Source organism: Triplophysa dalaica, chromosome 24, assembly GCF_015846415.1.
Source record: "Triplophysa dalaica isolate WHDGS20190420 chromosome 24, ASM1584641v1, whole genome shotgun sequence".
NCBI classification, from domain to species: domain Eukaryota; kingdom Metazoa; phylum Chordata; class Actinopteri; order Cypriniformes; family Nemacheilidae; genus Triplophysa; species Triplophysa dalaica.
The window spans coordinates 3,132,067-3,253,962 of NC_079565.1; the positions used below are offsets into that span (position 1 = coordinate 3,132,067).

The following is a 121,896-nucleotide window of genomic DNA, read 5'->3' on the forward strand; positions in this document are numbered from 1 at the left end:
ATGATGTGCTTTATCTGGAGCAAATACTAACCACTGGTATGAGAGACTGCGTGAGGATATTTGAGAATGTGATCTTGGTTACCTCAAAGTTAAAACGTTACCACATTGGGTTAACCAATAGAAGACAGAGGGAGTGGTTGGAAATGTTGTTACTTTTTGTGATGTAGGTGGTGGATGGCAGGATCAGGTTGGCGGTTTGTTTGGAGGAGTGAAGATCGCTCGATCCGCGGCTCAGTTGCCTCTGAGAGTTGAAGTAGAACAGCTCGCTCTATCTCAAGACTTCCTGTCTGTCCTGCAGCAGCATCTCCTGCTGGTTTACACCGGAAAGACGCGTTTGGCACGGAATCTTCTGCAGGTATGAGGTGAGCGAATGATCATCCATTTACACTTTCATTATGTTGATTATTATTAAGGTTACTGTGTATGCAGGATGTGGTGCGTAGCTGGTACGCTCGATTACCCTCCATCGTACAGAACGCAGAACAGCTGGTGACCAATGCAGAAGAGTGTGCTGAAGCCTGCAGACAAGGTCAGAGTCCACCGTTTTTTAAACTCTACGAATGAGGTCATCCCTAAAAGAAGATATAGTCAGGATCTAAGTACACATGTGCAATAATAAATCATCTTTGCGGTTACTTTGATGTCTTTGTATCAGGGTCTCTCTCCAAATTGGGGGTCTGTATGGACAGATACTGGCAGCAGAAGAAGCTAATGGCTCCGGGCTGTGAACCAGCAGCTGTGAGGATGATGATGAATGAACTTCGACCTCTGATCTTAGGACAGAGTCTTGCTGGAGCAGGAGGAGGAGGATTTCTCTTCTTGCTCACACGTGAACCTCAACAGAAAGAAAGAGTGAGAGAAGTTCTCAGCAACATACAGGTGAGTGAGAGAAGCAGGTACAAAGTCTCCAGGACAAGAAAATGTGATGTGTTTTAAGTGAAGGTAAATCTGAAAATGTGATGTGTAAGTTGTAGCTTATTTGGTTAAGCTGTGTAATGTAATGTATTTAATTGTGTTGGTCATTTCTTGTTCTCTCAGAGCATTGGTCTATTCAGTGTTCATTCAGTGGAGTTGGATATGGACGGGATCACCATCATTCAGAAGAGCTCTGAACATCCTGACTGACATCAGCAACTCAAATATGATCCATAAACACACATGATCAGCAGACAACATGAATCTGAGTCACTGACTTAACTTCTGTAAATCTCAAACTATAAATTAGATTCATATGCATTTCTTGCATCTTTTTTAACATTTGTAATTCCATGAAGATGTTTAAATATAAATGTGCTACTGTAAAATTATATTTAAACACTACAAAGAATTAAAGACAGGCTGTCTGATCTCTGAATTACGCTTGTAGCCAATCAGCAGTAAGTGTGGACTGTGCACGGACATAAGTCGAGCCAAGCGCCTTTAAACAGTAGTGTGCAATAAATACAGAACAAATGGCCTTTGACCGATTTTTCTATGTCATTTTTTAAGTGTGTGTTTGGCTGTCCCTGCTCATTTATCAACTCTTTTATTCATTCAATTTTGACTTCATGCAAATAACCTGTCTCCACATTAAAATAAATCTTTTCACTTTGGATAATGTTATTTACGTTTATTTTATTGCTATCGACTGAACATATGTTATTATTTGTAACTAGATAACTTTAACAACAATCATCACGTTCTTGTTTAATGTCAATAAAGAACACAAAATTAAAGATACTTATTTTACTTGATACGAGATTGGACTTGCGTAAGCATTCATTTATTTGTCAGGTGAGACACAGACCAGAGATGCAACCACAGAGGTATTTATTATAGAAAACATTCAAAAACACATGAGAATGTATAAATGCTGGCCAGACAGGACAACATTGGGAAGAATAAATTCAGTACATGGAGATGTGGGGATGAACTGCTGAAGATCGAGTGACAGGTGCAGGAGCATCGAGAATCATGAGAAACGTAGTCCGGGGAAAACAGGCAATGTGGAAAATTGGGAAGCAGACAGAATATACACATGTCTATGGAAGCAGACAGTGGTAGACATGAATGTGACATTATTTGTCGGCTGCTGCTTTTTGTACCGTAAAGAACTTTAAATATCAAATATGATCATTCATATGAGTTCATCATATTACTTCAATTATTTATTTTCTTATGCTTTTAGAATTGTTTTCTTATTTGTCTGTCATGTTTCTTTTAACACACTAGTATTCACGCCCTTCTACGAGTCTGAACCTGTTAAGTCCTAGATATGCTTCCTTGTTTCATTTACCTGAAAAACTGAAAGTAATAACTTAAGACAGTGGAGCCGAGTTTACTCTGAAACTTCTCCTGGGAAACATGTCAAGTAAGAAATATTTTTTAAAATCAGTTGCATTTTTACTCGTAATACAAGCAAAGATTACCAACTTGGTTAAAATCTAAAACTTTGATCAAACACAGAAGTCAAATGTTTGCTGTCTCACTGTAATGATCTGTATGTGATACAAGTATTAGCTTCAAGTCATAGCTGCTTTTCAGTAAATAAATCATGTTTAGAAATTAACCATAAATACTATCAATGATTGTTTCATAACCGAGTTTAATAGTGATATGTTTATCTTATTCAGTTGTACAACAATTTGTCTTTGACATTTCAGATGTAGCAACAGGATTTATTTCTTTGAGATTTTCTGTCATATACACTCTTAAATACAAAGGTGCTTCACAATGCCATGAAGAATCTTTAAGTTCCGAAGAACCTTTCAGTTTTATAAAAAGTTCTTTGTGGTTAATAAAGGTTTTTCATATTATACAAAGGTAAGAAAGAGGTGGTTCTTTAAAGAACCTTTGACTGAATGGCTCTTTGTGGAACCAAAAATGGCATCACTGTGAAGAAACTTTAAAGCACCTTTATGTTTAATAGTGTACAAAGGATTTCTTAATTTGAGTCGATATTATGAGATGATGATGTTCCCTGTAGTATAAACTTAATGTTTAAATCGAGCACCAAGACTGTGTTGTTTATTACTGCTGTTTTATTGTCTGGATAATTTAATAGTATTATTAATTAGAGAGTTTTTTAATTTATTCATAACAGATTAAAAGAAATTTCCTTTGTTTAGTGCAGTAGTTTTGGATAAGTGTGTTTTGTGTTCCAGGTGACACTCAGTATCTCTCAGAGTTGAGGATTGTGTTAATGGGGTATAAAGGAGCTGGAAAGAGTTCATCAGGAAACATCATCCTGAACAGAGAAGAGTTTGACCTGAAGAGAACTGCCCAGTGTGTGAAGAGACAGAGAGAAGTAGCAGACAGACACATCACTGTCATAGAAGCTCCAGGATGGTGGATTGATGTTCCTGTAGAAGAGAGCTCTGAGTTACTGAAACAAGAGATTTTACTCAGTGTGTCTCTGTGTCCTCCAGGACCTCATGTTGTTCTACTGGTTATACGTGTGGACATTAGATTTAAAATGGATGAGAGAAAAGTATTTCAAGGGTATGTGGATCTTCTCAGTGAGAGAGTCTGGAGTCACACTATAGTGCTCTTCACTCATGGAGACTTTCTAGGAGACACATCTATAGAGCAACACATTGAGAGTGAAGGAGAGGATCTCCAGTGGCTGGTGGAGAAATGTGGGAACAGATATCATGTTCTAAACAATAAGAACAGAAGTGATGACACTCAGATCAAAGATCTGCTGGAGAAGATAGAAGAGACTGTGACACAAAACAACGGCTGCCATTTTGAAATAGACAGAAAGATTTTACAGGAGCTGGAGGAGAAAAGAAGAGCAGAAGAAGAGAGAGCAGAAGAACGAGTGAAGAGGATGAAGAAACAGAGAGAGATGATCAGATCACAGATGAGTGAGTAAACATCACAGATCTAAACACTGAGAACATTCAGCTGACTGAACATGAAAACAACATCACACTTAGTAGTACTGTTAGACTTCATCATGTCTGTTATTTCAGACTCTACAGATCTGCTGGTTTATTTCAAAACCGATCAAAATACAGTATTCCAGAGAGCCGTGTAATAATTGAGTTTAATAATTATGTTTTTTTTAGTTGTATCTCAATAGATCACAAGCAAGGTGATCTGTCAGACAGTTTCTGATGTATCTAAGTTTAATACTTGTTGATAGAAGAAGTTTGTACTGCTCATATACAAATGTATTGTTGTGATGAGTTGTAAGAGTATAAGAATGTTCACTGGAATTAAACATTAAAACTGACAGCTGTGTTTGGCAGAATAATTCTGAATAAAAGAAAGTCAAAATTTCATAACTTTTTAAGACTAAAGAAAATGGTGACAAAGTTTCAGGTGTGCTGAAATGGCATTTCAAATCTTTTTTCTTTTAAAGTTCTTATGCAGTAAGTGTATATTTCATTAACTAATATAATGTAAATATATCTGCATAAAAACACAAAAATCTGCCATTTTTCACCATTTATTGTACAGTTAACCCCTATAATAAAGCAGGTAAAATAGACGATCATATAATGAATCAAAGATCATCACAAGTGTCATTTATATTAAACTCTCTTATACTCGAGATGGTGCACAATGTCATAGACAAATACAAAACACTACCAGAGTAACACATAATACATTACAGTAATACTTAACAAAATACAATGTAATGTAAAACACCCTAATATACATAAACAATAACAAACATGATTTTTTTTTACTAATATAAAATGTGTAAGTCAAGGTGATGTTTGAATTTTGTTAATGTTATTTTTTTTAAAACATAGATGTATTACCTTGCTGTGCATGTACTGTCTTATTCAAATGTATGTTAATATCCACTGTAAAGTATATGGTAATTCAGATTTTTACATGTTTTGTGTATTTGTTACAGGTGAGAAGCTCTCAGAGTTGAGGATTGTGTTAATGGGGGGTAAGGGAGGTGGGAAGAGTTCATCAGGAAACATCATCCTGAACAGAGAAGAGTTTGACCTGAAGACAACTGCTCAGTGTGTGAAGAGACAGAGAGAAGTAGCAGACAGACACATCACTGTCATAGAAGCTCCAGGATGGTGGATTGATGTTCCTGTAGATCAGAGCTCTGAGTTACTGAAACAAGAGATTTTACTCAGTGTGTCTCTGTGTCCTCCAGGACCTCATGTTGTTCTACTGGTTATACGTGTGGACATTATATTTAAAGAAAATGAGAGAAAAGTATTTCAGGGGTATTTGGATCTTCTCTGTGAGAGAGTCTGGAGTCACACTATAGTGCTCTTCACTCGTGGAGACTTTCTAGGAGACACATCTATAGAGCAACACATTGAGAGTGAAGGAGAGGATCTCCAGTGGCTGGTGGAGAAATGTGGGAACAGATATCATGTTCTCAACAATATGAACAGAAGTGATGACGCTCAGATCAAAGATCTGCTGGAGAAGATAGAAGAGACTGTCACACAAAACAACGGCTGCCATTTTGAAATAGACAGAAAGATTTTACAGGAGCTGGAGGAGAAAAGAAGAGCAGAAGAAGAGAGAGCAGAAGAACGAGTGAAGAGGATGAAGAAACAGAGAGAGATGATCAGATCACAGATGAGTGAGTAAACATCACAGATCTAAACACTGAGAACATTCAGCTGACTGAACATGAAAACAACATCACACTTAGTAGTACTGTTAGACTTCATCATGTCTGTTATTACAGACTCTACAGATCTACTGGTTTAAATTAAAACAGATCAAAATACAGTATTCCAGAGAGCCGTGTAATAATTGGGTTTAATGATTGTGTGTTTTTAGTTGTATCTCAATAGATCAGAGGTACAGTAGGTCTGTCAGACAATTTCTGATGTAACTAAGTTTATTATTTGTTGAATGAAGAAGTTTCTGCTGCTCGTATACAAATGCATTGTTGTGATGAGTTGTAAGAGTATAAGAATGTTCAGTGGAATTCAATATTAAAACTGACAGCTGTGTTTGGCAGAATAATTCTGAATAAGGGGCAGAATAAAGGTTATAACTTTTTAAGACTAATGAAAATGGTAGCAGAGTAATATTTGTGCTAAAATGGCATTTCTATTCTTGTGTGTTTTATAGTTCTTATACAGTAAGTGTATATTTTATTAACTAATATAATTTCAATATATCAGCATAGAAACACAAAAATCTGCCATTTTTCACCATTTAATGTGCAGTTAACCCCTATAATACAACGTGTAAAATAGACGATCATATAATGAGTCAAAGATCATCACAAGTGGCATTTATATTAAACTCTCTAATACTTCGAGATGGTGCACAATGTCATAGACAAATACAAAACACCACCAGAGTAACACATAATACATTACAGTAATACTTAACAAAATAAAATGTAATGTAGAACACCCTAATATACATAACCAATAAAAAAACATGAAAAGAAAAACAAATATTTTACATTTATTAAATGTGTAATACAAGGTGACGTTTGAATTTTGTTAACTTAACTTTTTTTAAATATAGATGTATTACCTTGTTGTGCATGTACTGTCTTGTTCAAACGTATGATAATCTCCACTGTAAAGTATATGATAATTCATATTTTTACATGTTTTGTGTATTTCTTACAGTTGAGAAGCTCTCAGAGTTGAGGATTGTGTTAATGGGGGGTAAATGTGCTGGAAAGAGTTCATCAGGAAACATCATCCTGAACAGAGAAGAGTTTGACCTGAAGACAATTGATCAGTGTGTGAAGAGACAGAGAGAAGTAGCAGACAGACACATCACTGTCATAGAAGCTCCAGGATGGTGGATTAATGTTCCTGTAGAGAAGAGCTCAGAGTTACTGAAACAAGAGATTTTACTCAGTGTGTCTCTGTGTCCTCCAGGACCTCATGTTGTTCTACTGGCTATACGTGTGGACACTAGATTTAAAGAGGATGAGAGAAAAGTATTTCAGGAGTATGTGGATCTTCTCAGTGAGAGACTCTGGAGTCACACTATAGTGCTCTTCACTCATGGAGACTTTCTAGGAGACACATCTATAGAGCAACACATTGAGAGAGAAGGAGAGGATCTCCAGTGGCTGGTGGAGAAATGTGGGAACAGATATCATGTTCTCAACAATAAGAACAGAAGTGATGACACTCAGATCAAAGATCTGCTGGAGAAGATAGAAGAGACAGTGACACAAAACAACGGCTGCCATTTTGAAATAGACAGAAAGATTTTACAGGAGCTGGAGGAGAAAAGAAGAGCAGAAGAAGAGAGAGCAGAAGAACGAGTGAAGAGGATGAAGAAACAGAGAGAGATGATCAGATCACAGATGAGTGAGTAAACATCACAGATCTAAACACTGAGAACATTCAGCTGACTGAACATGAAAACAACATCACACTTAGTAGTACTGTTAGACTTCATCATGTCTGTTATTTCAGACTCTACAGATCTGCTGGTTTATTTCAAAACAGATCAAAATACAGTATTCCAGAGAGCTGTGTAATAATTGGGTTTAATGATTGTGTGTTTTTAGTTGTATCTCAATAGATCAGAGGTACAGTAGGTCTGTCAGACAGTTTCTGATGTAACTAAGTTTGTTATTTGTTGAATGAAGAAGTTTCTGCTGCTCATATACAAATGTATTGTTGTGATGAGTTGTAAGAGTATAAGAATGTTCAGTGGAATTCAATATTAAAACTGACAGCTGTGTTTGGCAGAATAATTCTGAATAAAATGCAGTAAAAATGTAAAAACTTTTTAAGACTAAAGAAAATGGTAGCAGAGTAATATTTGTGCTAAAATGGCATTTCATTTATTGTGTGTCTTATAGTTCTTATACAGTAAGTGTATATTTCATTAACTAATATAATTTCAATATATCAGCATAGAAACACAAAAATCTGCCATTTTTCACCATTTAACGTACAGTTAACCCCTATAATATAACAGGTAAAATAGACGATCATATAATGAATCAAAGATCATCACAAGTGGCATTTATATTAAACTCTCTAATACTCGAGATGGTGCACAATGTCATAGACAAATACAAAACACCACCAGAGTAACACATAATACATTACAGTAATACTTAACAAAATACAATGTAATCTAAAACACCCTAATATACATAAGCAATAAAAAATACATGAAAAGAAGAACAAGTATTTTACATTTATTAAATGTGTAATTCAAGGTGACGTTTCAATTTTGTTAAAAAAAATTTTTTTTAACATAGATGTATTACCTTGCTGTGCATGTACTGTCTTGTTCAAACGTATGGTAATCTCCACTGTTAAGTATATGGTAATTCATATTTTTACATGTTTTGTGAATTTGTTACAGGTGAGAAGCTCTCAGAGTTGAGGATTGTGTTAATGGGGTCTAGAGGAGCAGGAAAGAGCTCAGCAGGAAACATCATCCTGAACACAGAAGAGTTTGACCTGAAGACAACTGATCAGTGTGTGAAGAGACAAAGAGAAGTAGCAGACAGACACATCACTGTCATAGAAGCTCCAGGATGGTGGATTAATGTTCCTGTAGAGAAGAGCTCTGAGTTACTGAAACAAGAGATTTTACTCAGTGTGTCTCTGTGTCCTCCAGGACCTCATGTTGTTCTACTGGTTATACGTGCAGATGTTATATTTAAAGAAAATGAGAGAAAAGTATTTCAGGGGTATGTGGATCTTCTCAGTGAGAGAGTCTGGAGTCACACTATAGTGCTCTTCACTCATGGAGACTTTCTAGGAGACACATCTATAGAGCAACACATTGAGAGTGAAGGAGAGGATCTCCAGTGGCTGGTGGAGAAATGTGGGAACAGATATCATGTTCTCAACAATAAGAACAGAAGTGATGACACTCAGATCAAAGATCTGCTGGAGAAGATAGAAGAGACAGTGACACAAAACAACGGCTGCCATTTTGAAATGTTACAGAAGGTGAAGGAGAAAAGAAGAGCAGAGGAAAAGAAAGCAGAATCACAGATGAGTGAGTGAATCATTCTTCTCTCTTTCACTGTCACTAAACTGTAATTACAGGAATTCGGAGTTACAGTATTAAAAATGGGGTTTCATATAGTAAGCTAAATTAGAATGTCAGTATGTTATCACATAACTATCGAATAGAAAATTTGGTTGGCTTGATAAAACGTGGTCTATAAGTGAAAAATATTTTGACATTTTGAAATGCATAGAAAGGTTAAGAGAAATCTTTCAGTTTGTTCAGCTCATCATCTAAAATGTTGTTATGAGGTATTATTTTTTTATAATGGACATCAGGCCCATTACTTTAACCACAATAGAACTGCATTATGCTTGGTTCTTTTTTGAGCAATTAACCAGGAAATGTATTTGTTTTTATTATTGCCAAGGATTAAACATGATCTCTTGTTCTCTAATATCAAATACTGTAAATACAATTTTCTTTTATCAATATTTTCAGTGAGTGAGGATGAGATGTCTTACATAGTCTCTCTGAGAAGGTCTGCTTATAGATCATTCAGATCTCGATCAGGTGCAGACAAAAGTTCAGTTTTTGCATCATTACACTCTAAAGACTCTCCGATCTCATTTACTGGTGGATCATACAACAAGAGGTTACCACAACCATTGAGTAAGTATATTTATTTAAACTATTTGATTACAGCGGCCCTCAAATATCTATTTTAATACTTAAAATATTATCTAAATACTGTGTATGAATTTCAAAGGTTAACAAAAGATCAATCCATTTTTATCAATAGTTTGTTTTGCTTGTCTATTTGTTCTTTTTGGGTAAATGTTAAAAAACACTCCTATATTATTCAGGATGCATAAAACCAAAGTCTGATGTACAGTAAAAGATCTGGTGTGCTTAACCCAAGATCTCACTGGATCTTTTTGTTGTCTGACATTGATAAAACTGTAAAAAATTGTATGCTCTCCAAAGTCATAGTGAGACAGACAGGGAGTTTCATCTTTTCTTGTTTATTGTTTTCAGTGAGTGAGGATGATATGTTTGACACAGTCTCTTTGAGAAGTTCTGCTTATGGTTCATTCAGATCTCGATCAGGTGCAGACAAAAGTTCAGTTTTTGCATCATCACACTCTAAAGACTTTCATTTTAATTATTTATTACAATGTAAGATAAATGTGTCACAGTCTTGCCGTGTAACTGCTCCTATATTATTCAGGATGCATAAAACCATTTAGTAAGTATCTTCATTATTTCCAGGGATTGAAGATCAGATGCTTGAAACAGTCTCTCTTGAAAGTTCTGGATATGGATCAGTCTTATCTCTATCAAGTGACAACAGTTCAATTTTTGCATCATCATTCTCCATTGACTCCAAAGAATTACCTCCCAGTTTTGCAGATGGATCTGTACCCTCCACTCCTCAGTCTGTGGAACATTCACAAATCAAAACAACAAAGAACACATCCACGATCTTGAAATTATGAAGAGTCAAACAGAATAAATGAGAAGAAAAAATATGTAATGTTATTTGTCCTAAAGAAAACCAATGAATGAATTAATTTGTAACCGACTCAACACAAACTCTATTTGATAAATTAAATCTAAACTACTACCTTATTCCCCCAATAATGGTTTAACTGATACAGGTAACTAACATCACTAAACCACAATTACACAGAGCAGAGAATACAGTTTGTGATCAAGGTCATTTACACGGATGACATTTTTGATATTGTGTACAGTAACATGTCATGTTTTATCATGTAAATATAATAATGGAAAATATGTTTATGTACTTATCTCAATCAGAAATTATATGGATTATATACTTCAAAATATTTGTACCACTTGATACTCACTTTAATAATGCTTAGAAATAATAACTAAAGTTGTTGATGTGGTGTTGTTTTACTATGGAAGCAAATAAGAGACATAATGTTTTGAAATTTAACAGCCTATGAATACTTGATTTTGAATTATTTTACTTTGGAAACCATGTATCTGAATTTATTTGTTTCGAATTTACCTCTATGAAATTTAAATATGAAAATTCTTGATTTACAATTTAAAAACCTGAATTTAATGCTCACAAATTCAGATACAAAAAAAAACTTACAGAATTTCAGATAAAATACATTCAGATTGATCAAATTTGATTGCTCTTATTCAGATCTCAAATTTCAAGTTAATACTTTTCAAAGAAACATATGTCTAATTCGACTGCTCAAATTCAGATCGAAAAATTATTCACATGGTGACATCCGGGCTACCCAGGATAGGAAAAACAGTTGAGCCCAGAGCCCGTCTGTAATTGAACCGAACCACTGAACCGAACCATTGAACCGAACCAATGTCAGTCAGTGGCTGGTGGAGAAATGTGGGAACAGATATCATGTTCTCAACAATATGAAAAGGAAGTGATGACACTCAGATCAAAGATCTGCTGGAGAAGATAGAAGAGACAGTGACACAAAACAACGGCTGCCATTTTGAAATTTTACAGCAGGGGAAGGAAAATAGAAGAGAAGAGGAAAAGAAAGCAGAATCACAGATGAGTGAGTGAATCATATGTAAACGATGAAACCTTCTTCTCTTTCACTGTCAATATACTGTATCAGTTAGAAAATAGGAGGAGTTCCGGTATTAAAAATGTGGTTTCAAAATAGTAAGCAAAAATAGAATGTCAGTCAGTATAATATAATATAACTGGCCTATAGAAAATTTTGTTAACATACTGTTGCGTTGTTGGTTTGCCAAAACATGGCCTAAAAGTGTAAATTAGAAAATATAGAAAGGTTAATATAAATCTTTCAGTTTGTTCAGCTCATCATTTTAAAGGGTCACAATCCCAGGTGTTTTCTGCAATGTAAAAATAGTCAGTGGTATCCCCAGAATGTGTCTTTCAAGTTTCAGCTCAAAATAAACCTCATATATTTCATTACAATATGTTGAACGTGGCCATTTGTGGCTGCAATGGAAACCTGCCATTTTTGTATGTGTCTATTTAAATGCAAATGAGCTTCTGCTCGCCTCCCCGTATGCAAAATAGGAGAAAGAGCGCTTGGTTAGCCCTTTGGATGACAAATAATATGGCGGAAAGCGCAATTACGTCTGTAATGCCCTTTCCAACCAAAACCATACACCAACTACAATAAAAATCACCTTGATGCCTTGTTCATAAATACGAATTAAATGGAAAAGACAAAATCATAGATAGAAAAACATATGGTGACCATTTGCTGTATGAAATGTTGGCCATTAAAGATCATATGCATGCATATTACTAACAGACATAAACACGGATATAGGCAAAAACATGCATTCAGAGTACTTGTATTTGTAAGACAGGTATGTAAAGATCAATGTTTTACAAATGCGCACTCTGTTTCAATCCGCTCATAAGTATCGTCGCACTTAGGACATACGAGAAAACAATAAACTCACCGAGAAAGCAGAGTTATTTGCTATATATTTGCTATATGGCCGGAGCCTGGTCTTCCGTGCGCTGGGCCACCAGGTACCAGAACTTCGACTTTTCAACCATTCTGGCTTTCCGGACCGGAGATACGGACCGGTGAATGTTTGTTTGTCGATGCAAAAAGAGTGCTTCTTCTCCGGACACAGAGTTCATGGTCTCCGCGTGGGACTTTAAGGTTGTTTTTAACTCCGGCCGCCAAGGCTCCTTTTAACTCCCTATATGTTCCAATTTACATCCAACAACAGCACACATTTGTTGTTTCTTAGACATTTTTGTCGCTGGTTAGTGGCTACATCTGCTCTTGCCTGAAAATGGTGGACAGCATGTGTCTGGCAGACTGTGGGAACTACGCGTTCATAAGCCAGAGTCTGTCAGTGGTCATGGGGCAGGCGTAAAAAATGTGACATCAGATTTTTAGGTATCCCCAACAGCCTTTTTTGGGTGTCACTGCTGTGGTTTAAAGGAGATGACAAAAAGAAGAATAGATGGATTTGTATAATTAGGGTTCAAGCCCGAAGGACTAGAAGCCCATTGTATTTGTTAGGATTTTTTTTCTTCTTCTTCTTCATATTATTATTTTTCTGCCCTAAAACTGATACTACAGCCCAAACCGTAAGGCCGACAGAGCTGAGACTCGGTCAGATGGTAGTAGTCCTTGTCGCTACTCAGATACACGGAGCCAGCCAAATCGACCCATAGGTGGCGCTACAGCGATGAAAAACGCGTTTGCGCTTGTTACTCCTAAACCATTTGTCGCACACACAAGTGTCTTACATCAGTGTAATCACTGGCTCAAAATTTAAAAAAATCTTTTTAAATATCTCCGATTTTATTTCAGTCATTATAGATTTTTCGCTAATTAGAATTTTATGAAAAAAAGTCCCTGGATTTTTGCCCTATTAGAACCAAACCAACGCTGATGTAATCTGTTGAGTGTGAATGTAAATAATTATCGAAAAAAAGTTTAATTTTCAATTCACGGTCGCTAGGCGGCGCTAAAACGCCCAAACTGGAAGCGGCATATTTAGTTAAAATGGCCATAACTCGTGAACCCTTTGAGATATTTTCATGGGGCTTGGTACGTACACGTAGACGCTCAGTCCGAGGTCACATTAAATAATAGGCGGCGATCCGCCACTAGGTGGCGCTATAATAAAAAATCAACAAAAAAATGGCTATAAATAGGCAACCGTTTGCCCGATTGACTTATTATTTGGTACGGTGTGTCTTTTTGTCATGTTTTGTCATGTCTTTTTGACTGTTTAAAAGGACATTGGCATATCTCAAAAAACATGGCCGCCATCATCCGATTCATTTTGTGCACTCATTACACTGAGTTAACAAAGGCTAATTGAAACGACACTCACTGGGCTTAGTCGTCCCATGGTCCTGAAGGTCTGTAAGAAACATGAACTTATTCAACCACCTGGGGAAGAAATAACGTCGATCGGTTCGCAAGTTATCGGTGATGATTTTAAAAACCTACTTTTGCATACTAATTTTAGGTCTTTCAAGTAATTTCAAAATTTCCACCACAGTACAATTCTCCGGACTCTCTACATAAATAATTATGTAAGACATGGTGAACTTTTTCATTTGTGTGACCATAACAGGGTCCTTTATTATATTAACGTGAAACATGTACGTTAAATGTCGCTACTCCTTAATAAATAATCCAACTGACTTGCCATTAAGTACTCTTATACATATTATGACACTTGCAAAATGTGATGGTCATAGGAAGAGGCATGCCTTCATAACAGTCAAAAAGGTGAAATATCATTAATTTCAATGTTTTTTTATAGTCACCAAATCACAATGCAGCAGATGCCATACCACACCCATAGCCACTAAACTGTTAACTTAGCAACTATTAAGCTAGACCTCTATCTCTGAAATAGAGCATCGTAGATACACTGGGGTAGTTTCGCATGACTTGTGGTTTGATGTGTTATTAATTGGCAGGTGCCATTCCATGCACATAGCAACCAAAGGGATTATTTTAGCAACCTTAAAGCAAGATATATATCTCTGCAACTATATACTTGGTGCGCTAGAGTGTCGTCCGTCCTGGATCTATTATGGTGCGATTCCCGAGCCTGGTCGGCGATGCCTTAAATCGCTCTAACCCGCTAAATGCTGCTTGCAGCTTTAATTACAGGTTGTTTTTGCTCAATTTCTGGTAGATACACAATTAAAAGTCCATTTTCCGGGATTACGGCCCTTTAAATGTTGTTAACACGTTCTGACATATTTTCTAGCATGTTTTCCCTCTTCGATATCACTTCTATGTCTTCGACTTCAATTATATTAAATGTTGAAGTCTTCAGTTTTTTGTTATGGACAGCAGGCCCATTACTTTCACCACATTAGAACTGCATTATGCTTTGTTCTCTTATGAGTAATTAAACAGGAATGGATGTTTTTATTATTGTCAAGTATTAAACATGATCTCTTATTCTCTAATATCAAATACTGTACATACAATCTTCGTTTTTATCACTTTTTTCAGTGAGTGAAGATGAGATGTCTGACACAGTCTCTTTGAGAAGTTCTGCTTATGGTTCATTCAGATCTCGATCAGGTGCAGACAAAAGTTCAGTTTTTGCATCATCACACTCTAAAGACTCTCCGATCTCATTTACTGGTGGATCATACAACAAGAAATTACAACAACCATTGAGTAAGTATATTTATTTTAATTATTTGATAACAGTGCCGGGGGGGCACGGTGGCTTAGTGGTTAGCACGTTCGCCTCACACCTCCAGGGTTGGGGGTTCGATTCCCGCTTCCTACTTGTGTGTGTGGAGTTTGCATGTTCTCCCCATGCCTCGGGGGTTTCCTCCGGGTACTCCGGTTTCCTCCCCTGGTCCAAAGACATGCATGGTAGGTTGATTGGCATCTCTGGAAAAAATTGTCCGTAGGGTGTGAGTGCGTGAGTGAATGAGTGAGTGTGTGTGCCCTGCGATGGGTTGGCACTCCACCCAGGGTGTATCCTGCCTTGATGCCCGATGACTCCTGAGATAGGCACAGGCTCCCCGTGACCCGAGGTAGTTCGGATAAGCGGTAGAAAATGGAATGGAATGGATAACAGTGCCCCAAAAATGTATTTTAATACTTAAACTGCTCTCTAAATATATGAATTTCATACGAATCCGAGTATGAAAGTTAAAACAATGTATCTTATGAGTTTCTTCATGTTTTGCTTGTGTGTTTGTGCTCACTTGTCTGTAGTGCACATCTGTATGTATGACGTTCTAACACTTTCATCACTTTAACATTACATGACGAATTCTTGCCATAAGCACCAGAAAATCTACATTGTCAACTCAGCAAAACCTGCCCTTCTCCTTTTAGGCAAAATGGACAGAGTTTTGTAAATAATGGCAGGTTTACACTTTGTGAAGAGAGAATTTTGTTTTCACATTTTAGGCAACCTAACAAAAAAAAGTGCATTTTTCACATTTTAATTATTTATTGCAATATAAGATAAATGTGTCACAGTCTTGCAGTGTAACTGCTCCTATACTATTCAGGATGCATAAAACCATTTATTAAGTATCTTCATTATTTCCAGGGAATGAAGATGAGATGTCGGATTTAGTCTCTCTTGGAAGTTCTGGATATAGTTCATTAAGATCTCTATCAAGTGACAACAGTTCAATTTTTGCATCAACACGCTCCATTGACTCCAAAGATTCACATACCAATTTTTCAGATGGATCTTTACCCTTCACTCCTCAGTCTGTGGAACATTCACAAATCAAAGCAACAAAGAACACAGCCACGATCTTAAAATTATTAAGAGGCAAACAGAAGAAATGAGAAGAAAAAAGATGTGATGTTATTTGTCCTAAAGAAAACCAATGAATGAAATAATTTGTAACTGACTCAACACAAATTCTATTTAATAAATTCAAACTAAACTACTACCTTATTCCCCCAATAATAGTTTAATTGATACAGGTAACTGACGTAACTAAACCACAATTACACAGAGCAGGGAATACAGTTTGTGATCAAGGTCATTTACGGATGTCAATGTTGATATTTTGTACAGTATCATGTCATGTTTTATCATGTAAATATAATAATGGAAAATATTTTTATGTACTAATCTCAATCAGAAATTCTTCAATAAATTGTTCAGTTCAAACATAATGATCAAGAATATATGGAATAAATATTTTAAATATATCTAAATATTTTTACGACTTAATACTCACTTACATTTAGGCATTTGGTAGACGCTTTACTAACATTACATTATCCTATACATTTATACAAGGTATTTGCAATCCCCTGGGATCGAACCCACAACCTTGCATTGTTAACGCAGTATTCTTACCACTGAGCTACAGGAGAGTTTTATAATGCTTAGAAATAATATTCATATTCCTAACTAAAGAAATTTACACTTATTGTATTGTTTGCTTGCAAGGCTTTATTTCCATTGAGCTTTTAACTTTATGAACTGTCTCTACTATTGTGAAACATCACAAATTCACCTTTTACATTAAAAACATAAAAAATTCACCTGTGTGTTCTTTTAGTACCTAACTTAATAACACGATCAGCACTTTTATGTATGTGTATATCTATATAAATGCACGTGTTTATTTTACAGACATTATTTTAAGAATTATACGTTTGAATTGCTGAACCTCAGTACAGAATTTTAATATGTATTTTATTCTCATAGCCAAAATAGTTAAAGGAATATCAAGTCTGTCGAAAAATTCTTTAAATTAAATAATACTTTTAAACGAGGCTTTTTTCCTTGAGTTGTATATTTTTATTGTATATGCATATAAAGTATATTTTGAGGATATATTTCTTATAAGACTGTTTAATAAACTTTAGAGTTATTGCATAGTAGGCCTACACGATACTGTAAAACTCAAAGCAGCTTTAAAGAATCAGCTTTTATCTATAAGAAGCCCTTAGTCCTCAATTTAACCTCTGCTAAAAAATATCAGATATAAGTAGCTGATGTATTTAATGTCCAATGTTGATCGTGATGTATTTTATCAGGGCATTCAGTGTTCATTCTTTGGCGTTAGATATCGATGATTTCACAATCCTGAAATAAATGACCATGGTTAATGTTTAGTGGCTTTGTTTTACTCTCTTAAAAAGTTTATTGACTTTATCACTGGACTTTAACTTTATATACAGTGATAAACTAAATTATTGCTACACTTTGAAACTCTTCATTAGAAATGATACGTTTTATTGTTACGTTACTTTTTATCTTGATCTTATCGTTCTTGTGTCATAGATGTTATTCATAAGAAGCAGCTATTTTTGCCCTTGTTTTGTGTAACTGGACTAAAGTAGACTACTAAAATTACTCAGAACGGTGAAATGGACTTTGGTAAGTTTTTTTATTTTAATCGAAATTCATCTGGTAACTAATATGTGAAATGAATATAAGCTTTGACTTTATACTTTAACCATGTACATGCTTAAAAGATATGTACATTAATATGTTTTTATTCTCGGTTACAAACGGCATAGTCACAACCTTATGCAAATAGCACAGCAGATAAGAAGCGACTCACCCTGTTTGAGTCCTTGTTTTGTGTTTCGCCATATGAGAGTAAAAACTTCAAGAGAGTCGAACTATAATGTGAAATTTCAAGATGCCACTTAAAAAAGGTGAGCATAAAGCCTGATAAAAACTGCATTATCACGCGTTTAGACTATTTATAAATGCGTAAACATGAAATACAATATTTTTGATCTCATATTCACGTGATTACAAAGTTAGCTTTTTTTAAAACGTTGCCATTTTTAAAATTGGCATTTAGAATGTAATTTAACCAATATTTAATATGCAATGTTTGTTATTTTAATAAGATGTTTTAATTCAAATAGTAATACGTATAAATCTGATCTTTTAATGGACCGATGTAGGCCCGGTTCCTGCCAGGTGCAAAAGGGTGGGCTAGCAGATATCCTGAGTGGGCATTTACCAGACACAAAATATTAGCCGCAGAAAAATTAAGAGACCATTTTTACAAGATTTTTTTCTGATATGTTTTTTGGTTAGTTTATAATTTTTGTTTATTTCTGTGAACTTCTGACAACGTTTCTCTCAAATGTCATGTAAAAATGTTAAACATGAAGCATTAAAATATATTTTTTTAAATTTTTATTGCTGACTGTCACTGTCAGGATTTAAATGATTTATGATCTTATAAATATAAAAAACATGCATTCATTACAGAAGACGAGAGATTAAAACACAAATAAGTATTGTTGATTATTGCCTTTTATATCAGAATCAGAATCAGACGAGCTTTATTACCAAGTGTGGTTGCACACAAGGAATTTTCTTTGGTGTTGGAACCTTCAAGTACAGACATTCAACAAAATGACAATACAATATAATAAGATTTACAGTCTAAACGATTCTAAAATATGCATATATAAAATAAAGACTTTTGTACAAAAAATGGGGGATAACAACATATAAAAGACATTGCACAGGGTAATAAATAGTAGAATATACACATTAACAGATTGTATGTACACTCGTGCCTATGGATAATGTAGTGAGTAGAGGTAGTGTTATATACATACATGTATAAATAAAATGTACATATAATAAGGCACTATAGGGCACACTATAGGAGGAGTGAACGTGGAATATTGCTCTTAAGGAACAGTTATCTTTTAAGGAGGGAGATTGCCTGGGGGAAGAAGCCGCTACATGTGTCTGGAAGCCCTGGCCTTTGGTGCTCTAAAGTACAACCAGGGGGCAACAGTTCAATGTTCAGTAATTGTGTAGTTTGTTCTCTATCATCATCTCGTTTTGAGATCCACCTATGGGAAGGGCATCTGTACCAGACCTCTGCAAAAGCATCCAATTACACCAAGTCTGGCTAGACAGACAGGAGCGTGCGCCCTATGCCAGATGAGAACCCGCCCCCTCACCTAATGCATAAAGAATACTTCACGTGCTCCCTTTCCTCAGTTGACATTCGAGAAAGAAAATGGATGTTTCTCCAGAATAGAAGTGAAACAACTTTTTATCACAAATTAATACAATACAGGCAAACAAAGGAGAATATACATTTTGTACTTATACCATTAAAAAAGTGTATTGGTACCAAGAAATTACAAATAGGTTCTTCCAGCAAAAACCTGTCCATCCTAAATCTCAGACACAAGCAGACAGATTAACTTTGACACTTTAACACAACATTTTTTCTCAAAAGAGATCATTATAAGGTTTCCCCTTCATTTAATCTTGAATTAAAGCGAGTGTAAAGCATCACAATCTGTGCTTTAAAAAAAATGTAATGTATAAAATGTTGTTGATCCTTTCTTGTTCTTTCAGAGCATTGGTCTATTCAGTGTTCATTAAGTGGAGTTGGATATGGACGGGATCACCATCATTCAGAAGAGCTCTGAACATCCTGACTGACATCAGCAACTCAAATATGATCCATAAACACACACAAACAACATGAATCTGAGTCACTGACTTAACTTCTGTAAATCTCAAACTTAATATTAGTTTCATATGATCTTTATTAACATTTGTAATTCCATGAAGACGTTTAAAATCTATACTGTATGTATTACTGTAAATAGTATTACATAGAATTAAACAGTAGTGTGCAATAAATACAAAGCAAATGGCCTTAAACTGATTTTTGTATGTTATTTTTTTAAGTGTGTGTTTGGCTATCTTTTCCCTTATTTATCAACTTTTTATTCATTAAACTTTGACTTCATGCAAATAACCTGTCTCTACATTGAAATAAATATTATATCTTTGGCCAATGTTATTGTTATGTAATTTTCTTTCATAATATATATACCCTGTCTAAACCCTGTAAACATAACAATCATCAATTTCTTGTTGAATGTCAATGAAGAACAGAAAGTTAAAGCTACTAATTTTACTTGATACGAGATAAAACTTTAACTTGCGTAAGCATTCATTTATTTGTCAGGTGAGCCACAAAGCAGAGACACTAGATGCAATTACGGAGTAATTAATTATAATAAACATTCAAAAACACATGAGAATGTATAAATACTGGTAAGTCAGGACAACATTAGGAAGAATAGAGTCAGTATATATAGTTGCTCGGATGGTGCTGGAGATCGCTGGAAGGTGTGGGTGATTGAAGATGGGTGACAGCTGCTGAAGAGCAGAGAATCCTGGAAAATATAGCCCGGGTAAACCGGCAACAGGGAAGCAGACAGAATATATACTATACTGTCTATGGAAGCAGGCAGTGGTAGACATGACTGTGACATTATTTCTCAGGTTGCTGGTTTTTGTACCGTAAAGAACTTTGAATACCAAATGTGATCATAGAATTAATCATATTCCTTTAACTATTTCTTTCATATGCATTTGGAATGTTTTTCGTATTCTCTGTCGTACTGTTACCTTTAACACACTAGTAGTTAATTGTTCTTTTATATGTTCAGACAAGCCCGTTTGCGCACCTGTTAAGTACTAGATATGCTTCCTTGTTTTACTTAAGTGAAAAATTGAAAGTAAAAGCTAGAGACAGTGGAGCCGATATTAAAAGTTGCACAGGCGAGCAGTATTTGAGCACAATTGTAAATTTAAAATAATCATGATTTCTGGAACTTCAATTAATTAATCTTAATTAATTTAATTAATCCCTTTGGTTTAACAACCAATAAATGTCCAAGACTTTAAAATCAGGAACAACATTAACAGAGAGATGCATCAGTCTTTTTTTTAACATATAGGTTTCTATCAGATATAACGTTACACTCATTTTACAATTGGTTTATAGGTTCCATTACAAAGAGTTACAACAAATAAACCAAACAGATAACAAATGGAAAATATATCAAATAAACCAGTTAGTAGGAGGAGGAGATAACTGCATCTGAATTTAGGTTCAGTTCTTCAGAATGAAACTGAACTAGCAAAAGCTCAGACAAGGAAGCTCTATGTATTTTAGATTTGGCAGATTTTTTAATTAAAACCTATATTGCTGATGCAGGTATTTCTGCGGATGCTCCAACAAGACGTCTCATAAAATGGACTGTGGTAGGTACCTTCAAACAATTTTCCCACGACTGTAGAATTTTCAATAGTAAACTGTATAGAAATTACACTTTGTCAGTGTGTTTGTTATACTAGTAATGTGTATTTGAAATATATACATATTTATTTAAATATAAATATAGCTGACAAACTGTAATAAATACTGTTATATACTTTATTTCCTTTAGTACTTACTATATAGAATTCCTAGATACTGGTATTTTAGAACCTTACTAAAGTATATCAAACTATGTTGTAATATGGGTTCATTAAGCTAAATGTAAGCTAAATAATTTGTTATTAGTAGCCTATATATCTATTGGTTCTGACCCAAATGTCCTACCCTTAAAGTTGAAATGGCGTCTTCCTCAAGTACACACATGCACGCAATGTAGTTTAAAAGGTGCACTCAAGGAAAGGTCTGGGCAGGGCAGTATCTTCATTGAATTGCTTTAAAAACAGATCTGCTTCCCCACCCCAAACCTGTAATGTAATTTGCAACTTGCAAACCCCTGTAAGGCGTGTTTGGGAGTTTAAGCAAACAAAGCAGAATGGTGTTATGCAACATAAATAACGACCAGATATGTGTGCTGCATATTGATCTGCCATTTAATCTGAAGGAATAACTACTTGTAATTTCATGAAGCGAGCTGCAGTTAGAACATGCGCAAAAGATGTGGCAATTATTTCAATGGAGTTTAAACCTGATGTAAAAACAATCTGTTTTATTTGCACAGGGTGTGTAAAAATTTGCCAGAATTAAATATGTTTAATCCTTATGTAGTCTTCGTGGTCTTTTTGACCCGCAAAAATGTTCTCTTTGTCCAAAGTACGGAAGCCGATAGTTGTCGTCACGCTGCAACGGAAGAAAACACATGCAAACAGAAAAACACCATCAAATTCACAAAGCCTCATTATTAGTTTGGTGACACATGCCCTGCAAATACTCGTAACCCAAACGAACACAAAATCGCGTTACAAATCCTCGCAACACAAACAAATACAGTAATGCACTGCAAATTCTCGCAACACAAACAAACATTTTGTAATTATTATACTATATTTGTAATAATTATATATAAAATATTGGGATCCTATTTTCTTTGCTGTTGATCATGTTGATTGTACTTAATAATTGATTAAACAATATAATATTTTTTCGTCCTTCCACGTTGGTAATACTTGTGAAAGAATGTCGGGCAGCTAACAACATGTTTCATCGTTTCTTTGAATGGTTTCATGGGTTTTTTCAATCGTTAAATTGTTCAAATCGGCCGGCTAGAATGGAAAAAGGCATACAAACTGCGTTTAAACCCACCCATGAATCCGTCAAAACAGAACGTTTATTGACATCCTGTCAAATCCTGTGGTGGCCTATATAAATCATTTTTTATATTGCTGACATGCATGTTCTTGAGGAGAAAACAAGACTGCATTCCTATTCTTCTCTGGAAATACTCATTATTACCTTAGTTTTTTTATATAGTAGAATTAGTAAATGTCTTCCTCAGATGACAGTCACTAATAAACGGGAAAACAAGCAAATGCCTCTTGTCCATTGTTTGGACAATTTTTTTTATTTTAATTTAATCGAGAAGATTTTAAATGGAAAAAACAGATATTCTTGTCCAGCTGTTACAGGGCAAACAAAGAACATTCTTCTTCGCTTTCCTCTTTACTTTAACCGGCTGAGAAATAGACTTGCCAGAGTAAAATAGGAATTGAGTCTTGTTTTCACCCCTACCAGATTAAACACCCTCTTCAAAAACATGCTGTCCGATTGGCTACTTCTAACCCCTCCCCACACCTAATCCTAACCCCTCCCCAAAAACTTTATCCTTACCCTAACCATTGTGGGGAAGAGGGTGTGCATAATCTGGCAGGAGTGCATTTTTCGGCATAACACCGGCCCTCAGCTAGCAACATGATATCAGAGCCCCGACGAAAGAAATAACAAACCCTAAGGTACTAAATGATTTCTTAAATAAATTAAAATAAGCAACATATCTAAAGAAATAGACAACCGAGACCCAGTCACAGGACGCACAACCATTCCTGCTAGCAATAAATGTAATGAACACCCATTCTTAAGATATAGATGGAGACTCTAAACAGTACTTCCTACCTGACGACAACAGCTAATGATATCACAGGAAAAAGGCAGTGCCAACTGTTGGATACTAGTTGTTACCTGTATCCATAGTTCCGAATATGTAGAACTCTGTGGCGTGTTCCATCAAAAACACTGAAAAACAATTCCTTTTCTCTTCTTTATTAAAAAGCCATCAACTGGATATGCAAGCTCAAGTCAATGGCAAGTGCACAAATAATCCTCAAACATGTAGGCACGACAATTGAGGAGATCAGCAGGTAATGGAATACATGGACATAGGTTGGACAGGATGGTTTGATGTCACTACAAGTCAATACAATAATATCAGAAACATACTCAACCAAACAAATCATATGGTAAATACAAACAACAAACAGTTCAAAGACAAGTATACATATTGTTAACATAGTAAAATACACCAATAAGGATGATAATAATCTAGATTTACATTACACATCCTTCTAGGAGGATTTAAGGACGAGTGGCTTCCGCTGTAGCACTACCACATTACAGATTCAGAGAGAGAGAGAAAACAATTTAGCACAGTCAGTTCTCTTACAGTTAGTAATTTATGCTTAGATTAATTTGTAGAATTATATTTTCTCTCTGTAACATCTTTTTCAGGGTTGATTCTTATCATAATGTAACATAATTGAAAAAAAAATCAGTACACAAAGCTAAACTAACATAAAAATAAATGTTTATTGTTATAATTGTGATTTAATAATATGTATGAATATGAATCCAATCCATAATATCAATCCTGCTAAAGAAACTTGTAAAAGGATATCTTTCAGTTGGTCTTACAGCATATAGCAAATAGCGGAGCCCTGCTGAATCTACTGGTAAAAGTGATAATGTTCTACTTTTAAAACTGCCTTTTCCAAAAGAGGGGCACAAATCTAACTGTACACTGTCAAATTATGCATGTTATCCCCATGAATGAGAGTTAGAAATGTGGGTCCTTTATTAAGTGAACTTAACATGAAAATCTGTTTTGTATAAAAACTAGTTAAAATATTTATTTATTTACGTAAATCTTTTAAATATAAATCCTCCAAAAACTACACAAATGTGGAGTAAAGATATAAAGACCTTTTGATGCCTGGGGTCTCTCGAGAACCAAAAGACATGAGTGTACACCCCGCATGATGGTTAAAGATGGCATTGTATATTATTTGTCAAATAAAAAATACAACATTTAATGATTTAAGATTCGATTTTTACTGCAGTCTCAATGCATTACCGTCAATATTCATGTGAAAAGTATATATTTAAGAAATTGTCTTGCAGGTAACTTACACCATCTCTCAGAGTTGAGGATTGTGTTAATGGGTTATAAAGGAGCAGGAAGTTCAGCAGGAAACATCATTCTGGACCGAAAGAGGTTCGGCTTGACAGCAACTGCTCAATGCGTCAAGAGTGATAGAGAAGTAGCAGACAGACTGTCACAAAACGTGTGGTGATAGAACCCAAATGCAGGCAGCGGTATGGGGTAACAAAAGATTTTAATAAACACAAGACAAAAACCCACAATGGGGTAAAATACAGGGGAAACACAAAGACAGCCAAACAGGAACGAAAAACTCACGTAGGGTAACAAACTGTAACAAAAATCAAAAGGATCCAAAAACAGGAACAGAGCACTGGAAATGAACGCTGGGAAACAGCTTATGGATAACTCCTTGGAACAAGAGTTCAAACAGGCAAACGGACATCAAAGTTTACAAGTATGTACAAGAACAAACGAGCAAAGGACAGAAAATACAAGGGCATTAAATAGGGAGACGAACAAAGGATAATTACAATAGGCAGGTGTGGGTAATAAAACACTCAAGGCAAGCTAACGAGGAGACGAGAGGGGCGGGGCCATAGACGAGACACGAGAAGGCGCATGACAGCCAAAATCTAAGCCATGCCATGTCCTTCTCACACAAAACCCTAGACTTAGTCATGACTCCGCTGCAAGAATAAGAATAAACATGACATGATAGCGGAATCATGACACAGACACATCACTGTCATAGACGCTCCAGGATGGTGGAGTACTGTACCTGTTGATCAGTGCTCTGAGTTACTGAAACAAGAGATTTTACTCAGTGTGTCTCTGTGTCCTCCAGGACCTCACCCTGTACTAATGGCTATACGTGTGGACACTAGATTTAGGGAGAAAAACAGGAAAGTATTTCAGGGGTATGTTGAACTTCTTAGTGAGAGAGTCTGGAGTCACACTATAGTGCTCTTCACATGTGGAAACCTTTTGAGAGACAGAACCATAGAGCAACACATTGAGAGTGAAGGAGAGCATCTCCAGTGGCTGGTGGAGAAATGTGGGAACAGATATCATGTTCTCAACAGTATGAACAGGAGTGATGACACTCAGATCAAAGCTCTGCTGGAGAAAATAGAAGAGACAGTGACACAAAACAATGGCTGCCATTTTGATACAGTAAAGTTTATACAGGAGATAGAGGAGAGAAGAAGAGCAGAGAAAGAGAGAGCAGAAGAACAAATGAAGAGGATGCAGAAGTCAAGAGAGGCCAATAGATCAAAGAAAGGTGAGTAACTCTTTCATCTTGTTGGATAATTGTCTTCTTCCTTAAAAATATTTTGTAAGATATTAAAAAGATATAAATATCATAAAGATCACTTAAAGATTGATCTTTAAATCTATGCACATGTTTTCTATGTATATGTAAACATTTCCATTAAACATTTATGAATCAATTGTTGGTGCCAAGTGGTCCAGTGGACTGAGCACTGACATATTGTGCAACAATACTTCCGGTGACCCGAGTTCAAATCCCTGCTAGTGGTCCTTTCCCAGCTTTTGATTCCCTCTCTCTCATCCCATAATTTCCTGTCTCACTCTCCACCAGTGGCGGCTGCTGATCTTTTAAAGAGGGGAAGCTCATTTTCGGCCTAAATCATAAAAATTGTCCATTTATTTATATGTAAATTCTGCCCTACGTTCCTTTTCAAGAAAATGCTCTGTAACCCTGTCGTACCAACTAGGCGTCTTTTCCAGTGACTTGACCGGTGTCCTCTCAATGGCCTGCAGAGCTAGGCTGCTTAAACGGCCTTGGCCCATTGTGTTACGGGTGTAGGACTTGAGCCGCTTTAAACAGGAGAAGCGCTTTCTACACCTTTCAAATGTGCTTTCTACAAGCGCTTTCTACATCATCAAATTTCCCTGGATTGACTAATTCTAAGAAAAGCATACTTTCCAAATTTGAAAAACGTCGAGGAATCTGCTCCAAGATGTTATCAAGGATGGCCATGTACAGATTTCTGTAGCGCTCTTGGTAATCCTGGAATTGGGTCAGACGGCGCTTTCTCATGGGCTCATCTCTTGGGTCTGATGTGAGATCTGCTGCTTTGGCATAAACAGCTTGGAAAGCCCCCTCTGACCTCTTCTCTTTGACAAATGCAAGAAAAGACTCAATTCTTTTCTTGCAGTAAAGAACATCCATCGCTCTCTGCTGGACAATATCAAAGACTCTCGCCCCCCAGAAACATAAAAAAATCCAATGAAGCGCTCCTGAATTTTACCTATACTATCCAAATAGCGAACAATGACAGAGAGTTGGGCACGGCAGGATATATCAGTGGTTTCATCTACCTGCCATTCAAAAAAGGGAGGATCCTGAATTTCATCTCTGATCTGATCAGAAATGGTGGCTGCAAGAGCAGAGATCAAGTCATTTTGAATAGTGTGTGACATACCAGAAAACACAGTTGAGGACTCGAATTGTGTGGACAGGACAGAGTCATATTTAGCCAATGTTTCTGTGAACTCTCTGTAATTCCCCTTGTTGGATGATTCACTACTCTCATCATGTCCCCTAAATGACAGCTCCTGCCGGCCAAGCAAGGATGTCACATCAATAAGGCGGTTTAGGAAGGCCCTGTTTTGTTTAACAGTTTCATTATGTTTAGCCACTTGAATGCGAGCACCTTCATTGATTGTATGCTCAACTCTGATCCTGCCCATGCAACTTAATCTTGCACATGCACTCACATGTTCATTGCTATTTTCACGCCTTTTATATGCCCTGTCAAAGTTTGACAGATCTCCAAACCCCAATTTTGACCAAACAACACATCCATGAGATGGTTTCATCAAGAGACATGGCCAGCAGTACATTTTCTTTTTCACAGCACTTCCAGTCAGCCAGCTATATTTGTCATACCAGGAGAGCTAAAAAAACCTGTTACTTTTCCCTATCTTTTGCACTAAATCAATCTTAGGTGTTGATCTGCCCTGCTGTTTAATTCTAAGTTTCTCCTCGTAAGGAAGACTATCTATTGGCTTTGCCAAAATCAGGTTGATAATATTAGCACTGTCTGCCATCGTGTGCAGTTTGCTAGCTGGCTAGTATGACTATATGAATTAATGAACAAACGATCTAATATATTTATATATTTAACTCAACCGGAGGAAATGTGGGAATAATGTTAAACTGAAACAATGAATGTGGTGTGAAATATACGATGAAGTGGTTGCAGCAGTTTGTCTTTCGACTACAAATGCAAAATCCGCGATGGGACTGAGTTGGAAATGGAGACACAGAGTGATACGCGTCATAATATGAAGACCACGCCCACACCAACCGTCTCTTTCCATTGCGAGAAGCTGCCGCCTTTTTTTTGCCGTCATTTATGATTTATAAAAAAAAAAAACAATGTCTAAAAGCTGATATGTGACAATGTGTATAGCAAACAAGCCAAAAAAAAAACAAGAAATACGTTTTTATAAGCTGTCGACCCCAAAAAACGAGCGTTTTTGGACATAAAAGTGGATTAAAAAGAGATGACAGACCCTCCAGAGCCAGCCCACTCCTCCATTCATCCCAGAGACGCTGAGCGTCCGTGGGCGGGACATAATCGCAGCATTATCCAATGACCGTCTTGTTTCTAAGCACTGAAAAAAACTGTTTAAAGCAGCCCCATTGAGTCAATGGACGCTGGGAATGAATGAGAAGGAAATCGAGTCAGCCGACCTAAGTAGCTGATTCTGAACGAAATTGTTTTCGTTCGAGATGAACGTGTTTAACGCATTTTTAGTCAATAACATAATAGTACATATATTTGACCATTCATTTTTTGACAATTATAGGGGAAGCTGAGCTTCCCTTGCAGTCTTAAAGAAATCGCGTCTGATACTCAGGTATACTCAGGAGGTCTGATGTCATTCAAAATCAAAATGAATTGAGAAATTAAATCAATACATTGTCATACAGTAAGCCTGAAACAGATTGAAATAATGGCTCTATGGCATTTGGTAGAATTGTCAAATTTTTTAGTAGCATGCAGTTTACAAAGTCATATGAAAACATTCAAATTTGATAAAAGAAGCCATAAAATGAACCATGTTCTTCGAAATAAAATACTTAAATTTTCTTCTATTATTATCAAATATGAGTGATACGATTTCCACAACCGGGTTCCTAGTGTTCCTCAACATCAAACATCTGAATTAAAGTTTTAATAATTCTATAGATTTTATTCTTCATGAACTGATAATCTTTCTACTGAAAACTACAAAGCAGGTGAAAAGTATTCAGTTCCTGTAGCACGGTTAGTGGTTACACATAAAAAAAACTCTGTATTTAGATTATACTTTATCTTTAGATATATTTTGGGCAACTTTCAGACAAAGTAAGTAGAAAACTGATGAAAGCAAATGTTGAACATGACAGAAGTGAAGCTTATGATATAAAACATGAACCCTGGTAGGTCTTTACAGTTTTAAATGCAAACCCTGTTCAGGTTTATAAGCCAAGGACTAAATCCTCTTCTCTTTATAGATCTATAGTTTTGATTTCTCCACTTGGTTTTCCAACCAACATCAGCCTGTCATGTGCTTCATAAGAGTGTCCAGCCACACCCACTAACATTTTGTGTAATGGATTTTATAAAGTGGTTTTAGTTACATGTTGAATTGCTCATTAATTTACACAGTGTTAAAGTACTGTCTTATTTGATAAAAATGACGTAAGTTATTATTTTTGTATAGGCGTGTACACATTCAATGCACCATCAACAGTGTCATTCATACCATTCCCATGAGTGTCTGTCCTTGCAAGAGTAAGTATCTCTCTTAAAATATCTGGAATTGCTTTGGTATCAAAATATACTGTAGGCCCATGTTAACACGGTACAGTAAGAGACTATTTGATAACCTTAGTTAACATGAACTCAAAATAAAGTCTACAGCATTTATTAATAAGGCAGTTTAATGCAAATGTCTACTTGGACTACTGCTCTTATATTTTTTCGTATCATATTTGAAGTTGATGCAATGCATTATTGAAATAACTTCAGATCAAATCTGATCATTTGTATCTTTACGCAGTTTATGCTCTTTTGTTTCCTCATAATTTAATCTCTGGGGTTTTTCCTGTCACACTCACATGGTTCTAAACTCGTTTTTCCAGTTGTGCTGACAATCTTACAGGTAAACAACATTGGAATCTTGACGCCTCATGTGCTCGTATATGCATTTTAAGAACTGAAAGTAAAAACTGCAAAATCTATTTTTACTCTTAAACCTCAACCAAGACGAGACAGAAATGGACTCAGATGGTAAGAATTCACTTTCTTACGTTATTTATTTCAAGTATAAATTCAAGATTTCCGTATTTACTTTAGTGGTCTGCTGTTGAATGACACACAAAACTAAACCATTTATGTTAAAACTAATTGAGGATTACAATTTATGGTTAATATATAGGCTTTTACAATTATTTGTTTCCTAAACTTGAGTATCACCTTTAGAAACAAGTTATAATTGTTATAGTGTTAATAATAGAGTTATAGTGACCGACTTAATGTTCAATTAACTTGCAGTGATCAGCGTTGTTGTAATGTTATATTATTATCTCGGTTATTAATCTGCTCATGTCGCTTTGTCATGACTTTCTTAGGTAATGTGTTTGAGCTGACATTCCTGTATTTAGTTTACTGTATATGCATTCAGCAATGAATTCGTTTTTCTTTAAATTATGTTTAACGTTTAGTACATTTTACTTTGTTTTTCATTTCCTTGAAAGATGGACACATAAAGCTTCTAATGTTTACAGGTGTGTCTAAATGTTTTGACATACCTGTAAACATTTAAAGCTTTACAATATGTGTAAACATTAAACCTAATTTCAGGATTTAAATTCTAAGAAAACAATATATTGCGTTTGATTACAATTTACAATTTTATAGACTGAAAAGAGAAAATGTCATGGATCGTTGTAAAATGAGGTTTAATAGTTTAGTAACTAGTTTATATTTTTTATTTGTCACAGCTCACATGTGCAGGTCTGTCAGAGATTCAAATGCAAATTAACATGAAATGTCAGACATCACAATGTAACAGACTTCATGTTTCTGTTGATTTTTGACACTCAAAAAGATGTGAATTATGAGATGATAACCTAGTGTTCTCTGGATTTTAAACTTTAATATTATTTAACAGTTAACCATTTTGTTCTCTGGTCCTTGAAACTCTGGACAAGTTCTTCTTCTATTTCTTTTTTGAGAGCAAGTGAAAGGAAAGTTACCGCATTTATGTATTTTGGCTGTGTTTTGTGTTTTTATTGCAGGTGACACTGAGAAGCTCTCAGAGTTGAGGATTGTGTTAATGGGGTCTAGAGGAGCTGGAAAGAGTTCATCGGGAAACATCATCCTGAACAGAGAAGAGTTTGACCTGAAGAGAACTGCTCAGTGTGTGAAGAGACAGAGAGAAGTAGCAGACAGACACATCACTGTCATAGAAGCTCCAGGATGGTGGAAGAATAAACCTGTAGAAGAGAGCCCTGAGTTACTGAAACAAGAGATTTTACTCAGTGTGTCTCTGTGTCCTCCAGGACCTCATGTTGTTCTTCTGGTTATATGTGCAGACATTAGATTTAAAGATGCTGAGAGAAAAGTATTTCAGGGGTATGTGGATCTTCTCAGTGAGGGAGTCTGGAGTCACACTATAGTGCTCTTCACTCATGGAGACTTTCTAGGAGACACATCTATAGAGCAACACATTGAGAGAGAAGGAGAGGATCTCCAGTGGCTGGTGGAGAAATGTGGGAACAGATATCATGTTCTCAACAATAAGAACAGAAGTGATGACACTCAGATCAAAGATCTGCTGGAGAAGATAGAAGAGACAGTGATGAAAAACAACGGCTGCCATTTTGAAATAGACAGAAAGATTTTACGGGAGCTGGAGGAGAAAAGAAGAGCAGAGGAAGAGAGAGCAGAAGAACGAGTGAAGAGGATGAAGAAACAGAGAGAGATGATCAGATCACAGATGAGTGAGTAAACATCAGCGATCTAAACACTGAGAACATTCAGCTGACTGAACATGAAAACAACATCACACTTAGTAGTACTGTTAGACTTCATCATGTCTGTTATTTCAGACTCTACAGAACTTCTGGTTTATTTCAAAACTGATCAAAATACAGTATTCCAGAGAAGTGTGTAATAATTGTGTTTAGTGATTGTGTTTTTTTAGTTGTATCTCAATAGATCACATGTACAGTAGGTCTGTCAGACAGTTTCTGATGTAACTAAGTTTGTTACTTGTTGATTGAACAAGTTTTTGCTGCTCATATACAAATGCATTTTTGTCATGAGTTGTAAGAGCATAAGAATGTTCACTGGAATTTCATACTAAAACTGAGAGGGGTGTTTGGCAGAATAATTCTGAATAAAAGGCAGTAAAAATGTTAAAACTTTGTAAGACTAAAGAAAATGGTTACAAAGTTTCATGTGTGCTGAAATGTCATTTCAAATCTTTTGTGTTTAATAGTTCTTATACAGTAAGTGTATATTTCATTAACTAATATAATGTAAATAAATCATCATAGAAACACTAAAATCTGCTTTTATTTCACCATTTAATGTACAGTTAACCCCTATAATTCAACAGGTAAAATAGACGATCATATATTGAATCAAAGATCATCACAAGTGTCATTTATATTAATCTCTCTAATATGCGAGATGGTGCAGAATGTCATAGACAAAAACAAAACACCACCAGAGTAACACATAATACATTACAGTAATACTTAACAAAATACAATGTAATATAAAACACCCTAATATATATACTGTATACAATAACAAACATGAATAGAAAAATATATTTTACAAATATTAAATGTGTAAGTCAAGGTGACTTTTGAATTTTGTTAAAATAATGCTTTTGAAAAACATTGATGTATTTCCTTGTTGTGCATGTACTGTTTTCTTCAACCTTATGATAATCTCCACTGTTAAGTACATGGTAATTCATATTTTTACATGTTTTGTGAATTTGTTACAGGTGAGAAGCTCTCAGAGTTGAGGATTGTGTTAATGGGGTCTAGAAGAGCTGGAAAGAGTTCAGCAGGAAACATCATCCTGAACAGAGAAGAGTTTGACCTGAAGAGAACTGTCCAGTGTGTGAAGAGACAGAGAGAAGTAGCAGACAGACACATCACTGTCATAGAAGCTCCAGGATGGTGGAAGAATGTTCCTGTAGATCAGAGCTCTGAGTTACTGAAACAAGAGATTTTACTCAGTGTGACTCTGTGTCCTCCAGGACCTCATGTTGTACTACTAGTTGTACATGTTGACACTGGATTGAAAGAGGATGAGAGAAAAGTATTTCAGGGGTATGTGGATCTTCTCGGTGAGAGAGTCTGGAGTCACACTATAGTGCTCTTCACTCATGGAGACTTTCTAGGAGACACATCTATAGAGCAACACATTGAGAGTGAAGGAGAGGATCTCCAGTGGCTGGTGGAGAAATGTGGGAACAGATATCATGTTCTCAACAATAAGAACAGAAGTGATGACACTCAGATCAAAGATCTGCTGGAGAAGATACAAGAGACAGTGACACAAAACAACGTCTGCCATTTTAACACAGAAAAGTTTTTACATGACCTGAAACAGACAAGGAATGCAGAGACACAGACTCGAAAAGAACAAATGAGGATGATGCAGAAATCAAAAGATTTTGAAAGATTACGGATGATGACGAGTGAGTAACTTTTGAACTTACTCGAAAGCTTCACGTCACTTTGGATATGACCATAAATACAAGATGATCTTAAACATGTGGTGGGTAAACATTCAACAAGCTCAACCTCATTCCAAAACACTATATTAAACTCTTAAAGTTTGTAAGCAAACTGAGAAAGCATGGATGGACAGAGTGAGTAACTTTACATTTTGGGCCAAGTTGACTCTAAGTGACTTTTGCCCTATTTTGAAGGACCATTATAACCCAAGCGTACAGTACCACCCAACTTTACACTACAGGAAAATCAATATGTTTTTCACCACAAACAGTTATTCTGCCATTAAATCTCAAATGAACAAATATACATACTTTTAATATTCATTGTTCTTTAGTGTAAACACAGTTAAATATTTTCACAATTCACTAGGACAGAAATTTCCATTTTAGCTCCATTGTCAGAGGCAATTTGTCAAGGTTTTTGATATAATTACAACCAATGGGTATATTATCAGTCAACCATACCTGATATTTTTTTGTTGTTTTATTGTTTGTTTGATTGATTAAAATAATGTTCTAAACTCAAAATGATTCAATAATAGACATTTCTAAAGGCTTTCTTTCACAGCGTCTAGAGAAACCTTTTGAATGTTTTCTGTTCATTATCCTGACGATTTTTGTAAATGGACCTCAGTGTTGAAAAGATAATTGATTCACGTACATTTTTTGATTCAGGGAATACAACAACAGGCATATCTTGGAGAAGAGAACCTGTGGTTGAACAGTTAAGAAGTAGGAGTTTGATATTGCCCCCAACAAGTGAGTAGTTATATTTAAATAGGTTTCAGTATTATTTTCATAAATCTGTGAATAAGATCATGTTTTTTCCTGCTGAACTAAACACTTTATCATCTTTAAAGCAATTCAGCTCATTTGCTGCATACTTGATACATGCATTAAGATGATGTGTGGTGTGTTAGATCAGCTTAGTTGATCTTTGACCTTTATCATCTTTAAAATCTGTTATGTTTTTCTTCCAGTGAGTGAGGAGAAATCCACTAATGCACATCTATTTATCCCTGCTGGTCCATTCAATCTCCATCGTTCCGTCTCCTCTACGAGTTCAGGATATTGGTCTTCAAGCTCCATTCCAGGATCCTCTGAAAGTTTAGGGCCTTCAATAAAAATGAAGGTGTCCAGTAGCTCAGATCTCACAGAGCAGGTTGAGCTCAAAGACTAAAGAAAAGGGATTCAACTGAATGTTACTTAAAGCTTTTTGAATCAGAGTTCGACTCTGATCTCTGCTGGTGAAAGTGTGGGAAAGCGTTGTGTCTCAAAATGTTTCACTATGGACAGACGCATTCATTTTATAATCAATAATGAATTAATTAATGAATAGATTTTGGGTGGACTAGTCAATTTATAAATCTGCATATTCAGTACATGACAACAATCTGTTTCACACAGGCCCTACTCCTAATAACTCAAAACAATAAACATAACATTTTATATTGTGGATATGGACATTTTTCTTGTTTGTTAACAAGTCAAACTCATGAATAGAGGAAGTTAAAAAATTTAGGTGCATTCACACAAAAATGCACATGCACTTATATACGACTATAGTAAATCTTTTGCTGTATCAACCCATGAGGCCGTGTCTTGAGTCGCGATTTTGAATCAAAGTACAAAGCAGTAACATGGGTGTGTGTGGAACGAAGCTTCGGACGTCATTGGTTACATGATTTTGATAGAACGAATCAAGCATCAATATTAGGCTTCACTGAATTTTTTTGACACAAGCATCAGAGCTTTGGTGTCACAACTAACATCAATACCAATGAGCACAGTTGCCTCCATCAACTGTAAATGGAAGAAGTTTGGAACCACCAGGACTCTTCCTAGAGCTGCCCACCCGGGCTTCTCGGGGGAGAAAGGCCTTAGACAAGGAGGTGACCAAGAACCTGATGGTCAATCTGACAGAGCTTCAGCATGTCTCTGTGGAGAGAGGAGAACCTTCCAGAAGAACAACCATCTCTAAAGCACTCCACCAAACAGGCCTGTATCGCCAGATGGAAGCCACTACTCAGTAAACGGCACAAGACAGCCCGTCTGGAGTTTTCCAAAAGGCACTTGAAGGACTCTCAGACCATTAGAAACAAAATTCATTGTTCTGATGAAACAAAGATTGAACTCTTGGTCTGGAGGAAATCAGGCACCGCTCATCACCTGGCCAAAACCATCCCTACACTGAATCATGTTGGTGGCAGCAGCGTCATGCTGTGGGGATGTTTTTCAGTGGCAGGAACTGTGAGACTAGTCAGGATCGAGGGAAGGATGAATGCAGCAATGTACAGAGACATCCTCAATGAAAACCTGCTCCAGAGTGCTCTGGACCTCAGACTGGGGCGAAGGTTCATCTTCCAACAGGACAATGACCCGAAGCACACAGCCAAGATAACAAAGGAGTGACAGGACAACTCTGTGAATGTCCTTGAGTGGCCCAGACTTGAACCCGATTGAACGTCTCTGTAGAGATCTGAAAATGGCTGTACACACACGCTCCCATCCAACCTGATGGAGCTTGAGAGGTCCTGCAGAGAAGAAAGGGAGAAGTTGCCTAAAAATAGGTGTGACAAGCTTTTAGCATCATACTCAAAATAACATTTAGCTGTAATTTGTGCCAAAAGTGCTTCAACAAAGTATGAGCAAAGGCTGTGAATACTTATGAACATGTGCTTTTGGATCAGAGGCTCCAAACCCTAACGTGCTCCACTGCCCTGAAGATCTTTATCCAGCAGCCACTCCTTCAACTGACAGACATTGTACCTGATGAAAGAGAAAGAGATGCAAGGCATTGAGTTTCAAGTGTGCAGTGAAATAAAAGTGAAAAGCTAAGAATAAAATCACTTAAAGGTGATGTGATAGTACCTGATCTGTAGACCTTTACTCCAGGAGCACATGTCTTTGCGCAGCAGCAGGTTGTTCAGCGTGACGCAGCAGATGATGTAAAACTGCTGTTTGATGACACGTCTCACCAGCTCGCCGTCATTGCCGTGCTGCAGCAGCGTGTAGTAACACACATCCAACTGCTTTAAAACTGACTCCAGAGTGTGAGAGTTGTCCTCTGGAAAACTGTACACATGTTTCCTCATGCCGGTGGGTTTGACCCCCATCACGCCCTGGATGGTCTCCTGCTCCAACATAGCTGGGGCTGAGGTGATGGTGAGAGGAAAAAAAAGAGTGAAGATATGAAGGTGGAAAGGAGAGAAAATGATAAGACCATATAAAATACATGGTAAATACATCATGAAAAGATGTAAATGATGTAAATAATGTTGGGTGACCATTAAACTCTATTCCTGCTAAAAATGATTTCATAAAAATGAAGTGGACCATAGAATTGTCAGGTGTGTTTCTTTACATTTGTCCTCTCCTCTAATGTCTGCTCTTCTTTGCTGTTCATCTGCAGCTCCATCTTCTCTTTCTCCAGCTCAGTTTTGAAAATTTAAAAGATGACTCAGTGCATCCATCAGGATCGAGAGAACTCTGCCTCAGTTTGAAGGACATAATCTTTAAATCAAAAACAGGGGGACTCTCAATATCAATACTAACTCTTATGTATGCAGTAAAAGAAACCAAGAGGATTGTGTGTTTGATATTCAGTCAAAAATATTCACAAATCAAACGATCTACAGTAGTGGTTTTAGTTATATTTTGAATTGCTCATTAAATTACCCAGTGTTAAAGTACTGCCTTATTTGATAAAAAAAGACGTAAGTTATTATTTTTGTATAGGAGTGAACACATGCAATGCACCATCAACAGTGTCATTCATACAGTGCCTTTTGAAAGTATTCGGCCTCCTTGAACTTTGCGACCTTTTGCCACATTTCAGGCTTCAAACATAAAGATATGAAACTGTAATTTTTTGTGAAGAATCAACAACAAGTGGGACACAATCATGAAGTGGAACAAAATTTATTGGATATTTCAAACTTTTTTAACGAATAAAAAACTGAAAAATTGGGCGTGCAAAATTATTCAGCCCCTTTACTTTCAGTGCAGCAAACTCTCTCCAGAAGTTCAGTGAGGATCTCTGATTGATCCAATGTTGACCTAAATGACTAATGATGATAAATAGAATCCACCTGTGTGTAATCAAGTCTCCGAATAAATGCACCTGCACTGTGATAGTCTCAGAGGTCTGTTTAAAGCGCAGAGAGCATCATGAAGAACAAGGAACACACCAGGCAGGTCCGAGATACTGTTGTGGAGAAGTTTAAAGCCGGATTTGGATACAAAAATATTTCCCAAGCTTTAAACATCCCAAGGAGCACTTTGCAAGCAATAATATTGAAATGGAGGAGTATCAGAGCACTGCAAATCTACCAAGACCTGGCCGTCCCTCTAAACTTTCAGCTCATACAAGGAGAAGACTGATCAGAGATGCAGCCAAGAGGCCCATGATTACTCTGGATGAACTGCAGAGATCTACAGCTGAGGTGGGAGACTCTGTCCATAGGACAACAATCAATCGTATACTGCACAAATCTGGCCTTTATGGAAGAGTGGCAAGAAGAAAGCCATTTCTTAGAGATATCCATAAAAAGTGTCGTTTAAAGTTTGCGACAAGCCACCTGGGAGACACACCAAACATGTGGAAGAAGGTGCTCTGGTCAGATGAAACCAAAATTTAACATTTTGGCAACAATGCAAAACGTTATGTTTGGCGTAAAAGCAACACAGCTCATCACCCTGAACACACCATCCCGACTGTCAAACATGGTGGTGGCAGCATCATGGTTTGGGCCTGCTTTTCTTCAGCAGGGACAGGGAAGATGGTTAAAATTGATGGGAAGATGGATGGAGCCAAATACAGGACCATTCTGGAAAAAAACCTGATGGAGTCTGCAAAAGACCTGAGACTGGGACCGAGATTTGTCTTCCAACAAGACAATGATCCAAAACATAAAGCAAAATCTACAATGGAATGGTTCACAAATAAACATATCCAGGTGTTAGAATAGCCAAGTCGCAATCCAGACCTGAATCCAATCGAGAATCTGTGGAAAGAACTGAAAACTGCTGTTCACAAATGCTCTACAACCAACCTCACTGAGCTCGAGCTGTTTTGCAAGGAGGATTGGGCAAAAATTTCAGTCTCTCGATGTGCAAAACTGATAGAGACTTACCCCAAGCGACTTACAGCTATATTCGCAGCAAAAGGTGGCGCTACAAAGTATTAACTTAAGGGGGCTGAATAATTTTGCACGCCCAATTTTTCAGTGTTTTATTCGTTAAAAAAGTTTGAAATATCCAATAAATTTTGTTCCACTTCATGATTGTGTCCCACTTGTTGTTGATTCTTCACAAAAAATTACAGTTTCATATCTTTATGTTTGAAGCCTGAAATGTGGCAAAAGGTCGCAAAGTTCAAGGGGGCCGAATACTTTCGCAAGGCACTGTATCATTCCCATGAGTGTATGTCTTTGCAAGAGTAAGTATCTCTCTTAATATATCTGGAAATGTTTTGATATCAAAATATACTATTGGCCCATGTTAAAACTGTACAGTAAGAGACTATTTGATAACCTTAGTTAACATGAACTCAAAATAAATCCTACAGCATTTATTAATAAGGCAGGTGCATGAAAATGTCTACTTGGACTACTGCTCTTATATTTCAACATACATATTTGAAGTTGTTTGCAACTTTGTTTTGCATAACTTTATTTAGTTTATGCTCTTTTTGTTTCCTCAGAATTTAATCTGTGTGTTTTTTTTTTTTCTTGTCACACAGAGTCACATTGTTCTACCTCGTTTTTCCAGTTGTGCTGACAATCTTTCCAGTAAACAATTTAAGAATCTTGTTTAGAATCTTGACGCATCATGTGCTCTGACGCATTTCAAGAACTGAAAGTAAAAACTGCTAAATCTCTTTACTCTGAAACTTCAAACGAGACAAGACAGAAATGGACTCAGATGGTAAGAATTACTTTAGTAGTCTGCTGCTGATCAACACAAAAAATAAAACCATTTATATTAAGACTAATTGAGGCTCACAATTTGTGGTTAATATATAGGCTTTCACAATAATTTGTTTCCTAACCTTGAGTATCACCTTTAGAAACAACTTATAATTGTTATAGTGTTAATAGAGTTATAGTGATCGACTTCATGTTAAATTAACTTGCAGTGATCACCGTTGTTGTGATGTTATTTTATTATCTTGGTTATTAATCTGATCATGTTGGTTTGTCATGACTTTCTTTTGAACATAAGCTTTCTGTTTAAGATGACATTCCTGTATTCAGTTTTCTGTAAATTAAAACTGAAGATTAGGTTAACCATTTAGTATTTTACTTTGTTTTTCATTTCCTTGAAAGATGGACACATAAAGCTTTTGATGTTTACAGGTCTGTCTAAACGTTTATGACTCTCCTGTAAACATTAGAAGTTTTACAGTATGTGTAAACGGTAAACCATATTTCAGGTTTTAATTTCTAAGGAAACAATATATTGCTTTGGATTGCAATTTCACTCCTAATAACACAACGAATGAATGAAAGAAAAAAATGTAAATGATAATATTATATATATAACATAATAGATGTGATTGCCAAATGCATTAATGTAAATTTAAATACAATTTACAATTTAAAAACAGAAAAGAGCAAATGTCATGGATTGTTGTAAATTGAGGTTTATTAGTTGCGTGTGTTTTTCATTTGTCAGAGCTCACAAGTGCAGCAGGTCTGTCATGGATTTAATTTTGATAATTGACACTCATTCAAATATGTGTGAATTATGAGATGATGAAATGCAGTGTTCTCTGGATTCTAATCTTTTCTATTATTTTACAGTAAGCCGTGTTGTTCTCTGATCCTTCGAAGTCTGGACACTTTATTTTATTACTTAATGATTTTTTTCAAGTAGGTGAAGGGACAGTTACAGTATTTTGGGTGTTTTTCTTGTTTTTATTGCAGGTGACACTGAGAAGCTCTCAGACTTGAGGATTGTGTTATTGGGTGGTAAAGGAGCTGGAAAGAGTTCAGCAGGAAACATCATCCTGAACAGAGAAGAGTTTGACCTGAAGACAACTGCTCAGTGTGTGAAGAGACAGAGAGAAGTAGCAGACAGACACATCACTGTCATAGAAGCTCCAGGATGGTGGATTAATGTTCCTGTAGAGAAGAGCTCTGAGTTACTGAAACAAGAGATTTTACTCAGTGTGACTCTGTGTCCTCCAGGACCTCATGTTGTTCTACTGGCTATACGTGTGGGCACTGGATTTAAAGAGGATGAGAGAAAAGTATTTCAGGGGTATATGGATCTTCTCAGTGAGAGAGTCTGGAGTCACACTATAGTGCTCTTCACTCATGGAGACTTTCTAGGAGACACATCTATAGAGCAACACATTGAGAGTGAAGGAGAGGATCTCCAGTGGCTGGTGGAGAAATGTGGGAACAGATATCATGTTCTCAACAATAAGAACAGAAGTGATGACACTCAGATCAAAGATCTGCTGGAGAAGATAGAAGAGACAGTGACACAAAACAATGGCTGCCATTTTAACACAGAAAAGTTTTTACAGGACCTGAAACAGAGAAGTAAAGCAGAGAAACAGACTCGAAAAGAACAAATGAGGATGATGCAGAAATCAGAGACAGTGAAACAAATCAACGGCTGTAATTTTGTAATAGACAGAAAGATTTTACATTCAATTGGAGAGAGAAGAGCAGTGGAAGAGAGAGCAAAAGAACAAAGGAAGAAAATTAAGGACACAAATTTAGATTACAGTGAGTAACAGTTGTAACTAAATTAGTTTTTGGAGATGTTAAAATGCAAGAGAATCTAAGAAATTAGTTAAATCTGTCCATAATTCCACTTTATGGTACTTACTGTAGTTTAGCCAAATGTGTAAACTCAGTCACCGTTTACTTACAACAATTAAATGAATTAATATGTCATATATGTTTAACATGAGTTATGCAAGTGAACACAAACAACAACCCAAAGACACTTTGTTCAATTTAATTATTGTTTAGTTTCAGTACTAGATTATTAGTGAAAGCTGGACATTACTTTTTAGCATCTGATTTGTAATTATTGTTGTCTCTATTCTAAATTGTTGTAATGTTCTTTGTTTATCAGTTGACCAAATTGTCATTTTTGAGTTGTGTTCATTTCAGTTTTCTATCCTCCTCAAAATAATAATTCAACATAGTAAATTGATATTGTCCTGTTTGGTTTAATCTTGACAAAATTATTTTAGTCCAACAAGAATGATGGTTCTTGGTTACTACATATTTTATTAACAGTTACAATAATTGGCCTCATTTCTAAAACGTACGTACACACAGAATTGATCGTAGAGTGTGCATGCGAAGGCAAAAATCCACAGCAGTCTTCATATTTAGAAAAAAAATATTTTTCTTAGCGTCACATCATGGGTCTGACATGTTGAAACCTGCTCTTTTATACAACATTAATTACACATTGTTTGAAACTGTTCAGCTTTGAAAACTTTCAAAATCATTTGGGATTTTTGGATTTGACATCTGAAAGAGTATGCACTTTGAGAAATGATCGTAGAATCAAATTTAGGACAGTTTCTATGCATTTTACAAATGAGGCCCTCATATCAGTAATTAATATTTTCTAATTGTATCTATTTTTTTTGCCTATAATTCTTTTACAGGAGGACATCATTCACATTACATGGAACAGGCTCGGCAGGAGGTCAGAAGATCGACTCAGAGTACGTGTGCTCCAATGAATCGTGAGTATTGCTAAAATAGCAAATAATAACTTAGTTAATAAATATGTTTGCAATGCACGCAGGCTTGACCACACTCTCTGCATAAAACGTCACTGCACGGTTAACACTTTCAAAGTCATCATAGTTTTAACTTGATGTTATAAAAAATCCTGATCACCAGCCAACCATGCTTGGAAGCTCACATGTTATCCCGCACTCTATTTATACTCACATTTTGCACCATGTATTTGCCAGGTCTTACGATAAAGGCCGGGTGCCGAATTTTCGAAATAAGCTTGTTTAGACAAAGTCGGGCCTAAAACCAAAACAACCTTCTAGCCAATCAGCAGACTATGCCAGCAGCAGCTGAAGCATTTGACTATACCGTCATCAAAAAAGTGTATGTTGTGCTATCATATTGCAATCATTGGAATATTATTTTCAATATAAACTGTCAGGATTAACTGTAGGCTACATTACACATTATTCATGCATTCTGAGCAGGTAACATAACCCATTTATTTTTTATAACATAAAACACAGCATACAAAACTTTCTATTTTTTATTTCTCAAAACATACAAATATTCCAAGGGTGAAGTCAAACAATCGATTTTTAAGAGGAAAAGACACAAAAGTGATCATTATCTGCATTAAATCTTAGATCCTGTGAATTTCCAGGTGAAAAACACATCAAAGTGGCAATAACTCAGACAGTTTATGCATATGTCATGTTAATCTTGAGTATTTACAGAATATTGTACCCTTAAAATATTAAAAGAGTCTTTAGTTTGATCACATTTAGAGACAGATACAGCTTTTCGATTATTTCCGAAAACATATGACACCTGCAGGGGTTGAGGGGTATGCTGAATAATATACAACAATTAAATGAATTAATATGTCATATATGTTTAACATGAGTTATGTAAGTGAACACAAACAACAACCCAAAGACACTTTGTTCAATTTAATTATTGTTTAGTTTCAGTACTAGTTTATTAGTGAAAGCTGGACATTAGTATTTTGCATCTGATTTGTAATTATTGTTGTCTCTATTTTAAATTGTTGTAATGTTCTTTATTTATCAGTTGACCAAATTGTCATTTTTGGGTTGTGTTCATTTCAGTTTTCTATCCTCCCCAAAATAATAATTCAACATAGCAAATTGATATTGTCCTGTTTGGTTTTAATCTTAAGCAAACTATTTTAGTCTAACAAGAAGTATGGTTCTTGGTTGCAACATATTTTATTAACAGTTACAATAATAGGCCTCATTTCTAAAACGTACGTACACACAGAATTGATCGTAGGGTGTTCATGCGTGCATTAATATTTTCTAATTGTATCTATTTTTTTTGCCTACAATTCTTTTACAGGAGGACATCATTCACATTACATGGAACAGGCTCGGCATGAGGACAGAAGATCGACTCAGAGTATGTGTGCTCCAATGAATCGAGAGTATTGCTACAAGATCTATGCAGAGTATTAATTTATAGAATATTGCCACCCATGTGTGCTGAATTATTTTTCATTATGGATGCAAAGATGACCTCAAAGTAATAAGCCAGTTTTAACAAAAAATTGACGATAATTGTCAATGTGTCAATAATTAAGCAGACAAAATGCAGCCCTTGTTTGCATTACGAGCAAATAGGGATGCATGTTATAGTACTAATAATTGCTGTTCACAATGGATGCATTAATGCAGCCAGATGAAGTGTAATAGAATGGAGAAAATGTACTGTATCTCAATCTTCTTTATAAAAACTGAAATACAGTTACGTAAGTCCGTATTTTTGCACATGTTTTAATAATATTTTTGTTCTTTCAGTTACTGGAAACGAGAAGATCAGTACAAGTAGTCTGATGAAACAATCTGACTGGTTTTACAAATCACGATTTAAGGCTGACAGTGGATCAGTCTCATCACTTAGCTCAGGATATGGATCATCATGCTCCCTTTCACAGACTGTGGAATATTTGAAAAATAAGTATGGAGATCCAAATTACCTTTAGGCAAACAGTGTTGAAACAATACATATACATTTTTGAATTTTGCGGACTATAATATCAAAGGGACTTACATTGCATTATACTATAAATTGATTCTAAGTAAGTGCAAACCCCGTGGAACGAACCCACGACCTTGGTGAGCTCTAACCAATGAGCTACAGGGAAGATACAGACACAGAACTCACCCTTATAAATAAGATGGATGCTGGCCAAAAAGCAGATTTTGTAACAAAATTGAATAGTACACCTTGACTACCACAAACATAGATTGAGACAGCCTGGACAAAGGGTTGAAGACAAAGAGCATGAGTCAAAACGTGATGTGATGCGAGTCCCTTAATCTCAAAACTTATTTTGTAACATTATTTTATTTTATTATTATAAATACATTGAGATTAAATGCTAGCATATATGTGACAATTAAAATTCTAAGGTCCTGTTGCAAGAACAAATGATAAGGTAAACGTGTCTGAACAAATTTTATGTCAGCCTGAGAAAGCCTATAGTCAAAAAATATATATAGTATACAGTATGTATTACTCTAAATATGTTTTGTTTCTTAATATTTTTATTGTTTGTAAATTGAGAGTGAGAAAGAATGGATGAATAGGACATGACTTGTAAACTACTTTGCAGGATGTAATCAACAATGGCCCATAAGCACTTTCTATTTCAGTTTTTTAAACACTGCTTAAATGTAGACCTACAAACCTTTAGAACTAAATATCTTTGATATGTAAGGTTAAAACATTTTTTTCAGTTTTGTTTCAAGGTGTAAGTGTGTTCCTGTTCAAAATCAAATATTATAATCATCTATCTTTTTGTGATAATTTTATGCAGTTTTCAGAGAATTGTTTTACAAATATTTGAAGTTGCGATTTTCTGTACCAAGGATGTAATTTCGACAGTCAAGAACAATGTCTCTCTTTTCTGATTCATTAATTTTAATAAATATCTAACCTAATGAGCTGATATCAGAGTTAGTTGTGTTAAATGAGACAAACAAAATGTTCAGTGCAGTGGTTCCCCATGCAGGAGTCAGGAACGATTGAAAACTACTGTAAGTGTAAAAAGCAGTCATTTGTTTTTTACACTATAATAATTATTGAACAGTTTCTTATTTTTAGTGAGGAGCAGAGAAAAAAATTACCAAACAAATGAATCAATCAAATACCTAAAATGTGTGTCAAACAGTTCCTCATTTTGGTATACAAATCAAATTATTGGTTGGAGGATGATGTTGAACTTCCAGTGACCAGTATGAGTGCGAGAGCGATAACACCAAATTTAACACACCTCCCCATTCACACCCGAAACCTTGTTACACAAAAGAATCACATGACACCGATGAGGAAAAATGACTAATTGGGCCAAATTTTGACTTTCACGTAGGGGTTTACTCACTTCTGTTGCCAGCGGTTTAGACAATAATGGCTGCATGTTGAATTATAAGACGGGGAGAGCAAATTTACACTATTACTGTGTGTTCAGACCGCCGCCATTGTCATGAGGAATCGAGGAACCCTAACCCCCCTCGAATTTGGTCCCCTTAGGACCCCGATTGATTCTATTGGCTGAATAAACGTCTATTTGGGTACTCTTTTTGCCTGATTCCAATTCTTACAAAATTACATTAAGATACATGTCACTAGAACTTTGCTAAAATGACCATTAATGTTATTTACATTAAGTGCTTTCTATGCTAGTATGTATATGAGACAAACAATTCTGGATCTTCTGTTTAAGTGAGCTTACGTATCAACTAGCATAGCATAGAACTATGCTATGCTAGCGCTTGCGAAAATACCCCTAACACTTACTGAACATTCACAAAAATGATCTTTTTTGTACCAGTCGGGGTCCTAAAGGGGACTGATTCCATGGGGGACTCGATACCTCAAGACACCGGCCCTGTGCCCAATGGCGCACTTCATGTGGACTTGGGGGACTTGGGGTCAAAATTAATTGAGAAATTAAATCAATACAGTTCTTACAGTAAGCCTGAAACAGATTGAATCAATGTCTCTATATGGCATTTGCTATAATTGTCTAATTTCTTAGAAGCATGCAGTTTACAAAGTCATAAGAAAATATTCATGCTTGATAAAGAAAGACATAAAATGAACCATGTTCTGCGCATAAAAAAACACTCATATTTTCTTCCGTTATACGGCAAAAAAGTATTTATAGGATTATGGTCAAATATGACTGATACCATTTCCACACACGGGGTTCCTAGTGTTCCCCAACATCATGAAAAGCAGGTGGAATATATCCAGTACCTGTAGCACGGTTAGTGGTTACACATAAAAAAAAACTCTAGATTATAGTGTTTAGATTATACTTTATCTTTAGATATATTTTGGGCAACTTTCAGACAAAGAAAGTAGAAAACTGTTGAAAGCAAATGTTGAACATGACAGAACTGAAGTTTATGATATAAAACATGAACTCTGGTAAGTCTTTACAGTTTTAAATGCAAACTCTGTTCAGGTTTATAAGCCAAGGAATAAATCCTCTTCTCTTTATCAATCTATAGTTTTGATTTCTTCACTTTGTTTTCAAACCAACCTCAGCCTGTCATGTGCTTCATAAGAGTGTCCAGCCACACCCACTTACATGTTGTGTAATGTAGATTATGTAATAATATAACTTTATTTCTAAATACGTGACTCTTGCTTTTATGGCTTGCAATGCCTGGTTAATGTGTTTTTGGTTTTCTTTGTTTAACATAGTAATGATGGACTTGTTTGTGCAGAAAAACAAACCAAGAGGATTGTGTGTTTGATATTCAGTCAAAAATATTCACAAATCAAACAAGCTACAATAGTGGTTTTAGTTACATGTTGAATTGCTTATTGATTTACACAGTGTTAAAGTACTGTCTTATTTGATAAACATTACTTAAGTTATTGTTTTTGTATAGGAGTGTACACATTCAATGCACCATAAACAATGTCATTCATACCATTCCCATGAGTGTATGTCATTGCAATAGTAAGTATCTCTCTTAAAATATCTGGAAATGCTTTGGCATCAATATATACTGTAGGCCCATGTTAACACGGTACAGTAAGAGACTATTTGATAACCTTAGTTAACATGAACTCAAAATAAAGTCTACAGCATTTATTAATGAGGCAGGTCAATGCAAATGTCTACTTGGACTACTGCTCTTATATTTCTACATACATATTTGAAGTTGTTTGAAATATATGCATTATTGAAATAACTTCAGATCAAATCTGATCATTTGTATCTTTACGCAGTTTATGCTCTTTGTTTCCTCATAGTTTAATCTCTGGGGTTTTTCCTGTCACACACTCACATGGTTCTAAACTCGTTTTTCAAGTTATGCTGACAATCTTACAGGTGAACAACTTTAGAATCTTGAAGCCTCATGTGCTCATGTGCATTTTAAGAACTGAAAATAAAAACTCCAAAATCAATTTTTACTCTGAAACTTCAAATGAGACAAGACAGAAATGGACTCAGATGGTAAGAATTCACGTTCTTACGTTATTTATTTCAAGTATAAATTCAAGATTTCTGTATTTACATTCATAGTCTTCTGCTGATCAACACACAAAATGAAACCATTTATATCAAAACTAATTGAGGCTCACCATTTGTGGTAAGTTTATATGCTTTCACAATAATTTGTTTCCTAACCTTGAGTATCACCTTTAGAAACAACTTATAATTGTTATAGTGTTAATAATAGAGTTATAGTGACCGACTTAATGTTCACTTATCTTGAAGTGATCAGCGTTGTTGTGATGTTATATTATTATCTCGGTTATTAATCTGATCATGTCGCTTTGTCATGACTTTCGTTTGAACATAGGCTATGTGTTTAGGTTTACCGTTCAGTATTTTACTTTGTTTTTCATTTCCTTGAAAGATGGACACATAAAGCTTCTAATGTTTACAGGTGTGTCTAAACGTGTGTCCAAATGTTTATGACTCCCCTGTAAACATTAGAAGTTTAACAGTATGTCTAAACGGTAAACCTTATTTCAGGTTTTAATTTCTAAGGAAACAATATATTGCATTTTATTGCAATTTCACTCCTAATAACTACACAAGGAACGAATGAAAGATTTTTTTTTTAAATGATAGTATTATATATATATAAAATAGATAGATAGAATAGATGTATTGGCAAATGCATTAATGTAAATTTAAATACAATTTACAATTTAAAAACAGAAAGAGCAAATGTCATGGATTGTTGTAAAATGAGGTTTATTAGTTGCGTGTGTTTTTCATTTGTCACAGCTCACAAGTGCAGCAGGTCTGTCATGGATTTAAATGCAAATTAACATAAAAATGTCAGATATCACAATGTCACAGACTTCGTGTTTTGTTGATATTTGACACTCATTCAAATAGATGTGAAATATGAGATGGTTTAATGCAGTTTTAAACTTTGGATTTTAAACTTTTATATTATTTTACAGTAAACCATGTTGTTGTATGATCCTTCGAAGTCTGGACACTTTATCTTATTATTTAATGTTTCTTTTCGAGCATGTGAATGGACAGTTACAGCAAGTGTGAGTATTTATGGTGGTTTTGTGTTTTTATTGCAGGTGATAGTGAGGAGCAGTGCCTGCCCTACCTAATAAGCGATATAGGCAGTTGCATGGCCCCTGCCGTGCGTGAAAATTTAATTTACTTGCTCGTTGTGTCGGTGTCAATCATCATGTGTGTTAGCTTTAAACTGTGCTAAGATTAAAAATGAAAAGGCGGCACTATCAGTCTGGTGCAGAGAAGAGGAAGAAGAGGAAAGAAGATGAGAAAAGAAAGGAACAAGAAAAGGGTAAGTGTGGAATCCCTGGACTCGAACCCATGATATGGGCATCGCTAGAACTACGGTTTAACCACAGAACTACAGGAAAGCTGTAAAGGTTCGTTGTGTACATTAGATCATGAGGGGCCTCATTTTATGATCAGTTTAGGGCCCCCAAAATGCTAGGCCCGGCCCTGGTGAGGAGCTCTCAGAGTTGAGGATTGTGGTCATTTATATTTAGACGAATTGAGGATTACAATTTGTGGTTAATATATAGGTTTTCACAATTATTTGTTTCCTAACCTTGAATATCACCTTTAGAAACAAATCAATTAGTTATACGGATCGACTTAACGTTCAATTAACTTGCAGTGATCAGCGTTGTTGTAATGTTATATTATTATTTCTGTTATTAATCTGATCATGTTGCTTTGTCATTGCTTTCTTAGGTAATGTGTTTAAGCTGACATTCCTGTATTCAGTTTACTGTATATACATTCAGCAATGAATCGTTTTTTTTAAATTGGGTTTACCGTTTAGTACATTTTACTTTGTTTTTCATTTCCTTGACAGATGGACACATAAAGCTTCTAATGTTTACAGGTGTGTCTAAATGTTTTGACATACCTGTAAACATTACAATTTACACAATTACATTACAAAGATTTACAATATGTGTAAACAGTAAACCTAATTTCAGGATTTAAATTCTAAGAAAACAATATACTGTGTTTGATTAGAATTTACAATTTTATAAACCAAAAAGAGAAAATGTCATGGATCGTTGTGAAATGAGGTTTATATGTTTAGTAACTAGTGTATATTCTTTATGTGTCACAGCTCACAGGTGCAGCAGGTCTGTCAGCGATTCAAATGCAAATTAACATGAAATTAACAGATGTTAAAGTGTAACAGACTTCATGTTTCTGTTGATTTTTGACACTCAAAAAGATGTGAATTATGAGATGATAACCTTGTGTTCTCTTGATTTATAACGTTAATATTATTTAAATAAAACCATTTTGTTCTCTGGTCCTTGAAAATCTGGACAATTTCTTCTTCTATTACTTTTTTGAAAGCAAGTGAAAGGAAAGTTATAGCAATTTATATATTTTGGGTGTGTTTTGTATTTTTATTGCAGGTGACACTGAGAAGCTCTCAGAGTTGAGGATTGTGTTAATGGGGTCTAGAGGAGCTGGAAAGAGTTCAGCAGGAAACATCATCCTGAACAGAGAAGAGTTTGACCTGAAGACAACTGCTCAGTGTGTGAAGAGACAGAGAGAAGTAGCAGACAGACACATCACTGTCATAGAAGCTCCAGGATGGTGGATTGATGTTCCTGTAGAAGAGAGCCGTGAGTTACTGAAACAAGAGATTTTACTCAGTGTGACTCTGTGTCCTCCAGGACCTCATGTTGTTCTCCTGTTTATACCTGTGGGCACTGGATTTAAAGAGGAAGATAGAAAAGTATTTCAGGGGTATGTGGATCTTCTCAGTGAGAGAGTCTGGAGTCACACTATAGTGCTCTTCACCTTTGGAGACTTTCTAGGAGACACATCTATAGAGCAACACATTGAGAGTGAAGGAGAGGATCTCCAGTGGCTGGTGGAGAAATGTGGGAACAGATATCATGTTCTCAACAATAAGAACAGAAGTGATGACACTCAGATCAAAGATCTGCTGGAGAAGATAGAAGAGACAGTGACACAAAACAACGGCTGCCATTTTGAAATAGACAGAAAGATTTTACAGGAGCTGGAAGAGAAAAGAAGAGCAGAGGAACAGAGAGCAGAAGAACGAGTGATTTTACAGAAGGTGAAGAAGAAAAGAAAAGTAGAGGAAAATAAAGCAGAATCACAGATGAGTGAGTGAATAATTTGTATTTGATAAAACGTTCTAACCTCTTTCACTGTCACTAAACTGTATTTACAGTAAATTGGAGTTACAGTATTAAAAATGGGGTTTCAGATAGTTAACTAAATTAGAATGTCAGTATGTTATAACATAACTAGCCAATAGAAAATTTGGTTGGCTTTACAAAACGTGGTGTATAAATATAAAATGTTTTGACATTTTGATATGTATTGAAAGAGAAATCTTTCCGTTTGTTCAGCTCATCATTTAAAATGTTGTTATCATGTGTTGACATGTTTTCTGGCATGTTTTCCTTCTTCATTCCCAATTCTATGTCTTTGACTTTGATTATATTAAATGTTCAAGTCTTACTTGTTTTATTATGGACAGCAGGCCAATTACTTTCACCACATTAGAACTGAATTATGCTTTGTTCTGTTATGAGTAACTATACAGGAATGGATGTTTTTATTATTGCCAAGTTAAACATGTTATCTTATTCTATATTATCAAATACTGTAGAAACAATGTTCTTTCTTTATCACTATTTTCAGTGAGTGAAGATGAGATGTCTGACACAGTCTCTATGAGAAGTTCTGCTTATGGTTCATTCAGATCTCGATCAGGTGCAGAAAAAAGTTCAGTTTTTGCATCATCAAACTCTAAAGACTCTCCTCTCTTATTTGCTGATGGATCATACAACAAGAGATTACCACAAACATTTAGTAAGTATATTTATTTTAAATATTTGATTACAGTGGCCCTCAAAAAATATTTTAATACTTAAATTATTTTCTTAATACAGTATAAGAATTTCAAAGATAACAAAAGTTCCAACCATTTTTATCACAAGTTTCTTTTTTTTGCTTGTGTGTTTGTTCTCTTTTGGTAAATGTTAAAAAACACTCGTATATTATTCAAGATGCATAAAAACAAAGTCTGATGTACAGTAAAATGTCTGGTGTGCTTAACCCAAGATCTCACTTGATCTTATTGTAGTCTGACATTGATAAAACTGTAAAAAATGGTATGCGAAATACGAAATGCACAGTGAGACAGACAGGGTTTCATCTTTTCTGGTTTATTGTTTTCAGTGAGTGAAGATGAGACATCTGACACAGTCTCTGTGAGAAGTTCTGCTTATGGTTCATTCAGATCTCGATCAGGTGCAGACAAAAGTTCAGTTTTTGCATCATCACGCTCTAAATACTTTCCTTCCTCATTTGCTGATAGATCATACATAAAGAAATTACAACAACGATTGAGTAAATATATTTGTTTTAATTATTTTTCTACGGTGCCCGAAAATGTATTTTAATACTTAGACTGTTTTCTAAATATATGAATTTCATTACATAGAAAAGTTAAAACAATTGATCTTATCAGTTTCTTTGTTTCGCTTGTGTGTGTGTGCTCACTTGTCTGTAGTGCACATCTGTATGTATGGCATTCTAAAACTTTCATCACTTTAACATTATGATGAATCCTCCCTGCCATAAGCCCCAAAAAATATACAAACTTTTTACACTTTTTTGAAGAGATAATTTTGCTTTTCACATTTCAGGCAACATAAAATATTTGTTTTATAAAAGGTGCATTTTTCACATTTTAATTATTTATTGCAATGTAAGATAAATTTGTCATAGTCTTCCAGTGTAACTGCTCCTATACTATTCAGGATGCATAAAAGCATTTATTAATATATATTTTCATTATTTTCAGGGAGTGAAGATGAGATGTCTGATTCAGTCTCTCTTGGAAGTTCTGGATATAGTTCATTCAGATCTCTATCAAGTGACAACAGTTCAATTTTTGCATCAATACGCTCTAGTGACTCCAAAGATGTACCTACTAATTTTGCAGATGGATCTTTACCCTTCACTCCTCAGTCTGAGGAACATTCACAAATCAAAATAACAAAGAAACCATCCATGATCTTAAAATTATTAAGAGGCAAACTGAAGAAATGAGAAGAAAAAAAGATGTGATAAAAAGAAAAACCTAAAGAAAACCAATGAATGAAATTATCTGTAACTGAATCAACACAAATTCTATTTAATAAATTCAAACTAAATTACTTCCTTATTCCCCCAATAATAGTTTAACTGATACAGGTAACTAACATCACTAAACCACAATTACACAGAGCAGAGAATACAGTTTGTGATCAAGGTCATTTACACGGATGACATTTTTGATATTGTGTACAGTAACATGTCATGTTTTATCATGTAAATATATAATGGAAAAAAATGATGTACTAATCTTAACCAGAAATTCTTCAATAAATCGTTCAGTTCAACCATAATGATCAAGAATATATGGATTATATATTTTAAATATTTCTATATATTTTTACCACTTGATACTCACTTTTGTAATGCTTAGAAATAATATTCATATTCCTAACTAAAGCAGATGACTGTCTTTGTTTTATTCTTTGGCAATTATTTTATTGTTTACTTGTAAAGCTTTTTTCCGGGATCTTTTAACTTTATATTACAACAGATAATGAATTGTCTCTACTTTTGTGAAATTCACCTTTAACATAAAAAATTCACCTATTTGTTCTTTTATTACCTAACGTCATAACAGGATAAGCACTTTCTATGCATGTACATTTGAACACATATTTAACTGACATATTTAACTAATGCAAGCAGAAGAGGAGAGGGCAAAGGAACAAATGAAGAGGATGAATGAGCGAAGAGAGATGATCTTTTCAGAGATGAGTAAGTAAACATCAAAACATTCGTTGACATTTATTTACAGTAATAAAAAATGATGTATTTGTTGCAGGAAGGGCCAAACCGGGACACCACAGGCCGGGAAATCCCAAACTCATCTAGTCCACAAACCCCAAATAGAAACCAGAAATCTATTTTTAATCCTATTTTTACTAAATGTTGAACGCTTTGTAATCATCACACAATGCATAATTGATGCTTAATTAAACGGACAGTGCATTGTTTATATAAATACAGTAAATATATGAAAACAAATACAGTTTGGCTTGAGAAAGTTTCAAGAAAACAAAGACTAAAATGTATGTGGCCAAATGTCAAAACCACATTTAAACAATTTATAATACAAGTCTATCTTAAAGGGGTCATATGGTGAAAATATGTGTTTTTCTGTGTCTTTGGTGTGTTATGAATGTTGCCCATGAATGTATTAGACATGTAAAATTGCAAAAATTAAAGTGTTGAAACAAAATATGCATTCTATTTAAGGCGAATGCTCAACCAGTCCTGCCTGAAACGCCTTGTGTAACCACACCCCCACGAATGTACGTCATTTCGTGGTGTAATTCTCATGTCGTGGAGATGCTGTGTGTTTCGTTGCGAAAAGAAACCCTCTTTGTTTGCCCTTCCAAAGGATGATACAACTAAAAATGAATGGTTACATTTTATCACAACACTGTTCCAGAAAAGTACAATCCGAATATTCAAGTTTGTGCAGCGCATTTCACCGAAGATTGCTTCACGAACCTGGAAGATATCAAGACCGGCTGTGCACGAAAGCTTTGGTTGAAATTGGGGCCATTCCAACCATTCCAACTTCTCATGACAGGCGCTTCAGATTCGCAGCCGGTAACTATATTGTCATTGTAAAAGACTTTGCTATGGACTAACGCAGGTTGAGTTTGTCGTCTGTTTGTGATCTGGCAAAGTTGATGTATCGGCTTGATCATCTTCATTTTCCGTATCAGATTCGGGCTTGAATTGATATAAGGAAGTACCGATGACATCTGGATAGAGTGAATTTGATTGTGATTGGATGAAAAGTATAAACATACCATTCTTGACATCCTATTGGTTTATACACAAAAAACAACTCTGTAGCGCTGCGAGCTCTGCGCACTCAAGTCCTTCTAGCGAATGGGTTTCAAAAACTCGCCGTCTAATAAAAAAATATATATTGAGGTAAACTGAAATTTTGTTATTACTTTTGCGAGCTATCTTTATGTATCCAGAGAGTCCAAACACATCTGTTTTGGTTCTCAAAATAGTGTGTGGTGCATTTCTAATTAAGTGGGGAACTGAACAGGGTTTTGTAACGTATACAGTGAATCCCGAGTCAAGAATTTGAGACGTCTATGTGATATGCTTACTATCTATATACAGAGACTAAAATAGGGCATTCCTCGATTAAATGGCTTAAAACTATAAAAAAAATGCCTGATCTAGTCACTGTTTAATACAAATGCGTCGAAGTCTCTACTGAATGCATACATTTAAATGTATAAAGACCGCAATATAAAGCGTTTGCAAATACCTTTAATTACATGCGGATTACTTTGGACAAACGCTGTATGAATGACGTAATGCGCCATCTAGTGGCTGTGTGTGGTAGTCTCTTGAGGGCGCTGTATTCTTTACTGTTTGTGTTCAATTGTTTGATGAATTATTGCGGATTACAATAAATGTAAAGTATGCGTAATATAAACTATTTAAGGGCTGCCATTTGTTAATACCATTTTATTTGATATTAGCATAAGATATTTGCAAAGCATCATCCCTATTGTTTAGGTGACTGTTAAACTAATAATCATTTGAACTGATATTTACAAAATTGTCAGTCAGAATTTAGTCATTATAATAGTTTGGTTTAGTGTCTCTAAGTGAAAAATATGCATTTTTGGCAAACAGTTTCCTGTTTTTAATTATGTAACATTTAATAATTAACATTAAAGATTATTTTGGGGGGATTGGGGTTGGGTGAGGGTGAGTGCAGTCTTCCTTCTCTTTGTCCTGGGCTGATCACATGCCTGATGAAACACATGTTAATGCTCAGTAGTACACACATATGGTTCTATAATGTATTTGCATTGTACTAAAATGCATTCATTTTCAACGGGCATATATGCGGCTGAAACAGGCAGCCTAGTGCATCCCAAATTTTTCAACATTATCATTTTAATATAACATCATAGTCATTATGGCCTTAAAAAAATGTTTTTGAGGAGGTGGGGTAGTGCACAATATGCCCCTGTGGCGCGGCCTAAGCTTTTGTCCTTTATGGCACTTTTTTCCTTACATTACTTTTACTATTATACTTTAAGTAGTTTTGAGACCAGTACTTCTACACTTTTACTTGAGTAAAAAGCTTGAGTTGATACTTCAACTTCTACAGAAGTCTTTTTAAACCATTGTATCTATACTTCTACTTGAGTAATGAATATGAATACTTTTGACACCTCTGTGTTCCGAATATGATAAGAGGCGTTACATTTCCGTGAAACGCTCTAGAATACGACCAATCACTACACACTAACCTACTGGCCAATCATAGCACACCTCGCTTTTCAGAGCATTGAGCTTTGCAAAAAATCAGCGCGCAAATCAGAGAGAGTGGGCAAAGAGGTGATACAAACATTCCCTGTATGTGAAAAATACAGAGTTTTTGAACTTTAAAACGTGTATATACATTACATTAAATCTTGAACAAACGATAATATTTGTTTTAGTCGTGTCATATGACCCCTTTAATAGTGTCCTGAACTGGCCTTGTTTATTGTTTTATACTGATGTATGAGGTCTACCAATAATCAAATTTGTCAGTGTGTCTCTGTGTCCTCCAGGACCTCACATTGTACTTCTTGTTATATGTGTGGAACATAGATTTACAGTGAAGGACAGAGAAGCCTTTCATGCATATGTGAATCTTCTCAGTGAGAGAGTCTGGAGTCACACTATAGTGCTCTTCACTCATGGAGACTTTCTAGGAGACACATCTATAGAGCAACACATTGAGAGTTAAGGAGAGGATCTCCAGTGGCTGGTGGAGAAATGTGGGAACAGATATCATGTTCTCAACAATAAGAACAGAAGTCATGACACTCAGATCAAAGATCTGCTGGAGAAGATAGAAGAGACAGTGAAACACGACACAACGTCTTAACATAAGGCAAGGAAAGATGGATGGCAAACAATCACACGATCCAACTCTGGAACTAGTACAAGTTTGTACAAAGAACAACGAATGTGCACAGGACAATAGACAGGAGGGCATTTTGAAGGGAGACTAACAAAGGATAAGTAATTGGCAGGTGTGGGTGATGAAACACTGAAGGGAAGCTAACGAGGAAACGACCGGGGTGGGGCCGTAGACGAGACACGAGAAAGCACATGGCATGTCAATATATAAACAATGCCATGTCTTTCTGACTTTTAACACGTGGGTCTACCACCAGACATAAAAAACCATGACTAGGAAGGCGGAATCATACCATATATCTCTCAGGTAAGAGAAATAAAATGCTTAAAACAAGTGATATTATGATATTAACCTTGAATTTACTAGATTTTAGTTTGTTTTGTCATGTATAAATAATAATGTTTTCTCTCATACCATTAAAGAATCTTGATCATTGTTTGCAGTGAGTGAGGATGAGATGTCTGATACAGTCTCTCTGGTAAATTCTGATTATGGTTCATTCAGATCTCGATCAGGATCAGACAAAGCTTCATTTTCTCCATCATCACGTTCTAAAGACATACCGTACAACTTTAATGGCACAGAATTAAAGCAACCTTGTAAGTTTTATGGCTTTAAAATACAGTGACCCCAGAGTATTTTAACACAAATATAAAATATTTTCTTTGAACTAGAACTAACTTAACTACTAGTGTTGATCCAGGAACGCGTCGAGCTCGGCAAAATCAAGTTGTGCGTCTGAAGATGTGGGGCGGAGCGTTTCAAATTTAAAGAGACATGACAACTAGCCCATGAACACACGTAATATAAATTATTGTAAATAATTCTAAATATCCATTGCATGAATTTAATCAGATTTGGCATTATCATTTTTGCTCAAATAAAAGTATCTGATGGACCCACGGTTCATAGCTCGAAGCTTTTTGAATCGGAGGTTCGCCTACGATCTCTGCTGGTGAAAGTGTGGGAAAGCGCTGTGTCCCGCATTCATTTTATAATCAATAATGAATGAATTAATGAATGAATTTTGGGTGGATTAGTCAAGTAATAAATCCGCATATTCAGTACATGACAACAATCTTTTTCACACAGGCCCTACTCCTAATAACTCAAAACAATAAACATAACATTTTGTATTGTTATGTGGACATTCTTCCTGTTTGTAAACAAGTCAAACTCATGAAAATAGGAAGTAAAAAAATCTAGGTGCATTCACACAAAAATGCACATGCACTTATATAGACTATAGTAAATCTTTTCCAGTAACAACACATGAGGCCGTGGCTTAAGTCGCGATTTTGAATCAAAGTACAAAGCAGTCACATAGGTGTGTGCGAAACGAAGCTTCAGACTTCATTGGTCACATGATTTTGATGGAACGAATCAAGCATCGATACTAAGCTTCACTGGAAATCCCTTAATATTTTTGACACAAGCATCAGAGCTTTGGTGTCACAGCTAACATCAGTACCAATGAGCACAGTGGCCTCCATCAACTGAAAATGGAAGAAGCACTCAACCTTTTCATGTTGTTCTGATGAAAGATTGAACTCTTTGTCTGGAGAACACCAGGCACCGCTCATCACCTGGCCAAAAACATCCCTACAGTGAATCATGGTGGTGGCAGCAGCATCATGCTGTGGGGATTTTTTTCAGCGGCAGGAACTGTGAGACTAGTCAGGATCGAGGGAAGCATGAATGCAGCAATGTAAAGAGACATTCACCATGAAGACCTGCTCCGGAGCTCAGACTGGGGAGAAGGTTCATCTTAAAACAGGACAATGACCCGAAGCACACAGCCAAGATAACAAAAGGGTGGCTGCAGGACAACTCTGTGAATGTCCTTGAGTGGCCCAGACTTGAACCCGATTGAACATCTCTGGTGAGATCTGAAATTGCCTAAAAATATTTGTGACAAGCTTGTAGCATCATCCTTAAAAAGACCTGTAGCTGTAATTTGTGCCAAAGGTGCTTCAACAAAGTATTGAGCAAAGGCTGTTAATACTTATGTACATGTGCTTTTTATTTTATTTTTAATAAATTTGCAAAGATTTCAAACAAACCTCTTTACACGTTGTCATCATGGGGTATTGTTTGTAGAATTTTGAGGAAAATAATGAATTTAATCCATTTTGGAATAAGGCTGTAACATAACAAAATGTGGAAAAAGTGAAGCGCTGTGAACAGTTTCCGGATGCACTGTAACTGCTGTTAAATACTATTAAACAGTAACCGCTCAAATGACTCGCCTGTGTGGACTTGATGAATGATATAGATACTCTCTCCTCAAACTCATTCATAGGTGTGTACAAGATGAGAATCTTTACAATCTGTCCCAGAGAGAAACAGACACACATGAAGAACTGAAGAACATCTAAGAGGCTCGCATATACTCACACACACTGGCGCAAATACAAACACACAACTGTTGTGATGTGAGCGCAGTACACATAGTACAGATAGCCTCAGCATCATCCTGGCACTTCTTTTTGATCTGTAAAAGGAAAAAAGCTTTCCTGTCGCTCAGTGGTAAGAGCATTGTGTTAAGAAAGCAAGGTTGTGGGTTCAATCCCAGGCGATTGCAAATACCTCTCTGTTGAGAACCTCTCTGTTGAAGCGAGAGCTATTTTTCTTTAAGTTTAAAACCTTTTTTTGTGTCTGTTAGTGTAGGTTTACAAACATAGCCTTTGCTGGCTTTAGTCAGCGTGTGGGGAAATTGGGTCGGATGTAAGATATTTCTCGCGGCTGACAATCGGCCATGGCTGCAAATGCATGCCTGATGCCGCGTGGTTGGTAGAGGTTTGTCTGATAGCCGTGAGTGAGTTGGTCGGAGGCGCTAATATTAGATCTGCCTCCCGTATGAATAAAGCCGTTGTGATTTTCTTGAGTCAAAGCCAAATGGTGGATGAATTAATTGAGACAGGACTAGTAATTAGACTTTTGTACCAGTTTTACCTTTGTCAAGCCCATCGAAGAAAGTGGTTCTATCGAACGTATAACAAACACAACTCTTATCAGAAGGGTTTAATTAGTATCACGGGAAGAGTTTGACCAAATTGTTACCTTCTACTTGCCGGTCTGTATATAATATCAAACAACAACAAGGTTAATGACATTTAAAGACTGAAACAAAAATAGTCCCATGCATGACAGTTCTTCAATTGAAGCGTTGGATGCCGCTCCCAGTAAATTAATCCACAGGCAAGGAAAAAGAAGAGGAAAAAATAATCAAAGTACTTATCAGTAGGTCGTCTCAGACCTTTTCTGATAAGACATGGGAAGCAGGTAACAAAAATCCAGTTTAAGGCAAAAATAGTTCCAATGTCCCCAAAGGTGAAAAAGTGGAATCCACTGGATCATGGCCCCTCAAAAACAAGTTATTCCCCAGCTCATGTTCCTCAGAGATGAACCATTTGATCCAGAGCTGATGCTAACGAAACATGCCACCTCACCAAACAAGAAAAACCTTCCCCAAAATGGCCGACTTACCCCTCTTATGGGCAGTCCCGATATAATAAAAGTCCTTGGCAGCCCAAAAAGTCTTAATACTTTTTTCTTACCCACTATGCCAAAAAGAATGTTTAAAAGCCAAAATATCTTTGTTAATGAAAATAATTAACAAACATTTTAGATTGTGAGACATTCATATATAATTAATCTTTCACATCTTTACCCATTGTAAATTACTCTCCTGCAGGCTTTGCTGTGTCACAAACGTACCCCCGTTTGTTAAAAATGAATGTCTAGAGGAGATACTTCAGAGGCATGGTAAAATAGTAAGTCCCATAAAAATGATCGTGCCTGGATGCAAAAACCCTGATCGTGTTTGTGTAAAGTTTTATGTTTTCAATTTAGATAGCATTTATTTTAGTCTAGGACTAGTCTTAATCCCTATCTGGGAAACCGCCCCTTTAAATTACACTTAACTCTCAGGAATACATACATACATAGTCACCTCCAAGCTAACGGCATTGTACGATAATATTTGGATTAAATAGATTTGAAAATTGTGGGCTGTAAATGTGTTTTTAAAACGTGTTTTTGAATAATCATAATAAGTATATATTATTGAATAAATATTATCTGCCTCTGAGAGTTGAAGTAGAACAGCTTGCTCTCTCTCAAGACTTCCTGTCTGTCCTGCAGCAGCATCTCCTGCTGGTTTACACCGGAAAGACGCGTTTGGCACAGAATCTTCTGCAGGTATGAGGTGAGCGAATGATCTTCCATTTACACTTTCATTATGTTGATTATTATTAAGGTTACTGTGTATGCAGGATGTGGTGCGTAGCTGGTACGCTCGATTACCCTCCATCGTACAGAACGCAGAACAGCTGGTGACCAATGCAGAAGAGTGTGCTGAAGCCTGCAGACAAGGTTAGAGTTCACCGTTTTTTAAACTTTACGAATGAGGTCATCCCTAAAAGAAGATTTAGTCAGGATCTAAGTACACATGTGCAATAATAAATCATCTTTGCAGTTACTTTGATGTGTTTGTATCAGGGTCTCTCTCCAGATTGGGGGTCTGTATGGACAGATACTGGCAGCAGAAGAAGCTGATGGCTCCGGGGTGTGAACCAGCAGCTGTGAGGATGATGATGGATGAACTTCGACCTCTGATCTTAGGACAGAGTCTTGCAGGAGCAGGAGGAGGAGGATTTCTCTTCTTGCTCACACGTGAACCTCAACAGAAAGAAAGAATGAGAGAAGTTCTCAGCAACATACAGGTGAGTGAGTGAAGCAGGTACAAAGTCTCCAGGACAAGAAAGTGTGATGTGTTAAAAGTGAAGGTAAATCTGAAAATGTGATGTGTAAGTTGTAGCTTATTTGGTTAAGTGTGTAATGTAATGTATTTAATTGTGTTGCTCATTTCTTGTTCTCTCAGAGCATTGGTCTATTCAGTGTTCATTCAGTGGAGTTAGATATGGATGGGATCACCATCATTCAGAAGAGCTCTGAACATCCTGACTGACATCAGCAACTCAAATATGATCCATAAACACACATGATCAGCAGACAACATGAATCTGAGTCACTGACTTAACTCCTTTAAATCTCAAACTATAAATTAGATTCATATGCATTTCTTGCATCTTTTTTAACATTTGTAATTCCATGAAGATGTTTAAATATAAATGTGCTACTGTAAAATTATATTTAAACACTACAAAGAATTAAAGACAGGCTGTCCTATCTCTGAATTACGCTTGTAGCCAATCAGCAGTAAGTGTGGACTGTGCACAGGACGGACATAAGTCGAGCCGAGCGCCTTTAAACAGTATTGTGCAATAAATACAAAACAAATGGCCTTTGACCGATTTTTCTATGTCATTTTTTAAGTGTGTGTTTGGCTGTCCCTGCTCATTTATCAACTCTTTTATTCATTCAATTTTGACTTCATGCAAATAACCTGTCTCCACATTAAAATAAATCTTTTAGCTTTGGATAATGTTATTTACGTTTATTTTATTGCTATCGATTGAACATATGTTATTATTTGTAACTAGATAATTGAAATTGTAGTGTAGCCTAATGTGCTTTAACATAATAATCATCACGTTCTTGTTTAATGTCAATAAAGAACACAAAGTTAAAGATACTTATTTTACTTGATACAAGATGAAACTTGGACTTGCGTAAGCATTCATTTATTTGTCAGGTGAGCCACAGACCAGAGATGTAACCACAGAGGTATTTATTATAGAAAACATTCAAAAATAAAGGAGAATGTATAAATGCTGGCGTGACAGGACAAAAATGGGGAGAATAGATTCAGTTTATATAGTTGTGGGGATGAACTGTTTCTTATAGTTTTTCTTTTATATGTTCAGACACGCCCTTCTGCGCACCTGTTAAGTAGTAGATATGCTTCCTTGTTTTATGTAAATGAAAAACGAAAGTAAAAACTAGAGACAGTGGAGCCGAGTTTACTCTGAAACTTCTCCTGGGAAACATGTCAAGTAAGAAATATTTTTAAAAACCAGTTGCATTTTTACTCATAATAACTGCAAAGATTACCAAAGATTACTGTTTGTGATACAAGTATTAGCTTCAGGTCATAGCTGCTTTTCAGAAAATAAATCATGTTTAAATATTAACCATAAATACTGTATCAAGGATTGTTTCATGACCGAGGTTAATAGTGACATGTTCATCTTATTCAGTTGTACAACGATTTGTCTTTAACATTTCAGATGTAGCAACAGGATTTGTTTATTTTGGATTTTCTGTCGTATACACTCTTAAATACAAAAGTGCTTCACGATGTCACGAAGAACCTTTAAACCTTTCAGTTTTATAAAAAGTTCTTTGTGGCGAATAAAGGTTCTTCATATTATACAATGCATGAGGTGGTTCTTTAAAGAACCTTTGACTGAATGGTTCTTTGTGGAATCAAAAACGGCACTTCTATGGCATCTGTGAAGAACCTAATAAGCAACTTTTTTAAGAGTGCAAAGGGCTTCTTAATTTGAGATATGAGGACAGTAGCGCGGTGACGTCATGCATTTCGACGTCATGCATGTATAGCTGCGCATGCGCAACGTGACGTACTGCATGCCTTTAAACCGCATGCGCCATTCGGTCGACGTTTGTTTCCTTCTGTATACGTGAACATGTTCAAACAACGGGGATGGATTCGATTTCAATGTCACTAAGTGATTGAGCATATTTATGTTTATAACAGTGCTGTCTTTGTCATAGTCACAGAGGATGTCATTAAAAAACGTTATTTTGTGATACGAGTTCAAATTTGAAATGGCATGGTTTCTTTTTAATAAAAAAGAGCCTTTAAACAAATTAAGGCTTGAAAACATCAGAGCTTTTAATTTTTTTAAACGTTTTTATCATTAGTATTGTTAAAATGTGCATTTATAACCTGAGTACTGCTGGTTTACATCAGATGCACTTCTATTTCTAATTTTTTTTTTATTCTTCTTCTCTTTTCTCACACTTTTAATCAATTTTATTGCTGTTTTATTCTTTCTTTAAATCTTATTTATGATCTTGAATAATTTGCGTCTTATTTCTCTTGTCAATCATTTTATGTAAACCACTTTGAATTGCCCTTGTGTATGAAATGTGCTACATAAATAACCTTGCCTTGCCTTGCCCTGCCTAAGACGCTATTACCGAATTGTTCAAGACAACTCTGATTTCGGGAATTCCCGACCTCAAACCCAGAAGTAAACATTTTACAGCACGAAGTGACAAAACTTTTTTAATACATTAAAATCAAACTGTTTTGGCTATCTTTAATATGTCCCGACGACGCGTAATTGACAGGAATGCATTGATCTCGGACATGACGTCACCGCGCTACAGGCTGCAGCGAGGGGTAGCTCGAATCTAAACGCAAGTAAAGTGGGCGTACTTGTAAATCAAATTGTACTGTCACCGCCGCAGCCATGTCGCGGAGACGCTGTGTGTTTCGTTGCGAAAAGAAAGACTTTTCATTTGCCCTGCCAAAGATGAGACAAAAAGGAAAGGTTACATTTGCAAATGCAGACACGCGAGCAACGTGAACACAGTCCCAATAATCAGTGTAGCAAAATTCAAGGAACGGAAGAAGGAGGTGGGAACAGGCGAACATTTAACAACTTTTAATAAAATAAACAAATACCCATGGGAAAGTAAAATGCCGGCAGCTCCCTCACGGTCGACTGCCGGTCACCGGCCTCACAAACATAATAAAAACAAACATAATGTCCAGGCCTGGTCCTTTCGTCGTACACCCCGGTCGCTCGTCATTTTAGGCTTCCAATCTCCTCCGGGAGAGATGTGAGACTCGTTATCACTCGCATCACCGGCCCCGCGTCGTTACCTCACGGCTCTCGTCCCACATTGCTCGTTACAATCAGTTATAATGTTCCAACTAGACAATGTTCCGACTAGACATGGCGTGACACTGCTTGATCAAGAAGTGCCAAAGCGCTCGCGTTATTTATTATGTTACCATTTGCTGCTATTATGCGAGCTTCTTTCCATCTCACACAAACTCTGAATGATGTATATGCTTGTTTGTTTATAGTCTTTATAACGTCGTATTTAAAAGATAAAACAGTTAGCTATAGTTTTTAACCATGTTACAGCCTGCTCAAGACCGCTGGCAAAGTTGATGTATCTTTTTTTAATTGATAAAAGGAAGTACCGATTACATTTTATTATCTGTCAGTACAATTGCTTTGGAACCTGATGTTCGGAATATGACAAGAAGGGCTACATTTTTGTCAAACAGTATTCGACCAATCACTACGCACTGGTTAACTGGCTGCTTTTCAGAGCGATGAGCTTTGTAAATGAGCTTTGTAAAAAATCAGCGTGTTTCAGAGGGGCGGAGCAAAGTGGAGATACAAACATGCACGATATGTGGAAAATACTGCGTTTATGAACCTTAAATCGTGTATACACATTACATTACGTCTAAATCAAACGACAATATTCGTTTTAGCCGCGTCAGTTGACCCCTTTAATATTTAAATCAAGAACCAAGACTGTGTTGTTTTTATTACTGCTTTATTATTGCCTGGATAATTTAATATTATTATTTCTAAGAGGTTTTATTAGATGTATTTAGAATAGATAAACACACTTTTTTTATTGCAGTATAGTTTTGTATAAGTGTGTTTTGTGTTTTTTTTTGCAGGTGACACTCCGTATCTCTCAGAGTTGAGGATTGTGTTAATGGGGTATAAAGGAGCTGGAAAGAGTTCAGCAGGAAACATCATCCTGAACAGAGAAGAGTTTGACCTGAAGACAACTGCTCAGTGTGTGAAGAGACAGAGAGAAGTAGCAGACAGACACATCACTGTCATAGAAGCTCCAGGATGGTGGATTAATGTTCCTGTTGATCAGAGCTCTGAGTTACTGAAACAAGAGATTTTACTCAGTGTGTCTCTGTGTCCTCCAGGACCTCATGTTGTTCTACTGTTTATACGTGTAGACACTGGATTTAAAGACGACAAGAGAAAAGTATTTCAGGAGTATGTGGATCTTCTCGGTGAGAGAGTCTGGAGTCACACTATAGTGCTCTTCACCTGTGGAGACTTTCTAGGAGACACATCTATAGAGCAACACATTGAGAGTGAAGGAGAGGATCTCCAGTGGCTGGTGGAGAAATGTGGGAACAGATATCATGTTCTCAACAATAAGAACAGAAGTGATGACACTCAGATCAAAGATCTGCTGGAGAAGATAGAAGAGACAGTGACACAAAACAACGGCTGCCATTTTGAAATAGACAGAAAGATTTTACAGGAGCTGGAGGAGAAAAGAAGAGCAGAGGAAGAGAGAGCAGAAGAACGAGTGAAGAGGATGAAGAAACAGAGAGAGATGATCAGTGTCACGGTTCTGCCTATCTTGTCTGGCTAATTCTTGGTCTTGAGGCAGAACCAGAGCAGAATTCCCTGTTTCATGTGGGGAGAGAGATTTTGGACCTTTTGGGCTTCCATACTCTCCCCGAGTCTCGTCTGTGTTTCCCGCCATTTCGTGTCATTAGCTTCCCCTTAGTGTTTCATCTGTGTCACCTGTCCCCTATTAATTATCCTGTCATTGTCTCCCTTTAAGAGTCCTCTTGTTTCATTGTCTTGTGCGGTCCATTGCGTTTGCTTGTGCTTGTACGTATGCTATTTGCTATTTGCTGTTCCTGTTTCCTGTTCCTGTTCCGTGTCAAAGTAAGTGTAGTTTAGTCAGTGTTAGTGTTTTGTATCAAGTGTTTGTTTTATCAGTTTAGTTAGTTAGTGTCCTTCGTTGTATAAAGTTATATATATACCTGTCCTGTTTTTTTCCCCCACGTGGGTTTTGTTTTACCTGTTTGGTTAGTCTTGTTATTTGTTAAATAAATCTGTTAACCCCTTCACCTCCTTGTTTGTTCCTGCCTCTGCCTGCAATTGGGTTCTAACCATGAGTATTCATGACAGAATGAACCGCCACAACAGAACCCAGCAGGCAACCGCGGACGATTCCTTGCGGTCCCACCAGGCCCGACTCCTGTTGGGTTTTAAGCAGGGGGATCGCGGGATCAGGCAGTTCGCTCGGGAGTTCCTGGCTGCAGCTAGGGAGACTGAGTTCGGTGAGGCAGAGCTCAAGGTTATTTTTAACTGCTGCCTCACCGAGCCTCTCCGGCGGTCTGAGATGAGGATGTTGAGCTCCCTGTGGATGGGCGACATGATCAGGTATGTGGTCAACCGGGATGATCCCTGGCCATTAGTGCCAGACTGGGTGTCCACCCCCGTGGCTACCGTCCCGGAGGACCGCGCCCTGGCCGCCCTTACCCTGGGGAGCTCGGCACCCTTATCCGCAGCACCTCCTGCGGTCACTCTACCGTCGGCCAGTCCCACTGGCCGGCGGAGGAGAAAGAAACTACCCAGTCCGAAACTGCCCAGTCCGGAGCCATCCAGTCCGGAGCCATCCAGTCCGGAGCTACCCAGTCCGGAGCTACCCAGTCCGGAGCTACCCAGTCCGGAGCTACCCAGTCCGGAGCTACCCAGTCCGGAGCTACCCAGTCCGGAGCTACCCAGTCCGGAGCTACCCAGTCCGGAGCTACCCAGTCCGGAGCTACCCAGTCCGGAGCTACCCAGTCCGGAGCTACCCAGTCCGGAGCTACCCAGTCCGGAGCTACCCAGTCCGGAGCTACCCAGTCCGGAGCTACCCAGTCCGGAGCTACCCAGTCCGGAGCTACCCAGTCCGGAGCTACCCAGTCCGGAGCTACCCAGTCCGGAGCTACCCAGTCCGGAGCTACCCAGTCCGGAGCTACCCAGTCCGGAGCTACCCAGTCCGGAGCTACCCAGTCCGGAGCTACCCAGTCCGGAGCTACCCAGTCCGGAGCTACCCAGTCCGGAGCTACCCAGTCCGGAGCTACCCAGTCCGGAGCTACCCAGTCCGGAGCTACCCAGTCCGGAGCTACCCAGTCCGGTGCTACCCAGTCCGGTGCTACCCAGTCCGGTGCTACCCAGTCCGGTGCTACCCAGTCCGGTGCTATCCAGTCCCAAATATTTTTTGGGGGGGCGCCGTGGGGAGGCGACTGCCCGAGCGGCCGTTCCGGCCGCGGATTCCTTCCAGGAGCCGGAACCAAGCCCGTTCCAGGAGCCGGAACCAAGCCCGTTCCAGGAGCCGGAACCAAGCCCGTTCCAGGAGCCGGAACCAAGCCCGTTCCAGGAGCCGGAACCAAGCCCGTTCCAGGAGCCGGAACCAAGCCCGTTCCAGGAGCCGGAACCAAGCCCGTTCCAGGAGCCGGGACCAAGCCCGTTCCAGGAGCCGGAACCTAGCCCGTTCCAGGAGCCGGAACCTAGCCCGTTCCAGGAGCCGGAACCAAGGCCGCCGTCAGAGAGCGCTGCCCAGCCGCCGTCAGAGAGCGCTGCCCAGCCGCCGTCAGAGAGCGCTGCCCAGCCGCCGTCAGAGAGCGCTGCCCAGCCGCCGTCAGAGAGCGCTGCCCAGCCGCCGTCAAGTCCGGCTGCCCAGCCGCCGTCAAGTCCGGCTGCCCAGCCGCCGTCAAGTCCGGCTGCCCAGCCGCCGTCAAGTCCGGCTGCCCAGCCGCCGTCAAGTCCGGCTGCCCAGCCGCCGTCAAGTCCGGCTGCCCAGCCGCCGTCAAGTCCGGCTGCCCAGCCGCCGTCAAGTCCGGCTGCCCAGCCGCCGTCAAGTCCGGCTGCCCAGCCGCCGTCAAGTCCGGCTGCCCAGCCGCCGTCAAGTCCGGCTGCCCAGCCGCCGTCAAGTCCGGCTGCCCAGCCGCCGTCAAGTCCGGCTGCCCAGCCGCCGTCAAGTCCGGCTGCCCAGCCGCCGTCAAGTCCGGCTGCCCAGCCGCCGTCAAGTCCGGCTGCCCAGCCGCCGTCAAGTCCGGCTGCCCAGCCGCCGTCAAGTCCGGCTGCCCAGCCGCCGTCAAGTCCGGCTGCCCAGCCGCCGTCAAGTCCGGCTGCCCAGCCGCCGTCAAGTCCGGCTGCCCAGCCGCCGTCAAGTCCGGCTGCCCAGCCGCCGTCAAGTCCGGCTGCCCAGCCGCCGTCAAGTCCGGCTGCCCAGCCGCCGTCAAGTCCGGCTGCCCAGCCGCCGTCAAGTCCTGTCAGGTTGATCTTCAGACCCTGGTCCAGCCCGGCATTCCAGCCGTGGTCCAGCCCTCCAGTCCTGCAGGGGACTAGGACGGTTCCCCCCAGGACTACCCCTGTCAAGCCTCCTGGGGCTCCGCGCCCTGGCGCGTCCCCAAGGGCTGGAACTTTCCCACCCAGCCCTCCCCCTTTTGGACTTCCCATGTCTTCTTGTTTGCCCCCACCCCCCCTCCCTTGTTTGTTATTTTTATTAAGTCATCCTAATCCCCTATTGATTCTTGCCTGTCTGCCACTGATTTTGTTTTCCATGTTTTGTTTAGTCTTGTCTATGTCTCAGTCTGTCTTGTCCTGTGAGTCTCCTTGAGGAGCGTCAGGATGTCGCTCCTTAAGGCGGGGGTTCTGTCACGGTTCTGCCTATCTTGTCTGGCTAATTCTTGGTCTTGAGGCAGAACCAGAGCAGAATTCCCTGTTTCATGTGGGGAGAGAGATTTTGGACCTTTTGGGCTTCCATACTCTCCCCGAGTCTCGTCTGTGTTTCCCGCCATTTCGTGTCATTAGCTTCCCCTTAGTGTTTCATCTGTGTCACCTGTCCCCTATTAATTATCCTGTCATTGTCTCCCTTTAAGAGTCCTCTTGTTTCATTGTCTTGTGCGGTCCATTGCGTTTGCTTGTGCTTGTACGTATGCTATTTGCTATTTGCTGTTCCTGTTTCCTGTTCCTGTTCCGTGTCAAAGTAAGTGTAGTTTAGTCAGTGTTAGTGTTTTGTATCAAGTGTTTGTTTTATCAGTTTAGTTAGTTAGTGTCCTTCGTTGTATAAAGTTATATATATACCTGTCCTGTTTTTTCCCCCACGTGGGTTTTGTTTTACCTGTTTGGTTAGTCTTGTTATTTGTTAAATAAATCTGTTAACCCCTTCACCTCCTTGTTTGTTCCTGCCTCTGCCTGCAATTGGGTTCTAACCATGAGTATTCATGACAGATCAGATTACAGATGAGTGAGTAAATTATAAAAAGTGCACTAAATGAGGTTACATTTTTGACTTATTTTTTGACTTACATTTTTTACTTATTTCATTTATATGGACAGTAAATGATGAGGGTAACGTTATTTGGATATTACACAAACCCTGTATCACCAGCTTGAAGGCTGTTTATCATAGAATTGAACAGAATAAGTGACGGATACTTTTCGATAACACATTTAGGGGCTGTTGTAATATTTGTAAATTTCTTATTGATATTCCACACTGATGAGCTGTGTATAATAAACACTGCAATATTCCACGAAGAAATATACATTTGTATTTATAATTTCATTGGTCCTATAAAGCATGTGCGCACCCATTGCCAACAAAACATAGAGATATTACTCAGTTTGACTTACCGCGTGCGGTTTATGTCTGGCATCTTTAAGCGCTGGGACTGAGCCATCTCTCAGTTTCAAACGATCTCCAAATTCAAAGTTATATCAACAGTTTATGTAACATTCCTCACCGAAATGCAGTGAACAAACAAACACAGCTGAACTTCGCGAAAGCAGTGCTCTCTCTCTCTCTTGCTCCAGCTGGTTGATGTGTGCTGATGCTGCTTCTCCTGATCTCCTTGGTTGATTTTGTGGCTGTGCTCTTTCTTCTCGCTTTGGCCGGTTTACTCGTGGGCTTGCTTTTCTGGGAGGATTATCCAATACGGGAACAAGACAAGTTGTTACGAAACAGATTTTCATGTTCGAAAAAAACTTTTCGAAACACAGAAAAAGCACAGAAATACTACGACCAACTCGTTTTTTGACAAGTTGACTATATCAAGCATTAGAAGACAGCACGTTTAACATCAGCACTTTTCACATAGCAATGCTGGTAAATTACTAGTAAAGTAATTCAGGTACATTTATAGTAAATACACAAATGTGCTGTTCACACAAGCAATGGCATTCTTTTAATTTAACGGTAAGACAGCGTTTACCCAGCTGTCTCAAAATATTATGTCATCAAGCGTACATTTCCTTATTGCTGCAATACAACCAGAGTTATGTTTGAAAATATGGTGGGGGTATGATTTTATATCCGAACACAGCAAAATCTTACATATGCACTTTGAGAGATAATTTGACCATTTTTAACACTGCCGATTTTGCTCTGAACAAACCTGTTGTTGATGTTCTGGTCATACATTTGCTCTTAACCCAAGTACACTGCGACATGCTGCTCGCGGACGGGGTAGACAGTGTATGGTCACTTTATGTATTTTCAGTAATAAAGATCTTCGCATGCTTGACGGAATGTCAAGACGAAGGGAGCAAACTAACGTGTTTTGTTTCTTGAATCTGCATGCTGATGACTGTGACGATGCACAAACAGCCTTATTAAACTCAAAGAAACTATTAGAGCTTTTGCTCTGTGTCAGTCCTTTTCTCTGGTAATTTTACTTCTTTCTCTACCCATCCCAACTTTGCAGTACAACAGGGAGATAGAAAACTTTTAAACTGACCTGAACTATATGAGGACAAATGCATAAACGCAAGAAAAAAAACTTCAAGCAGAAACAGTAATGTTCATTCATACAGATACACTGAAAGTGCACAAGTGATGTGGGTAGTTTGGCAAATAAACGAGAAAGTCTTTGGCAGGGTTTTGAAAAACTTCAATGCAGAAATAGTAGTATTATGATTACGCCAATGCAGACCGCGCATTATGCGTTGTACATGCTCTTGACAGTACTCTTCATTCTTCGTTCAAACATCACTGGAAATTGTCGGTAACGTTGCTACTTCCAGTACTGGAAAAGCTTTTTCATCCTTATATATGGTTAACCACAATAATACAGATGGTAAAAAGGATAGTCACATGATGAATCAGAGTTCATTAGGAGTGTGTCATACTGTACACACAAAAATGCTAAAGACTGTTATAGAAACACATAACACACTTACATGTCTTACCCTATACATTTTACATAGGTATTTGCATTACCCTGGGATTGAACCCCTAACCTCACATTGTGAACGCAACGCTCTTACCACTGAGCTACAGGAAAGCCAGACACAAAATGTCATGTAAAACTCACTAATCTATGTACCTGATGAAACAAGAAAAAACTGAATTGTATAAAAATGTCAAATGTGAAAAGCCGCACAGAATAATATGGCATGTTTTTTTTATATTTTATGGTAAATTTGCGAGGGAATTTTGCAGTGAACTTTTAATTATATGTTTAGTATAGTTAAAAAGTAAATATATTGTTTTGTCAAAACATATAGTTTTTTACTGTAAAATATTTTTCTTACCCTAAACACATAAGTGTGTTTTTTTTAAGCAGGTGACACTCAGAAGCTCTCAGAGTTGAGGATTGTGTTAATGGGGTATAAATGTGCTGGAAAGAGTTCATCAGGAAACATCATCCTGAACAGAGAAGAGTTTGACCTGAAGACAACTGCTCAGTGTGTGAAGAGACAGAGAGAAGTAGCAGACAAACACATCACTGTCATAGAAGCTCCAGGATGGTGGATTAATGTTCCTGTAGAGCAGAGCTCTGAGTTACTGAAACAAGAGATTTTACTCAGTGTGTCTCTGTGTCCTCCAGGACCTCATGTTGTTCTGCTGGTTATACGTGTGGACACTAGATTTAAAGAGGATGAGAGAAAAGTATTTCAGGGGTTTGTGGATCTTCTCGGTGAGAGAGTCTGGAGTCACACTATAGTGCTCTTCACCTGTGGAGACTTTCTAGGAGACACATCTATAGAGCAACACATTGAGAGTGAAGGAGAGGATCTCCAGTGGCTGGTGGAGAAATGTGGGAACAGATATCATGTTCTCAACAATAAGAACAGAAGTGATGACACTCAGATCAAAGATCTGCTGGAGAAGATAGAAGAGACAGTGACACAAAACAACGGCTGCCATTTTGAAATAGACAGAAAGATTTTACAGGAGCTGGAGGAGAAAAGAAGAGCAGAGGAAGAGAGAGCAGACGAACGAGTGAAGAGGATGAAGAAACAGAGAGAGATGATCAGATCACAGATGAGTGAGTAAATAACACAGTACTGATCTACACACTCATAACATTCTGGTGTCTGAACATTAAAGCAACAAAACACACAATTGTGCTGTTAGACTTCATTTCATCATGTGCAATCTGATGTTTACACCTGAATCACAGCTCTGCTGGTATAAAGTCTGTCAGGGTGATTCTCATGAAATCTTGGTTTCAATATTTCAAACATGATTTTCTTAAAACACTTGTATCAACAAATTATTTTTATATTCATTCAAAACAAGGTATGACACGTTTAAAGGCATTTGTTTAAAGACAGTTTAACATTTTTTAAATAGGTTTAAGGCCTTAAAAATTCTCATTACCATAACCATTTAAAACTATTAATCTCATAGCATCTTTTGCTAAAAACAAGCGAAGCCATGATGCATATGCAAGTTTTTATTAATCATACATAATAAGACAATAATGAATTTTATTTTTATTGAATATTGCAAAATATGCGGCAAACTATCTTTATCGGTAATGAGAAGGGGAAAAGTTGTGTACACAGCGTATCAAAAGAATATTACGTTCTTTACTAAAAAAATATAAGGCAACTTTAGCCATTTAAATGGTACTAGTAGATGTGTATCTTTACATGAAATCAAACTTAATGTAAATATATTTGTGTGTGTTTAAACAGTGTATAATAAACGTCACGTAGGATGAGAATATCAGTCCTGAACACTTGTTTCTTCCATTATTTCTTAATGTTTATTTTACATGAATATTCTGTCAATATTTTTTTGTAATTTGAGAACATCCAGTAGACCATCAAATTGCTTTACACAATATTTCAATTTTACTCTGTTTAAATTACAACAATATGCAATCAGACAAATGGGGACGCGCAACGGTTATGAGAGTTTAAATCCTTTGTCAAAATTATGTTTTGTCCAATGTAGAGAACACAATTATCTTTATTATGATCGTTTTTTTGTGCTAGTGAATTCTTGTATGTTTTATAATTCAAATCTTTACTGCCTCGATGTTTCAGTGGTTTCTTGAGAATCACCCAACAGATGGACTATATTGTGATATTGTTTTTATGTATAACATACACACAAAATACTATCAGAGAAGACACTAAAATAATGCTATAAACATTTAATTAATGCTGCAATATATAATGTAAAACATCCTAATGTAACTCAAAAAGCACAAGAACAAATGTCAAATGTGAACGGAGAAAATGGGAATGTTCTTTTCCCTTTTTTTATCTTTAAAATGCTTTTACTGTGAAATGTTACTAATTGTGTTTTATCAAAAGTAAAGTTATAATTTTGTTTAGCCCTACATTGATTTCCATTGTAAAATACAAGTACAATTTTGCACAACTGTGTTTTATGTGTTTACTGCAGGAGACACTCAGAAGCTCTCAGAGTTGAGGATTGTGTTAATGGGGTCTAGAGGAGCTGGAAAAAGTTCAGCAGGAAACATCATCCTGAAAAGAGAAGAGTTTGACCTGAAGACAACTGCTCAGTGTGTGAAGAGACAGAGAGAAGTAGCAGACAGACACATCACTGTCATAGAAGCTCCAGGATGGTGGAGACATGAACCTGTAGATCAAAGCCCTGAGTTACTGAAACAAGAGATTTTACTCAGTGTGTCTATGTGTCCTCCAGGACCTCATGTTGTTCTACTGGTGATACGTGCGGACATTAGATTTAAAGAGGATGAGAGAAAAGTATTTCAGGGGTATGTGGATCTTCTCAGTGAGAGAGTCTGGAGTCACACTATAGTGCTCTTCACTCATGGAGACTTTCTAGGAGACACATCTATAGAGCAACACATTGAGAGTGAAGGAGAGGATCTCCAGTGGCTGGTGGAGAAATGTGGGAACAGATATCATGTTCTCAACAATAATAACAGAAGTGATGACACTCAGATCAAAGATCTGCTGGAGAAGATAGAAGAGACAGTGACACAAAACAAAGGCTGCCATTTTGAAATAGACAGAAAGATTTTACAGGAGCTGGTGGAGAAATGTGGGAACAGATATCATGTTCTCAACAATAAGAACAGAAGTGAAGACACTCAGATCAAAGATCTGCTGGAGAAGATAGAAGAGACAGTGACACAAAACAAAGGCTGCCATTTTGAAATAGACAGAAAGATTTTACAGGAGCTGGAGGAGAAAAGAAGAGCAGAGGAAGAGAGAGCAAGATCAAAAATAAGTAGGTGAATCAATGACTATGTTTACATGCGCACCAATAACTGCACCACAAGGGCCAGATTACTGGACAAGGATTAGGACATTTAAGTAGTATTTACAAACATGCTTTACAAAAAAACACAAAAAAACACTACTCATGTTTATTTTGAGACAGAATAGGTTATAATAATTACAAAGGTTAGGTTTATGTTCAGAACAATTGATCTTGTTTTAAGAATGTTTAGATAAAGTAATCTAAGTCAAGGAAAAAATGTTAACACAATGTAAAAAATATGTAACATGTTCTGTAAAATCTTACAATCTTTCGTGATTTCTATTTCCAGTGTGTGAGGATGAGACGTCTGATACAGCCTCTTTAGGAAGTTTTGATTATGATTCTTTCAGATTGCTATCAGGTACAGACAACAATTACATTTCTACATCATCACATTCACTCACTGTCCTCACAAGAACGTGGTTCTCAAAGTTGGGGCCCCAAGAGAGACGGGGACACAGATTTTTTTGGCATTTTCTGAAATATAGAAATTTATCATAAAGTACAAAACTCTACGAAAAGGGTCCTTACAACGAAAAAGTTTGAGATCCACTGGTCTTAAACACAAATAAAAAATATTTTAATGTTCATATTACTCTTTACCTCTCAGTGAGAGCAGGGAGTTTGAAAGTAAAAGCAGAAGTTTTATAAAAAGTCAGCTGCACTGCAAGGCTCTTAAAGGGGTCACACACCGGAAGCTGAAGCGCAGAGCCAAGCCGCGTAGCGTAGATTTATTGTTTTTTTTAAATGAACATACGCCATTTGGCACCTGCCAGCAGCACTCCACTTAATACAACTGTACCACTGGTATAATTTAACACTGAAATAGATGTTATTTGACTGAAATTATCTTTAATGTAGACACTGACTTCACCATAAGCTGAAAGATGCATTTATCTGTTTGGAAATAAAGGAAAAACAGCACATTAATACAGATAACCTCTCGATTCTAACACATTCATAACAGAGTTGTCATAGACACAACTCGGCACTTCCGTATTCGTTGTACAACCCCCTTTGAGAGCAAAGTTAAAGAAAACATCTTTTATATAATACGTTGTAATAAAAGTTACATTTGAAAAATAATTATCACGTCTTATTATATGGGATTTTGATCAAAAAGAAAAATTCCGATATTTTCTAAATATTTTAATTTCATCAGACCTTAAAACATCTAAAAATCTAATCAATCAAAACATTTTTTGTTTAAATTTCTAAATATAAATTGTTCTCATGCTGTGTAACAAGATTTTTTTCTTATTTCTAGTCTATGGAGAAAACATATCTGATACAGTCTCTCTGAGAACTTCTGGTTATGGCTCAATCAGATCTCAATTAGACAACAGCTCAATTTTTGCATCATCACACTCTATAGAAAGACCTATCAGCTTTAGAAATGGATCCAAATATTACAGGGTTATAGGACAAAAATGTGGTAAGTACATTTTCTTAGTTATTTAAATACAGTGACCCCCCCTATATTTTTTTTAAATATTCAGATATTTTCTAAATAATTTAATTTCATTAGATCTTGAAACATCTAACAATCTAATAATTTACAGTAAATGATTTCATTATTTACAGCACATTTCTTGTTTGTTTGTACCTAATGTTTAAAACTTGAACTGATAAAATATTATCTAATGCAGTGACATATCAACTGTTAAATAAACAACAGTTGTTTTTCATTATTCATTATATGTAATTCTGGAGACTGTATAGATAAAAATGACCAAAATTAAATATGAAATTTATGCATTTTGGCACTTAATTCAATGAAAATCTGGTAGCAAGATCTGCGCTTCACAAAATTTACACAAACGGACTGTAAAGCATTGCTTTAACACTGTTGTCCTGATGCATGAATCCGCCTCTCAAAATTGTAAAATAACACTCAACTCTGAAGGATTTCTGAATATAAACCCTGCATCACATTATTAAGAAAATTACAACACCACTCCCAAGATAAAATACACAAACAACTTTCTACCTCCCTTTCTGCTTTTGTGTTTTTTGAATAACGACAGCTTTATACTTTACAGTGCTCCTGTCCAATATTACACAAAAAAATGCTAGGTTCATTTTTTGGGTTGAAAGGGACAAACTCATTTGTTTGTTTATATTTGAATCTGGGTTGTTTTGACCTATTGTTGGGTCAAGTATTAACATTTTCTGTGTTAATTAACCCAACTGTTAAAACACATCATTTTGTTTAGAAAGTAGTATTACATTTTTTATTACAAATACCTTTATATAAAAACATGACAGTATATTCTTCTAAAATGAAAAATCAACCAATATTCTCTTGATCTCTATTTTCAGTGAGTGAGGATAAGATATCTGATTCAGTCTCTCTGAGAAGTTCTGCTTTTGGGCCATTCAGATCTCTATCAGATCCACACAGGTATAAATTTTTGGCATCATCACGTTCTAAAGACAATCCTATCAGCTTTAACAGTGGATCTGTAAACTCCACTTCTGAGTCTCTGGAACAGGAATACAAACTCAAAAGAGCCCATCCATGATCTCACAATTATTAAGAGTCGAGCAGAATCAGTGATCTGTAAAAATGCTGACAATGTAACATGATTCATCAATTAAGTAAATACATTGTACATAGTGTAAAAGAGGAATCGAGTTTACATGAGATTTTAAATTTACATGTGAACAACTAATCAATTTAATTTGGGTTGTTGAGACATACATACATTTCTAAGTTGTATTATTATATCTACATAATGAAATATGAAACAATGGCAGTTAATGTACAAAATATCAAAATTGTCAAGTGTCAGTCATTGCTGACTTCAAATAACAAGTGACCTTGGTTACAGAAAATTCCTTCTAATATTACAAGTGATACAATAGTTATTATCATATATGTATGTGTGGTGCTATACTGTGTGTATGTGGGGCTGAAGTATACTTGCAGCAAAAATGAAGTTCTGTCTAAGAATAGATGAAAGACAACATTATTAGCTTGGTATAACAACTATTGAAATGTCAATCAATGTGTTATTGTTTGTGTACTTAAGGTGTTTGGTTCTGTATTTAGGAATGAAGCTCTTATCAACATAAAAACATATCGTTTTGAAAATTGTGGCCATATTATATTTGTATAACATGTTACTCAGTGGTTAGAGCATGGCACTATGCCAAGGTGATGGGTTCGATCCCAGGGGATTGCACATAGTCAGAAACAAATGTTTAATGCATTGCAATGTAAGTCGCTTTGGATAAAAGCGTCTGCCAAATGCATAAATGAAAATGTGTAGAAACAACGTAGTGCCAGGTTACAGAATGTTTATTGCCTTTTTGAATCTATCAGATTTGGTTTTATATTATAATAGCTAATAAACTGCTGAACATAAAAGATTCTTGGCAGAATATACAGGCTTGTGTGACACTCTCAAAATATAAGTGTTTTGCTGAGATAATTTTTTGTTTTCTTTCTTTCTATTGTAATTTTATTTTATTTTGAATGAGAGAATCGAATGCTCATGAGAGTTCACAAAGAAGCACAATGAAATGCTGTTTTATAAAATGGACACAGGGTGGCAGCACCTTCCAGCACCGTTACACTGGGACCCTTGGTAATACGCGGAGCAAGAGGAGCTCATAATCCGAGTGATTGGAGAATGAGCTGCTGTTGTCCGGCGTCGCTGATTTCTTTGCAATATTTCCAATATTTCCAGGTTAGTTATACACCTTTTATATGACTACAGATTAGGGATGCACCGAAAGGAAGATTCTTGGCTGAAACCGAAAACCGAAAAAGAGGAAACCAAGGCCGAAAACCGAAACACCGAAACAAATTAGGCCAATTATTAGTACCCTTGCATTTATGGCTATGAGTGTGTACTAACTTTACTAAAATCAAGGCATTGCAATTGCATAAATATTAAAGTTTCAAAGAATAAATTAATTACAAATTATGCAAATATTTATTTAGCACATCGCAACAATGCACTGTATAAAATAAAATTCAACTAAGATGTTTAACTTGACCCCACTCATGTGTATATTAAATAATAATGTACAGGGTACTGGCCTGCTGAAAAGTTGTACAATTAAATGTTCTCTCATGAAAACAAAGTGCATTTAGGTCAAGTGCATTTTACATTTTTCTCTGTAGGACTACTACAAGAAAGTCTATTCAGAACAAGTGCAACTGCTTAAGATACAACAATATTTTCTCTGTAGGCCTTCAACATAATAGTGTATCCAAACAAAGACTCCCATAGCCCATGTGTTAAATGTAGTACTTTAACAACAACAAATGCAACTAGAATTGCAGATGTGCAAAGTTGATAATAAGTAGCCTAAGAATAGAATAACCTACTTATCCTGTCATCTGAAGCGCTATGATGTTCAGGAACGGAATTTGGAGAAAAACGTGTTTAAAGTAGGGTGACCACCCGTCCCGCGTAGCGCGTGCGCGCACAGCGTTTGAAGCCCAATTCATGCGTCCCGCAAATTGAGACCGTGTCACGCATAATCAATACTTGCTCAAAAAAAAGTTGGTCGCTCTATATCCTCGAGCCCCAGACAACCAAACGAACATTACTTGACAGTTCAGCACGCTACTGTTGCCACACCCACCCATCAGTTGAACTGCTGACTAGGTTGTTCCGTTGTTGTTGTCATGACAGCGCGCACACGTGCACACACTAAGAAGGAACTTTTAGATGCGCGCTCCAATTTGAAAAATGGAGAAAGAGACTGAGTCTGAGCCAGGGGCGATTCTAGGTTTTCAATATTAGGGGGGCTCAGCCTCCAATGAGGATATATATAGAGAGAGAGAGCCACACTCTAATCACCACATATTGTATACGTTACTAAAATAAATAAGAAAGAATATGCAGAAAAGCATAAATACAAGTTATTGTTATTCAAATGAATATCTTATTAATCGGTGGTCCGTGTACGTTTTATTCATTTGATATCCTATTTGAAACAAATTATTGGAAACTGAAAGATGACTCGTTTTTTGTTTTTTTTTTGTTTACTTCACCAAACGAAAAATTACATTTCGGCCCGATTTTTCATTTTTCGTTTGCCGTTTAAAAAACGGATTTTGGACTCAATATGGGATTCGTATATGTGGGCGGTGCATTAACGCCCCTTTCACCCGATTGGTCAAATCGCTCACCATTCTGTACGGATTTAATTCTACCCAGCAGATTAAGAGTCCGTACGAATGCGACACTGACAAGTGTTTGCACTTTAAAATATGTTTACTTCAACCACCAGACAGCCTCGCATATCTTACACCCGCTAGGTTAATAGGGACGCGCACACTGGACTTTCTCTTGTTTGCTGTGAACCCGTCACACAAGCAGTTTTAGGCATTGTTATGTTTTTTGTTATAAATCAGAAATGTCAAGGTGGTATTTTCCCGCAATAGAAAGTCTGTTGGATTGTCTCCCCGGTGTGGGCGTGGCCTAAATGCTCTCTCTCTTAATGCGCTAGCTCAAATTCAAAGTCTACTACTGATGCAATTTGGGCCAATTTTCACTTATTTTAATGTTTATTGTTAAATATTTTTGATGAATAGGCTCTATATCACGTTAATCCGTTATTGTTTTCCTGTTATTCATGTGGTAGAGTTGAATAGCTAATGAAGGCTTATTCTGTATTGATGCGCTGTTTTTTCACTATATTTGTTTCCATCATGTTAGAAAATGTTTAACCTAAAACCTTTCAACTTATTTTAAACTCTTCAGGCCAGGCTTTATCAAGCCAACAAAAAGTTTGTTATCAAACTTTCTATCTAGTTATTATTATTTTTGTGAGATGAATCGAATAACTCCTAATAAAGTTGTAATGCATTAGCAAATTGGGCTGAGATCTATAGAATGGTCTGTCTTGCATTGCTATATTTTTTTAACTGGTCGAACTTGGATACAGAACATGTAGATCAAACTCCAAAAATTCCATGACGACCATAATTCTCAATGCTGTCCACAAGAGGGGGTGTCAGTCTCTTTTAATCTACTTGATCCACTCTCCGTACAGTTAAAGTAACACGTATATCTAACTTAATCTGTACTGCCATGAATATGTCGTAGCTGTTTGTCTGAGAACAAACATCACACATAAGGAACATCAATGAATCTGCACAGTTGGGAGCCTGCATGCGGATGTGTATGTCAGTTTGCAAAACACAAAATTAAATCGGAGAAAACTTTTATTTTATTCTCAAAACATCACATGTAACCAAACGAAATGTGACCTGAAATGTTTTAGAAATTTGAGAGTCAATTCATCACAAATAATTTTCTTTCAACAGCAACAATCTTATAGTGCAAGTTTACGAACATTGCCAGACATTGGGAACATATAGATTCTAACTATATAGATTTAATTACATCCTTTTGTGTAGTTATTATAAATAAATAAATTATTGATCAGTTGTATTCCAATAATAAATCATTCAATCAATATTCTTCTGCCCAATAATTATTGGGATCCGATTAAATTATATATACAGTATGCATGTATGTATGTACAGTGAGGGAAATAATTATTTGTCCTTTGCTGATTTAAGTTTGCCTACTTACAAAGAAATGCAGGATCTATAATGTTTAGGTTTATTTTAAATGATAGAACCTGAAAATCAACCAAAATTTCAGTGGAAAAAAATATATAAAGGTTATAAATTGATTTGCATTTCAGTCAGTGAAATAAATATTCGATCCCCTACCAACAACCAAGAATTCTGGCCCCAAAGATTAGTTATGTGCCTACATGGCCCACAGATTAGTCCTGTCACTTTAAGAAAGTACTCCAAAATCAGCTTGTATATAAAAGAGGCCTGCCAACTGTCACCATTTGGCCACCAGGGGTCGCCTGGGGGTCGTGTTATACTTAGTTGTTTAGTGATTGCACCTTTGTCTCGTTTGTTTGAGAGTTTTTATACACCCTGTTATGCCCTTAGTTCTTCCTGTTAAATTTGTATGTTACTGCCCTTCCGTATTACGATGGATTGTGCTTGATGGATTATCTTTTTGTTTGACCATTAAATCCTCCTTTTGCAAGCATCGTTGTGTCTGCCTCACCTTTTGGGTTCAACCACTTTCCTCACAGTCTACCCGAGTGTGTACCGGGTTCTGACACCAACAGAATCTGTATCTCCCATTTCTACCTCTCCAACACTATGGTCAAGATCAAATAGGTTTCAAAGGATGTCAGGGACAATTATAGACCTGCACAAACCTTGAAGGCTACAGACAGACGCTTGGTGAGAGTCAGTGAATTGTAAATGACTATCAATTGCCCCTGGTCTGGAGCTCACTGCAAGATTACCCCAATGGAGTGAAGATGATCATGAGAATGGTTACAGATCAGCCCAGAACTACACGGAAGAAGCTTGTTCATGATCTCAAGACAGTTGGGACCACCGTCAACAAGCAAACCATTGGTGACACGCTATGCCACAATAGATTGAAATCCTGAAGCACCCGCAAGGACCTCCTGCCCATGAAGGCCCGTCTGGCTCACCTGAAGTTTGACAATGAACATCAAGATGATTCAGAAAAGGTTTGTAGAAAGTGCTGAGAGACCAAAGTTGACTCCTGTTTTTGGAGGGAGAGAATTTCTGACTATGACCCCAAGAACATCATCCCTACAGAGAAGCACAGTGTTGGAAACATTTTGCTTAAGGGATTTTTCTCTGCTACGGGTACAGGATGACTGCATTGGGGGGCTGAGGGACGGGCCAATGTACCGTAAAATCTTGGACGAGAACCTCCTCCCCTTAACTAGATCACTGAAGATGGGTCGTGGATGTGCCTTTAACATATTGCCAAGACAACCAAAGAGTGGCTTAAGGAGACGCACATTAAATGTCCTAGCCAGTCGCTATACCCTAGTCCAACAGAAAATCTGTGAATGAGATTGCACTCCAATTTACTGAGCGACAGCCAAGAAACCTTAAAGATTGACAGAGGAGTGGACTCAAATATTCCTGACACAAGTGCAAACCTGGTGACAAACTATCAGAAATGTCTGACCTCTGTGCTTGGGTTTCTCCACCAAGTACAAAGTTATGTTTTGCTCGGGGATCAAATTCTTATTTCACTGGCTGAAATGCCAATAAATGTATTACCTTTACATAACATTTTTCCCCAGATTTTTGTTGTTGTTGATGTTCTGTCACTATCAGTTAAAATAATCCTACCATAAAAATGATGGACGCTTTATTTCTTTGTAAGTAGGCAAACTTAAATCAGCAGGGGATCAAACAATTATTTCCCTCACTGTACATACATACATGCATACTGTACATATAATTTACTCAGATCACAATAATTATTTTGCAGAAGAATATTGATTGAATGATTTATTATTGGAATATAACTGATCAATTATTTATTTATAATAACTACACAAAAGGATGTAATTAAATCTATATAGTTAGAATCTATATGTTCCATATGTCTAGCAATGTTCATAAACTTGCACTACAAAATTGTTGCTGTTGAAAGAAAATTATTTGTGATGAATTGACTCTCAAATTTCTAAAACATTTCAGGTCACATTTCGTTTGGTTACATGTGATGTTTTGAGAATAAAATAAAAGTTTTCTCCGATTTAATTTTGTGTTTTACAAACTGACATACACATCTGCATGCAGGCTCCCAACTGTGCAGATTCATTGATGTTCCTTATGTGTGATGTTTGTTCTCAGACAAACAGCTACGACATATTCATGGCAGTACAGATTAAGTTAGATATACGTGTTACTTTAACTGTACGGAGAGTGGATCAAGTAGATTAAAAGAGACTGACACCCCCTCTTGTGGACAGCATTGAGAATTATGGTCGTCATGGAATTTTTGGAGTTTGATCTACATGTTCTGTATCCAAGTTCGACCAGTTAAAAAAATATAGCAATGCAAGACAGACCATTCTATAGATCTCAGCCCAATTTGCTAATGCATTACAACTTTATTAGGAGTTATTCGATTCATCTCACAAAAATAATAATAACTAGATAGAAAGTTTGATAACAAACTTTTTGTTGGCTTGATAAAGCCTGGCCTGAAGAGTTTAAAATAAGTTGAAAGGTTTTAGGTTAAACATTTTCTAACATGATGGAAACAAATATTGTGAAAAAACAGCGCATCAATACAGAATAAGCCTTCATTAGCTATTCAACTCTACCACATGAATAACAGGAAAACAATAACGGATTAACGTGATATAGAGCCTATTCATCAAAAATATTTAACAATAAACATTAAAATAAGTGAAAATTGGCCCAAATTGCATCAGTAGTAGACTTTGAATTTGAGCTAGCGCATTAAGAGAGAGAGCTTTTAGGCCACGCCCACACCGGGGAGACAATCCAACCCACTTTCTATTGCGGGAAAATACCACCTTGACATTTCTGATTTATAACAAAAAACATAACAATGCCTAAAACTGCTGTGTGACGGGTTCACAGCAAACAAGAGAAAGTCCAGTGTGCGCGTCCCTCTTAACCTAGCGGGTCAAAGATATGCGAGGCTGTCTGGTGGTTGAAGTAAACATATTTAAAAGTGCAAACACTTGTCAGTATCCCATTCGTACGGACTCTTAATCTGCTGGGTAGAATTAAATCCGTACAGAATGGTGAGCGATTTGACCAATCGGGTGAAAGGGGCGTTAATGCACCGCCCACATATACGAATCCCATATTGAGTCCAAAATCCGTTTTTTAAACGGCAAACGAAAAATGAAAAATCGGGCCGAAATGTAATTTTTCGTTTGGTGAAGTAAACAAAAAAAAACAAAAAACGAGTCATCTTTCAGTTTCCAATAATTTGTTTCAAATAGGATATCAAATGAATAAAACGTACACGGACCATAAAAGCATTTATTAAGTATCTTCATTATTTTCAGGGAGTGAAGATCAGATGTCTGATTCAGTCTCTTTTGGAAGTTCTGGATATAGTTCATTCAGATCTCTATCAAGTGACAACAGTTCAATTTTTGCATCAATACGCTCTAGTGACTCCAAAGATGTACCTACTAATTTTGCAGATGGATCTGTACCCTTCACTCCTCAGTCTGTGGAACATTCACAAATCAAAATAACAAAGAAACCATCCATGATCTTAAAATTATTAAGAGGCAAACTGAAGAAATGAGAAGAAAAAAAGATGTGATAAAAAGAAAAACCTAAAGAAAACCAATGAATGAAACTACCTGTAACTGAATCAACACAAATTCTATTTAATACATTCAAACTAAATTGCTACATTTTTCCCCAATAATAGTTTAACTGATACAGGTAACTAACATCACTAAACCACAATTACACAGAGCAGGGAATACAGTTTACATTGTAATACATTTTTGATATTGTGTACAGTAAGATGTCTTTTTTTATAAAGTAAATATAATAATGGAAAATATGTTTACGTACTAATCTTAACCAGAAATTCTTCTATAAATTGTTCAGTTCGACCATAATGATCAAGATTATATGGATTATATATTTCAAAATATTTTTACCACTTGATACTCACTTTAATAATGCTTAGAAATAGTATTCATATTCCTAACTAAAGTTGTTGATGCGGCATTGTTTTAATCTTTTGCATTTATTGTATTGTTTACTTGTAAGGCTTTTTTTTCTTGAGCTTTTAACTTTATATTATAACAGATAATGAACTGTCTCCACTACTGTGAAACATTACAAATCCACCTTTTACATTAAAAACAATAAAAACTCACCTATGTGTTCTTTTATTACCTAATTTACTACTACGATAATCACTTTGTATATATATGTTTATATTTTACTGACATGCATTGTATTAACAATTATACGTTGTTTAACATTTATTTCAACATTTAACAGTTTTCAGCCAAAAGCTGTTTCTGGGTCACACATCAAACTTCTGTGATCATTTATTCACCATCATGTTGTTTCAAATTTGTTATAACTAATTGACCAAGTTCTTTTCTTATGAGATAAAAATACTGTACACTAAAGATTGCCTTAACTCAATTAGAACTTTTACCAGCAGGTTGTTGGTTTTTACAAATAGTTCCTCCTTGATCACCAAACAAAGGTGCCAGAGGACCTCAGTACAGGATTTTAATATTTATTATATTCTCATAGCCAAAAAATTAATGGATATAAATCTGCAAAAAATCCTTTAAATTAGATAATACTTTTAAATAGAGGCTTTTTCCTTTAGTAAAACTTTTTTGTTGTAAACGCACATAAGAAATATATCCTGAAAATAGACTTCATAAGACGTTTTAATATACTTCAGAATGCATTAGGCCTACATTAAAACTCAAAGCAGCTTTAAAGAATCACAAGTGTGGAGGATCAGCATGAATTTTCAGCTCTTATCTATAAGAAGCCCTTAGTCCTCAATATAACCTCTACTAAAAAATATAAGTAGCTAATGCATGGATTTTGCACCGGGTTACTTTCACACCCTTCTGCACTCCTACACCCCATCAAGATCCCTGCGTTCAGCAAACCAGCGACATCTTGTATTGCCTTCTCATAAGGGCAGTAAATCACTCGGTCCGGTCCACCACATCTTTCACAACATTCAAAAAACTACTGTTAATACTTAACAGACAAATGATAAAAAAACTTTCTCTCAACATGTAGTGGTCTAGCTTTTGTTGAAACAAGTGACTTTGTATTGGCACCCACTGTATTATTGCTCACTAAACTCTTTGTAAGTCGCTTTGGATAAAAGTGTCTACTAAATGTTTTTCATAATCTTTCGTAAATGCGCTTTCCCCAAAAACGAAGCAGCTGGTTCTATTTTTGCCCTTGTTTTGTGTAACTGGACTATAGAAGAGTACTAAAATTACTCGGACAAGAGAAATTGACGTTGATTAAAATCTTTTTTTTTATTAAAAAAAGATTTCAAAAGTCATCTGGTAATGCAAACGAATATGTGAAATGACTGTAAGCTTTGACTTTATACTTTAACAATGAACATGTTTGAAATATACTTCTGCAACTTCTACAACTTCTGAGTCTGTCGAAAATCCGGAACCAAAGGAACAAAGAATCCACTCATGATCTTAAAATTGTTAAGGTGAGGCAAACAGAATCAGTGAGAGGCCCTTCCAACATTATACATTAATTTAATGCCATTAATAATAAAGAAAATAATGTTTTAAAATGAATGCAATGAATTGTGTCCCCTGTGCAAAGTCAATTGTTTGTACTTAGAGCATTGAGCACAGAATTAGTTCATAGAGCCCCTGCATTTAAAAACAGCTTGATGTTGTGTAAAACAAATAAATTAAACCAATGTTTCATGTTACTGTATTTTTGGAGATTTAATATGACTTCTGGTTTAGTCCATGGTTTGGGTAACACCACATTATGGGCCGACCTTTTTCCGTTCTTTATAGAACCTTTTGCTACAGAGCAATTCTACCTACAAACTATGTGCAAACCCAAAGCAAAAATTCACATATTAAAAAGGACTACGCAGCGAGAGTAGAGAAACAAGAGATTTAAGGAGAAAAGCATCTGCTAAATTACTAAATGTAAATGTACTCAGTGTGTCTCTGTGTCTTCTAGGACCTCACATTGTTCTACTTTGTAATTAAAAATTACATGTTTTTGAATAATCATCATAAATATATATTATTGAATAAATAACATCAGGTGGTTGGAGTGACACGCCTCCTATTGTGGATTGGTGGTCCACGTGGCCCAAACGGCCGATTGGAGCATCAGTTTGACACATTCCGGAACCTCATCTGCTGTCGGTCAGCACCAGCGGAGAACCAGACTGCAGTATTACCACAGAAACACTCTGTGAGGTTCTCACAGACCTGGAAGACATGCTCCTGGTGAGATGATGTGTTCTCAAAAGAGATTATAAAACGGTCAGTGTCAGTGGCGCAATTGTTTAATGGAACAGCAAAATAGCACCAGGGATTGTTTGCGCCGGAACACGCCTCCTTTTATGCGCTGAACCGCCCAGGGAGCACAAGTTCATTCACTAGTTTAGCGATGTGCTTCTGTGGAGGGAAAAGCGCGCTTTGCACGGGTGCAAAATAGGAATGACGCATGCGTCGGTGTACAAAGTCAATTGCGCTGGGTGCAAGATAGGGCCCAAAGGATAATTTTCAAAGAACAGGTGAAGGTTATGAAACAAGAATACGAGATGGCGGGAATCACCGACGAGACACGATAAAGCACATGGCAAATCAAATCAATAAACAAAGCCATGACTTTCTCACACAAAACCCTAAGGCTATGCCATGACTCCAATGCAAGACAAGAATAAACATGACATGATAGCTGAATCATGACACTGCTTTATGTGAGATAGCGTTGTACTTCATAAAAGAAGCCCTTTAGAAATTGTTGAGGTTGCATCTATAAGGACTCATATAAAACCAAATTATAAACTAAATCCAACCATGGATTTTATTTAATTGTGAAATGAGTCTGCAAAACCGCAATCTCATGCCCAAATGTCTCAACACACTGGCAGAATGGTCATTTATATTACAGGTTCTCAAACTTACGTCATAAGTAGGATCACGCAAAGCTGCTTGCTTTAGAGGTGCATTAAGTAAGTTTATTCCAGCATAACATTTAGACGTGTATAGTTCAGACGTTTATTACTTGCACGTTGGATGTGCAAGTAGGTGCGTTTACAATAGGTATCAAGAGGAATAATATAAACAAGTATACCATAGTTGTGTAGCCATATAATTAGGTATTTTGATATTGCAATTCAAATTATTCATTAAAAATGTAAGTCACTTTGGATAAAAGCGTCTGCCAAATGCATAAATGTAAATGTTGTAGAAACAACAGCGTGTCAGGTTAGAGAATGTTTAAGGGACTTTTGAATCTGTCAGCTTTGGTTTTATATTATAATAGCTAATAAACTGCAAGATATTGTAAAACGTTGAAATTTACCTGACCATAATTTTGACCATGTGAGTTTTTGTTGTTATTGTTACTTTTTTTCTACTTATTAACCAGATCAATGGTCTTTCTAAACTGTTGTTTCAAAGCTGTTACGATCAACTAACAGTCAAATTCCACCTTCATTTCTCATGACATAATAAAATACTGTACACCTGTTACATGTTCGTTGTCATGCTTACATCAAACCTGTCTTTGTAGTGTAATTTGAAACCCACTAGACATTGATCTGTATAGAACATAAAAGATTCTTGGCAGAATATTAAGGCTTGTCCGGATCAAATGAAAGTAAGTGGTCACAGGAGCCATTACGCTCCAAAAGTGCTTAGCAGCAGTGTAAACAAAAGCCATGAATGTAGTTATTCACTGAACTCACACAGTTCTCAGATGTCATTTGATTCATGATGAACGCAAGGACAGATATACTGGTGGCAGATGTTGATGGCTCCAGGCTGTGTTCCAGTATTTGTAAGATTGATAATAACCTTCATGCTGGGACTCTATTGTGAAAGAAGTAAAATGGACTAGTAAGTTTATTCTTTTCAAGAGGACACGGTGACACAAAATATTAGCTGTCATTTTAAAAAGGACGAAGAGATTTTCCAGGAGGAGGAGAGAAGAGAAAATGTTGGAGCAAGTTCAGAGACGAGTGAGTGAATTGTGAATCATTCTTGTTTCATTAAAGTCCCACTGAAGTCTCTTGTAATGCACAGCATTTGTGTATGTGTTGACATCATTATAAAGGAAACAGGAATTTATTTTAAGACATCAAGGAATTGTTTGCTTTGCAGTCTGGGAACCCCATCTGCCTAACTCTTTAAAAATCTTCTTTCTTGATTATTGTTACCAGTGAGTGAGGATCAGATGTTGGACAATCTCTCTCTTTCTCTCTTTCTCTCTCTTTCTCTCTCTCTCTCTTAGAAGTTCTGGTTATGGTTCATTCAGATCACGAGCAGGAGCAGAAAACACCAGAGACTCCAAAGACTTACCCATCTACTTTAGAGATAGATTAAGTAATAACAGCAGGGAAATACATCAACACTTTAGTGAGTATCTTCTTTCAATATATGATTTTTTATTTAAAAATAAGAAGAATAGGGATTACAAAGGATTTCTATTGCCATTCATTGCCATGTCAGAACGTCTGTGTCGCTGTTGTGTGACTTCTCCTATAGGACGCTTGGGACTAAAGTCTGACACAAAACACTGATTGTTATATTGTGTGCGCACAAAAGGCATAGATAAAGGCAACTTTCAGACAAAGAAACACAAAACTGATAAATGCAAATGTAGAACATGACAGAATGGAAGCATAAGATGTAAAACATGGACTCTGGTAAGTCTTTATAGTTTTAAATGTAAACTCTTTACAGGTTTATAGACCACGGAATAAATCCTCTTCTCTTTATCGATCTATAGTTTTGATTTCTCCACTTTGTTTTCCAACCAACCTCAGTCTGTCATTTGCTTCATAAGAGTGTCCAGCCACACCCACTAACATGTTGTGTAATGTAGATTATGTAATAATATAACTTTATTTCTAAAGCCGTGACTCTTGCTTTTATGGCTTGCAAAGCCTGATTAATGTGTTTTTGTTTTCTATGTTTAACTAATGATGGACTTGTTTGTGTAGTAAAAGAAACTAAGAGGATTGTGTGTTCGATATTCAGTCAAAAATATTCACAAATCAAACAAGCTACAAAGTGGTTTTAGTTACATGTTGAATTGCTTATTGATTTACACAGTGTTAAAGTACTGTCTTATTTGATACAAGTGACTTAAGTTATTATTTTTGTATAGGAGTGTACACATTCAATGCACCATCAACAGTGTCATTCATATCATTCTCATGAGTGTATGTCCTTGCAAGAGTAAGTATCTCTCTTAAAATATCTGGAAATGCTTTGGTATCAAAATATACTGTAGGCCCATTAACACTGTACAGTAAGAGACTATTTGAAAACCTTAGTTAACATGAACTCAAAATAAAGTCTACAGCATTTATTAATAAGGCAGGTCCATGAAAATGTCTACTTGGACTACTGCTCTTATATTTCTACATACATATTTGAAGTTGTTTGCAACTTTGTTTTGCATAACTTTATTTAGTTTATGCTCTTTTTTTGTTTCCTCAGAATTTAATCTCTGTGTTTTTCCCTGTCACATGGTCACATGGTTCTAAACTTGAGTTTCCAGTTGTGCTGACAATCTTTCCAGTAAACAACTTTAGAATCTTGACGCCTCATGTGCTCTGACGCATTTTGATGAACTGAAAGTAAAAACTGCAAAATCTATTATTACTCTAAAACTTAATTTTTAGAGTAATAATACTCTAAAAATTAATGTGTTTTTGTTTTCTATGTTTAACTAATGATGGACTTGTTTGTGTAGTAAAAGAAACTAAGAGGATTGTGTGTTCGATATTCAGTCAAAAATATTCACAAATCAAACAAGCTACAAAGTGGTTTTAGTTACATGTTGAATTGCTTATTGATTTACACAGTGTTAAAGTACTGTCTTATTTGATACAAGTGACTTAAGTTATTATTTTTGTATAGGAGTGTACACATTCAATGCACCATCAACAGTGTCATTCATATCATTCTCATGAGTGTATGTCCTTGCAAGAGTAAGTATCTCTCTTAAAATATCTGGAAATGCTTTGGTATCAAAATATACTGTAGGCCCATTAACACTGTACAGTAAGAGACTATTTGAAAACCTTAGTTAACATGAACTCAAAATAAAGTCTACAGCATTTATTAATAAGGCAGGTCCATGAAAATGTCTACTTGGACTACTGCTCTTATATTTCTACATACATATTTGAAGTTGTTTGCAACTTTGTTTTGCATAACTTTATTTAGTTTATGCTCTTTTTTTGTTTCCTCAGAATTTAATCTCTGTGTTTTTCCCTGTCACATGGTCACATGGTTCTAAACTTGAGTTTCCAGTTGTGCTGACAATCTTTCCAGTAAACAACTTTAGAATCTTGACGCCTCATGTGCTCTGACGCATTTTGATGAACTGAAAGTAAAAACTGCAAAATCTATTATTACTCTAAAACTTCAAACAAGACAAGACAGAAATGGACTCAGATGGTAAGAATTCACTTTCTAAAGTTATTTATTTCAAGTATTAATTCAAGATTTCTGTTTTTACTTTAGTAGTCTGCTGCTGATCGACACACAAAATTAAACCATTTATATTAAGACAAATTGAGGATTACAATTTGTGGTTAGTTTACAGGCTTTCACAATAATTTGTTTCCTAACCTTAAGTATCACCTTTAAAAACGAGTTATTATTGTTATAGTGTTAATAATAGAGTTATAGTGATCGACTTAATGTTCAATTAACTTGCAGTGATCAGCGTTGTTGTTATTTTATTATCTCGGTTATTAATCTGATCATGTTGCTTTGTCATGACTTTCTTTTGAACATAAGCTTTCTGTTGAAGATGACATTCCTGTATTCAGTTTTCTGTAAATTAAAACTGAAAATTAAGTTTACCATTTAGTATTTTACTTCGTTTTTCATTTCCTTGAAAGATGGACAAATAAAGCTTTTGATGTTTACAGGTGTGTCTACACGTTTATGACTCTCCTGTAAACATTAGAAGTTTTACAGTATGTGTAAATGGTAAAACCTTATTTCAGGTTTTAATTTCTAAGGAAACAATATATTGCGTTTGAATGCAATTTCACTCCTAATAAGGACACAACGAGCGAATGAATGAAAAAAAACGCAAATAATAAAAATTGTCCGTAGGGTGTGAGTGCGTGAGTACGTGAGTGAGTGAATGAGTGAGTGTGTGTGCCCTGCGATGGGTTGGCACTCCATCCAGGGTGTATCCTGCCTTGATGCCCGATTACTCCTGAGATAGGCACAGGCTCCCGTGACCCGAGGTAGTTCGGATAAGCGGTAGAAAATGGAATGGAATATAACATAATAGATGTAATTGCCAAATGCATTAATGTAAATTTAAATACAATTTACAATTTATAAACAGAAAAGAGCAAATGTCATGGAATCTTGTAAAATGAGGTTTATTAGTTGCGTATGTTTTTCATTTGTCACAGCTCTTAGGTGCAGCAGGTCTGTCATGGATGCAAATGCAAATTAACATAAAAATGTCAGATGTCATAATGTAACAGACTTCATGTTTTGTTGATTTTTGACACTCAAAAAGATGTGAATTATGAGATGATGAAATGCAGTTTTATGCTTTGGAATTTAAACTTTTATATTATTTTACATTAAACCATGTTGTTCTCTGATCCTTCTTAGTCTGGACACTGTATTTTATTCTTTAATGTTTTTTTTTTCAAGCAGGTGAAAGAACAGTTATAGCAAGTTTTAATATGTTGGGTGTGTTTTGTGTTTTTATTGCAGGTGACACTGAGGAGCTCTCAGAGTTGAGGATTGTGTTAATGGGGTGTAAAGGAGATGGAAAGAGTTCATCAGGAAACATCATCCTGAACAGAGAAGAGTTTGACCTGAAGACAACTGCTCAGTGTGTGAAGAGACAGAGAGAAGTAGCAGACAGACACATCACTGTCATAGAAGCTCCAGGATGGTGGAGTACTGTACCTGTTGATCAGTGCTCTGAGTTACTGAAACAAGAGATTTTACTCAGTGTGTCTCTGTGTCCTCCAGGACCTCATGTTGTTCTACTGGTTATGCTTGTGGACAATAGATTTAAAGATGCTGAGAGAAAAGTATTTCAGGGGTATGTGGATCTTCTCGGTGAGAGAGTCTGGAGTCACACTATAGTGCTCTTCACTCATGGAGACTTTCTAGGAGACACATCTATAGAGCAACACATTGAGAGTGAAGGAGAGGATCTCCAGTGGCTGGTGGAGAAATGTGGGAACAGATATCATGTTCTCAACAATAAGAACAGAAGTGATGACACTCAGATCAAAGATCTGCTGGAGAAGATACAAGAGACAGTGAAACAAAACAACGGCTGCCATTTTGAAATAGACAGAAAGATTTTACAGGAGCTGGAGAAGAAAAGAAGAGCAGAGGAAGAGAGAGCAGAAGAACGAGTGAAGAGGATGAAGAAACAGAGAGAGATGATCAGATCACAGATGAGTGAGTAAACATCACAGATCTAAACACTGAGAACATTCAGCTGACTGAACATGAAAACAACATCACACTTAGTAGTACTGTTAGACTTCATCATGTCTGTTGTTTCAGACTCTACAGATCTTCTGGTTTATTTTAAAACCGATCAAAATACAGTATTCTAGAGATACCTGTAATAATTGGGTTTAATGATTATGATTCTTTAGTTGTATCTCAATAGATCACAGGTACAGTAGGTCTGTCATACAGTTTCTGATGTAACTAAGTTTATCACTTGTTGATTTAAGAAGTTTTTGCTGCTCATATACAAATGCATTGTTGTGATGAGTTATAAGAGTATAAGAATGTTCAATGGAATTTAATATTAAAACTGACAGCGGTGTTTGGCAGAATAATGCTGAATAGAAGGCAGTAAAATTGTAAAAACTTTTTAAGACTAAAGAAAATGGAAGCAAATTGTTGTATGTGCTGAAATGGTTTTTAATTTCTTGTATGTTTTATAGTTATTATACAGTAAGTGTACATTCCATCAACTAATATAATGTAAATATATCCGCATAGAAACACTAAAATCTGCCATTTTTCACAATTTAATGTACAGTTAACCCCTACAACGTGCAAAATAGACGATCATATAATGAATCAAAGATCATCACAAGTGACATTTATATTAAACTCTCTAATACTTCGATATGGTGCACATTGTCATAGACAAATACAAAACACCACCAGAGTAACACATAATAAATTACAGTAATATTTAATAAAATACAATGTAATGTAAAACACCCAATATACATAAACAATAACAAACATGAACATTTTTTTACAAAAATTAAATATTTAAGTCAAGGTGACGTTTGAATTTTGTTAAAATTATGCTTTTTAAAAACATAGGTGTATTACCTTGTTGTGCATGTACTGTCTTGTTCAAATGTATTATAATCTCCACAGTAAAGTATATGGTTATTCATATTTTTACATGTTTTGTGTATTTGTTACAGGTGAGAAGCTCTCAGATTTGAGGATTTTGTTAATGGGGTCTAGAGGAGCTGGAAAGAGTTCATCAGGAAACATCATCCTGAACAGAGAAGAGTTTGACCTGAAGACAACTGATCAGTGTGTGAAGAGACAGAGAGAAGTAGCAGACAGACGCATCACTGTCATAGAAGCTCCAGGATGGTGGATTGATGAACCTGTAGATCAGAGCTCAGAGTTACTGAAACAAGAGATTTTACTCAGTGTGTCTCTGTGTCCTCCAGGACCTCATGTTGTTCTACTGGTTATACGTGCAGACATTATATTTAAAGAGGATGAGAGAAAAGTATTTCAGGGGTATGTGGATCTTCTCAGTGAGAGAGTCTGGAGTCACACTATAGTACTTTTCACTCATGGAGAATTTCTAGGAGACACATCTATAGAGCAACACATTGAGAGTGAAGGAGAGGATCTCCAGTGGCTGGTGGAGAAATGTGGGAACAGATATCATGTTCTCAACAATAAGAACAGAAGTGATGACACTCAGATCAAAGATCTGCTGGAGAAGATAGAAGAGACAGTGACACAAAACAACGGCTGCCATTTTGAAATAGACAGAAAGATTTTACAGGAGCTGGAGGAGAGAAGAAGAGCAGAGGAAGAGAGAGCAGAAGAACGAGTGAGGAGGATGAAGGAACAGAGAGAGATGATCAGATCACAGATGAGTGAGTAAACATCACAGATCTAAACACTGAGAACATTCAGCTGACTGAACATGAAAACAACAAAAACACTCCTTTTCTCTTGTATCTAAGTTTATTACTTGATGAAGAAGAATTTGCTGCTCATATACAAATGCATTGTTGTCATGAGTTGTAAGGGTTTAAGAATGTTTACTGGAATTTAACAGTCCCTGCAGGATTTTGCGATCGCATAATTAAATGCATAATCAAACAAACTCCGAAAAATTTGTGAAAACTTGCAAAATTTAAAGATTGTCGCAGATTTTTGCATAATTTGACCAAAGACACGTCATGTGACGTCCTCACATTGCACATTCGGTCTAAACCTGCTCCAAAAGTCAAGCAGAGAGATACTATAGAAGGGAGATTGAAGGGTCTGTAACACTTCAAATTTGCCAACATCATCCATTGCCATTTATTAAAAAATATTGCCTCTGGTATCCTTTCCTTCGTTCTGTTGAAGGCGGTAGCATTAGCCGTTACGCTTTTTTGGCCACAAGTCAGCCTTACTGATGTGTGTTTCACGTTCTTAAACAACACACCTGGAAACAACATATGTAAACATCATGTTTATTTTGGTGTCAATGAACATTCATCACAATCAACTAAACGCTGATTTCTTAAAAGTATGCAAGGTTCATGGCATAAACTTATTGCATAGACATTTCCACGACTATAAACATGACAATGCATAAACGATATGTGATTGGTTGCTTGGCTTGACCTGCAGTCAAAATGGCCTTTAGGGCGGGCCTTAAACTTAAAGCGGCCAAGGTTTCCAGACCCTCTGTCAAGGCCGAGACTCGAACCCAGATCTCCAGTGTTGAACGCGAGAACTTCGTCCTGTTGCAATCCCAAAGCGAAAAGGACAGACAGTGGCTTGAGTTAAATAAAAATTATTTTAATAAAATCCCAGACAGCAACTTAATCCACTAGGCAAAATTTTTATATTTAGTAATCCAAAATAAGATATTCCTCAAGATAGAAACAGGAACAGTAAAAAGGTAACAAAAACAACTCAGTAGAGGCTGAGCAAAAATAATATTCTCTGTAGAAATCAAAATGTAATCAAACTGGGACACATAAACTATGAGAGACTAGTGACAACAAAAGTGACTGTCTACAACAACGTTAAAGACCAAGCGACGTGACATGGAACAAAGAACAACGTAAATACACAGGGGTCAATGAGGCACATGTGAAAAACAATGACACTTACAAGAAATAACAGGTGGAAACAATGACAACTAGTGGTTCAAAACAAGAAACAATTGTCCAGAATCCTGACACCTTCTGTATGAATCTGATGCATGCCTCTTAATCAAAAGTAATGAATAAATCATGTTTTCAAAGGTGCAAGTTTTAATAGAAGAACCCTATTAGCCAATTCAAGTAGATATTTTTATCTTTTTCCATAAACCCCCCCAGCAATTTTGATCTCAAAATTTTAATAAAGCCGCTGAAAAGTTAAGCATTTTTGGCCTGAGAAAAATACAAAAAATCTCTGCAAAAACCTGTGGGGACTGATTCAATATTACAACTGAGAGCGGTGTTTGGCAGAATAATGCTGAATAAAAGGAAAGTCAAAATGTTAAAACAAATTATGACTAAAGATAATGGTGACAAAGTTGTATGTGTGCTGAAATCACATTTCAAGTCTTGTGTGTTTTATATTTCTTATACAGTAGGTGTATATTTCATCAACTAATATAATGTAAATATATCAGCATAGAAACACTAAAATCTGCCTTTTTTTCACCATTGAATGTACAGTTAACCCTATAATACAACGTGTAAAATAGACGATCATATAATGAATCAAAGATCATCACAAGTGACATTTATATTTAACTCTCTAATACTCGATATGGTGCACAATGTCATAGACAAATACAAAACACCACCAGAGTAACACATAATACATTACAGTAATACTTAACAAAATACAATGTAAAGTAAAACACCCTAATATACATAAACAAAAACAAACCTGATTTTTTTTATAAATATTAAATGTGTAAGTCGAGGTGACTTTTGAATTTTGTTAAAATTACGTTTTTTAAAAGCATAGATGTATTTCCTTGTTGTGCATGTACTGTCTTGTGCAAACATATGATAATCTCCACTGTAAAGTATATGGTTATTCATATTTTTGAGTGTTTTGTGTATTTGTTACAGGTGAGGAGCTCTCAGAGTTGAGGATTGTGTTAATGGGGTCTAGAGGAGCTGGAAAGAGTTCAGCAGGAAACATCATCCTGAACACAGAAGAGTTTGACTTGAAGAGAACTGCTCAGTGTGTGAAGAGACAGAGAGAAGTAGCAGACAGACACATCACTGTCATAGAAGCTCCAGGATGGTGGATTAATGTTCCTGTAAAAAAGAGCTCTGAGTTACTGAAACAAGAGATTTTACTCAGTGTGTCTCTGTGTCCTCCAGGACCTCATGTTGTTCTACTGGTTATACATGTTGACAGTAAATTTCAAGAGGACAAGAGGAAAGTATTTCAGGGGTATGTGGATCTTCTCAGTGAGAGAGTCTGGAGTCACACTATAGTGCTCTTCACTCATGGAGACTTTCTAGGAGACACATCTATAGAGCAACACATTGAGAGTGAAGGAGAGGATCTCCAGTGGCTGGTGGAGAAATGTGGGAACAGATATCATGTTCTCAACAATAAGAACAGAAGTGATGACACTCAGATCAAAGATCTGCTGGAGAAGATACAAGAGACAGTCACACAAAACAACGGCTGCCATTTTGAAATAGACAGAAAGATTTTACAGGAGCTGGAGGAGAAAAGAAGAGCAGAGGAAGAGAGAGCAGAAGAACGAGTGAAGAGGATGAAGAAACAGAGAGAGATGATCAGATCACAGATGAGTGAGTAAACATCACAGATCTAAACACTGAGAACATTCAGCTGACTGAACATGAAAACAACATCACACTTAGTAGTACTGTTAGACTTCATCATGTCTGTTATTTCAGACTCTACAGATCTTCTGGTTTATTTTAAAACCGATCAAAATACAGTATTCTAGAGATACCTGTAATAATTGGGTTTAATGATTATGATTCTTTAGTTGTATCTCAATAGATCACAGGTACAGTAGGTCTGTCATACAGTTTCTGATGTAACTAAGTTTATTTTTTGTTGATTAAAGAAGTTTTTGCTGCTCATATACAAATGCATTGTTGTGATGAGTTATAAGAGTATAAGAATGTTCACTGGAATTTAATATTAAAACTGACAGCGGTGTTTGGCAGAATAATTCTGAATAAAAGGCAGTAAATAATGTAATAACTTTTTAAGACTAAAGTAAATGGAAGCAAAGTTTTATGTGTGCTGAAATGGCATTTCAATTCTTGTGTGTTTTATAGTTCTTATACAGTAAGTGTGTATTTCATTAACTAATATAATGTAAATATATCAGCATAGAAACACTAAAATCTGCCTTTTTTTCACCATTGAATGTACAGTTAACCCCTATAATACAACGTGTAAAATAGTCGATCATATAATGAATCAAAGATCATCACAAGTGGCATTTATATTAAACTCTCTAATACTTAGAGATGGTGCACAATGTCATAGACAAATACAAAACACCACCTGAATACATTACAGTAATACTCAAAAAAATACAATGTAATGTAAAACACCCTAATATACATAAACAACAACAAACATGATTTTTTTCGGATATTAAATGTGTAAGTCAAGATGACATTTGAATTTCATTAAAATTATGCTTTTTAAAAACATAGATGTATTACCTTGTTGTACATGTACTGTCTTGTTCAAACGTATGATAATCTCCACTATAAAGTATATGGTAATTCATATTTTTACATGTTTTGTGTATTTGTTACAGGTGAGGAGCTCTCAGAGTTGAGGATTGTGTTAATGGGGGGCAAGGGAGGTGGGAAGAGTTCAGCAGGAAACATCATCCTGAACATAGAAGAGTTTGACCTGAAGACAACTGCTCAGTGTGTGAAGAGACAGAGAGAAGTAGCAGACAGACGCATCACTGTCATAGAAGCTCCAGGATGGTGGAAGAATGTTCCTGTAGATCAGAGCTCAGAGCTAATGAAACAAGAGATTTTACTCAGTGTGTCTCTGTGTCCTCCAGGACCTCATGTTGTTCTACTGGTTGTATCTGCGGACATTAAACATGCAGATACTGATAGAAAAGTATTTCAGGGGTATGTGGATCTTCTCGGTGAGAGAGTCTGGAGTCACACTATAGTGCTCTTCACTCATGGAGACTTTCTAGGAGACACATCTATAGAGCAACACATTGAGAGTGAAGGAGAGGATCTCCAGTGGCTGGTGGAGAAATGTGGGAACAGATATCATGTTCTCAACAATAAGAACAGAATTGATGACACTCAGATCAAAGATCTGCTGGAGAAGATAGAAGAGACAGTGACACAAAACAACGGCTGCCATTTTGAAATAGACAGAAAGATTTTACAGGAGCTGGAGGAGAAAAGAAGAGCAGAGGAAGAGAGAGCAGAAGAACGAGTGAAGAGGATGAAGAAACAGAGAGAGATGATCAGATCACAGATGAGTGAGTAAACATCACAAATCTAAACTGAACATGAAAACAACATCACACTAAAATCTGATGTATCTAAGTTTATTACTTGTTGATTTGAGAAGCGTTTGCTGCTCATATACAAATGCATTGTTGTCATGAGTTATAAGAGTATAAGAATGTTCACTGGAATTTAATATTAAAACTGACAGCGTGGTTTGGCAGAATGATTCTGAATAAAAGAGAGTAAAAATGTAAAAGCTTTTTAAGACTAAAGTAAATGGAAGCAAAGTTTTATGTGTGCTAAATGGCATTTCAATTATTGTGTGTTTTATTTTTCTTATACAGTAAGTGTATATGTCATTAACTAATATAATGTAAATATATCAGCATAGAAACACTCAAATCTGCCTTTTTTAACCATTGAATGTACAGTTAACCCTTATAATACAACGTCTAAAATAGTCAATCATATAATAAATCAATGATCATCACAAGTGGCATTTATGTTAAACTCTCTAATACTTCGAGATGGTGCACAATGTCATAGACAAATACAAAACACCACCAGAGTAACACATAATACATAACAGTAATACTTAACAAAATACAATGTAAAGTAAAACACCCTAATATACATAAACAATTACAAACATGAATAGAAATATATATTTGACAAATATTAAATGTTTAAGTCAAGGTGACGTTTGAATTTTGTTAAAATTATGCTTTTTAAAAACAAAGATGTATTACCTTGTTGTACATGTACTGTCTTGTTCAAAACGTATGATAATCTTCACTGTAAAGTATACGGTAATTCATATTTTTACATGTTTTGTGTATTTGTTACAGGTGAGAAGCTCTCAGATTTGAGGATTGTGTTAATGGGGTGTAGAAGAGATGGAAAGAGTTCATCAGGAAACATTATCCTGAACAGAGAAGAGTTTGACCTGAAGAGAACTGATCAGTGTGTGAAGAGACAGAGAGAAGTAGCAGACAGACACATCACTGTCATAGAAGCTCCAGGATGGTGGATTGATGAACCTGTAGAAGAGAGCCCTGAGTTACTGAAACAAGAGATTTTACTCAGTGTGTCTCTGTGTCCTCCAGGACCTCATGTTGTTCTACTGGTTATACGTGTGGACTATAGATTTAAAGAAAATGAGAGAAAAGTATTTCAGGGGTATGTGGATCTTCTCAGTGAGAGAGTCTGGAGTCACACTATAGTGCTCTTCACTCATGGAGACTTTCTAGGAGACACATCTATAGAGCAACACATTGAGAGTGAAGGAGAGGATCTCCAGTGGCTGGTGGAGAAATGTGGGAACAGATATCATGTTCTCAACAATATGAACAGAAGTGATGACACTCAGATCAAAGATCTGCTGGAGAAGGTAGAAGAGACAGTCACACAAAACAACGGCTGCCATTTTGAACTTTTACAGAAGGTGAAGGAGAAGAGAAGAGCAGAGGAAGGTAGAGCAAGATCAAAAATAAGTATAGGTGAATCAATGATTATGTTTTCATGCGCATCAACAATCTAACTGCACGACAATGAGACATGGTTAAAACATTTAAGTAGCATTTACACACATGCCATACAAAAATAACACTACTTACTATATGTACATTTTGAGAGAAAACAATGCCACAGATGTTTTCAGTTAGCAGCTCCAATGTTGATTTTAGTCTAGGACTAGTTTTAAACCCACTATGGGAACCACCCCAAAGTCTTCTAAGTAAAGTATTGTGGATGGTCATCACGACGGGCAGCTGCCCAATTACTTCAGAATTTAGCATCTCTTATTTTCAGTAAATAACAAAGGTTAGGTTTATGTTCAGAACAATTGATCTTGTTTTTACAATGTTTACATAAAGTAATCTTAGTCAAGGAAAAAAACTTTAAAACAATGTAAAAAATATGGAACATGTTCTTGTACGATCTAACAATCTTTTGTGATTTCTATTTCCAGTGAGTGAGGATGAGGCGTCTGATACAGTCTCTTTAGAAAGTTTTGATAATGATTCTTTCAGATCAGGTACAGACAACATTTACATTTCTACATCATCACATTCACGCACTGTCCTCACAAGAACATGGTTCTCAAACTGGGGGCCCAAAGAGAGATTTTTTGCCATTTTCTGAAATATAGAAATTTATCATAAAGTACAAAACTTTACAGAAAGGGGGCCTCCAACAAAAAAGTTTGAGAACCACTGGTATTATTTTTTAATGTTCATATTACTCTTTACCCCTCAGTGAGAGCAGGGAGTTTGAAACTGAAAGCAGAAGTTTTATAAAAAGTCAGGTGCACTGCAAGGCTCTTAAAGGGGTCGCACACCGAAACCTGAAGCGCAGAGCCGCGTAGCTTTGCTCTATTGTTTGTAGAAATGAACATACGCCATTTGGCGCCTGGCAGTGGCACTCTGGTTAATACAAATGCACCACTGGTATAATTTAGCACTGAAATAGATGTTATGTGACTGAAATCATCTTCAATGTACACACTGACTTCACCATAAGCTGCAAGATGCATTTATCTGTTTGGGAATAAAGGAAAAACATCACATTAATACAGATAACTTCTCGATTCTAACACATTCATAAAAGAGTTGTCATAGACGCAACTCGGCACTTCCGCATTCGATGTACGACCGCTTTGAGAGTAAAGTTAAAGAAAACATATTTTAATTTTTTAAAAATTTATAATAAAATTTACATTAAGATTTTTTTTAGCAAGTCTTATTATATGGGATATTGATCAGAAAGAAATATATAAATATAAATTGTTCTCATGCTTTTTTTCTTGTTTCTAGTTAGAGATTTGAATATTCTGATATTTTTTAAATATTTTAATTTCATTAGACCTTAAAACATCTAAAAATCTAATCAATCAAAAAAGTTTTTCTTTAAATCTCTTAATATAAAATGTTCTCATGCTATGTAACAAGTTTTTCCTTATTTCTAGTAAGTGGAGAAAACATATCTGACACAGTCTCTCTGAGAAGTTCTGGTTATGGTTCATTCAGATCTCAATTAGACAACAGCTCAATTTGTGCATCATCACACTCTATAGACAGACCTACCAACTTTGGAAATGGATCAACATATAACAGGGTTATAGGACAACCATTTGGTAAGTATATTTTCTTAGTTATTAAAATACAGTGACCCCTCAAATATTTGAATATTCTGATATTTTCTTAATATTGGAATTTCATTAGATCTTAAAAAATCAAAAAATCGAATAATCCATAAAAATCTAAAATACGAACAGTAAAGGATTTCATTATTTACAGCACATTTCTTGTTTGATGGCACCTAATGTTTTTAAAACTTGAACTGATAATATATTATCTTACGCAGTGACATTTCAACTGTAGAAAACTGTTGTTTTTCATAATTTATTTGATGTTTTTCTAGAGACTGTATAGATAAAATTGATTAAAACTAAATAAGAAATTTATGCATTTTCACATACCTGTATATAAAAACATGACAGTATATTCTTCTAAAAATGAAAAATTAACCAAAATTCTCTTGATCTCTATTTTCAGTGAGTGAGGATAAGATGTCTGATGATGCCTCTCTGAGAAGTTCTGTTTCTGGGTCATTCAGATCTCGATCAGATGCAGACATGTTTGCATCATCACGCTCTACAGACAAACCTATCAGGTTTAAAAGCCGATCTGTAAACCCCACTTCTGAGTCTCTGGAACATTCAGGAAAGGAAGCTCAGAGAACTGATCCATGATCTCACAATTATTAAGAAGAGCCGAGCAGAATCATTGATCTGTAAAAATACTGGCAATGTGACATTAGTCATCAATTAAGTATACGACTTGTACATATTGTAAAAAGAAATCGAGTGTAACGTAACACTTTATTTTACCGTGCCTTTGTTACACATTACATGTATTGACTATACATTTTACATAATTACTTTCAGCCAACCTCACAGTAAGAACATGTAGTTCATTATTATTACTCAGTACTTAAATATATACAAAGTATTACATTATAACATGAGACACTTTAAATAAAGTATAAACTTGGTGTGAATTGCATTATTATATTCACATGATAAAATATGATTGAATTATGAAATGTGAAAAAATGCGAATTACTGTACAAAATATCAAAATTCAGTGTCAAGTGTCCATATAACAAGTGATAATGACATTGATTACAGAAATTTCTTATAATGTTACAAGTTGTACAATATGCAGTTATTATCATGTCTCTGTAAGTGGGGCTGGAGCATATACACTCATGATGTCATAAAAAATAAAGTCCTCTCTAAGGTTCAAGTGTCTAGGGGAAAGACAAGAACTATTGAAATCTCAATCAGTGTTATTGTTTGTGTATGGACACTTGAGGTGTTTGGTTCTTTAGGAATGAAGCCATTAAAGCATAGTTTTGAAAAATGTTGCCATACTAATGTTTAACGACATAAAATCATGTCTGATTATACAATGTTTACAGCCTTGTTTAATCTTTGAGCTTTAATTTAATATTTTATCAAGCAAGGAAATGCATAAGTTGAAATTTACCAGACTATAATTTTGATCATGTTTTCTTTTATTTTTATTGTTCATTTTTTTAACTTATTAACCAGATCAATGGACTTTCTAAACTGTTGTTTCAAATCTGTAACAATCAGCTGACTGTCAAATTCCACACTCCATTTTATATGATATAATAAAATACTGTACACTTGATATGTGTTCATTGTTGTATAAATCAAACCTGTCTTTGTAGTGTCATTTAAAACCCACTAGACATTGATTTGTATAGAACATAAAAGGTGCTTGGCAGAATATAAAGGCTTGTCTGGATAAAATGAAAGTAGGTGGTCACAGGAGCCATAAGGCTACAAAAGTGCTTAACAAGACTGTAAACAAAAGCCATGAATCCAGTTATTGACAACAGCTAAATTTTTGGATCATGTTCTAGTAATTCCAGAGAGTTATCTACCTTTGAAGATGGATCTGTACCCGAGTCTGACGAACATTCAGGAATTGAAAGAACAAATAAAATAGCCAAGGTCTTCAAATAATATCAGGATATTGCTAACAATATTAACCAGAGAAAAAATAAAATGTGATTTATCATAAAGAACAAAAAACATTATTCGGACAGAATTCGGCAGAAGGATTTCAAACAAAATTACTTCGTCAGTGTTTTGGTAAAAATGTAAAGTCCAGAGCTGCAAGTATTTTAATATCATGGGGGCTTTATTTGGTAGTAGACATCACTAAACCACAGTTACTCACAGAAGGTAGAACAGAAAAAGTTGTGTATACATCATGTGTCCTTGCTTTACAAACACCTGGATGTGCAGGAGTGCAGTGCAATTGATTGAATACCAAGTAAATGATGCACTCTAGTGCAAAATCGCAAAACATTAAGAGCATTAGCTAAGAATTCCACTAATTGGCAAAACATACTGTAACTTTATAACACAACAACAACAGCAATTTTATTCACTGTATGGGTTAAAAGCAGTGGTATATTTCGGATATGGTTTACCATATCTGACAAACAGGTCACTTTCAAATAGGTCATATAGGTAACTTTCACTATTGACTAATGATAAATGTGTTTATATTTCATTGGTGTCCAAAAAGTGAACTCAGTTTCTTCCATTATACACAGCAAAAACTTATATGTTAACGTATTTTTCATATAATTATTTTAATTATGAGTGATATGGCCTTTGCACATCCGGGTTCTTAGTATTCCTCAACATCAAACATCTGAATTAAACTTTTGATCTTTGTATAGATTTTATTCGTCATGAAATGATTATTTTTCTACTGAAAACTGCCAAGGAGGTGAAATGTATTCAGTACCTGTAGCACGGTTTGTGGTTACACATTAAAATGGTAATTTGACGCGGCTAAAACAAATATTATTGTTTGCTTTAGATGTGATAAAATGTGTAAACACGATTTAAGGTTAAAAAACGCTGTATTTTCCACAAACCGTGCATGTTTGTGTCTCCTCTTTGCTCCACCTATCTGAAATGCGCTGATGTTTTACAATTCTCATCGCTCTGAAAAGCGAGGTGTGCAATGATTGGCCAGTTCACTAATGCGTAGTGATTGGTCGAATACTGCATGGAAAAGTAAGGCCTCTTACCATATTCGGAACATCTGGTTCCAACGAAACTGTTCTGACAGGTACGTCTACCTTACTTACGTATACATTTTGGTGGTCTTAGTCAAATCATGTTACGAACGGACGTAGATTCGCCGGGGTGTGGTTACACGAGACGTTTCAGGCAGGTATGGGTGAGCATTTGCTTCTAGATAAAAACTTACATTTTTACGTGTCTAATACCTGCATGGGCAACTTATAACACACCAAAGACAAAGAAAAACACGTATTTCCGGGGAATAACCCCTTCTAGAAAATCTAGATTTGACTTTACCTTAAGATATATTTTGGGCAACTTTCAGACAAAGAAAGTAGAAAACTGATGATATCAAATGTAGAGAATGACAGAAGTAAAGCTTAGTGTCAGGATTCTGTCCTTTCTATTCCAAGTTTCCGTGCCTTGTGGACAGGGTCGACTCGGACAGTATCTTGACTTGTGTTTGTTTCCTCTTGTGTGGAGACACGTGGTGGTTTGTATTTGACATTTTGCCGCGTGTCCTTACTGTCTTTCGTTTAGCTCCGCCCCTTGTTTCTCCGTTCAGCTCTACATTAGTGTTCATCCCTCTCACCTGTCCTGCCAGCATCCTGCCGGTTCCCATCATGTTGAGTCTTGTCACCTGCCCATCTCCATTCTATCTCCCATCGTTAACATTTACCTGTCTAGTATCTCTGTTTCCCTCACACCTTGTCGGTTCATTCCTTCCTGTCTCCCGTATCCAGTGTTTCCTGCCCGTGAGTCGTACTGTGTATTTCGTGTTTTGGATTACCCTTGCTCCCTTCGTGTTTGGACTATTATTATTATGTCTACCTCGTACCTTGTTTATTTTCCCATCGCGGGTTTTTGTTTTGTCCGTTAAATAAAGGATTTTTGTTAACCCTTCACCTGCGTTTGGGTTCTATCCAACAATCCTGACACTTAGGATATAACACATGAACCTTTAAGTCTTTACAGTTTCAAATGCAAACTCTGTTCAGGTTTATAAGCCAAGGAATAAATCCTCTTCTCTTTATCAATCTATAGTTTTGATTTCTCCACTTTGTTTTCCAACCAACCTCAGCCTGTCATGTGCTTCGTAGGAGTGTTAAGACACACCCACTAACATGTTGTGTAATGTAGTTTATGTAATACTATAACCTCATTTCTAAAGCCGTGCCTCTTGCTTTTATGGTTTGCAATGCCTGGTTAATGTGTTTTTGTTTTCTTTGTTTAACTAATGATGGACTTGTTTGTGCAGTAAAACAAACCAAGAGGATTTTGTGTTTGATATTCAGTCAAAAATATTCACAAATCAAACAAGCTACAATAGTGGTTTTAGTTACATTTTGGATTGCTTATTGATTTACACAGTGTAAAAGTACGGTCTTATTTGATAAAAATTAATTAAGTTATTATTTTGTATAGGAGTGTACACATTCAATGCACCATCAACAGTGTCGTTCATACCCTTCTCATGAGTGTATGTCATTGCAAGAGCAAGTATCTCTCTTAAAATATCTGGAAATGCTTTGGTGTCAAAATATACTGTAAGCCCATAAACACTGTACAGTAAGAGACTGTTTGATAACCTTAGTTAACATGAACTCAAAATAAATCCTACAGTATTTATTAATAAGCCAGACCAATGCAAATGTCTACATGGACTACTACTCTTATATTTCTACATACATATTTGAAGTTGTTTGCAATATATGCATTATTGAAACAACTTCAGACCAAATCTCATCATTTCTATCTTTACGCACTTTATGCTCCTTTTGTTTCATCGGAATTTAATCTCTGGGGGTTTTCCTGTCACACACTCACATGTTTCTAAACTCGTTCTTCCAGTTATGCTGACGATCTTTCCAGTAAAGACCTTAAGAATCTTGACGCCTCGATGTGCTCTGACGCATTTTAAGAACCAAAGACAAGACAAGACAGAAATGTACGCAGATGGTAAGAATAAACTTTCTTAAGTTATTTATTTCAAGTATTAATTCAAGATTTCTGTTTTTACTTTAATAGTCTTCTGCTGATCGACACAAAAGTAAACCATTTATATTAAAACTAATTGTGGAAGACAATTTGTTGTTAGTATACAGGCTTTCACAATATCATTTTTATTAAAATGCCTTTGGAAACAAGTTATAATTGTTATAGTGTTAATAACAGAGTACCTTGCAGTGATCAGTGTTGTTGTTATTTTCTATCTTGGTTATTAAACTGATCATGTTGCTTTGTCATGACTTTCTTTTTGGCAATGTGTTAGGGCTGACATTTCTGTATTCATTTTACTGTAAATACATTCAGCAATCAAATCTTTTTTTTTTAATAAGGTTTACCGTATAGTACATTTTACTTTGTTTTTCATTTCCTTGAAAGATGGACACATAAAGCTTCAAATGTTTACAGGTGTGTCTAAACGTTTGTGAAGCTTTACAGTATGTGTAAATTATAAACCTTATTTCAGGTTTTAATTTCTCAGGAATCAATATGTTGCGTTTGATTACAATTTCACTCCTAATAACGACACAACGAACAAATGAATAAAAAAAACTGCAAATGATAATATTATATATAACATGATAGATTAAAGTTTTGTTTACGAAAGCTTGCGCAAGATGACAAAGTGAAAGATGCAGCAGGTCTATTTGATTACAGTGGCCCTCAAAAATGTATTTAAATACTTAAATTATTTTCTAAATACTGTATATGAATTCCTAAGATAACAAAAGTTCAAACCATTTTTATCACAAGTTTCTTTGTTTTGCTTGTGTGTTTGTTCTTTTTGGGTAAATGTTAAAAAACACTCCTATATTATTCAGGATGCCTAAAACCAAATCTGATGTACAGTAAAAGGGCTGGTGTCATTAACCCAAGATCTCACTGGATCTTATTGTAGTCTGACATGTATAAAACTGTAAAAAGTCATAGTGAGACAGACAGGGTTTCATGTTTTCTTGTTTATTGTTTTCAGTGCGTAAGGATGAGATGTTTGATTCAGTCTCTCTGAGAAGTTCTGCTTATAGATCATTCAGATCTCGATCAGGTGCAGACAAAAGTTCAGTTTTTGCATCATCACGCTCTAAAGATTTACCTCTCTCATTTGCTGGTGGATCATACAACAAGAAATTTCAACAACCATTGAGTAAGTATATTTATTTTAATTATTTTACTACAGTGACCCAAAAATGTATTTTAATACTTAAACTGTTCAATGAATTTAGAGTATAACATTTAAAACAATTGATCTTATCAGTTTCTTTATGTTTTGCTTGTGTGTTTCTGCTCACTTGTGTGTAGTGCACATTTGGATGTATAGATTCTAACACTTTCATCATTTTAACATTGTATGGCAAATTCTTCCTGCCATAAGCACCAGAAAATATAGTCAACTCAGAAAAACTTTGTGAAGAGAGAATTTTGCTTTTCAGATTTTAGGCAACCTTAATTTTGTTTTATAAAAAGTGCATTTTTCACATTTTATTTAATTATTGCAATATAAGATAAATGTGTCACAGTCTTGCAGTGTAACTGCTCCTATACTATTCAGGATGCATAAAACCATTTAGTAAGTATCTTCATTATTTCCAGGGAGTGAGGATGAGATGTCTGATTCAGTCTCTCTTGGAAGTTCTGGATATGGATCATTCAGATCTCGATCAGGTTACAACAGTTCAATTTTTGCATCAACACGCTACAGTGACTCCAAAGATGAACCTACCAATTTTGTAGATGGGTCTGTACCCTCCACTCCTCAGTCTGTGGAACATTCACAAATCAAAACAACCAAGAACAAATTCAGGATCTTCAAATTATTAAAAGAACAGATGAAAGATATATGGATAATTGTCCCAAAGAAAACAAATAAATGAAATAATCTGCCACTGATTTAACACAAATTCTGTGAAAAATAAATTTCATTCTATTTAATAAACTCAAACCAAACTGATACAGGTAACTGACATCACTAAACCACAATTACACAGAGCAGAGAATACAGTGTGTGATCAAGGTCATTTACACGGATGACATTGTTGATATTGTGTACAGTAACATGTCATGTTTTATCATGTAAATGTAATAAGGAATCTATTTTTATGAACTAATCTCAATAAAAAAATCTTCAATAAATTGTTCAGTTAAACCATAATGATCAAAAATATATGGATTATATATTTTAAATGTTTCTAAATATTTTTGCCACTTGATACTCACTTTGATAATGCTTAGAATTAATATTCATATTCCTAACTAATGTAGTTGATGATTTTCTTTGTTTTTCTCTTTGGCATGTATTGTATTGTTTGCTTGCAAGTGTTTTTCCTTGAGCTTTTAAATTTATATTAACAGATAATGAACTGTATCAACTATTGTGAAACATTAGAAATTCACCTTTTACATTTAAAACATTAACATTACTTAACTTAATAACACGATAAGCACTTTCTATTTATGTACATATGTACATGAGGTGTGTATATTTCACTGACATGCAGTTTTAACTTTTTTTAGCATTTAACAGTGTAGCATAGGCGTTACTGTAAAACTCAAAGAAGCATTGAAGTATCAACGTGAAATATCAGCCTTTATCTATAAGAATCCCTTAGTCCTCAATTTAATCTCTTGGAAAAAAAATATATCAAATGTAACTAGCTAATATAATAATGCCCAACTTTGATCTTGATGTATTTTCCCAGGGCATTTGGTGTTCATTCATTTTCGTAATAGAAATGGATGATTTTAACAATCCTGAAACAAATGATGGTTTATGTTTATCAATTGGCTTTCTTTCAATCACTTGCATTTATTCCCAGTGTATTGACTTGATGGACTTGAACTTCATATACAGTGGTAAGCTAAATTAATGTTAAACTTTGGAATTCCTTGTTAGAAATGTTTTATTGTTAGATGAATTATATATCTTGATCTTCGTATATATATCTTTTCCGTCATAAATGTTATTCACAACCTTTTGCAAATTCTCTTTACGCCAATAAGAGGCTGCTCCTTCTATATTCGCACTTGTTTTGTGTAACTGGACTAAAGTAGACTACTAAAACTACTCAGACAAGTGAAATGGACTTTGGTAAGCTTTTTTTATTTTAATAGAAAGTCATCTGGTAATGCAAACGAATATGTGAAATGAATATAAGCTTTGACTTTATACTTTAATGACGTACATGCATGAAAGATATGTACATTAATACTTTTTTATTCTCGGTTACAAACGGCATAGTCACAACCTTATGCAAATAGTACAGCAGATAAGAATCGACTCAGCCTGTTTGAGTCCTTGTTTTGTGTTTCGCCATATGAGAGTAAAAACTGGAACTGAACTGTGAAATCTCAAGATGCCACTTAAAACAGGTGGGTCATTCCTGCGTTATGGACGTGACATTTTGCGTTATGGACGTGACACAAAAATGCTCAGAGAATTAATTTGTTACGATTATATTGAACCATCTATTTATATTTTACTGTTCACTTGTTGATAGAGTCTAAACATACAAAATTGTCAGTCTATGAAAAAATATATATTTAAAAAAAGGGAAATAAACATGAGTTACGGATGTGACAAAAAAATGACGCCATTTTTTCGAGACGATAAACTTTGTAGGATTTCTGTTAAATAAAATGTGCAATCCTGAAGCAAAAATACCTAATGAATGGAGAAGGGATGCCTCTTTATACAACATAAAATAGTTAATATATATTCAATTTCATGTGTCCATTTATGAGGAATATGGAGCGATATGGATGTGACAATCCTGAAATTTGAACTTACCTGACTATGAAAAATCATGCACTTAAAATAAAACAAATGCTTTACAAATTTGAAGAGAGATCTCACATTGGGTATTTGGACCACCAAATGTAAAATCTGTGCAGTTACCATAGTAAAAAAAATAATAATTTTTTCGGGGTACAGTTGACATTTTCAGGGAAATGACTCAAAATTGAGGTCTCGGACTTCTGAGAAGATCATCGGTGCTCCCCAGCCCACCATCCAAGAACTCTATACATCCAGAGTGAGGAAAAGGGCTCAGAAAATCACCCTGGACCTGTCACATCCAAGCCATCATCTCTTCACAATGCTGCCATCTGGTCGGCGCTACAGAGCACTGAGCACCAAAACAACCAGACACAAAAACAGCTTCTTCCCTCAGGCCATCTACCTCTTGAACAGTTAATTCATTTTTTATTTATTTTTTCTTGCGTACAAAACTTCTTATGTGCAATAATAATAAAGTGCAATCTTCAATATCCTTCAGATAATACACTATCTATTTTTTATACAACTTTTTCTGTAAATTATATTTCATCTTGCTGTATATAACACATACCTTTTACTGAAATTGTCTATTCTTAATTTTTACTTGTACATATTTACATACATACATACTTACTCTCTATAGCGTACACATACTTACTCTCTATAGCTTTACTCTTATGTTTATTGTATTGTATATCTTAATTTTTATACCCATAGGCCCTTATTTAAATCATCTGTGTAACTGTTTTTGTATTGTTTGATGGTCTCTGTGTTGTTGCTTATTCTGTGTACTGGATGCTCCTGTCACCAAAACAAATTCCTTTTATGTGCAAACATACTTTGCAATAAAGCTCTTTCTGATTCTGATTCTGATTCAATGCACCATCAACAATGTCAACAGAATTTAATCTCTGGGGTTTTTCCTGTCACACAGAGTCAAAAAGTTCTAACTCGTTCTTCCAGTTATGCTGACAATCTTTCCAGTAAACAACTGAAGAATCTTGACATCTCATGTGCTCCTACGCATTTTAGGGACTGAAAGTCTCAGAGACTTCAAATGAGACAGGACAGAAATGGACTCAGATGGTAAGAATTCACTTATTTATTTCAAGTATTAATTCAAGATTTCCGTTTTCACTATAATAGTCTTCTGCTGATCGACACAAAAGTAAACCATTTATATTAAAACTAACTGTGGATGACAATTTGTTGTTAGTATACAGGCTTTCACCATATCATGTTCATTAAAATGCCTTTAGAGTCAAATTACAAATGTTATAGTGTTAATAATAGAGTTATGGTGATCGACTTGATGTTTAATTAACTTGCCGTGATCGGGGTTGTTATTATTTTATTATCTCTGTTATTAATCTGATCATGTTGCTTTGTCATTACTTATTTTTTTCTGTTTTTCATTTCCTTGAACGATGGACACATAAAGATTCTAGTGTTTACAGGTGTGTCTAAATGTTTATGACACATGCACCTGTAAACATTAGAAGCTTTACATTTTTATGTGTAAATGTTAAACCTTATTTCAGGTTTTAAATGATATGGAAACATTATATTGGGGTTGATTGCAATTTCACTCCTAATAACGACATAAGGAACGAATGAATGAAAGAAAGCAAATGATAATATTATATATAACATGATAGATTAAAGTTTTGTTAACAAAAGATTGTGTGTGCAAGATGAGAAAGTGAAAGATGCAACAGGTCCACAGCCCAATAAAGAACCTAAAAAATTAATACCATTTGCCAAATGCATATTAATGCTTTAATGTAAATTTAAATACAATTTGCAATTTTATAAAAAAAAGAGCATATGTCAGGGATCGTTCTAAAATCAGGTTTGAATAGTTTAGTAACTCCTGTATGTTTTTAATTTGTCACAGCTCACATGTGCAGCAGGTCTGTCAGGGATAAAAATACAAAATTAATATCAAATGTCAAAGTGTCCATCCATCCATTTTCTACCGCTTATCCGGGGTCAGGTCGCGGGGGCAGCAGTCTAAGCAGGGATGCCCAGACTTCCCTCTCCCTAGACACTTCCTCCAGCTCTTCCGGGGGGACACCGAGGCGTTCCCAGGCCAGCCGGGAGACATAGTCCCTCCACCGTGTCCTAGGTCTTCCCCGGGGTCTTCTCCCGGTGGGACATGCCCGGAACACCTTACCGGGAAGGCGTCCAGGGGGCATCCGGAAAAGATGCCCCAGCCACCTCAGCTGGCCCCTCTCGATGATGAGGAGCAGCGGATCTACTCTGAGCTCCTCCCGAGTGACCAAGCTTCTCACCCTATCTCTAAGGGATCGCCCGGCCACCCTGTGGAGAAAGCTCATTTCGGCCGCCTGTATCCGGGATCTTGTCCTTTCGGTCATGACCCACAGCTCATGACCATAGGTGAGAGTAGGAATGTAGATTGACCGGTAAATCGAGAGCTTCGCCTTGCGGCTCAGCTCCTTCTTCACCACGACAGACCGGTACAGCGACTGCATTACTGCAGAAGCTGCACCGATCCGTCTGTCAATCTCCCGTTCCATCCTTCCCTCACTCGTGAACAAGACACCCAGATACTTGAACTCCTCCACTTGAGGAAGGAACTCTCCACCTACCTGAAGTGAGCAAGCCACCCTTTTCCGGCTGAGAACCATGGCCTCAGATTTGGAGGTGCTGATTCTCATCCCAGCCGCTTCACACTCGGCTGCAAACCGTCCCAGTGCATGCTGAAGGTCCTGGTCTGATGGGGCCAGCACGATGACATCATCCGCAAAGAGCAGAGATGCAATCGTGTGGTCCCCAAACCCGACGCCCTCCGGCCCCTGGCTGCGCCTAGAAATTCTGTCCATAAAAATTATGAACAGAACCGGCGACAAAGGGCAGCCCTGCCGGAGTCCAACATGCACCCGGAACAAGTCTGACTTACTGCCGGCAATGCGAACCAAGCTCCTGCTCCGGTCGTACAGGGACCGGATAGACCTTAGCAAAGGGTCCCGAATCCCATACTCCCGGAGCACCCTCCACAAGATGTCGCGAGGGACACAGTCGAATGCCTTCTCCAAATCCACAAAACACATGTGGATTGGTTGGGCATCTCCCATGAACCCTCCAGCACCCTGGAGAGGGTATAGAGCTGGTCTAGTGTTCCACGACCTGGACGGAAACCACACTGTTCCTCCTGAATCCGAGGTTCTACTATCGGCCGGATTCTCCTCTCCAGTACCCTGGCATAGACTTTCCCGGGGAGGCTGAGAAGTGTGATCCCCGGTAGTTGGAGCACACCCTCCGGTCCCCCTTCTTATGTCTTAGTGTAACAGACTTAATGTTTCTGTTGGTTTTAGACACTCATTCAAATAGATGTGAATGATGAGAAGATGACATGTTCTCTTGATTTTAAACTTTTAAGTTATTTTACAGTGAACCATGTTGTTCTCTGATCTTTCGAAGTCTGGACATATTAGTTTATTTTTTTTGTTTCGAACATGTGAAAGGAGAGTTATAGCAAGTGTGAGTATTAAGGGTGTGTTTTGTATTTTTTTTGCAGGTGACACTGAGGAGCCCTCAGAGTTGAGGATTGTGTTAATGGGGTATAAAGGAGCTGGAAAGAGTTCAGCAGGAAACATCATCCTGAACAGAGAAGAGTTTGACCTGAAGACAACTGCTCAGTGCGTGAAGAGAAGGAGAGAAGTAGCAGACAGACACATCACTGTCATAGAAGCTCCAGGATGGTGGATCAATGTTCCTGTAGAAGAGAGCCCAGAGTTACTGAAACAAGAGATTTTACTCAGTGTGTCTCTGTGTCCTCCAGGACCTCATGTTGTTCTACTGGTTATACGTGTGGACATTAGATTTAAAGAGGATGAGAGAAAAGTATTTCAGGGTTATGTGGATCTTCTCGGTGAGAGAGTCTGGAGTCACACTATAGTGCTCTTCACTCATGGAGACTTTCTAGGAGACACATATATAGAGCAACACATTGAGAGAGAAGGAGAGGATCTTCAGTGGCTGGTGGAGAAATGTGGGAACACATATCTTGTTCTCAACAATGTGAACAACAGTGATGACACTAAGATCAAAGATCTGCTGGAGAAGATCGAAGAGACAGTGACAGAAAACAAAGGCTGCCATTTTGAAATAGACAGAAAGATTTTACAGGAGCTGGAGGAGAAAAGAAGAGCAGAGGAAGAGAGAGCAGAAGAACGAGTGAAGAGGATGAAGAAACAGAGAGAGATGATCAGATCACAGATGAGTGAGTAAACATCACAGATCTAAACACTGAGAACATTCAGCTGACTGAACATGAAAACAACATCACACTTACAGTATACAGAACGTTGGTAAGTTAAAAGAGGCCATCATGCTTTTGCAGTTGTTGGACCAAGACTTTGGAACAGTCTCCCATATCTTTGAGGTCAATGACGGTCAATATATACATGAGTTCACATTTAGGTTAATGCTTTACCTGTTAGATCAAGCTTTCAAGAGGTGCACCAATTGACTGGCCAGAGACCGGGATTGCCACATGATTGGCCGGGACCGGTGACTGGCCGGTCAGTCTCATGTCTTGTTGATTCCAAGCCAATCTTCTGTTGCCCGCGACTCAGGAAATAACGTTATTTAAGAAGATTTTATTAAATACTGTTTAATGAAAAATGTATAAAGCCACAATGCCAGTTTTTCCACGCAAGTAATTTCAAACATTGCAACATATACCTTCAGATTAAAAGTTTTTTAAGAGCAGGAGAAACATTTTTGTCAAGTGATCCGAAACCTTTAACCCATAATGTATGTTTATTTCGAAAGATTTCCTACCTTTTTCATTCAAGTGTGTTTTTCTTGCAGGTGACACTCAGTATCTCTCAGAGTTGAGGATTGTGTTAATGGGCTATAGATATTCTGGGAAGAGTTCATCAGGAAACATCATCCTGAACAGAGAAGAGTTTGATCTGAAGACAACTGATCAGTGTGTGAAGAGACAGAGAGAAGTAGCAGACAGACACATCACTGTCATAGAAGCTCCTGGATGGTGGAGACATGAACCTGTAGAAGAGAGCCCTGAGTTACTGAAACAAGAGATTTTACTCAGTGTGTCTCTGTGTCCTCCAGGACCTCATGTTGTTCTACTGGTCATACGTGCAGACATTAGATTTAAAGAGGATGAGAGAAAAGTATTTCAGGGGTATTTGGGTCTCCTCGGTGAGAGAGTCTGGAGTCACACTATAGTGCTCTTCACCTGTGGAGACTTTCTAGGAGACACATCTATAGAGCAACACATTGAGAGTGAAGGAGAGGATCTCCAGTGGCTGGTGGAGAAATGTGGGAACAGATATCATGTTCTCAACAATAAGAACAGAAGTGATGACACTCAGATCAAAGATCTGCTGGAGAAGATAGAAGAGACAGTGAAACAAAACAACGGCTGCCATTTTGAACTTTTACAGCAGGTGAAGGAGAAAAGAAGAGAAGAGGAAGAGAAAGCAGAATCACAGATGAGTGAGTGAATAATATGTAGATGATGAAACGTTCTTCTCTCTTTCACTGTCACTATACTGTAATCACAGTAAATCGGATCAGTTAGAAAATTAGGAGTTACAGTGTTAAAATTGGGGTTCAAAAAAGTAAGCAAAAATAGAATGTCAGTATGTTATAATATAACTAGCCTATAGAATAAAAAAAAACTGTTGTGTTGTTGGTTTGAAAAAATGTGGCCTAAAAGTGTAAAGTATTTTGACATTTTGAAATTTATCTAAAGGGTTAAGAGAAATCTTTCAGTTTGTTCAACTCATAATTTTAAATGTTGTTATCATATGTTGACATTTTTTCTAGCATGTTTTCCCTCTTCATTTCCACTTCTATGTCTTCGATTATATTAAATGTTGAAGTCTTCAGTTTTTTATTATGGACAACAGGCCCATTACTTTAACCACATTAGAACTGCATTATGCTTTGTTTTCTTATGAGGAATTAAACATAAAAATAATGTTTTAAAAATAATGTTTTAAAAATAAAGTATTAAACATGATCTCAAATATCAAATACTGTAGATACAATCTTCTTTTTTATCACTATTTTCAGTGAGTGAGGATGAGATGTTTGACACAGTCTCTCTGAGAAGTTCTGCTTATGGTTCATTCAGATCTCGATCAGGTGCAGACAAAAGTTCAGTTTTTGCATCATCACGCTCTAAAGACGCTCCTCTCTTATTTGCTGGTGGATCATACATAATGAAATTACAACAACCATTGAGTAAGTATATTTTTGAGTAACTATTTGACAGTGCCCCTTAAAAACCTATTCAAAAACTTGAACTGGGCTGCGTTTCCCGAAACCTTCCGAACGCTACATCGTTCTTACATTATACCTTAAGCTGTACCTTATAGTTAATATGTGGTTCCCTAAACCTTCTTATTTAAGTATACCTTCTGTAAGTCATACTTTCGTAAGGTTGGTCTGGACCGCTCTTAGTTATACCTTAACGCCTTTTATGGTTCATAACGCTATGCAAAAAGCTTTTCTAAATCGCAGTTTAATTTCACATATAAAAATGTATATAATAATTTAATGTAAAATTCTATTCAGTATTAATTTAGGAAAGGCTTAGTCTTTATAAAGCCAATGAATGTTATGGGGACTTTGGTCAAACTATGCTAGCGAGACATTTGATTTATTTTCTTAAATCAAAGACGCAGTCTGCGGAGCCAGTAAGTGTATTTGCACAATTTGATTAGAGAAGATTTTTAGTCGATAATTGATTAATTGATTCATTGATATCAACCTATTCATCACCACCGCCATAGACAGCACCTGCTAACCTCGCACTTAAGAAGGTTTAACTAAATAACCTCAAAAGGTATAGCTCGGGGAACACGCCTAAAAAGTATAACCTGAGTGAAGGTATACCTTTAGAGAACAATCAGTTTCTTTATGTTTTGCTTGTGTGTTCGTGCTCACTTGTCTGTAGTGCAAATCTGGATGCATATTCTAACAAGTTCATCACATTGTATGGTGAATTCTTTTTGACTTAAGCTCCAGAAAATATATATCGTCAGCTCAATAAAACCTGCCCTTCTACTTTTAGGCAATGTGGGCAGAGTTTTGTTAATAATGGCAGGTTTACACTTTGTGAAGAGAGAATTTTGCTTATCACATTTTCGGCAACATAACATATTTTTTTATAAAAAGTGCGTTTTTCACAATTAAATGTTTACTTGACGGTAAGAAATATGTGTCACAGTCATGCACTGTAACTGCTCCTATACTATTCAGGATGAATAAAACCATTTAGTAAGTATCTTCATTATTTCCAGGGAGTGAAGATGAGATGTCTGATTCAGTCTCTCTTGGAAGTTTTGGATATGGATCATTCAGATCTCGATCGAGTGACAACAGTTCAATTTTTGCATCAACACGCTCCAGTGACTCCAAAGAATTTCCTCCTAATTTTGCAGATGGGTCTGTGGAACAGTCACAAATCAAAACAACAAAGAAACCATCCACGATCTTAGAATTATTAAGAGGCAAACAGAATAAATGAGAAGAAAAAATGAAATGTTATTTGTCCTAAAAAAAACAATGAATGAAATTATTTGTAACTGACTCAACACACTCTGTGACAATTTTTTTTCATCTATTTAATAATTTCAATCTAAATTGCTACCTTTTTTCCCCAATAATAGTTTAACTGATACAGGTAACTAACATCAGTAAACCACAATTACACAGAGCAGAGAATACAGTTTGTGATCAAGGTCATTTACACGGATGTCATTGTTGATATTTTGTACAGTAACATGTCATGTTTTATCATGTAAATATAATAATGGAAAAAATTTTTATGTACTAATCTCAATCAGAAATTCTTCAATAAATTGTTCAGTTCAAACATAATGATCAAGCATAATATTGAATATCTATTTTAAATGTTTCTAAATATTTTTACGACTTGATACTCATTTACATTTATGCATTTGGCAGACGCTTTTATCCAAAGCAACTAACATTACATTATCCTATACTCCTAGCTTTCCTGTATCTCAGTGGTAAGAGCATTGCGTTAACAACTCAAGGTTGTGGGTTCGATCCCAGGGGATTGCAAATACCTATGTAAAATGTATGGGATAAAGCAATGTAAGCCGCTTTGGATAAAAGCGTCTGCCAAATGTATAAATGTAAATGCTATAGTCTAAACATCTATACATAGAGTATTTGCAATCCCCTGGGATCGAACCCACAACTTTGCGTTGTTAACGCAATGTTCTTACCAATGAGCAGGGCCGGCCATAGCATTTTGGGGACCCTAAACTGATTACAAAATGAGGCCCCCCATAATCTAATGTACACAACATACTAACCTTACACAGATTATATCACACTGACAATCTGACAATGTCTAATTAACAACACAATATTATCCCTTTTCAGCTTTCCTGTAGCTCAGTGGTTACAGCATGGTTCTAGCAACGCAGAGATCATGGGTTCGATCCCGGGGCATCTGCCAAATGCATATATGTAAATTCTGATTTGTAAATACACACAAACTTAGAAAGCTTAAAGTGTGCAATCAGTTTATTCAAAAGAAAGAGGTAACAAGCAGAACATCAAAAGTAATAACATGCACTACAGTCAGTTTTACTGTATTTGTGAATTAGTAAATTCATCTTTCAAATAAAGTGGAGGACACTGGAGGATATGGTGGAGGCAACAGATAAGATATTTTATTTTCTGCTGCACAAATATATGGAAAAACAGAAGTAAATGTGATCTCTCATTATGATACTTTAGTGTTTTTGTGTTAATTTTAATATTTTTTATAATATGTTTTACTAATAAACCTTTGTACATGTAGTATTATTAATATAAAAAGGCTATTTTAGTTGTATTTCAGTTAAGTGAGATCTATAAGAAAGTTATTTAACTGACCTGCATCTTCACCAGCTGTAAATTCATTCTTTGGAAAATACTTCAAAAGTGCCCCTAAGGTGCAAAACACACACACACACACACACACACACACACGCGCGCACGCACACACAAACGCACGCACACACACACAAACGCATACACATTGTTCAAATTATTCTGTCCCCTTCCACACCAACCCTCACAGAACACATTAAGCATATTTTATTTAAAAATAAAACTCAATTTAGTATGTTTACTGAGCGGATAGTCCTTGTACAGAACCTTTACAAGTACACAATGTTTTATATACAGCGTCTTGTTAAAATTTATTACATTTTTAATTGAACTCTTACCCCTTGATCCTTTCTTTTCTCATCTTCTTTCCTCTTCTTCCTCTTCTCTGCACCAGACTGATAGTGCCGCCTTTTCATTCTTAATCTTTGCACAATTTAAAGCTAACGCACATGATTGACATTAAATTACATTTTCACGCACAGCAGGGGCCCCCTAGTGGCCTCGGTGGCCCCATGCAACTGCCTATATCGCTTATTAGGTAGGGCCGGCACTGCCACTGAGCTACAGAAAAGTTCAATAATGCTTAGAAATAATATTCA

At 36.4% G+C, this 121,896-nt stretch overlaps 6 protein-coding genes and 2 long non-coding RNA genes across 11 annotated transcripts in view; all 8 read left to right on the forward strand.

Annotated features, from left to right (window-relative positions):
• LOC130414148 (L-fucose kinase) overlaps positions 1-1,651 on the forward strand; it is an 8,959-nt gene extending 7,308 nt beyond the window's left edge. The window contains 5 exon segments of the mRNA XM_056739890.1: positions 1-36; positions 168-355; positions 430-529; positions 656-879; positions 1,039-1,651. The exon segment at positions 1-36 is cut by the window's left edge and continues 84 nt beyond it. Of these exon segments, the coding sequence (XP_056595868.1) occupies positions 1-36; positions 168-355; positions 430-529; positions 656-879; positions 1,039-1,125 (635 nt within the window). The 3' untranslated portion in view covers positions 1,126-1,651.
• Positions 1,652-2,277: 626 nt separating this feature from the next.
• LOC130413942 (GTPase IMAP family member 8-like) lies at positions 2,278-16,389 on the forward strand. The gene is made up of 10 exons (XM_056739495.1): positions 2,278-2,350; positions 3,144-3,848; positions 4,853-5,551; positions 6,567-7,265; positions 8,281-8,925; positions 9,379-9,549; positions 9,916-9,987; positions 10,150-11,447; positions 14,883-15,053; positions 15,949-16,389. The coding sequence occupies exons 1-8, from the start codon at positions 2,344-2,346 to the stop codon at positions 10,374-10,376; spliced, it is 3,225 nt and encodes a 1,074-aa protein (XP_056595473.1). The 5' UTR covers positions 2,278-2,343; the 3' UTR covers positions 10,377-11,447; positions 14,883-15,053; positions 15,949-16,389.
• A 1,108-nt stretch (positions 16,390-17,497) lies between these two features.
• Positions 17,498-20,168, forward strand: LOC130413943 (uncharacterized). The gene is made up of 2 exons (XR_008905560.1): positions 17,498-17,748; positions 19,720-20,168. It is a non-coding gene; the product is annotated as an uncharacterized LOC130413943 (long non-coding RNA).
• Positions 20,169-24,474: 4,306 nt separating this feature from the next.
• LOC130414652 (GTPase IMAP family member 8-like) lies at positions 24,475-45,293 on the forward strand. The gene is made up of 9 exons (XM_056740667.1): positions 24,475-24,484; positions 24,830-24,983; positions 25,547-26,094; positions 31,135-31,839; positions 32,859-33,560; positions 40,529-41,341; positions 42,244-42,324; positions 43,682-43,741; positions 44,140-45,293. The coding sequence occupies exons 1-9, from the start codon at positions 24,475-24,477 to the stop codon at positions 44,322-44,324; spliced, it is 3,258 nt and encodes a 1,085-aa protein (XP_056596645.1). The 3' UTR covers positions 44,325-45,293.
• Positions 45,294-47,698: 2,405 nt separating this feature from the next.
• On the forward strand, positions 47,699-75,158 carry LOC130414653 (GTPase IMAP family member 8-like). The gene is made up of 9 exons (XM_056740668.1): positions 47,699-47,819; positions 47,889-47,955; positions 48,917-49,146; positions 50,258-50,916; positions 51,603-51,608; positions 53,663-53,702; positions 65,555-66,247; positions 72,257-72,961; positions 74,335-75,158. Exons 3-9 carry the CDS (start codon positions 49,065-49,067, stop codon positions 75,156-75,158), a joined length of 3,009 nt encoding a protein of 1,002 aa, XP_056596646.1. The 5' UTR covers positions 47,699-47,819; positions 47,889-47,955; positions 48,917-49,064.
• Positions 75,159-75,473: 315 nt separating this feature from the next.
• Positions 75,474-77,628, forward strand: LOC130413944 (uncharacterized). The gene is made up of 3 exons (XR_008905561.1): positions 75,474-75,544; positions 76,451-76,618; positions 77,506-77,628. It is a non-coding gene; the product is annotated as an uncharacterized LOC130413944 (long non-coding RNA).
• An 11,799-nt stretch (positions 77,629-89,427) lies between these two features.
• LOC130413941 (uncharacterized) lies at positions 89,428-105,187 on the forward strand. Of its 4 annotated transcripts, XM_056739493.1 has the most exons (14): positions 89,430-89,759; positions 90,032-90,156; positions 90,286-90,446; positions 90,911-91,326; positions 91,669-91,739; positions 92,004-92,211; positions 93,505-94,209; positions 95,211-95,909; positions 98,106-98,804; positions 99,800-100,498; positions 101,318-101,968; positions 102,439-102,504; positions 103,435-103,602; positions 104,024-105,187. In XM_056739493.1, exons 6-14 carry the CDS (start codon positions 92,199-92,201, stop codon positions 104,218-104,220), a joined length of 3,897 nt encoding a protein of 1,298 aa, XP_056595471.1. In that variant the 5' UTR covers positions 89,430-89,759; positions 90,032-90,156; positions 90,286-90,446; positions 90,911-91,326; positions 91,669-91,739; positions 92,004-92,198; the 3' UTR covers positions 104,221-105,187. The 4 variants fall into 4 exon arrangements, with proteins under 4 accessions (XP_056595472.1, XP_056595471.1, XP_056595469.1 ...); XM_056739491.1 differs by having other exon boundaries at positions 90,911-91,739; XM_056739494.1 differs by having other exon boundaries at positions 89,428-89,759; positions 90,911-92,211; positions 101,318-101,941.
• Positions 105,188-113,129: 7,942 nt separating this feature from the next.
• LOC130413905 (GTPase IMAP family member 8-like) lies at positions 113,130-120,268 on the forward strand. Its single transcript, XM_056739445.1, has 5 exons — positions 113,130-113,470; positions 115,926-116,630; positions 117,224-117,874; positions 118,457-118,627; positions 119,689-120,268. The coding sequence occupies exons 1-5, from the start codon at positions 113,458-113,460 to the stop codon at positions 119,913-119,915; spliced, it is 1,767 nt and encodes a 588-aa protein (XP_056595423.1). The 5' UTR covers positions 113,130-113,457; the 3' UTR covers positions 119,916-120,268.
• The last annotated feature ends 1,628 nt before the right edge of the window (positions 120,269-121,896 follow it).

Coding starts and splice junctions, on each gene's coding strand:
- LOC130413905 (XM_056739445.1), top strand. Junction 117,875..118,456: donor GAAAGCAGAATCACAGATGA/GTGAGTGAATAA, acceptor CACTATTTTCAG/TGAGTGAGGATGAGATGTTT. Junction 118,628..119,688: donor GAAATTACAACAACCATTGA/GTAAGTATATTT, acceptor CATTATTTCCAG/GGAGTGAAGATGAGATGTCT.
- LOC130414652 (XM_056740667.1), top strand. Junction 26,095..31,134: donor GGCCAATAGATCAAAGAAAG/GTGAGTAACTCT, acceptor TTTTTATTGCAG/GTGACACTGAGAAGCTCTCA. Junction 43,742..44,139: donor GGACAGAAGATCGACTCAGA/GTATGTGTGCTC, acceptor TTGTTCTTTCAG/TTACTGGAAACGAGAAGATC.
- LOC130413942 (XM_056739495.1), top strand. Junction 8,926..9,378: donor GAAAGCAGAATCACAGATGA/GTGAGTGAATCA, acceptor CAATATTTTCAG/TGAGTGAGGATGAGATGTCT. Junction 9,988..10,149: donor TTCATTCAGATCTCGATCAG/GTGCAGACAAAA, acceptor CATTATTTCCAG/GGATTGAAGATCAGATGCTT.
- LOC130414653 (XM_056740668.1), top strand. CDS start 49,065: ATGAAAAGGCGGCACTATCAGTCTGGTGCAGAGAAGAGGAAGAAGAGG. Junction 53,703..65,554: donor GATGATCTTTTCAGAGATGA/GTAAGTAAACAT, acceptor TTTTTTTTGCAG/GTGACACTCCGTATCTCTCA. Junction 72,962..74,334: donor GATGATCAGATCACAGATGA/GTGAGTAAATAA, acceptor TGTTTACTGCAG/GAGACACTCAGAAGCTCTCA.
- LOC130413941 (XM_056739491.1), top strand. Junction 102,505..103,434: donor TAATGATTCTTTCAGATCAG/GTACAGACAACA, acceptor CCTTATTTCTAG/TAAGTGGAGAAAACATATCT. Junction 103,603..104,023: donor GGTTATAGGACAACCATTTG/GTAAGTATATTT, acceptor CTCTATTTTCAG/TGAGTGAGGATAAGATGTCT.